This window comes from Psammomys obesus, unplaced genomic scaffold, assembly GCF_907164565.1.
Source record: "Psammomys obesus unplaced genomic scaffold, mPsaObe1.curated_primary_1811, whole genome shotgun sequence".
NCBI lineage: Eukaryota > Metazoa > Chordata > Mammalia > Rodentia > Muridae > Psammomys > Psammomys obesus.
The window spans coordinates 21,102-165,280 of record NW_026592403.1 but is presented as its reverse complement, the minus strand read 5'-3'; the positions used below and the strand labels follow the sequence as shown (position 1 = coordinate 165,280).

General features: G+C 41.2%; 3 protein-coding genes across 5 annotated transcripts in view; 2 read left to right on the top strand and 1 right to left on the bottom strand.

Annotated features, from left to right (window-relative positions):
- Positions 1 to 30,758, top strand: part of Adarb2 (adenosine deaminase RNA specific B2 (inactive)) — a 564,895-nt gene extending 534,137 nt beyond the window's left edge. Inside the window, exons 8-10 of the mRNA XM_055613205.1 lie at positions 7,873 to 8,054; positions 27,627 to 27,805; positions 30,582 to 30,758. Of these exons, the coding sequence (XP_055469180.1) occupies positions 7,873 to 8,054; positions 27,627 to 27,805; positions 30,582 to 30,758 (538 nt within the window). The remainder of the gene's footprint in view (positions 1 to 7,872; positions 8,055 to 27,626; positions 27,806 to 30,581) is intronic.
- Positions 30,759 to 71,861: 41,103 nt separating this feature from the next.
- Wdr37 (WD repeat domain 37) lies at positions 71,862 to 132,904 on the bottom strand. Of its 3 annotated transcripts, none has more exons than XM_055613195.1 (14): positions 132,675 to 132,904; positions 122,744 to 122,921; positions 118,713 to 118,809; positions 114,577 to 114,672; positions 114,316 to 114,380; positions 110,643 to 110,778; positions 108,966 to 109,037; positions 106,133 to 106,177; positions 104,120 to 104,196; positions 98,489 to 98,729; positions 97,241 to 97,382; positions 76,453 to 76,587; positions 75,850 to 75,964; positions 71,862 to 74,728 (listed from the first exon to the last, which is right to left on the bottom strand). In XM_055613195.1, the coding sequence occupies exons 2-14, from the start codon at positions 122,879 to 122,881 to the stop codon at positions 74,597 to 74,599; spliced, it is 1,491 nt and encodes a 496-aa protein (XP_055469170.1). In that variant the 5' UTR covers positions 122,882 to 122,921; positions 132,675 to 132,904; the 3' UTR covers positions 71,862 to 74,596. The 3 variants fall into 3 exon arrangements, with proteins under 3 accessions (XP_055469170.1, XP_055469169.1, XP_055469171.1); XM_055613194.1 differs by lacking the exon at positions 132,675 to 132,904 and adding an exon at positions 132,021 to 132,225; XM_055613196.1 differs by lacking the exon at positions 132,675 to 132,904 and adding an exon at positions 132,069 to 132,225.
- A 9,525-nt stretch (positions 132,905 to 142,429) lies between these two features.
- Idi1 (isopentenyl-diphosphate delta isomerase 1) overlaps positions 142,430 to 144,179 on the top strand; it is a 9,252-nt gene continuing 7,502 nt past the window's right edge. Inside the window, exon 1 of the mRNA XM_055613198.1 lies at positions 142,430 to 142,768. Coding sequence (XP_055469173.1) covers positions 142,632 to 142,768 — 137 coding nt within the window. The 5' untranslated portion in view covers positions 142,430 to 142,631. The remainder of the gene's footprint in view (positions 142,769 to 144,179) is intronic.

Here is a 144,179-nt window from a genome sequence, read left to right as displayed (position 1 = left end):
AACAACCAAACAACCAAACCACAAAAAAAAAAAAAGGGTCATCAAGGGGATTGGATGATGTTCCAATGAAGTTCTCATTCCCTGATAAGGAATTAGAACCATCAGGGATAGTCCACAGTTAGAGATACCACTGTCTACCTTGGGCACTAAGTGTCCTTGTACAGACTGAAGGAAGTTCTCCTCCTCTGCCATCTGTCCATAGCTTATCAAGTTTCATCAGGACTGCCTGGATCCTCTTCCTCTGTGGCCTAGGAAGGCCACATCACCATGGCCCAGTGGGGGTCCTGACGAGACTGATGCAGCAACTAAGGACGATGCATGGGGAGGACCTAGACCCTCTTCACAGATGAGGGGATTGGCAGCTCCATCTCATATGGGTTCCCAAGTAGGGGGAACAGGGGCTGCCTTTGTCATGAATTCAGTTGCCTGCTCTTTGATCACCTGTAATCTTTTTTTAACTTACATTTTTCCTACAGCTAAGAGTTATTAGTGTGTGGAAACTGGTTTTCAAACTGTTGCTCAAAACTACAACCATATTTTTTTTAAATAACACACAGTGTATTACCACTAGTAGTCATGCTATCAGCTGCTTCTGTCTGTGTTGGTGGGTGCCCGTAGTGTTTCTGGGTCATTGCTAAGATGAGGAGTGCTTCCCAAAAGCCTTTGTATGAACACTTTGTTCTAAATCTCAGACTTCGTATGTAGGATCTGTGGTGGAAGGTAAACCATGATTTCTCAAAAAAAAAAAAAAAGCACAAAGAACAAGACAGAATCACCTGGGATGTAGACAGCTAGATAGACACCTCTAGTGATATGTGTCATTTCAAAACCTGTGACTCCAATGTCATATGGCAGAATTGAATTGGGAAGACTAACAGAGACATGAGCCCTACCTTCGGTGGCTTCTAGATGCAATCACGTGTGTCCTCGTAAAAGAGAGGCCAAGAAAGTATGGGGCACATGGGAGCACACATGGCGGAGGGCAGAGCTTAGAATGATGCAGACACAAACCGAAGGCACCAACAATTGCCACCAGCAGGTGGAATGGTGGGGACGACTTGATTTCAGATCCCTCATCTCCAGAATCATGGATATGTTTCTGATGTTTGGGGCCACGCTGAAGCAGTTGTTTACCATGGGTGTCTTAGGAAAGCCATAGAACATCATGAGAAAAGTCGCATGTTTAGCTTAACTCTGGAAAAATCATGAGGCCAGATAAAAATCACAGTAAAGTACGCTCCTAAAATTCCCAGCCTCTTACAGCATCCTTCAAGACTGAGTGGATCTACAGAAAATTTGTTCTTTCACCTCCTCAGTAAAAACTGACCTTCAGAACCACAAAATCAAAGTTAAGTAGCACATTACCAACCAAGCAACCTGCCGTGGATAGTGGAACAGGTGATAGCAGGCGCAACCATCATGGCCACATCCCTGGATACATGGTCTGTTTTCATGCTCTGAGCAGCCACTCTCATGGGCAGAAGCCATGAGAATGAAGCCCATTGAAGAATGGGCAAACCAGAGCAGAAGTTGAACAGCATAGACAAATCTAAATCTTCTGGAACTAATCTCCCTTTAGCCATGGCTTCTAATTTTAAGTACCTGGACCTGACTATTGATCACAATGTCTCTTCAAATAAAGGAGTAACACTTTCTCCATTAAAAAAAAAAAAAAGGTTTTTGAAAAAAAAAAATGATAGCCCCTTTCTTGAGAAGCAGACTGGAGGTTGACAGTCAGACTTGGATTCTGATTATGGATGGGATACTTGCCTTCCAAGCAAAGACCTGTTTTCCACATTCTCTGGAAGCAGCTCTCTCTCTCTGCACCTAGGCCCCTAAGGGAAAGTTCTGACTTCCTTTCTTCTTAACTTATCGGCAAACTTCTCTTCTGTAGCACACTATCAGCTCCATAGATTTCAAAAGGATGGTGTGCCGGTTTCTCATCTCATGTTTTGGTTTGTTGTTGTTTCTAACAGGGAGGGGCATTACTGGAGATTCAACCTAGGGTTCCATGCATACAAAACAAGTACTCTATCAGAGTCACACTCCCAGCTCTCCCATGTTCTTTTTTTTTTTTTTTAAGGCTTTCTTTATGTAGCCTAGGATGGCCTGAAACTTCCTGCGTAGCCCAGATGGCCTTAAACTCATGAGCTTCCTGCATCAACTGTCCGAAACGTTGAAACTGACAGTCAGGCACCACCCTCCTCACCTCAGAAGCCTTTGTGCCACTCTTTCACATACAGCTAATAGCGACTTTTACAACAGCTTTTAACACAGTTTTGCACAGTCCCTCATGATGAAAGCAGAGTGAACAAGTGGATGAAATGTATCAAATCCAGAAGCAATAGCAACAAATCAGAGACAATGTGGCACCTGCCAATCCTGTCACTACTCCAGCCAGCCACTGAGGTGGTCAGAATGGCCAGATTGGTACCCCCAGTAACACAGCGGCTGCCCATCTTCCCCACTCTGCTCAGAGGTGAGGAAACAGTGGAGGGCTGAGAATCTGTTTCTACAAAATAAAAGTAGCTTTCTAGATCAGTGGGTAAGAACGCCATGGATATGAAAAGGAAACAAGAGAGTGGGCAAGCATAATCTACACAGTTCTAGTGGTCTGAACGAATGTGGGAGAAGGTACATGGAGAAAGCTGAGAGGGTAGGTGAGGTGCTCAGTAGCAGCCTTTGCCAGGGACACAGTGGTAGGCGCCACAGCAGTAAGGCAAGCACTGTAACTATCCTCTCTTTTCTTTTTGTGAATATGTTGGGATTTGTTAAATCAGTTCTATAGTAAGTGGTAGGTAGCTTCATTACTTCCAGTCTTCTTTGGTCTTCTTCAGTTTGCTTTACATTTATGGCAATTCTGTAAAGACTATCCTGGTATACATACCCATGTACTTTATTAAAGAGCAGAACGAGAGCCTAGAAGTCCTGTTAGTGATTCAAAGGGTTATCACTCTTCTCTACCTTAAAAAAAAAAAAAAAAAGCGGAAAGCACTTAATCAACTTCAAATGGATTGGCCAAGTGACTCTGGTTTCATATTTCTGTCTTCTTAAAGGTGGAAGGAAAATGGTGTGACACTGGGGAAATATGTGGAAGAAACAAGTATTAACTTCCCCCTGCCCCCAGATGGATGCAAAATTGATTTTCTGTAGTCTTTCAGTGGACTGGGAATCAGACAGTACTAGTGTGGCCATATTCCAAGGGAGACAGGTCAAACGTTAGCAGCAGTGGAATCACCTGGAAGACATGTTAAAACACAACTGCTAGACTCCACACCAAGGGTCCTGATTTAGCAGGCCTGGGCCCTGAGAGTCTGTGCTTCAATCACATGTCCAGCCCTGTATCACTTAGGTACCACACATACAGTATCATTGGAGAAGACTATTGCTCAAAGCAGCAAGAAGTAGTTCAGAATGGTTCAAATGACCACAGTCTAGACTTGTATTTCATCTGACATTTTTACTCCCAAATCTTTATTTTTTAAATTCTTTATTAATTACACTTTATTCATTTTGTATCCCCCCTGTGGTTCCCTCCCTCCTCCTGTCTCAATCCCTCCCTTCCTCCACCCTCTGCATGCATGCCCCTCCACAAGTCCACTGATAGGGGAGGTCTTCTTTTCCTTCAGTAAGATCTGGAAAGGACAGGAACTACACAAGGAAAGCAACAGAATCAAAAAAATCTGAGCACAGGGGTCTTTCCTGAGACTGATACTCCAACCAAGGACTATGCCTGGAGATAACCTAAGACCCCTGCACAGATGTAGCCCATGGCAGTTCAATATCCAAGTGGGTTCCATTGTAATAGGAACAGGGACTGTCTCTGACACAAACTGATTGGCCTGCTCTTTAATTACCTCCCCCTGAGGAGGAAGCAGCCTTACCAGGCCACAGAAGAAGATAATGCAACCACTCCTGATGAGACCTAATTGACTAGGATCAAATCTTTATTAACTACTTGGATGTTAAAGTTTTGATATGGAATGACTTTAGAATAATGTGGACAAAAATAAACAAAACAAACAAAATAAGTTTACCTAGACTCTCTCTAACCAATCAGATAAGGGTATGTTTGGGGACTGTGCTGGTTTGTTTATGACAACTTAAAGGTGGTCCTGAGTGCTGTAAGAAAAGTAAATGAGCCAACCATAAGGAGCATGCCAAAAGGCAGCTTTCCTGCACATCCTCTGCTTCAGTTCCTGTCTTCAGTTCCTGCCTGGAGTTCCTGCCTTGACTTCCCTCAGTGATACAATGTAACTTGGAGTTGCATAATGAAACAACCACTTTCGCTGTCAAGTTGCTTTTGGGTCATGGTTTTTATCCCAAGAACAGAAAGTAAACTAGGACAAGAACCAAGTCACAGCATGTCCTTAAAGCTTTTAGTTGGTCCAGTATATGGGCTAAGTTGAAGACTGTGGTTCTACCACAGCCCCTGATTATCACCTGCAGATCGTGACCACTTGGTTCATTCAGCGTGACCTTCACTGGCTTCAGACAGAACATGGGAAACTTTTGCAACTGGTGTGGTGCTTTGTTCAGAAAACAGGCTCACAGAAAAAAGAAGTGTGTGTCTATGGAACTACCTCAGGCTGCACATTTACAATTCTAAAGAGTTGTGTCTTTCCAGGACCACATAAAGATGGTATAAATAACAGGAAGAAAGAGAAAATATCCAAAATATACATCACCAATGGATGTTCTCCGTCTAAACTTCAAGGCGCACACCTGTGGGGAGGGCCCCAAGCATGAATCCATCATTTTCTCCCTAACTTGGAGGTCACAGTTCAGATTCAGCAAGGAGATGACATCCCTTGGCTAAAGAAAGGGAACTTTTTTAAAATCTCTCCTCCACTCATCTGTGGTATTTCCGTGATTGACAAACAGACAAAAATATATTTATTTAAGGATTATCTATATTGAAAACTAGGCATGGGATTTCTGTCTCTGTCAACATTACAGGCATAGCAGCTATTTGAACAAAAGGAGAGGTATTTTTCCATTCAATCCTGAATGCTGAGGGTTCTCCAGTTCATATTCAGACAGACATTTGGTTTTATTGATTGTGTTAGCTGAATTCGTTTAAACTCCTATAGTCAGGCAAAGAGGAAGCTGGTTTTTCTTTTTATTGTAAAGGTTATTAGGAGGAGCCAGATATAGAAGTTATTTGTCTTTCGACAGCCCAGTGGAATCAGAACCACTCAAATGTGTTCCACAAGTTTTGTTCAAAGCCAATGCTTTGATGGTCTCAAAAATTACTACATCCTTTATAGGGAATCCTCACTTTATTGTCTGAGGCTTAGCTTATTTGAAGAAGTTGCCTTGTTTTGAATGGAGATTTATATATTATTCTGCTTTTAATTGATAGGAAAGTCCTAAATCTTATCAACACCCTGAGGCTTGTAAACTGCCCTCATGCCATCTGTAATCCAGAGCCCTTTGCTTTACACGGTTCCCTCTTGGCAGTTTCTGAGCATCCTTTGTTACAAACCTTTGTGCGGCATACTTTTCACCATCTCCAAATCTGAAAAGAATGTGTCTAAAACACTACATAGTAGCAATTCTGTTAAATTCCTCCTCAGTATGTATGTATGTATGTATGTATGTATGTATGTATGTATGTATGTATTGGGGAGAGCTTTTTTTTTTTTTTTATTGAGCACAGTCTTGCTCAGGCTGGCCTCCAATTCACAGCTCTCCTGCCTCCGTCGCTTGAGTACTGGGACTGCAAGAACCATTCTTGGCATTCTACCAAGAATGTAAATATTATTTAAATACATTTTTAAATACTTTTTTATTTAGTTGGGGGAACATCACATGCCATACTGCCTATGTGTAGGTCAGAGAACAACTTTCCTTCTAACGTCTGGGTTCCAGGGATAAAAGTCAGGTCCTAAGGCTTGGCAATGGGCACCTTAATCCACGGTCCTTCTTGTTACACCTCCTCTTAGCTTCTCGTGTTTTATCCTGTTTTTTTTTTTTTTTTGTCTGTTTTGATTTTAGTTTTCTCGGTTGTTTTTGTGCTTTATGTTTTAGAGAGAACATGGTGTTGGATGGATATGGACAGGAGCTAGGAGAAGCTGAGAGAGGGAAAAAATGATTAAGAAAATATATTGTATTTAAAAACCATTAAAATAAATAAATAATAAAATGTTTTTTTAAAAAAAGAAATACACACACACACATGAGACTGAAGCAAATCCCTCAAGTACAACTCAAAACTACCAACACCGTACCTCCCAGGAAGAGATCAGATATCACAGGACTCCTCTCCTGAGTTTTGTAGACATTCTGAAGCTTATCAGTGAAAAGTGGGGGCGTTAGAGGAAACAGGATAGGTGTGTCTTATTTTAGTGAAAGTTCAGCATGAAGCAGGAACATCACAACCGAAAGACATCAGGAACAAGGACGTGTGCTTCTTACAGACATGCCCTTTTCTCTCATCCCATCCTGATATTTACACTCGGATAAGGTGCATGTATCCAAAGACAGCCTTCTCTTTGCTGAGAGGACTAGACTGACTTCTAGAAAATGACCACAATATTTTTAAATGAAGTTATGCAAATCTGATAGTCTAAAGTAAATGTTTCATAAAACCAATGACTGTTTAAATCGTAGGACTAAATTGTTTGTATATAAATATTACCTTTTATATTCCATTTGAGTTTTATGTAGATGAACACATTACTTTAATGACCTGCATTTGCAGAGGGAGACTTGGAGACTGGCTCCCTGAAATCCTTGCCAGCCAGATGGCTGCCTTTTCTTGCATGAGATTAAAAGATGTTTCTCATTCACCATGATGCTTCTGAGGCAGATTAATATCGCCAGCTAAATTGCTTGTGTTTTCGGAATAAAATTTAAAGAGAACTTTTTAAAGCCATTGGTGTCACTGGTTCTCAGAGCAGATTGCTCTCCAGGTAGAGACACATTCGGTAATTAATGGAAAGAATTCTATGTTAATTGACTGCTTCAGGAAGAGAGGTATAATGACTCCTTATTAATCATCAAAAGATGTACAGCATGGAGGCCCCTCAATAATTGCTCCAACAGTGGAGAAATGTTAATTAATGAAAAAGAACAATGATGTAAGAAATTAGCTACATGATGCCTGCCTCCAATAGTGGTTGCATTTTAAGCAGATTAGAGTGGAAACCGCAATTAAGTGTAAATACACAGAACTTTCTGCCCCAAAATTAGGTCGGAGGGCAAAAAAATAAAATTATTTTTCACAGTACTTCTGTCATCTCTGCTTGAAGAAGTCAGAACATTCACCCAGAGCTATATTTATTTCAAAGAAAGCGCCCTTGTCAGTCATCTCTGATCTAGACTTTAAAAAAAAAAAAAAATCCCCAGACCAAAACAAGGTCATGTATTAATGCCCTTTAATTTCAACACAGCAGGTCATTCTGACTGCTAAGGAGAAAGGGAATGGAAGACAGCCCTTTTCCCCAAGCGGAAATCAGCAAATTCATTTTCTGAATCTTTCCCAGATATAAGAAAACACTTGATATTCACTTCGGGAACGGAGCATGTTCTTTTAAAGAGTCTAATTTTAAGTCGCTGAGAGAATAGTACTTCCTGTCTCTCCAACAACTTGTTTTCCAGAAAAGGAAGTTGAGCTTAAGGAATACACAAAGACACTGTCAGAGCTCAGTTCTAGGTCCTTAGAGCCTAGCAGAATCATCGGTGGCCACCCTAAGAAGTCCCCAGGCCAACCCTGCCCAGGCTGGGAAAAGGGACACCTCTGAAGGACAGAATGGCACCGACATCACTTCCGGGTCCGGGTCCCTGAGCGGACCACCGAGCTGCCAGCACTGCATCCCCCGGCAGGTGCAGGAATCCCACTGACCTCCCCCTTGCTTTTCCTTCTAGCTGGAATGTGCTGGGACTACAAGGCGCTCTCCTCTGTCACTTCATCGAGCCTGTGTACCTGCACAGCATCATTGTGGGAAGCCTGCACCACACGGGCCACCTTGCACGGGTCATGAGCCACAGGATGGAGGGCATCGGCCAGCTGCCTGCCTCATACCGGCAAAACAGGCCTCTCCTTAGTGGTAAGAGAACATTCTCAAGAGACCCGCGTCCTGCTCCTTGCCTGCAGGCTGCTGAACACCGGCCCCGTGGTTGCAGTTCTTGTTGGATTTCATTCCTTGTGGCAGTGACAGTTTCAGACTTAATGAGTAAAATGACGACAATGAAGAAACTTAAAATGGACGTGTGTGTGTGTGTGTGTGTGTGTGTGTGTGTGTGTGTGTGTGTGTGTGAGAAGATCACAGCATATCTGATAACAGGCAACAGTTGAGCATGAATTCATGTGGGAATAGCATATAGGTATGTCGTCTTCACTGCAGTGTTTAAAGAGGCCCCCGCCACCTGTCTTGGGTGCTCCTGGTGTATAAGAGCCTGAGTCCAGACCTCCAGAACTCATGTGAAAAAAAAATGAATGTGGTAGTGAACTTTTGTAATACCAGCATTCTCTGGGGGTGATGGGAGCCAGAGACAGCAGAAATTCCCAGAAGCTCCCTAGTCAGTTAGCCTCATGTATGTATGCTGTGTGGCAAACAAGTGAGACCCTGTCTCATACAAGGTGAAAAGCAGGGACTGACACTCAAGGTTGTCCCCTGACTTCCATAGTCACACTATCACACACACATACACACACACCAAAAAAAGAAAAGAAAAAGGAAGTGTCGATCGGCCCCCAGGTCGCCTGGAGTGTGTCTGCAGGACCTAGAGGGACAGCCTCTGTTGCAGGGCCTGCCTGAAGCCCATCTGGGAGGCAAGCCCCAAGCAACCTACACTGCTGCGTCCCCCGTAATGGGTGCTATCAGGGAGCCCAGACATGTCAGCCCCCCTGGCAACAGCTGGCTGTGAGGGTTACAGGGCACCTAGCCGTGGAAACACCGGAAGGTGTAAAGTCGTGCTTATCCTAGGAAGGAGCCAGTGAGAAGTCTCCAAGGGTTTGGAGAGGTGTTTATCCACTGGGACCACAGGACTTCTGTATTAATCGTAAACTTCCGCCGGGCTTCTGGGAGTGAACCAGGGCAGAAGGAAGAAGCATGTGGGTTTTATTCATGTCCTGTTAGCCTTGTGATGAGAACCTGCTGGGAAACTCTGTATCTTTAAACGTGTTCCCCTGGTGCAACGGGAGAGTTCTCTTGGGAAACTACTTGTGGCAAAATCAGGCAGGCGCACTGGGAAACAGTGGAACCCTGTGCAAGAGCAGACCTGGGTGCTGCTCCAGGAGCTGGGGGCAAGCATTCGTGGGCTGGACTGGTTTACTCTGAGCCTGTGCTACGTGTGGTGTGGAAGCCTTCCACAGGCACATAGGTTTTAACACTTAGTCCAGAAGGCGGCACTGTTTGGAAAGGTTCTGAAACCTTTAGGAGGCGAAGCCTTGCTGGAGGAAGTAGGTCACTGGGAGAGGGCCCAGAGGCGTTACAGCCTCACTTTCTATCTGCTCCACCTCCCGACTACTTGTACAATACAGGTAACCTCCTTAGGCTCCTCCTTGGTGGACTGTATTTCCTCAAACTATGAGCCAATGTAAGCTCTTCTTAAGTAATCTGGTCACATGGTCACAACAATAAGAAAAGTCTAATACAGTCCGAGTCTCAGGAAAGAAGAAAAACAGCAAGACAAATCAGTTATTGGTGTGTGTGTGTGTGTGTGTGTGTGTGTGTGTTTCTTTGTGCATGTATATCTGTGTGTAGGTATGTAATATATATGTATACATCTGTCCGTCTGTCTGACTGACTGTGTCTGTCTGTGTGTGTGTGTATCTGTGTACATCTGTGTATTTGTGTGTTGTAATTGGGCCTAAGATTTATTCCCAGAGTTTTTAAATTATTCCACATTATAAGATCAGGTGAGAAAGGGGGGTCTCACAGGAGCAATGGTGGGAATGAAATGAAAGAATTCATGCAAAGCACAGAACTATCCTAAGCAAATTCTTAAGAAAAGATGCCTGCTGTCTCAGAAAATGTATCCATTTATTCACTTATTCTACAATACTGACCATTTAAAGGTTTTGTAAAATAAGATCACAGACCTAGAAAGCTAAAACAGAGAAGGCGGGAAAGGAGTTCCCTTCCATATGTCACCAGCTGGCCACTTGTTTCTTCCCATATTAAAACCCCAACTGTTTTAGATGCCTTCTCAGCTCCTGGGGTCTTTAGCTAAGACTTCCTTTTATCAGTGAAGAGAGTTCACAGAACTCAGACAGTGGGCCCAACCCTAGCTCATGAAGCTGAGTGCAGTGACACATGCCTGTAATTTGAGTGTTCAGGAAGCTGAGGGAGGATCATGGGTTCTAGGACAGCCTTGTTACATAGTGAATTTCAGAGCAGCCAGACACACATACTGTCATTCTGTGTTCAAAGCTACACAATCTACATTATTGCTTGCTCCAAGTGTGCAGCTAAGGAGAACTTGTATTGAAATGTTGGCAAGTTTCAGCAAGGCTCTCTGAAAGAGGGTGGCACTGTCTAATCCAGGGATGTTAAACAGCTATTTGTAGCCAGACTTTGCCTTCTTTCACTGTAGCACAGGGCTGAACTATTGTGGAAGGGGTGGTTCTGTGTCTCCACCCTCAGGGCTGAGTTAATATCAATAAGGCTGGGTTCTCCCACGGCGGTGGGGAGCCTACCCTCTCGTACTGATGCCACTTTTATGACATCACCCCTGTATCCCTACTTCCGTTCTCAGCCCATGGCTGTCTCCTTCACCCTCAACACAGAATGTGTGATGGGGTCTTAGTCTCTCAATAGACCATGATATACATAATGGGTAGAGTTTTGGTGCACCTGAAAATTCCAAGCTATGAACACTGCCTTTGGGCTCAACCTCAGCTGCCACAAATCCATTACTCTAACCATAACATCTCTTGGGAAATGAACAGCCTATACATAGTATTCTTGGGAACAGAAAGGAGGCAACAGAAGAGTATGATCTGAGCGGTACAACTATTACAAAGTTCGGAAGTGTCCTGAGAGTGGCAAATCGTTTAGAGAAATGAGATGTCACATTTTGAAAAGACACCCTCTCTTGGCTTTAATATGCAACATCTCATTCCATCTTCATACTAACCAAAACCAAATATGAGTCTCTCCATACTTTAAGTGTCAAAGGAAGGCTAGGACGCTATCTCAGTCACTAAAGTGTTTACCTTACAGCCATGAGGACCCGTCTTCAAGTTCTAGAACCCACATTAAAAGGCCTGGCAATGCGGCCGGATGGCCAGGCTGTCTGGCGCACTTAGACAGCGAGGCCACTGAGAAGCTGTGTCTTAGGATGATGCTCCTAAAGTCCAGTCCTGAATGGTGATCTGTACCCTCCACGTGCATGCGCACACGTGTGTAACCTTCACACCCACAAGCACATCTTAATTCATGTTGAAACAGACTCACTTAAGTGCAAACATTCCTCAATATGCTCCATTTGACCAAAAGGAGCAAGGATTTAAACTCAGAACTGGTTAGCTTAAATTTGGAATTCTTCTAGTATATCAGATTATATCCTGTGGCAGAGTAGTACAAGTTCTTAGATGTCTATATTTTTTTAATACATGAAAGCTAATAACGTGAAACGAGGCTAGCTAAAGAGCAGCCACATCTAACTGCTGGAGAGGTGGCACAGGGGCAGTGAGCAAGGCACTGGAGCGTATCCAAAACTCTTAGCTGCCCGCTGTGGTCACAGTCATTCACACAGCACTGACGACTCATCTGTTACCAAGCACAGACTTGAAAGATTTGCCCTGAGGTCCAGAAAATTAGATTTATTTTTTAAATGGCCAATAATTTCAGCAATTCTAAGGAAATGTTACTTAGGGACCACACTCTTCCTCTTTCTTGCTTTCCTTTCTTTCTCGTTTTTCTTTTAATCCTGTCTTTTCTTAAAGTGACCAAGGACTCGCTGTAACTAAGGAGCAAATCTAGTTCTAGACAAGATCAAGAAATGTCTGGTTTGGAAGCATAAATGAATATCTCCACACTAGATGTCCCCAAATTAAGGCATAGTTCTTTGATTTATTGTAGGTTAAATTTAAAAGACTTTTTATTTGATTATGTTGGGCTTAGGATCTCTGAGCTCCTTGAGTTGTCCCCATACTTCTATATTTATCTAAGAGTGAAAAAAAATGATTTAGAGATAAGACAGATGGGTCTTCAGTTCTGAGCACTTGCTGTTCTCGCAGAGGACGTGAGTTTGGTTCCCGGCAGCTTACAATCACCTGTAACTCCAGCTCCAAGGGCTCAAATGCCCTCTTCTGATCTCTGTGGGCACATGCACATCTCTACACACAGAAATGCAAATAGGGTTAAAAATAAGTCCCTTTAACAGGGATTAAAAATTAACAAACACCAAGAAATGAAAAATGCGATACACCCTCCTTATCAACCCACTGTCAAGTTAGTGGTCTTTGTCCTCTGGCAACCGGCACATCTCTTCTTACATCCTCTGGGAACCAGTACATCCAGTTTCCTGTCTGTGCTCTTTATAAATGACAACTGTCAATTACTGTGTCTGTAAAGATGGCTCAGCAGGTAAAGTTTTTGCTTCACAAACAAAGGGACCTAAGATCAGGTGCCCAACACCAACGCACATGCCAAGCATAGGCGCACAGCTGAAATGCCAGCACTGGAAAGGCCAGAGTCAGGTAGATCCCTGGAGCTCACTCACCAGCCAGTCTTGCCAAAATGGTCAGTATCAGCTCATCTCAAAAAAATAAATACTAAAAATAAGGTGGAGGATAAAATAATAAAATAAGATGGCTCGCACAAGCCTAAGTGACCACCTGAGTTTGGTCCCCAAAATCCAAGTTGAATGAAAATTTACATTCACAGTGCAGCAGCAGAAATAAGACAAACTCAGTGATGAAAGGAGAGAGCCAACTCCTGAAAAGTTGCCATCCTACCTCCACAGGCATGGGGTGCGTGTGCACACACCTCCAGTGATAATGACAAAGTGATAATAACAAATATGGAGAATGAAAGAGGAAGGTACCCAGAAGTCATGCACGCACGAGTGAATGCAGACAAGCATACACGCACACACAAAGACTGTCTTCCTGTCAATTTTCTGGCCGTGAACTCAGCGGCCAGAAAAAGAAAATCAGAGAAATCCAGAGCTGACTGACTGGCTTAAGATAATAGCCCCTGAGACACTTTGCCCTCCCCTGCCCCAGTCGATGTGGCATCTGCCTTTCCCTCAAGCAGTGTGGCCTGACTAAACCTGGCAGACTGTGCTTACTTAGAATACAGTTCTCATTACTATAAAGATGCAAATGAGGCTAAATCTTGATATTTCACCTGCTCAGAACCCCTAAGCGTAGCTTCATTGCTTCTGATGGACATCTGAAAATGAATCATGCAAATTTTTAAAAGAAATCATCCTAATTTTTTGAATAAGAAAAAAAAAAAAAACAAGAGAGGGGGAGGATGAGGTCTGACACAAAGATAATGGTAATAAAGAACGCACTCAAACAACCAAATGAGTGTCCCTCAAGGTCAGTTTACAGAGGTGCCCTGAAAGGTGAAGCTCATGCATTAGTAGAATGAAGCCCTGCAATTTAGATATGGCTAAATCAGTTCTGGGTTAAAAAGAATCAACCAAGCTGAAAAGGATACCCTCATTGCCACAGGCACAGGGTGCATATTAATGTCTCAAAGACAGACTTGAAATATTCTGCATATGGCAAGCTGACCTGGAGTCAGCTTCAGGATCAGATGCCTGTGAGTGTGCTGAGGCTGGCCCAAATCCTGAGTCCTTCTGGGAAAAAAAAATCATTACCTGAAATAGTAACCCTTCTCATGAATTCAATAAGATGAAAACAAAATAGTGTAATAACTAATAAAGATCTATACTTTGTTTATGTTTTTAGGAAAAACAAGACTGTCATAAAATAGAAAGTGACTTTGGCCACTTGTTCTACCAAGCTGAAGATATACACTTCTTGATGCTTTCAACATCAAGACCAAGTTTTTCCCACATCAAGTAAAAATATTACAATGAGATGAAAGGGAGAGATCTAGAGAACATAGTTGTGCTTGTTTGAATGAGAAATGTCCCCTGTAGCTTCATTATTTAGACAAATGGTCCCAGTTCATAGCACTGTTTGGGAAGGTTGTGGACCTTTAGGTTGTGGGACTTTGCTGAAGGAAGTATGCCACTGAGTGTGGTCTTTGGAGATTTACAGCCTGGCCACACTTCTGGTACTCCCTTCCCTCCACTTCTCTCCATGCTCCGGTTCTGCTTTATGAGTTAGTTTGAACAGGCATCTTCGTGCTCTTGTCTCCATGTCTCCCCCTGGTATTAACTCATCATGATGGACTCTATCCCTCTGACACTGTAAACCAAAATAAACCTTTTCTTCCCTGAGTTGCTTTTTGACAGGGTGTTTTATCACAGCAGAAGGAAAGTAGCCAATACAATGGTCAGGCTTTTATATGATAATTGTGTGTGTGTGTGTGTGTGTGTGTGTGTGTGTGCATGTGCGCACACGCGCGTGCGTGCATGCACTTGTGGAAGTCAGAGGACAACCCACAGGAGTCAGTTTTCCCCTTCCACTCTATGGGTCTCTGGGATTGAGCTCTAGTCGTCAGGCCTGGCGATGGCTGCCCTTATCCATTGAGCCATCTCCCCAGCCCTAGGTGTGGCTTTTAATCTTGACCTTTCTAAGCCCACTCTGAAAATAAATTATGTTTATAATACATGGCAAGCTTATAGCAATGATCAGGGAATCAGAGACCAGAGACAGGTCAAAGAATAGACTGCTACAACTGTGTGTGAGTTGGAGACCACTGATTTCTAACAGAACTGGAGAGCACGGGCTCTCCTCCCTGGTACTGGTTATCCTGAAACATTGATAGCAAGAATGTTTAGAAGCTGTTTTAGACATTGTGTTTCCTGACAACTTAGAAGTTTGATGCACAGTAAAAGTCTTCACCAACTATAAGCTAAGTTTTACCCTATTCTATCTGCTTTTCATACTCTGCGTATCTATCTGAAGGCATCCATGTTCCTACTTTGGTGTGAGTATACATTGTGTTTAAGAATCTTACATGGAACGCTGTTCCTCTCTAATTCAAAGGAAGTTTAGTGATAATAAACAGTTCTTTGCAAAATAACTCAAGTGTGGTGAGAGCAAATACTTCCTTTCATCTAGATATTAATTTATAGTGTCATTTTTTTATTACAACAAATTTGAGCATATGATGTGGTAACTGAGAAACTTCCATAAATATTTAGTGTAAATCATGTGTACTTTAAAAAAATGTATTAGAGATATACAAGCTCCTCACAGCCCCTACTTAGCAGTTCTCTTCCACCAGGCCTTCTCCTAGGCAGCCTCGGAAGTTGGTTTGAGTCCCTTCCAATGCCTCAAAAGAGCTCCAGGCAATGCTTTTGACTCCCTGTTAGGCATCCCCTATACAATGAACATGATACCTGTAGTGCTTAGAGCACCCTTCCTCTGGTGATGATTGGGTCCAAAGCTTCAATTGTGAAGGGATGTCTTTGTTCAAGCCTCATTTCTGATTCCCTGGGAGCACAGGGCCCAGGAATAGATTCCCTTCCCAGTTCATCTTTTTGTGCTTAGGAAGTCTGCATAGCAAGTTTGAGGCAGGCCAGGGCTACATAATTTAACTCAAAATAATCTCGAAAGAGAGGTGAGGGGCATAAAAAATCAAAGTGAAGGCACAAGGACAGAGCAAGGGAAACAGCTATCCTAAAGGCCCAAATGTCCACCCAAGGAAGAGGGTATGGAATGGGATGTGGAAACATCTTCCAGAAAGAAAGAAAATGTCCCCTGTTGGCAAGATCTTTGTCCTTTGGTTTGCTTGTTAGTTGGTTTTTCTTTTAGGTTAATCAAGTTTGTGGGAATAGGTGCCTATGTGGCTATGTCCTAGGTTTTCTTTTGACATTTCTTTTTGGATCAGAGATCCTGTTAAACCAAACAGCTTCAGTTGTTTTGTCTAGGTAGGAGAGGGAGTATTGGGGGATGGAGACATGGTCCCAAGGTTAAGAGCACCTGTTGCCTGAGGACTGGAGTTCACTCCCAGCACCCAACTCTCAACCCCAGCTCCAGGACTCCAACTCCAGGCCTCCTCTGGCACCTACACACAAGTGCACATAAATTCCCACAATATAAATAAAACTACATTTTTGAAAAATAAAGCACAGTGGCATGCATCTGTGATTCTATTATTTAGAGGCTGAAGCTGAAGGACGACAAGTATAAAGACAGCATGTGCTCACAGTGAGACTTGGTCTAAAAAATATAACTGAACAATATATTTGCCCTGTTGTCACTAGTCCAGGGAAAATATTTTCATTGCCAATATATCTAATTCATACAAATATCAAACAAGTTTATTCACATAATTCATGTGTTTATTTACTCAATATAAACTAGTTGCATATAGGGCGCAAACCTATAGTGATGGTTGCATGGCAGTATGATCTTGAGGAATGAGAGAATAAAGGAAGGAAAAGAAAAGGAGGAAGCAGAAGGGAAAGAAGAGAAAAATAAGAAAAGGATTTCCAAAAGGAGTTTCAAGGAGCAGGCTGTTCTCTGGCTACAGTCTAGGAAGCAAATGGGAGACAAACAGGGTCTTTGAGAAACACTGTTATTGGTTCGATGTTACCTTTCCAGTGTTTGAGAAACTATCTATTTAACTTGGTTTTGTTTAAAATGACTGTTTGGTCAACCAATCATCTCAGTCCAATTCTGAGAGTAGTTAACAACAGCCTTTCTTCTAAGGGTTTCAGAGGTATCTTTGGGGTAAAGAGGGGGCAGGGCAGACCAGAGGAAACCTTAAGTCATCTCAGCCAGGAGACAGCCTTGACGTGCTTGCTACACAAGCATGAGGACCTGAGCCCTATCCCAGAACCAATAGAGAAAAATCCAGGCCTCATATAGCCATGCCAAGCAACTACAAAGGTTGCCATGTTTGCATAGTAAAAGCTTTTGCCCACTCAGCCATCTTCCAGGGCATCCAGATTTATTTTTTAAATACACTGAGAAGTTGGTTTTTTTTTGTTGTTATTGTTGTTGTTGCTTCTTTTTTTTCTCCATTTATTCATTTATTTAATCACTTTACAACCTGATCCCAGCCCCCTCCCTCCTCTCCTTCTTCTGAGAGAAGGGGAGGCCCTCAAGGGGTACCAACCCATCCTGGCACCTCAAGTCACAGCAGAACTAAGCACCTCTTTTCCCACTGGGTCCTCACAAAGCAGCCAGATAGGGGGAAGGGGTCCAGTGGGAGGCAACAGTCAGAGACAGACTCTACTCCCGTTGTTAGGGGATCCATATGTTGACCACACTGCACATCTTGTTTAGGCAACACCTCACCACACAACATGCCAGTGGCCCACCCTCGGTCCCACCACGTTCCACAGGCTCCACAACACGTCAGAGACTTCCCATTGCATTTGATCTGTTAGGGCTACTGACAATTATGATCGTGTTCATGTTAATGATAATGAACAAAATGGCATTAATACGATAAATTGACCAATTCGGTTTCCACCAGAAGTGTCTGTTTGTGTGTGTGTGTGTGTGAGAGAGAGAGAGAGAGAGAGAGACAGAGAGACAGAGAGACAGAGGGTACACAGGATATCTGGAAGTATATTAAATTCAAGAGGCCCCTGCTTTCCCTGAAACTTTATGATTCCATGCATGCCTGGAAGCATGCTACTCCATTCATTTTGCTAAATTAAATGTAATGCTCCCCTGTATTATAGACTCGCCTCACTTCATATAAAAATTACATCCCTGAAAGGTCTTGTGTAAATTTAATTTGAAGAGAGTGAATTACATTTTAAATATAGTAGGCTCACCAGCTATTTAAAGACATGCAGTAATGTCTCCCTTATATAATGCCGTGTTTTTTTTAAATAAATAAGGATTTCTTTAAAGTAAGACATCTTTATATAGATGTGAGCCATCATAAAGCTAATTTTCACACGTGAGTTGTAGATAGTTTCACTCTGTTCTTGAATAACGATGAGTAATCAAATGCTGATGAGAAGAGAAACAGTAGCAGGTTAATTAACTTAGCAGAGATCACGCTACTAGAAATTCATAGAGGTGATATTTGACCTTGGCCTACTTTTGAGCTCATCTTGTTAACACAACTGTGTGAACAGAAAAGACAGGTCAGGAACCTCATTGAGTATGCCCCAAAACAACCTCCAGAATATCTGAGGCAAATGTGGGAGAGACAGGCTGATTTTCTATGCAGATCTACTTAGGAATAAGATACATCATTTCAAAAATTTCACCAAAGATGATTAACCTAATTACAGATGTCAACATGCCTCTGTGCTGAGTATCAGACTAAACAAACTTGCGTTGTCACTTATCTGTTAAAGATTACTCCGGTAGAACTGTTTAGGTTGTTGTTATGGTGTGAATGAAAATGGCTCCAATAGACTCTTAGGGAGTGACATTATTGGAGGTGTGGCCTTGTTGGAGTGGGTATGGCCTTGTTGGAGGAAGTGTGTCACTGGGGATGGGCTTTGAGGTTTCAAAAGCTCAAGCCAGGCTTTGAGCTTCTCTCTCTCTCTCTTCCTGCTGCCTGCCAATACAGATGTAGAACTCTCTGCTACCTCCCCAGCACCATGTCTGCCTCCTTGTCACACGTTTCCCTCTATCGTGACAGTGGACTAAACCCCTGAACTATAAGCCAGCCCCAATTAAACGCTTTTCTTTATAAAAGTTGCCGTGATCTTGGTGTCTTTTCGCAGCCTTAGAAATCCTAACTAAGACAGTTAGAAAGAGAAATTTTTCCGCCATGACCATTCAGAAACGATTGTTAAGGAAAAGGTCATAGTTGATTCTGGTGTTTTCATGAAATTGCGTCAACTTTCAGGCACACTTTCCCTGTCCCCCCACTCTTTCTTAGCCTTTTATTCAAGTTTTCAAATCCAAGAGCCTGTTGCATTAAGGCAGACCCTCTCAGACCCTCTCTTTTGTTTATTCCATAATCTTGAGAAATGACCAGCTACTGTTTAGGTGTCTGCCCACAGTCCCCCACCAGGATAGCCTTGCTGAAGGCAAAAGAAAGGCTGAACAAACTGCCTCAGAGAGGGAGAAGCCAATTCTCTGAACTGTAGGTCTGTCCTTTAGCCAGTAGGTGGTGATAGAGTGTGGACGATTCTAGGAAATGATGATCAGACTGTGGTGTTTTCCAGGAAGTGGCTCTGAGAAGGCCATGAACATTATTCCAGGAAGTGACACATAAAGTGGGGTTTTGGTAAAACATCATATTTGGAAAGGGAGGCCCTTGTAACTTTGATTAAAGTTCATGAAATGGGGAGGTGATGACACAAATTATTTCAGAGGGCCCCATATGCAATCACATTTATTATTATAAGAAGAAAGGGCGGGGGGGGGGGGAAGACCTATGAAGTCAGAAGCAGACATTGAAGTGATACAGCAACAAGCCAAAGGGTACTTACAGATTCCAGAAGACAGGTCAAGGAGGGCATCTCCCCCAAAGCTTCCAAAAAGCATGGAACTGCTGACACCTTGATAGTAGATTTCTGACCTCTAGAATTATCAGAAAGCAAATCTGAATCATTTCAAGTAATTAACTTTATAATAAACTAAGTACAATGCTACACTGGTAGACCTATAAGTTTCTCAATTTTAGAAATCGAATTAAATTATGCCCTATTGTTTTCTCATTACAAAATAATTCACTAAAGGCAAATGCTTCCTAGGATTTCTGTTGGGTCAATTTTCTTTTTATTTGTTTTGTTTTCTGGATGCTGAAGAGAAAGCTCATCATATCTTTCGTCAAGATAGTCTGCAGGATAAGAAAGGCAACACTGTGTGTCAGTTAGGTTTCTACTATTGTAAAACACCATGGCCAAAAGTGACTTGTAGAAGAAACAGTTTATTTCATCTAACAACCCTCAGGTCACAGACCATTACTGAGGAAAGTCAAGTCAGGAATTTAAGGCAGGAACCTGGAGGAGAGAACTGAGGCCAAAACCATGGAGGAACACTGTTGACTGCCTTGTTCCTTTGGCTTGGTCAGCCTGCTTTCTTAAACTGTCCAGGACCATCTCCTAGGGTGGCACCACTTCAGTGAGCCGTGACCTCCACATCAAACACTGATTGGAAAAATGCCCTACACATGTGCCTATAGGCCAATCTTACAGAGGCATTTTCTCCATTAAGATTCCCTCTTCCCAGATATGTCTAGGTTCCAACCAGCATAACATAGATTCCATAATTCCATGTTACTTGCTCACAGTACCAGATTTCTTCATTCTTGGACTATAATCATCACAATACTGTGTGTGTGTGTGTGTGTGTGTGTGTGTGTGTGTGTGTGTGTGTTCAAAAATGCCAAATCTATCTCCTAAATCTTAACTGGAACTAGGGTCCCATGTCAACTGGAAGATTCTGATCTGTGGTGTCTGCCACTGGAAGGGAATTTCAGAATAACTCTCACAAAGTACGGAATACTATAAACTGGGGACAATTGGCAGTATTGTACATGTTTAGCATCCTGGATAATTAGGTATGTCCTAATATATTATCGTGAGAACATCCTGGGACTGAGTCTTGCCAGGACATACTGTGACTGTCTTTTATTTTTGTCCTTATAAGTTGAGTTTTGTTTATTTCAATATTTTTTTAACATAGAGTCCCATGTAGCCCACACTGACCTCTTATTCCCCATATAGCTGAAGATGACACTAAATTTCTGTCCTCCTGCCTCCACTTCCCTAGTGCTGAGATTATATGTATTACCACCATACAAAGTTTTACGCAGATGCAGTGTGTGAGAATCAAACCCAGGACCTCATATATGCTAGGCCAGTACTCTAGGGCTACATCCCCAACTCACCATGTGACTTTATTTTAATGTTAAATCTTTTCATGCTGCCTCATGAAATACCTGTAATTCATGATATTTATATCTACACCCCTGACCATAGAGAAGAATAACTTAGGCACAAATCAGTCTTTCCTTTCCATGCCTGAGAGGATGTACCTTCATCTTACCCAACAAAATCTGAAACTCTTCTCAATGATTTAATTAAGCAATATGGCCCCTAATGGTCTTTAAACACTTTTCAAACCAATCAATCCTCAGTGTCCTGAAAAGGACATGATACCTACAGTACAGTGGATGAATGAACTAGGAAAAAGAAAAAAAAGCTCAGATCTAGAAGATGACTCCGTAGATCAGAGGGCTTGCTTGCTGTGTAAGCATGAGGACCTGAGTTCATATCTCTAGCACCAACATAAAAAAAAAAAAAAAAAAAAAACAGGCGTAGCCATGCATGCCTACAGACCCAGCATTGGACCACGGAGACAGATGGATCCTGGGAGCACAATGGCCAGCCAGCCTAGGCAAAGTAGTAAGCTTCAGGTTCAGTGAAAGATCGTGTCTCAAGGAAATAAGTCAGAGAATATAGAAAAGGACACTGGTGTCCATCCCTTGACCCGTGTGTGTACACATATACCATATACACTACACACATAAGCACAAAAGCATATACCACTCACACACATCGCATATATAAAAATAAAGGAAGGAAGGGATAGGGGCATAAAGGAGAGAAACAAAAGAAAAGAAAGAAGAAGAAGTTCTGTTTGTGTCCATATCCAGGAATACCAAAATGCTACCTGGAATGTTGGTTTAAATCTACCAAATCTGATCAAAGAGCCAGCCACTGAGTTCATGTCAGAGACAGCCCCTGTTCCCCTTACTAGGGAACCCACTTGGAGACTGAGCTGCCATCCCCCTGAGTGGGGAGCAGTCTTACCAGGCCATAGAGGAAGACAATGCAGCCAGTACTGATAAGACCTGGTAGGCTAGGGTCAGATGGAAGGGAGAAGGACTGCCCCTATCAGTGGACTTAGGGAGGTGCATGGGAGGAGAAGAAGGAGGGTAGGATTGGGAGAGGATGATGGATGGGCCTACAGCTGGGATACAAAGTCAATAAATTGTAATAAATTTAATTTTTTTAATTTTAAAAATTAAAATTAAAAAAGTTTTTAAAGTATCGAAGCAGAGGCTGAGACTTATAACCAAACTTTGGGCAGAATGCATGGAATTTTGTGAAAGAAAGTGGAGATAGAAAGACCTGGAGGGGACAGAACCTCCAAAAGGAGACCAACAGAGCCAAAAATAACTGAGCCCTGAGGACCTTGAAGAGGATGATACCCCAAACAAAGACCATGCAAGGAGAGGACCTACAACCCTGGTTCAGATGTAGCCCATAGACTCAGTGTCCAAGTGGGTTCCCTAGTAAGGGGAGCAGGGGCTTTCTCTGGCATGAACTCAGTGACAGGCTCTCTGATCATCTCCCCCTGATGGGTGCAGCCTTGCCAGGCCACAGAGGAAGACAACGCAGCCAACCCTGATGAGACCTGGTAGACCAGGATCAGAAAGAAGGGGAGGAAGACCTTCCCTATCAGTGGACTAGAGGAGAGGCATAGGGGGGAAAGAGGGAGAGAGGGCAGGATTGGGAGGAGACATGGGAGGGGGCCACAGCCAGGATGCAAATTGAATAAATTGTAATAAATGATAATAATAAAAGGAAAAATAAATAGTAAAAAAAAATTATCAAATCTGCCTAGTGAAGCGGCACACACCTGTAATCCCAACAGTCAGGGAGGCAGAGGCAGAAGGATCTCTGTGAGCCAAGGCCAGACTGGTCTACGTACAAAGCAAGTCCAAGACAGCCAAGGCTATACAGGGAAACCCTGTCTCAAAAAAACCAACAACAACAAAATACAAACAAACAAAAAATTTACAAAATCTTCATATAGTAAATGTGCTCTTTTATATATGTGAAAAAGTTTTCATAGAAACCAAATGTCTTTCTGGGGACCAAAAAAACAGAAGCGTCTAATGTCACGTCATTATCTTATTAACATATTTTCAAAATCCTGTTCACATCAGAGGGATTGTGCACGTGAATGTGATGGGGGGGGGGGGGCGGTCAATAGTCAATCAAAAGAATCACCCGAAACATAATAAAATGCAAAAGCAGCACAAATTGAAAAGCTGCCTTTTCCTGGTGACTCAAAAGAAGGCCATGCTCAGAGCTTCATCCCCATGCCACCATGGCCTTTTCCTGGAAAGAAGTAACCTAGTCCTGACCAATGGCTCAGGAACTAGACTCCCCCTAGTCCAACACAACAGCCAAGAAACCATCTCCTGACAAGTGTGCATGCTGCCTATCCTTGAAGGGTTTGCCCTGCAGAACAAGACTGTGGTGCTGTACTGGTGTGGATGTTCTGGGAAGTAATCATATGTTTCATTGCACATTACATTCAAGTGAGTCTGGCACACAGCTCCATCTCCTTTACTATAATCAGAACCAAACGTTAATTATGGCAATGTCAAAACTGTTCTGCTGGCACTAATTCTTAGTAAACATTCCAAAAGATGTTTCTTTATGGTAATTTTTTAATGTTTTTTTTACATTTTATTCATAATATATCCGGATTGAAGCCCCCTCCCTCAACTCCCCCCCAGACCCAAGCTCCCTCCCTCTTTTAAATGACATCAAAGGTTGGATTTCCATTTCCACAGGTTGTTTTGAAGAGGTTTTTTGTTCTTGCAGACAAAGAATAGAATAAAAAATAATCCTTAAACTAAAGGCTCAGAGTAGACAATAATAACTCCTGTAGAGGTATTAAAGATAAATTTGGACAAATGTATAAATGTCAAAATACATATGTTTGCTATAAAAATAATCCTGACTTCCGCTTGTTGGTTGATTACTCCATTCCCTGGAACAATCAGGTAGTTTATCACTAAACTGGAAATATTTTCTGTCCTACAACTGGGAACATTTTGGTGTATGGTTTGGAGAACACGAAGCAAAGTAGAGGTGACCTTGAAGTCATCTTTTGAATAATAATTACTTCATCATTTGATGTTTGGAAAGTGTTCTTTTCTGTTTCATATGATCTTCACTTAACCTTATGAAATGAAGTTGCCATCATCAGAGAGCAAAAGAAGGGTATGGATGATGTGTGCCAAGTCCCCAGAACAAAGATAGGCTGGAAACAAAGTCTCCCCAGTTCCTAGGTCCCAAGTCTTGTCTTAGGAATCCCACTCATTGAATCCCACAAGTTTATCAGCCTCTGCCTTTCATCCAGTGCACTGTTCCATGTGTAGACACAAGAATGCTTATGGCTGCCCTTCTGGAACTGACATCCTGGAAACTGGTGACTCCTTGCTGAGTCTAACAGCCACGGTGTTGAGAGCAGAGCCCAGCTAGGCAGCAACTGAACCTTCTCCAAAGTAGATGTCTGCTTGCTGAGAGCCAATGGCAAGACTCAATGTCTCCGGGAAAGTAGTAAAAGGAAGGGAAGAGGAGGCGGGGGTGGGACGAAGTGCAAGGTATCAGGCAGGTCATGTGTTGATATCAGACATTCAAAGGCATTCCTTTGAGTTCAGAATTTAGGATTTTTGGAGAAGCCCCAAATGCATGCTTCGGTGGTCAATCCCAACATTAAAAACAAGAAGAATGGGAGACAGGAAATAGGGAGAGAAAAGCCTGCAGAGAATGGAGGAAATTGCCAGACTGCTGAGCCTGGCTGGCTGCATTTCCAAAGCAGTGATCACATCCCTTTGTACCTAGTCGTCCCTGACCTCAGCAGCTGCCTCTTCCTGCCAAGATGGTCCCTGCCCAGTAGGACAGTCCATGGCTGCCAATGGGCCAGATTGTTTCCCCCCTGTCCAGCTCTCAGGGGTGGGCAGCCACAGCAGCAAATGACTTCTAGGGAAAAGAGCTGACATGGATGGAATTTGCCTAAATGTCCAACATTGCCCATCCATGACCAGAAGGTCACAGGGTGACTTTCAGTCTGGGAGCTGGGCTGTTTAGGTGGCAATTGGCAAAGCTAAATGGCCATGTGCTGAGAGAACATGCCTCAGTTCTATCCAAGAAGATCGGAGGTGGAGCTGGGGACACAGGACTTGCAACTCACAGTTGAGCAGGTCTTCCACTGAGATGAGAACTACTCCCTTATACAGTGTTGAATACAGGCCTCTGGCTGCCAGTCATGATTTGTACCTGGACTGCTGCCCAACACCCGGGCTTCTCAAGTGTAGCACATCACAGGGACTCCTGAGCAACCATCCCACTGGACTAAAACAAGGCTCTTGCAAAAACCCCTGGTACCTCCCTGCAGCCTCCACACATTCGTGGGATAAGTAAGCAGACCTGAGAGAGAAGCTCCCAGGGATGGCCAGCCCTTTGACATTTTGACATCATGTTTTTATCTGTAAAATTCAGGTGAGAGCATCACAAAAGTTGCAAAACAGAACACCAACAAAAGCAACCTTCTGTTTTGAGTGGCATGGTTTGAACATAAAATGTCTTCCATAGATACATATGTCTCAATGCCTGGTCCCCACTTGCTGGAGCTTTTTAGAAAAGTTGTGGAACCTTTAAGAAATAGAACCTTGATGAAGGAAGTGGGGGACAGGCCTTGAGATTGTATAGCCCAACCTTACTTCCTATTCACCTTCAGCTTTGTGACTGTAGAGGAAATATGGCCAGCCAGATTCCCACTCCTGCAGCCTGCCATGCCTTCCCCATTATGCTGGAATGTGTCTCCTCCAACTGTAATCCAGAAAAAGAAAACTCTTCCTTCAGTTACTTATTGTCAGGCATTTTGTCGCAGCAATGAAAGGAGTAACTAACAGAGAAACTTAATGATTTTGTGATGGGCCGCATTCATGGCTATCCTTAGCCACATGGAGTTGGCCATGGGTAGGTCATATCTGCTAATGAGTCCATCGGTCTAATGCCCATGTCTAAAGAAACAGAAGAGGGTATGCAGGGATGTACGGATGACAAGTTGACCTTCACAAGGTAAAACTAGGCAAGAGGAAAGAGGTCCATATGGGCTGTCTTTGGCCCAGGACTTATGGAGGTACAGTGATAGGAGCTGTGGAGGATGAGAGATGTGTTGGGCAGCAGTCCAGGACAAATCATGACTGGCAAGAGGTGTGGAGATAGAGCAAGTGACAAGGACTTCTGGAGGAAAAAAATTTCCAGAACATCATTGAGGTGCCCAGACCAGAGACTGAATTCTTTGTCTGCACACCCTGAAACTCTTAGCAAATAACTGGGCCATGCTGTAGATCCCATAGAGCTTAGGAGGGTGCCATTTGTTATGCATGGGATTGCTGTGGAAACTACCTGGCAGTATTTATCTGGGCCACATGTCTCCAAACAGCATTTCTATTTAGATGATTCCTTCCCAGAGGTCAACTATAACCCTTTAAAAAAAAAAAAAAAAAAAAAAAAAACAGAGACAAAACTGAGATATCACCAGACCTTGGCTGTGCTGTGTCCTTGGGTTGATCAGGGAGGGCAGGTATTCACTGTAGGTTACCAGAAACCTCATCCCAACATTTCCAGGAAGTTCTACCAAAATGAGGAACATTGTAAGAAAGATAGGAGGGAGGCAAGGCTAGAACAGAGAGTATAAACGAGAAAGCATGATGAGATAGACACCAGGCTTCGGGGGAGAACTTCTCCCTCCCAGAGTGGAAAGTCTTTGGCTTTCTCCCTCTGCTCCTCTGTGTGAAGGATTGCTGTAAGGGTCACACCCCACCTGGACACTACACAGTAAAACAAGGAAAGAGAGAGAAAGAGAGGTGCACTGTAAAACCTCTGGAAGCCTCCGAGGCAAGACCAGATTCTTCATGACTCAAAAAACCACCCAGGAGCATGGGAGCCTTAGTTTAGAAGAACCTGAGCTTGACTGGATGCTATGCTGTGCTCATGAGAGGCGAAGTCGCTGCACTGAGAATTGATCCCTGGGTTTTGCATGTGCTAGGCGAGTGTTCTACCCCTGGGCTGTTTATCCCTAGTCCCCTTCTTGTTTCTTTCTTATTTGAAAACTGAATCTTACTAATACACTCCAGCTGGCCTTGAACTAAATTTATAGTATAGGCAAGCCTTAAACATGTGATCCTCCTGCCTCAGCCTCCACCGTCAGGCCAGGCTTGAAATTCTTTATAACTTTACCAAAAAAGGAGGGGAGGGATGATTCACCTATTCATGTAAACATTTTGCACTGAAACTTGCCAATGTTCTTCCCAAACTGTATTGGTTGACTGATTACCCTACATATTAAATATAATATAATTTAGGGGCCCTATATTGAACTGAGGGTATTTTCCTCATAACTAAACCATCAGCCTAAGGCTCTTTCAAGAACCATCTACTAATATTGTGGTTTGGGTATTAAGTGGGTGCCCAATAGACTCAGATTCTTGGAACTTTCAAATGGCTCTGTTTGCTCATTAGTCCATTAAACAAACATTCACAGAAGAGGGAAAAAAAATCTACCCATAAGATCCTTCCAATTAAAAGGTCCCAGCAATAGATTCCAACACAAGGCTCTCATCAGAGTTGAACCTAGTTTTCAACCTCCAGCCTGACAGGTAAAACCATGATTTTACGTGACAGCATTTTAAAGACGAATATTTTAAAGGACAGTATTTATGTGAATGTCTCATCCCAGATCAAACACGAGCTTTACTTCCTATGATCTGCTCTCTCGGGAGCCCTGTTTGAGCCAAAGAGTATGAATGCTTGACTGCCTCCCATTTCTCTTTTGACAGGAGTGAGTAACGCCGAAGCCCGGCAGCCGGGAAAGTCTCCTCACTTCAGTGCCAACTGGGTCGTGGGCAGCGCCGACCTGGAGATCATTAATGCCACTACTGGGAAGAGGAGCTGTGGGGGCTCGTCCCGGCTCTGCAAGCACGGGTTTTCTGCTCGGTGGGCACGGCTGCATGGTAGGGTAGGTCGCACCGGTCCTTTCTGGGGAGAGCACTAGCTGTATCTGGGCTCTGGTTAAAACCCCGAGGAAGTTCCAGGGAAACAGGACATCATTTGGTCTGCAGTAATTGTGAAACAGGACGTGCAAACTGATCCCCTGTCTCCAACTGCCCAGGAATCTCCTCCATGCATTTACAACTTGGCTACCTGACCATGGTCCTCAGAGCTTGGGGAGGGTGTCTCTGTAAAGTGAAGCAGCAAAGAAGTTATTGGTGGACACCTGATGCCTGTTGGTTTACCAAGGGTGTCCTAAGAAAGGTACATGAAGAGGTGGAGAGAAGACTCCGTTGTTAAGAGAACTTGGGTTCAGGTTGAGAAATCACAAGGTCATACACAACTGTCTGTAGGTCCAGTTTCAAGGAATTTAACAACACCCTCTTTTGGACCCTCAGGCACTGCACATTGTGGTGCAGGAACATTCACCAAGGTCCACACCCATACACACAAAATAAAATAATATAATAACTCTCTTTTCAAACATTAAAAAGAGAAAAGAAATGTATTATTATTTCAAGTTCAGAAATTAAAAAAATACTCCAGAGAAAGTAGATAAGGGCTGGCAAAGTGGGTTAGTGGATAAAAGCACATGCCACCAAGCTTGAGGACCCAAGTTCAGTCTTCAAGATCTACGTGGTAAAAGAAGGGAACTGAGCCCTGCGAGTTGCCTTCCAATCTCTAAATGCACACACACACACACACACACACACACACACACACACACACACATGGAAGGGAGAGAGAGAAATAAGTAGATAATTTCCCACCAAGTCTCACAAATGGTGACTCTGGGGTTAGAGTATTTCCCAACCCAGAAGCTACCCATTTCTATTATAGGAATGTTTTAGAATCTGCTTCCTACTCATAAACAGATAAAAACTACATTGGCAGGGGTGGGGTTAAAACTGACATGTAGACTTTCATGTACTTTAAAGGCATAGCACAGTATAATTAAAAAATATAGATAGCAAAAATGAGCTAATGAAGAAAAGTATTTTGCTCATTTTTCTGTATTGGTACGTAACTCAGTCAGTGAAACCCTTGCTATGTAAGTACAGGTACTTGAGTTCGAGCCCAGAGGTCATGTAAAAAGGTCCAGCAAGGTGGCCTATTAGTCCCAGAACTGGGGAGGCAGACACAGGTGGATTTCTGGGGCTAGCTCTCCAGCCAGGCAGCCTAACCTAAGCAGCAAGCTCTAGGCCAAAGAAGAAAGGTGAGAGGAGAGAGGAGCGGGGAGAAAGGAAAGAGGAGAGAGAGTCAGAATAAAGATGTCAGCTTCTTAAGAGCATTATTCCTGAGGTTGGTCTCTGGTCTCCACACACACCTGCACACAGGTGCACCCATATGGCTTGCACAATAGCCAATAATTGTTTTATGGATTGGCATGGCAACCAATAGAAGAGCAGGTATGCAAACACTTAAACATCTTTGTCTACTCAGAGAATGTTAAAAGTTGCAGTTATCTAAGAGTTGGGCAGTCACCTTCGGCCTCTGCCAAAGCCATGCAGATGTAGTTCTATGGCACAGTATGTTGCAGTCCTTAGAACTCTCTGTCCTTTTCCCATGTCTCAGTTTTTCCAAAGACTTTGGAAGGTCTGGGGAAGCACAGACTCTTCTTGCTTTGCTGAACAAATAGGTGCTGTTCTTGTCCACACAATCATCATGGTATTGGCCACAGAGTGGACACATAGATCTGCAAACCCCCTGCAAAGGCCCTGCAGTGTTATCTCAAGCTCCCCTGCCACAGGCCTGCTCTCTGCCCTCCTGTCCTTCTATTGGGGGATTGAAGACATGGATATGTTCCCCCTGCCTTCCATTGCTCCAACTTTGCCTCCTGTGACTCAGGAACCTGATAACATCTTACATTTACTGCTTTCCCAGCTAACTAACAACATAACTCAAAGTCCTTCTCCTCTCCTGGTTGACACAATGCTGATGCTGTTAGTGCTCACATACAACCCCCACCCCTGGAAACCCTTCTCCAGAGAGTGTGAAAATCAATGGTTTCACTATTGGTGCCGTTTCTTTCTTTCTGGGGTTTGCTGAGTTTTCCTTTAGAGTCAGGGTCTTCCTATATATCCCAGGCTGGCCTTGAACACAGTAGTCCTCCTTACTCTGCCTCTTAAGGGCTAAGATTTTCAGCTGAGAAAGCAGTGTTCAATTCTTAATAGAAGGTAAGTCACGTGTGATGTTATATATTTGTTAATCATCTGCACTTCTGATGAAGCAAAGTATTCTTAACAATTGAGTTTTTCATGAAATTTTCAATTAGAACTCAGATAAGTGCACTTCAGTTTTGTTTTGGTGTTTTCATGTGTATATGTATGTGTGAGTTCATATATATAGGAGGGAGGACTCATGTACACATGACTTTGGAGGCCAGAAGCCAATGCTGGGGGTCTTCCTCAATTACTTCTCCTAATTTTCTGATACAGGATCTCTCACTGAACTTGAAACTCACCAAGTGGCTAGCCTCAAGCACTTGCCTATCTCCACCATCCTAGTGCTGGACTTATAGGTGTCACCAACACATCCAGCTTTTTACTTGGATGTTAGAGATCTGAACTCAGGTCCTCATGCTTGTGATCCAGGAACTTTACCAAATGAGTCATCTCCCAAGGCTCTGGAGTGTTAAAGAAAGAGAGAAAGAGAACAAGGGTTGAAATCAAGCTAGCATTTGTCTGGTGAAATTCCTCATGTTAATGTGGCTGATTAAATGCACTTTCTCCTTCTTTTTACAGCTAAGCACGCGGATCCCAGGCCATGGAGACACACCATCCATGTACTGTGAGGCCAAGCTGGGGGCCCACACCTACCAGTCTGTTAAACAACAGCTCTTCAAGGCTTTTCAGAAAACTGGTCTTGGCACCTGGGTGAGAAAACCACCAGAGCAAGATCAGTTTCTACTAAGTTTCTAAAGCACTAGACTCCTTTGCTATTGGACCAGAGTGGAACATCTGGAGAGGACGCAGCTGTAGGATGGTGTGGTGTGTCCATCAGTTCTTGACCTTTGTTCTGCTTCGGTGTTCAAGAACACACTTGTCCATGTTTGGATGAGAGACCAGATTTGAGTTTGGGTCATGCTGCTTCTCCCTGGGTTGGTAGTTCCAAGAACTCTGTCCACCATAGCTAGAGGTAGAAGCTTTACTGTATCAGCCTCATCCCTTATTGGGTGTCAAAAGGAATTCATCTGTCCAGGCAAGGGAAGCTTAGAGGCAGGGCTCTAAGTGGTACTGAAGCGTAGCCTCATGCACCTTCCTCTGGACTTCCTTCCCCTTTCATGGGCTTTTCTAGCAGTGTGATTGAATCTGACCAGCACAAGTTTGTATGACATTTCAAGATAAGCCACAGTGAAAAGAAAAGCCATGGGTCCCCAACTCCTCCAAAGACCCAGCAGGAATGCCATATCATTTTCATTATTCATTCAAATGTTTCCACCTTCTTTCAGAAAGGACTTGAGATAGACACTGTTAAAAAGAAACTAAAGTAAATGAAAACCATGCCTATGACACAAAAGGACAGTTACCTACGACACAAAAGAGTCATGATCTTTGATCTAAGAAAGCTGCTCTTAAACTGGGCAGTGATAATAATGTCGCACACAAACCCATGCCTATTCACGTGATCACACCCTCTTCATTGCTTTTCACAGACAATGACAGCCATGGAAATGAGAGCAGTAGAGTGATTAACCACTACCCAGTAATCTCTCTACTAGATAATAGTAATGAAACTGAGTCTTAGGTCAAAGTCTGAATTTTTATTAGAAAGAAAGCATATACACAACACACACACCCTCAACACAATCTTTAGGTTTGAGGAGCTGCTCACTCTCTATCATTTTAGGTTCCTTAATCATCATCTTGCATGAATAAAATAAGAATAACAATAATAGTGACAACTTACCATAGGCGCCAAAATTAAAGGAACAGAATAATACCATTTTTAGAATGGGCATCCTCATTCATAGCTAGACATAGATTTATTTAATATTTATCTTACATAATCTTCCCTAAGAGGAAAAAAGATTCAGGCAAGGGGAGGCATGTTGCTAACATATTTTTAGTCAAGTCAACCTGTGTTTCTTGAATTAATTTCTTATCACTTGGAGCTCATTTCTAACATCATCACACTAGTTAACATGTGTTTAATCCTTTTTATTTAAAAAAAATCTGATGGACTAAAGAGATTGCTCAGCAGTTAAGAGCATTTCCTGTTTCTACAGAGGACTCTACTTCAGTTCCCAGCATCCACCTGGCAGCTTATCACCACCCACAACTCCAGCCCCAGTGACTCCACACAGCCATGGGTACACTTATATACATGTGGGCAAAGTATCATAAAAATTAATAAATCCCTTTTTAATCCCCTCTAAGATGCATTATGGTTTTTTGGTTTTGTTTTGCTTTGCTTTATTTTAAAAGTATAACAGAAACCACTTCTAGAATATTGGTTCTTGGTTAGAATTCCAGCTCAGCAATCCTCAATAAAATTCAACCATTATATCATGACATGTGTATTCTAATATATATTGCAGATACAATCAGGATAGGGTAAACATGAAATACATTGCATGTAGCTATCTGATACACTAGGAAGAAGAGTGGAGATACTAATTTTTTGGCTTTAACATGAGATCATATTTATCACTAAAGTCCTTTGAGAAGAGTATGAGCATCATTGTAAGAATATTTTCAAGATAAACTTTCAAAGATATGCAAATGTTTTTGCAAATAAATGATTCACATCAATCTTTCCTAAATACTGAGGAAAGTGGAATCTTAACTCAGTGTAAAGGCTAAGATCAAAAGGCCAACTTATGGGCTGGAGAGATGGCTCAGAGGTTAAGAGCACTGGCTGTTCCTCCTAAAGTCCTGAGTTCAATTCCAGCAACCACATGGTGGCTCACAGCCATCTATAATGAGATCTGCTGGCACACATGCAGGCAGAATACTGCATTAATAAATAAGTCAATCTTTTAAAAAGAAATTGTCCAGCTTACAGTAATCTCTGATAACTTGATGTATCACTAAGAGGAAGTTAGAAACCTTGAGAGCTGAGTTATGGCTTAAACGGTATCTCTCTACCATTAGGCACAGGTACTTCTTGGCTGAAATCTAAAACCTGCCCTCAACTCATTTGTATTCTGAGCTGTTGCATGGAGAATGCACAGCACTTCATTCAGGCGACCTCCAAACAGTTCTGTTGGTTATGAAAAGACTGCCATTAACTGTCGGGTTTTAAACATGGTGGAAAGAGACAGAATGGGCCACCTTTCAAGAACTCTCACTGAATATCACCACTTGGCCCTGTGCTTACCTAACAGTAAACAAACTGCAGAGCTGGGGTTATGACTTGTGTTCTCTGAAGCACCATTTTTTCCAGAAACAACCCAAACCTTCCCAAAGATGAGTATCTCCTTCTGAAAAAGGCCACCCATCGGATTCATTCTACTCCTTAGCTCTAGCATAGAGACTTGCTTACTTATATTAATTGTGTGTACATTGGGGGAGAGTATGTGCGCATGCCTACAGGACACTGAAGAGGGTGTCAGAGCCGCTGGAATGAGATACAGCAGTTGTAAGACACCCTATAAGGATGCTAGGAACCAAACGAGTCCACTGGAAGATGCTCTTAACCACTGAGCCAACTCTCCGGCTCTGAGAATCACTAAGTCAACAGGAGATTTCCTAGAGAGGAGAGCTAGGGAATCTACATTTGTTTATAGCAGTGAAAGTTTTTTTTTATGCTACAAGTGTAATTTTAAGAAATTAGGCTTTTCCAAAGAGACGTTGTGTAAAATGCTTTTTTTTTTAATAGTTTACTGCCTTGCAAGACACTTGTCAGAGTGAGTGTTAAATAAAGAAGGAGATGGGAGGAAGGAGACAAAGGTCCCTGGATCTGTTCAATGACAAAAGAGTTACTGAGATTATCTGAAGTGAATCCTACCACATGCTTAAAAACAGAGGTTAGGAAAAGACAATCTTCACGAAACAGGAAAACACAAAGCGGTATTAGGAGGGAAGAATGAAAGGCCTGGGTATGTTTATTATCTGCATCAGACAGGTAACCACATTAGGACTGCACACCTCTGCCATATTGGGTCATATATGCGCTGCCCCTGACCTACAGACACCCAACCCACTCCAAAAGCAGCCGGTTACAGGATCTGACATGCCATCTGGTGTGCATGGAATAAACCCTGAAAGTCAGTGGCAAACGCTTAAGGATTTTTCTCACCTTGCTATTCACAAAAGCATCCCAACACTACTTTAGGCTGGTCTGCATTTTAATTACTGAGTTAGTGTCTTGGGAGTTCCTCAGAAATGTCCCATCTGAAATTTCTATATGAATGAAACACAAATAGGTGATATTTCTCTGTTAGGCCACCCTGAAAACAAATACAGTCAAAAATCAAAAAGAATATAGGTTGAAAATAAAGAGGACATGCAGGCATCTCAGCCACCTGGGCTGTCCCTTAGCCACCTGATTTCTCTCAGAACTACACCCCATATCTCTTTGATTTTTATACCTTTTGTTTTCATATTTTCTGTCTTCTGTATTCACACCCATTGAGCCTCACTCCTAAAGTCCAAATAGAAGTCAGCATCATCCTTATCTGCCTCCAAAACATGTGTTGCTTTCCTATTGGGAGATAAGCAATTCAAGGTCTCCTGCCTGGTTCTCAGTCCAAAAGCCAGTGCCTGATCATTTGTGAGCCTTTCCAAGCACTGAGCCCCATGGGAAAGGCCACGAGGACACATAAGCACTGCTCATCCACGTCCAGGAAAAGATTTCACAACAATGTGTGCTATCAAGTTATTAAATTTAGGATTTCTTTGGATTTGGGGTTTTTTGCCAAGGAAAAGATTTGCAAGTCTCTAACAATTGTTTCCTTTTGGTTTCTGTGATCCCCTCTGAACCTGTATATATCTATCATGCCAGTATTGATTTTGCAATGTCTTGTTGTCTCTCACAAATGTCAGGCTAAGCTACTTTTCCAAAAGATGCATAGCTCTTGTTTTTTTCCACATAATTTCCTTTTCATAGGACGGTTCTTATCAATAAAATTAAATGCTTTTTGTATAGTGTTTCTCATATTTGATGAGCCATAAATAGTAAATACATAGTATACCAATGCCCAGAATAGAATAGTTAAAGTATTTTGATGAAATCCTATTTTTAGATTATAAATTTCAAGATGAGTCTATAGTATCTTCTTTAAAAAATTTAAAAAGACAATTGAAATTTAAATATAGTAGACTTTTTTATTTAAGGAAACTTCTATGATCATTTTTTAAGAAGCCATTCTAATAAAATGACCTAATTGGCCCAAAAGATAATAGTTATCACTTTATAATAGCAACCAAAGGAAATTTAGAAAAAAAAAAGTCTTTCTTTTTATGTGCTACCATTTGACTGCTGTGACCATCTCTTCTGGCTGAAGTTTCAGCATTCAGTAAAACCTCTTTCTCCATCACTCTTATCTAGGACAGTTTTCAGAATCTACAGTCTTGCATAGGACTAAGAAATCCGCTACCCTGAACATTTTGAAAAACTGCCCAAGCTTTGGATGTTTGCAGAGTTCATGAAGGAGTGAATTCGAAGTGCTGCCTCAGGAAAAGCTGTAGCACCAAGAATCAGGCCTTATCTGGGGCAGGGGATTGGGCTAGGGGAGAGTCAGAGAAGGAACGCAGAACTGTCCTCGAGAGCTTGGAGAGTTGGCCCTGCTGGGCGCTGTCCGTGGTTCTGATCCATAGTTGACCATGGAAACAGCTATTTCTGGGACCTCCACAAGGTATCGGTGGCTCTTGCCAAAATTCTTCCACAAAGTCCGAAGCAAATTAAGTGATGGTGGAGAAAGAAAGAGAGGAAGCAGAAAGAAAATGACGTAAGCAGAGGCCACTAACAAGATGCCATGGAGAACAAAGCATTGTCCCACACAGTTTTACTCCACCCCGAGTTTAGGAAATCAGAAAACGAGGTTGCTCTCTAGCCAGGCAATTCTACTTCTTTAGATTCATTTCTCACTCCCCCCCCCCAGCACCTTCCTGTGCTTCCCTCCTACTAAACTTGTGCTCGCTCTGTTCTGATCCCTTGGTATATCTGAGTTTAGTGAAGTGCCAGGCAGACCCGTGCTCACGGTCAGGAAGCCTCCTATGTGTCCATGTGATAGCATGACTTACAGGGATTTACAACCATCATTCTGGACTCCCGGGGCATGTCCATGTCAGTTAACCTCCAACCAAAAGAACCACACACAGCCACATCTCAAGAGATTTAAGCCCAACAGTATCACCCGTGCAGGGAAATATACAGTAACAAAACCTGGAGAAATACCACCTTATTTCCCAACTCATTTTTTAAAAGGTCGGAAAGATGATACACCCTTTTAAAAATAAATATGAAATGCTCTGGATTCTAGTGCCTCTTTCACGTGGGCACCTGATTTCTATCACCCGGAACTCTGAATCAATTTAAAGAAGTCTTTCCCAGCAGTGCCCAGCTAATTTTCAGCACTTTTTAAGTAAAATGAACATAAAAAAATTAGTCATTCTTAGTTGAAGGTATGTACATAAAAAAGCATGATCGAATGGCAATATTGTATCGATGGATGTATATTTGTAATATTTGTAAAATAAAAAAATCCAAAAACTTACAATATGAATTTACATATGTTAATTTGCCTCTTCTAAGTTCTGTAAATTGCACTTTGGTGATAACTGATAAGTGAATGTTTCTCTTAAGTGAATAAAAATATCGAGTAAAGTTGTTCTTTTCTGGATGGTTTGGCCTTTTTAATCAAGTAATGTATTAGGGAGTCTCTGAAGTACTGAGGACAGTCCACTTTTTTTCTAGAGAAATGGAATGAATATTTGGCTCTAAAACCTTTTTCTCTAATAATAATTATATCAGGTCTTCAAATATGCCAAAATAACAATTGATAGCCCAGAAGTTGCCCTTTTAGAATTGATGTAATCAAAGTAAATTATCATTGAACTAGCAATGAAAATACTTCTCTTCAAGCTGTGAGTCAGTGACTCGTTTACCTGTGTGCAATGGCATGAGTGACATTATGCATGACTTTAAATCTTTGTTTTCTCACTGTGGAGTGCTGAACACAAGAGATATCTACAGTGTCACAGGATTTCCCAGGGGAATCAAAGAAGTCACAGCATTGCAACACTTTTTTTTTTTAATTTAAATTTCTTTTTTATAATCTATTCACTTTATATCCTGATTGTAGCCCTTTTCCTCCTCCCAGTCTTACCCCCCTCCCTCTTCCCCCTATTCCCCTCCCCTATTTCTCAGAAAGGGGGAGTCCTCCACCCCTACCATCTGACTCCAGCCTATCAAGGCTCAGGACTGCCTGCGTCTTCTTCCTCTGTGGTCTGGCAATGCACACCTGCCCCCGCCGCCGCCACCACTACCACCGGGGGGAATGATCAACACTATAAAATGTTAACACGTTGTAAAGATTCAACATGTTCTCAGTTGTCTGTCAGCCCAGAGCACTGAGTCTGCGTCTCCCCTTCAGGACATCCTTTCAGCTGTCAGGTTCCTAGGAATGAAGCCCTGCCACGAAGGCAGGTCCGCAGGGTCCCAGACTGGTAGTGAATGACCAAAGGGAGGAAGTCTTCTCCAAGGAGGTTTTCAGTGAATCAGCTCTTTAGTGACACAGTTCCCCCAGCTCTTTATTGGGGGAGTAAGGGCTATATACACCTTGGGGAAGCGGGTAGGGGTTTTCAGGTGAGTGGGCATCATTGTCTGGGGCCAAGGGGCTGGGAATGCTTCAGTTGCCTGGAGAGGAATCCCAGGTGCTAGACTCCAGTGACTACCTCCAGGATGTTTTGTGAGATGGGCCACAGGATTGTGTGTGCGAAGGTATGCAGGCACAGAACAGGGAGGAAGCAATCCTTACTCCTCAAAATGGAGATTTTCTAGTTTGGACATGTCTCGACCTCACTCTAGCTCCATGCTGGTTTCTCCAGGTTGCACAGTCCACATTCCCCCCAACCACTCAAATCTTCCACAGCAGATAAAGTATGGCAATGGCTGACAGTTGTATTGTAGAACACTGATCCTAGTATATACTGGAGCATAAGATAAGCCTGAAGCCTCTCGAGGGGATGTTTACAGCCTCAACTCTAATTCTGCATGGACTGAACATTCTGGAGTTCAGTCTAATATTACCCCAATAGCAAAGGTTGCTTCTTTCTAAAGATACAAGCTTGGACACAAATCTATTCATAAAGGAACATTTGCTAATGAAAAGAGTTTTGATTTTTCTCCCATTACCCTGGGAATGGAAAAAAAAAAAACATGCTGAACAGGGGCCTTCTATACTATCATTTGAAAGACTGAATAATATCTTTTGTTTCAAAGTATGCTTATCTTACAATGTATCTGAAATTCTACTACACATTCCCTTTAATGCAGAGTAAGAATTTCTTTCAATTTTTTTTTCAGGCCGCATTTATTTTACATTAGCAGGAGTGATGCTCCACAGAGGTTGAGGGAATGATAAACCAATGACCAGCCCAACTTTGGACCTACCCCATGGGAGAGAGCCACGTCATTATTAATGATAGCATAACTGTCTTCCGAGAGGTTTCATCCAGCATCTGATGGAAACAGGTGCAGAGACCCACAGCCAAAAAATATGGGGAGCTCAGGAAGTCTTGTGGAAGAGTGGGTGGAAAATATAGAGGGAGCTGGAAGGGGGGTCAAGGATACCACAAGAAGGCCTACAGAGTAAACTAATGGGGGCCCATGGGGGCTCACAGACACTGAATCAACAACCAAGGAGCACTCATGGGCCAGATCTAGACCCCCTACACGTATGTAACAGATGTGCAGCCTGCTCAACATGTGAGTCCCATAACAATGGCAGTAGGGTCTGTCTCTGACTCCATTGCCTGCCTTTGGATCCCTTTCCCCTAGCTCAGCTGCCTTGTCAGGTCTTAATAAGAGAGGATATGTTTAGTCCTGCTGCAACTAGAGATGCCAGGGTTGGTACCCCTTAAGAACATCCCCTCTCTGAGAAGGAGGAGGGAGTGGGGGAGGAGCATAAGGGTGGGATTAGGAGAAGAGGAGGGAGGGGAAACGGGCTGTAAAGTGATTAAAGAAATAATAATAATAAATAACAGTGATGCTCAAGTTAGGTGACAGCCTATGATACGTCAGGCAGAAGTAGAGGTAAGATCTAAAACAGACTGCGAGAAGAGTGGCTTCCTCAGTGTTCTAAAAAGCTCAGTGTATCTGTGTGTGTGTGTGTGTGTGTGTGTGTGTGTGTGTGTGTGTGTGAACATAAACATCTTCAAATGAATGTGCACAAAAGCACTCAGGTGCAGGTGCATGTGGAGGCCATAGGTTGATGGTGACTGTCTTCTTTAATCATGAGCCACCTTAATTATTGGAGCAGGGTCTCTCATTGAATCTGGAACACACCAATTTGGCTAGTGTAGGCAGCCAGCTTGCCACAGAAATCCATTGCTTTACCTCCTGAGGGCTGGAATGATAAGTGGACCACCACAACTCTTATATGGGTGCTGGGATCAAAACTCCAGTCCTCATTCTTTCCCGGCAAACACTTTGTCCATGGAGCCATCTCCCCAGCACTAAGAGTTTCATTTTTTAAGTCTGATTAATACTGTATAGACAATATTAAGAGGATAGGATTAGTAGTAGGAAATAAATAATACCATCTTAGGGCTAGAGATATAGTTCTGTGGTAGAGCTCTTGACTAGCATGTATGAGGCCTTGAAGCCAGTACCAAAAAAAAAAAATTATATGGGCTAGAGAAATGGCTTGGAGGTTTAAATCACTGGATGCATTTTCAGAGGACCAAGTTTCAATTCCCAGCACGCACGTGTCAGCTCATGAACATCTGTATTTCTTTTTCCAAGGAATCTGATGAGGACACAGAGCATGCATGTGATGCATAGCCATATGTGTGGGCAAACCCCTGTTCTCATAAAATAAAAATAGATAATAATATAAATTAAAACAATAAACACAAGATGGCTGGGCGTGATGGCTCACTTGCATAATCCAACACTAAAGAAGCTGAGGCAGGAGAATTGTCATAAATTTTAGTGTTGCCCTGTCTCAAAAAAAAAAAAAAAGAGTAAAACAAAAACAAACCAAAAAAAGGATGTCAGATAGTGTGGCTGAGAGGTGTTCAAGACAGCTCTCAAGTGCATCTGAAGTAACCCTATTGGCATGACTAAGTTTCAAAATCTCGAGCATCAGCTGGTAACAGGAATTGCTTTCCATCTGCAGGAGAGAACAGTCTCCGAGCTAATTTATATTACGTTCCAGAAGTGACTTTCAGGGATGCTACCCATTCCTTGAGATTGCTCATAGCAGAACCCTTCTTACGGTGAAAAAAAAAATCTATCATGTTTGGAAATGAATGATAAGGGTCTTGGTAACCCCTTAAACATAATAGTTCTCCATACAGTTACATACCTGTCCAAATCATTCCTCCAGCCAGTCAGGCCCCTGCTGGTCCGAGCCAGGAGCAGAGACATCTTTCTGGTAGCATTTTTCTTTCTTGCTGAGTTTTTTTTAAACATGGAACATGACGTTTATGATATATTATCTTAGTAAAAGGTTCCAGCTAAGCATCTATTCCCACAGAAGGGAACTAGAATCTACTCCAATCTACCAGTCCAAAATGTGATCAGTACACATGAAGGCTGAAGGACAAAATGACCAGAGCAGTATGTTAAGCCCTGTGATTGATCACACCCTTGTCTACTTTGAAGCTATTAAATCAAGTTCCCTTAGTCAAGTTTAACACGATGACAGAAATACACTCTTTCCAGTGAGGTTCAGAAATCCACCATCCTTAAAGGGCCAGCTTTACAGAAAAGACATACTAAAGATGAAATGGGAAGGAGTGGAGATCAGCTTGGGTGGCAGCATCCTTGCCTAGCATGAATGAAGCTCTAGGTTAGGTTCCCAATACCACATAAGCTGGTATGGTAGTGTAACCTCAGCACTTAAGAGGTAGAACCATGTGGAGGAACAGAAGTGCCGTGTAACCCTTGGCGATAGACTGAATTTGAGGCCAGCTGTGGCCAGAGACCTTGTCTCAACAATAATGAAACAGATGAAGTAAAAATAAAACCAACCGTGATAATGATAATGATGGCCAAGTACCAATATACCTCAAAGCAGTCACTCTCAGTCCCTACCCTTCCATTGGAAATTGCTTGAGTAAACCCGAAATTGAACTCAGAAAGACCCTCAGTGGTATGTCCGTGGGTGAACATGCTTTTATGTGCAGAGTGCATGTATGTGTGCATGCACATGGAAGCCAGAAATCAACCTTAGGTGTCATTTTCAGTAACTGTATGCTTTGTTTTTGAGATAGAATCTCTCTCTAATCTGGAATTCTCCGGGAATGCTAGCCTGGCTAGCTGGTGAACCAAGTGATTCACATGTCTCTGACTCCCCAGTGCTAGAATTTTAAGCTACACTACCAACGCCTGGCTTTGTTTTTATGTGCTGCTGAGGGTTGAACTCAGATTTCATTCTTATAAGGAAAGCACTGTACTGAATGAGCTACCCCAGGCCCTAACACCGGTGTTTTTAAACACAACCTCCATACTTGCTCAGATTCAGGTCAGCTACAGAATTTTGACAAATTTTGGTCCTTTTTTCTAGAAAGCAAACTTTATGAACTCTTCAAGAAGAAACAGGTTTCCTTCTGTGAGAAAGTGGGCTCAGGTGAAAGAATGGAAATGTGATGTCCTTCAGAACCAGAAAAAAGGATGTTTAGTCTGGTTGTGTCATCAGTCGGCTCTGTGATTCTGTCAAGTTGCTTTGCTATTTCAGGGAATGCATCTGCACTCACTTAGCAGGTAGCTTAGGTGAATGACTTCTCTTTATGAACAACAACACTTAAAGATGTCATAACATTAATAACAAGAGCTTATTAGACCCCAAGAGGTGGGACGTACTGGAGAACAGAACATGGAATTTAACTCACAGAATGTAATGAGTTGTCCCATAAAATAACAAGATGATGAATTTTTTTTAGAGTCCAAGAGAAAAAAAAAATAAAGGTCAGGAAAATTATTGGTCAAGATATAGCTCAGTGGCAGAACACTTACCTAGCATGCATAAGAAAAATGGCTAATTATGTAAAATTAATTCTTAAAAATAAGAGTACAAAGTCTTAGAACAATTATTGATAATCAAAACAATGTGTGTTAGTGTTAAGGCAAAGTGCCATTAGACATTTTGACATAGTGAAATAAGGTGAGAATAAAAGACCATGGAGACAGTAAATATAAGTGGTTCCTCAAGAGACTTCACTAGAATAAAGGCAAGACAGAGAGTAGTGGAATAGAGGAGGCTGGTCAAAGGATGAATGTTTGAGATACAGAGTAGGCTCAGTGTCACATGGGGCATTCTCAGAAAAAAAAAAAAAAAAAAAGGCTAAATCTTCCAGAGACAATCAGGACCATTCAGGGACAGTACAGGCAGGAAAAACCTCCAGAGCTGACCTTGAACAACTGATCTGTCTCACTGCTGGACTAGAGCCAGCTCATCTAAGGCACAAACCAGATATCATTGGAAAATCTTATAAAAAGGCCGTGGCCAGCATGGAAATACTACCAGAACCCTGATTTGAGGCTTATGGCTTTGTTCTGATTCTTTAACGATGCCTCCTTAGTGCTTCTCATGAAGCTTGTAGCTTGTATTTAATAACTATGTGCAAATAAGCAAATAAGTATGCATTTCTGTTGATGGAGAGAACAAGACGAGCAAATCTCTTCACACACTCAGTACAAGGCAGGCATTACCACCCTGCCATTTTAGCTTTTCTAGGTTGGAGAGCACACCAAGACTCAGCACTGAGCAAGCCTAAAAATGTTTCTGTCATCTTTTCTTCGGAAACCATAACCTTAAACTGGAAATGATCAGCAATGTTCACCTACTGAGCATGCTCCACAATGTGCCCGACCCTAACACACACACGCACACACACACACACACACACACACACACACACACACCAAGTGGGGAGGAAAAGACCCATGAACACACTGTCAGATGAGCTCCCTATTGAAATCCCCACGCTTTCTTTGTCCGGGAAAAGTCATTGTTCAGAAATAACTCCCATGCTTTCCTTACCTTCTGGAGGTAATAAATCTTTCTCTTCTTTTGTGCTTCCTAAATGTACTTATTTAGGTTTTTTAATTCACCACTATGTACACCTACTGCATTTGGTTCCATCATCTTCCCTATTCCCAGGGGATTCCATAACCCAAGACTGGCACAGAAAACAAAGGCTGCCCATCTTGCCTTCAGGGAATATAATTTCTGCTTACAGTCTCCCCATGGGATCAAGCTGATGCTCAGCTTATCCCTGACACTCTTCAATGCCTTTGTTCTTCAATACATGTTCTCTCAGTAAATCCCACACATCCAGCTTTATCTCAGGCTCTGCTCCCAGCCTAAGCCAGGTAGGGAATTCTCCCCCACAAAGAAATATGTTCCGATACTTGGTGTCCACGGTGAACTATGGCTCTTCATTTGAAAAGGAAAATGTTTCTTCTTGCTTTTGAAATTCTTCCTTCATCTTGATTCTCAGTACAGCAAGAATGACATGGGTTGGTCACTTTGGTTGAGATTCAGGGATATCTAAAGATATCTGGACAGTTATAGAGTTTCTGTGAATCCATTTTCTAAAGAGACCAAGGGGGCTTCTTGGCCAATATTTATGCTAAACTCTACTCAAGTCTACAGAGTGGTGTGAGCCCACTACAGACATGAAGTCAAGCATTCAATGTCTACCCTACATCTTCATCATTGTGAAGCCATAGGGTGGATAAAGAAAGCAGAAGGAAATGAGCTGTGATTGCTTTTTTTTTCCTTCATTTAAATACAGTCTGCATAACACTGGACCAAAAGGCAATGAAGCTTTATGCTCATAGGACTAAATAGAGAATGAAAGAAAGGGACTCCTTCACTTCTACATGAGTACAGGCTGCCTGCAATCCTGGAGGCCAGCTCTAGGGAACCTCCAAATGACAGAAGTGCCCCACACACACTAATACGGCTCCTAAGGAGTCCTCACACAATTTCTCAAGCAGGTAGTCTGGGATAGTTCTGCAAATATTTATCTGACATGGTAAGAAGAAACCCGCCCTACCTCGGAATATGAGCTGCACTTCCCAAATTAGCATGCAATGCAAGAGTCTAGGAACTGAGCTCATCTTTGCTGAGGCCCATTCTAACCTACACTTCAGGAAATGTGTCCTCTGCCTTTCCTAGGGCCTCATATTTCCTAACCTTCTTGTCCTCACAGGCTCTGAGCTTGGCATTCTTTCTGGCTGGAGTTTCCCTTTGAAGGATTTCAGTCCAGTTCCTTGCTGCATAAATTTAAGCCAGCTATTAAGCCTCTTTGCATAAATTCAAAGACTGCTGTCTTGGAATTTTTTTGTTCCCTAGGAAGAACTATTTGCATTTCAAAAGAACCAGTACTACCCTAAAAGATAACTTGTGAAGACAGGGCCTACTTTATGGATGGCATGGTCTATTATCAAGTCCAGATCATGTCCATCCATCCAAAAGAAAGATAAGGAAAGTCCCTAGACTGAGATCCACTTGGCAGCTTTACTCTTAAGTGAGTTTTGTACACAGTCAGGCTGCAGTGGCTCTCTTTGTTGTCTTTCTTCCCCGTGACAGTTGTTTGTGTAAGTTGTTTTCTTACAATGAGCAGAAGATAAGACTGACTGGTATCAGAAAGACCTCTGAGCTTTCAGCAAGTTTCTTTACTCTAGGAACCTTCAATTCTTCACCTTTTAATAGAATAATAATACCTACATTGAAGGACCATTATGAAGAGTGAGTGAGATTAGTTCTAAAAGACAAAGTAAGAAATAAGAAAATAATCATTATGATGCTATGACAGTCAAGGCCGGTGCTTTTTTCCGCTTTCTTCTCTCCTGAGTGATCCCCATTTTCCCATCATTACCAGAACATCTCCTGGTCATTGGTAGAAATGACTCAAGTAATCACTATAGTAACCCTTATCTCTCACAGACTCTTTAATAAGTAAATACTGAGCCTTACTGTGAACAAATCACAAGACCAAGTCCTCGGGGATAATAAAAGGCACAGGTGCTATCCTGGTTAGCTTTAACTGTCAACCTGCCCTTTAATGATCTGGGAAGAGAATATCAATTGACTAGCTAAATCATACCGTCCTGTGGGCATGTTTGTAGTGGATTGTCCTGATTGCTACCTGATGTAAGAGTGCCCAAACCATTTTTGGCAGCATCATTCCCTAGAAAGGTGGTCCTGAAGTGTATTAAAAAAAAAAAAAAAAAAAAGCAAAGTGCAGGAGCTGAAGCAATAGTCTAGCAGTTAATAGCACTAGCTGTTCTACTAGAGAACCTGTGTTCAATTTCCCAGCACCTACGTGGCCGCTCACAACCACCTATAATCAATCCCAGAGGATATTATGCCCCCTGATGGCCTCCACAGGGCAGTGCAGTGCTATCGCCCTGCAACACAGACAAGGCATACAGACATACATGAAGGCAGAACACCCATACACATAATTTTCTTTTTAATTTTTAGAAGAAAATAATCAGAGAATTTGCTAGCCTGCCTGCCTGCCTACCTGCCTGCTAGCAAGGATAGATCCTCCATGATTCCTGCCACATTTTTTTAAATTTATTTAATTTTATTTTCTGTGCATTAGTGTGAAAGTGTCGGATCCCTTGGAATTGGCATTAAAGACAATTGTGAGCTGCCATGTGGGTGCTGGGAATTGAATCCAGGTCCTTTAGAAGACAAGACAGTGCTCTTAACCACTGTGCCATCTCTCCAGTCCCAGGAATGAAGTTCTTTTTTTTTTTTCTTTTTGACTGTTTTGTTTTACATTCTTTTTTTTTATTAATTACACTTTATTCACTTTGTATCCCCCATAAGCCCCTCCCTCCCCCCCTCCCGATCCAACCCTCCTTTCCCCTTCTTCACGCATGCCCCTCCCCAAGTCCGCTGATAGGGAAGGTCCTCCTCTCCTTTCTTCTGATCTTAGTCTATCAGATCTCATCAGGAGCACCTGCCACACTTTTTAGCTGTGGAGTGAATTAATTGATCAGAAGTAATGCTGTTGGAAATAGCAAACTGGCCTGTCTTCAAGTTCCTGTCTTGACTTCCCTTACTGTTGGACCTGGAATTGTAAGTGAAATAAACCTTTCCTCTTCCATGTTCTTTTTGGCCGTGATGTTTTATCACAGCAACAAAAATGACAAAGCTAAAGCAGGTATTTCTTGATACCTGGTATCAAGAAGTTGACAGATCTGTTGATTAAACAGAATCTGAAAGCATAAAAAAAAATTTAATAGTGAACATAGCATAGAAGTCATGAAAAAAGCACAATAGCTCAACGATAATGTGGAATGTGTAACAAATGAGAATAAGAGAAAGTCATCAGAGCATTTCAAGCAGGAACAGATTGGAACAATGAATGACATGTGGTATTTGAGAAAAATAAGAAGATAAAGGTATGAAGAAAAACGTGAAGTCAGAGGCACAGAAACCGATAGCATGAGAAAATAAATGGAAAGAAGCAAAAAGCAGTGGTTTTTCTTTTTAATTAGCATACAAAGTAATAGGTTTCATTCATTATGGCTAGAAGAAAGAACTGAAAACTGCAGGACCTCAACATGACTACATAAAGCATAAACAACAGCATTCAAAACCTAAATTCTTCACGTTTGTTAGTTGTCGCTATGAATGAAAGTTCTTGGAACAAAGCTGTGCCTTCCACCAAACCTTCCATAAGATTAACTGATTAGAACTTCGGTGGTCATGGGAACATTGAAACACTGTACGTTCAGAGCTTAATTACAATTTACCTTGGCTTATCTTCAGGTCCCTTACTAGCTATTCCTTGGCTACCTCTGTGTATAACCAAACATCCCAGTAAGAAGTTAGAATATCTTAAAATATATTAACAGTTCTCACCAACAAAAAGCTAAGGTTTGTTGCCAGACAGCATCTGAGGCCAATAGCAGAGAGTACCCTGCTTTACTGTAGCCTCCCACATTTGAAAAGTGCCTTGATTCATGACTTTCTTTGTTCTGTCATTCATTAAACTTTGACTGCACTGCAACACAGAACTTGAAGAAACCTGAGACTGTACTCCCAGGCCATTGTCACATATGAGAGAATAAATTATCTCTTATCTCCTTTAAGGTGAGATATTGACAGTGGCACTGTTGTTTTGTTTTTGTCATTTAAGAGAGAAGGGAAAAATCTGTAATTGATCCATCATTGTTAGACATTAGGAGAAAACTGTGCCTGTGTCCAGGTTCATGTTATTCCTACTTTGTCTAGACTATGTGCCAGAGCAGCATCGTTTAGTCCTCAGAAGATGTTAACCTGTGGTCCAAAACTAAGACCATTGTTAGAGGACCTAAATATACCAGAAAAGTTTATTCTAGCTGAGCAGTGGCGGCAAAAGCCTTTATTCCAGTAACTCAGGAGGCAGAGGCAAGGAGAATCTCTAAGTTCAAGGCCAGCCTGGTCCACAGAGTGAGTTCTAGGACAGCCAGGTTACACAGAGAAACCCTGTCTTAAAAGCAAACAAAAAAAAAAACTAAAAATAAGTAAATAAATGACCTTTCATATGGTTGGAATCTTGTAGGTCCTACCTCAGAGGTAATTATATATGGATGGCTTCTGCTGTTATTTACAAGAGCAAAGAACTGGAGCCAGTACAGCCACCCAACAACAGGAAAACGGGCAATGAAACTGTACATATGTGAGGAAGAGGGACAGCAGTAAAACGCACATGACATGGAAGTGCAAAGGAAACTTCCAGGAGCAAAAGATGAAGATGATGGAGGAGAGGAGGGAAGGAAGGCCAACGAATGCAAGTTATGTGTGAAAATGCCGTGATGAAACATAACATTTCATGTGCTTATTTTAAAAATTAAAAATTCTCCAAAAAAAAAAAAAAGCTGAACTGTTTATATACATAATCTCAGGGAGGAGCCCCACAAGTCCTGTACATTTCTTATGAGTTTAATGAACTTCCACCTTACCTCTTGGGGGAGTGTTTTCAAAATAAAGTTACACAACATACAAAAAAAAGCTGTAATCTTACAGTCACAGATGGGACTAGTAACTAACAAGAGTTCCGTTAGTACAAAGTTAAGGACGAAGATTCCAGCACCACATAGCCTATCAGGAACATTTGCTAAGCACTGCATAAGAGTTAGGTCTGCATTTGCTAAGAAATCCAAGCCAGTCCCAGCAGCTGAAGTGTCTGCTGATTTCAGCTGGCTTGGAGAAGGGGCACTTTCCTCCACTCCAAGAGTTCAGAACTACCCTCTTCATTGTCGTCAGTGATTTTTATTGACCACTGGAGAAGAATGCAAAGGGAACAGTTATGTTCTTTTGTCAAAAAGTTCACATTAGTGGGAAAGACTGCCTGGTCAGGAGCTTCAGGAGACAGAGAATTTTTCATGATTCAAAGTAGTTAAATCTGACTAATTGATGAGAATCAACAGCTTTCCTAAGCATTTCTAGAGCCCTTAAAGATATAGTCTCTCTCTTTAAAAATTTAGACATTTTAGTATACTTGGGGAAAGAAAGGATAAAGAAAAACAAAATACATATGCACAGTGGAACTTTATTCAGACATACAGAAGAATGAAACCAAGACATCGGCAGGAAAATGCAAAGAATGGAGAGCATTATGTTAAGTAAAATAAGCCAGACTCAGGAAAGCAAATATTGCTGTTTTCTCTTATATGTAGAATCTAGATTTAAGTGTGTGTGTGTGTGTGTGTGTGTGTGTGTGTGTGCGTGCTCTCATGAATGCAGAAAGGGCCCATGCCCTCCAGGGCCGGCTCACCCTTGCTCAATCCAGAAGGGCCAACTCTATTGTGCTGTCCAGATGAGGTGCAGGACCCACTCTCTGGAGTGCTGCTGTAGGCAAGAGGCTGGGAGCAGGAAAGCTAACCATGCCCCTTACACGTTTGCTGTATTGGGTGCAGAGTTAGCGGGAGGCGGGGAGGGCAGTGGCTCACCCTGGTGGTGTGGGTGCAGGACAGCTGGCAGGCTGACCAACTCAGCTATCACGGAGGCCCAGATCCAGGGCTTTGAGTTGGCCCACACCAACATAAACCCCATCTATGAACTGACTGAACACACGAAGGGGCCAGTCTCCTGCAGATCCAAAGCAGCAGGATCTCCATGACCCAGGGCAACAACAGACTATCAGAGAGAAGTCCCTGCGAGGTTCTAATATTGATAGAGGAGCAGAAGTCAGTGGCCTCCAGCCAGACCAATGACTCACTGCAATGAACATTTGCAAATAAAGAAGTATGAGCAAAAGAGTATGCACACCTGGACCTAAGCTTTTATCTACCTGAAACTTGCTGTATACCAGGCTGGCCTTGAACCCAGTTCTGCTAGCCTCTGTCTCCTGGATTAAAGGCATGTTTGTATTCCAGCTGGATCACACAGACTTAGAAGGTCTTTGGATGTGATCTCCCACCAGATCACCCAGTTCTAAATTAAAATTCCCGTACATTCCACTCTGTGGGTCCTGGGACAGAACTCAGGTCAGCAGGTATGGCAACAAACACCTTTACCAGCTGAACGTCTTGCTGGCTAAAAACCTAGTGATCTTAGTAAAGAGACATGGTTAGAAAATCATTAACGAAGGCTTACTCTGCCATTGGTAAGTCTAAATTACTCCAACAGACATAGCATAAGAAAAAGAAAATCAAGAGCTTAGCAAATTTACCTATTGAAATAAATACAGAAATCAATTGCTTTTCTTTCATTGGGTAACATATAAAAATATTTTCAACTTTTATTTTTAAAAAATCACGTGACTGTTTGTGTCTATGTGGGGTATGGTGTGAGTAAGGTGTCTGAGGTCAGAAGAAGACATCGGAGTCTGTGGAAGTGGAGTCACAGGCAGTGGTGAGGACCATAACATGGGCTCTGGGAACCAGATCAAGTTCACCTGCCCCAGCAGCACGTGCTCTTGCCTGCTGAGGCCAACCTTCCAGCCCCCACAGTTTCAGCTTTTAGATTATTCAACTAAGTCTCAAAACACAAGGTGCATAGGGGTAAATCTAACAATATTTGAATGTCCTGTTTTTTTGAGACAGGATTATGTAGATCCCAAGCTGCTCTCAAACCCATGATGCAGTCAGAGACGACATGGAACTACTGGTCTTGGGCCTCTCCTCTTTCGGCGTGCACCACCATCCCTGGCTTCATTAACGTCTTCATGAAGGAAAGTATGGACTTAAAAAATGAAAAGAGCTAAATAAGTGGAGAATTTTCTCAAATTAATATATTGGATTACACATTATTTTAAAATGTCAATACTGTCAAAATTGATTTCTGGGCTTAGTGGAATGCCAATCAAAACTTCCAATAATCTCTCCTTCATTTTTTAATTCTAGAAAATGTCCTACTGGGTATCCAGATTCATAATAAAGCTCAGTTAATTAAGATGTTAACAGTTTCACAGTGAAACACAATAGAAAGTTTGGAGCCAAGATATATGGACACTTGATAAATGTCCCAGATGTTAGGGCAATTAAATATTTTACGTAAGAAAAACGAAAATGGACCACATCCACCTTCCCACCAGATGTGAAACCTAATTCCTATTTATGTTAGTCAAATTTCCATTATTATGATAAACACTTGAGCTAATCAACTTACAAATAAAAGTGATTTATTTTGGGCTCATAGTTTTGTAGATTCCAGCGTCTGATTTATTTGCCTCACTAGAGGTCGATGCCAAGGTCACCCATCATGATGCAAGTGTACAGCAGGTCAAAACCATCCACCTCACATCTGGAAGTGAAAGAGAGTGAAGAGAAATCCAGGGTCTCGTAGGCCCTCCTGGAACATGCCTCCAGCGACCCAAAGTCCTTACACTAGGCTCAACATCCTCAAAGTTGCACCACCTCCCAATAGTGTCACCTTGAGGACCAAGCCTTTTACACACAGGCCTTTGGGGGAGATTCAAGGTCCAAAAGTAGGGGCTCAGCAGTTAAGAGCACTGTCTGCCTTACCAGAGGTCCTGAGTTCAATTCTCAGCAACCACATGGTAGCTCACAACTATCTATACTGAGATCTGATGTCTTCTTCGGGCATGGAGGTATACATGCAGAGGAGCACTCATATACATAAAATAAATAAATCTTTTTTTTAAAGAGGATGAAAGTTTTAAATCTTTAGCATGGAAGATATAGATAGCCTACACAATTGACAAAATATCACTTAATTAAGGAGAAAAACATAACCCCTGCAAAAAGTGAAACAGTAAGATAACTTCCTAACACAGGAGATAATCAGCAAAGACAAAGAAAGGTCTTCCAAACTTCAGGGATAAGAAAATACAAATTCCAAACCACAAGTAAATCTAATTATACATCAATCGGGTAAATATGAAACTGAAACATTTGAAAATACCAAGCATTGATGAAATGTCAGATATGAGATAGTTTTCATATATGGCTGGTGGAATACAAATGGGTCAACAACTTCACATAATTCTCAAGACCAGCTGCCCACTATTGCTAGTGCAAAATGAAAAGCAAGGTCTCTCCTGATGACACAGATTTAAAGACGGCAGCAGAGGTTTACCATGCCCCTACAGTAGCCCCACATCCACATACATTTGGGCAGGCCAAACAGACTTAGGAAAGAAGGAGGAGAAGGAAGAGGAGGAGGAGGAGAAAAAGAAGAAGGAGGGGGAAGGGAGAGAGAAGTCAGCCTTTACACAACAGCATAAAGTCAAAAGGAGGAAAAGTGAGGGGTCATATGGGAGAATTGGGGGTGAGATGGGTGGACCTGATCATATTTCGTTATATGCATTATAAAATTCTCACAGAAGAAACTTTAAAAAAAATTAAGACCAGGGCCAGCAAGCTGGCTCAGTAGGTAAAGATGCTCACTACAAGCCTGATGGTCTGACCTGGATCCCCAGTACCCACGTGGTAGAATGAGGGAGCTGACTCTCAAAACTTGTCATCCAACTTCTGTGTGCACAGCACAGCACGTGCATGCATACACAAGAAAGAAAGGTAACAATGGTAAACTTTGAATAATTAAAATCAAAATGGCAATAGCAAGAACAACAAATCACGCAAAGACACACCCAAGAAGTCAGAACTGATTACGAATATAACTTAAAATGTGCATATCTGACAGTCCAGGCATTTAGTGTCTGTGCTTCTGCCCCCAAAGAATGCCTGATACATGAGCACCAGTAAACGTATGATACGTTGTCCGTAGTAGCAAACCTACGTAGCAGCAGCCTCCACAGGTGCTCCTCTTCAATGGGCTGAGCCTCCAGGTAGCCAAGTCCTTGTTGCAGAGCCCCTCCATGTGATGGGGTTGGCCTGTGTATCACTTACTTCTCTAGGTACTGTGACCAAAAACCTGAAGAAAGGCAACCCGGGGGGGGGGGGGGGGAAGTTTATTTTGTCTCGTAGGAAGTACAGTTCCTCGTAGTGGGAAAAATGTGGTGAGGAGAGCGTAGCATCCTAAATCAGGAAGCAGAGAGTGAACAGGACGTGAGCCCTGACACATCACTAGTGACTCACTTCCTCCAAAATGGCTCCACATCCTAAAAGTTCTATAACCTCCACAAAACTGCATTACTAGCTGGGGACCAAGTGTTCAAACACATGACCCTATGGCGGACATTTCACATTCAAACCACAGACTAAGAGACTATGGTAGGCTTAAATCTGTGTGTCAGTACAGGTCAGGTTACATAGTCTGATCACTTCCTTCTGAATCATCTGGCAAATTCCATCTGTCAGGGTCCACCTACTTAGGTATCACACTGTAAGACACCCACATTTATTATCAGTGTCAATCACAGAGTCCCACTGGGCTCTACAACTGCCGGCATTCTGGAACACTGGCCAGCGAAGAAAGCAGCCTTGTAAGTGGCGTTTGTGCTTTCCATCTTGTTTCTTTACAATTTAAAACTGGAAAGGAGAATGTAAAACATATTTTGTTCCAAAATGACATGAAGAATATCTAATACTTTGGGTGCCAATTAATTTTTTAATTAAAATGTATATATGTAATAATACTTGTCATTTAAGAGAGTGCCTACCATACATTAGAAGTAACTCTTGGGATGAATGTTCTGCTTAAGTCAGCAGTTCTGGATTCAGACTCCTCCACATGAACTTTGATTAGTGTCTTAGTTGGTTTTCTGTCGCTGTTATAAACACCACAACCAAAACCAATTTGGAGCTTACCGGTTTGTGTCCCTTCATGAAAGTCAGGGCAGGGACTCAAAGCAGGAAGTTGGAAGCAGGAACGAAAGCAGAAGCCATGAAGGAATGCTGCTTATTGGCTTGCTCCCCGTGGCTCACTCAGTTTGCTTTCTCTTGCACAACCCAGCACCACATGCTCTGAGGCGGCACCACCCAGAGTGGGCTAGGTTCTCTCACATAAGTTATTAATCAAGAAAATACCCACAGGCTTTCCTACAAACCAATCTGATGGGGGTATTTTCTTATTTTGGGTTTCCTCCTCCCAGGTATGTCTAGGTTTGACATAGGTTTCTCATAGGTTTGTCTAGGCTTGTCAGGTCACCAAAACACCAACCAAGACACCTGGGAAACCAATCAGCCTGTGCACTGATTCCTTCTCATTCAGATGAATCAATTAATATATGCAGAGATAGGTAAAGTTCTCCTTTCTATACTTGGCCCCAAATAAGCAGTCAGCATGCATTAATGATATCAGGTGAGACGACCAAACTTCTTTTGGTGTGCTACAGCCCTAAATTGCAACTGTGCATGCCCTTCTAGGCAACTTCATTTTGGTATGGAGGCCACTGCAGCACAGCCAGGAGGATTCTGGCAATACTTCTGAATTCTGCATGGCATGCCTTGAACAAGGAAGAAATAATGGAGACCTCATAAGTGTGTTTGTGCTAAGACCAGCTGGAGACAAAATTGCTTCCTTTGTGTCCTCAGAGCAGTAGGGCTACTTTAGTCCCTCCAACCAGAGACCATGGGTTCACTGCATGAAGGTGCCGGTCCCCTTCACCACCCACAGAATTGTTTCCGATCCCTCCAGTGTGACAAAAATAAAAAATAAAAAAATTTTAAAAAATCACCACGCACCACTCCACAGCTGACTCCACAATGAGTCATTTTTCAAAATAAAGCAAAGTGTCAGGCAGGTTTCCGAAATTCCCTCACAGGCCTGGCAAGCAATGGCCCCAGGGGCTCCTGAAGGTGTGGGGAGGAGGCCAGATCAGGAGACGTGGACAAGCAGAGCCAGGACGTTCTGAAGGTTGAAATTAATCACCAAATGGCCCCAGAAGCTCATTTTCTGCACACCACCAACAGGAGTGAAATTTCTCATGCCATCTCAGGAAGCAAAAACAAATGAGCACTTGAAGTAGCTTGAGGGTTTCACCAAACAGTATTAAGCACCTCCGATACCTGAGGTCCTGTTTTCTTGTTGCTGGGAGGTAGAGATGGATGAACAAGGCTGCCTTTGTGTAACACAACGTTCTGCTGCAGAAAACAGGCAGGTGGGTTTTACAGAACATGGAAGTCTTGAGGAAGAGTGTCTTCTTAGATGCTTAGACATTAGACAGAACTCAGGAGTCCTATGGCAGAGTTGGGGGAACCATTGAGAGAGCCAGAATGGTCAAGGACTCCACAAGCAGGTCTACACAGTCAACCAACCTGGGCCTCTGGGGGCTCACAGAAACTGAACCACCAACCAAAGAGCATGCATGGACTTTTCCCAGGCCCAATACACATGTGTAGCAGATGCACAGCTTGACCTTCATGTGGGTCCCCTAACAACTGGAGTGGCGGCTCTCTCTGACTCTGATGCGCGCCTTTAGGTCCCGTTCCCATAACTGGGCTGCCTTGTTTGGCCTCAGTGGGAGAGGATGCACTCAGTTCTGCAGTGACTTAATGTGCCAGGGTATGTTGGTACCCATGGGAGAGTTCCCCCTCTTCTGACTAGAAGGAAAGGGGAGAAAAGAGGAACAGGTGTTGGGGGGGAGGCTGGGAGACGGGGCTACAGTCAGGAGGTAAAGTGAATAAATAAATAAAGAAAAAAGAGCATCTTCTGTCTGCTGGTGCCTATGGTAGATAAACGCTTCTTCATATGTGATACAGGGAAAGGAACTGTCACAACCTATCACTAGAACACACCAAATAAATCTGCTTCCCAGAGGTACTGGACTTAGAGAATTTTTTTTTAAGTGGTGCATTACAAGACCCTGAGTTTTCTAGAATAATCTGGAACAAGAGAGCCATCATAATCACTGATGTCAGGAATGCTGGCACAAGTTTGTAATGGCAGATCTGGGGAAACAGAGACAGGAGGGTGCCCTGGCCTTGCTGACCAACCTAATCTAGCTCTGCTGATGAGCTCTGGGCCACAATGAGAGGTCCTATCTCAAAGGAGGTGGAGGTTTTACCTCTCCTTAGGTTTCTAGCAGGCTCCCCGAGAGGCCTGTTGCTCTCTTCACTGTTCCTTCCCGCCTTTGTGTTGTGGGAGCTTTCTGCTTCTTTGCAGAGTGCCTCTGTTAGAAATGTTTCTCACAGCTCCAACAAAAACAAATGAAGGAGGAAAGGGTTCATTCTGCCTTACAGTCTGAGGGTGAAACCCAACATGATAGGGCAGACATTAGGGCAGGAGCCTGATGCAGCTGTCACATTGCATCTGCCTTCAGCACCCCAGCCCATGGGATAGCGCCACCTATGCTCAGCATGCGTGTCCCCTCCTCAGCTAAATCTTTCCAGAAATACCTTCACAGACACACCCAGAGGAGTGTCCCCTAGCAGATTCTCAATTTAGTCTAGCTGATATTAACCATCGCAGAAGCCAAAACCTCTGGATCCTCTGTACACTCCTCTCTGCTCTACCAACTGTGCTTGGATTGAAATAAATACCTATGCCCATCACCTCTGTCTCGCTTCAATCCTAAACTTGCAGAGATACAGACAATGCAAGGTACAGAGCCCGTCCTGACAAGGGGCTGGAGAGTTGGCTCAGCAGTTAAGAGCACTGACTGCTCATCCAAAGGACTCGGGTTCAATTCCCGGCACCCACATGGCAGCTCACAACTGTCTGTACCTTCAAGATCTGCCAACAGACATATGTGCAGGCAAAACACAAGCATGCGCAATGAAAATAAATAAGTTAAAAAAAATAATAAAGGTTCCCTTTTCATAGTGTAGCTGTAGCTAGGCCTTAAAACAAAGCTTCTCTCTTTTGGGGGGTAAGTTTGACAGAGTCTCACTATGTATCCCAGACTTTCTCAGAACTTTCAATCCTCTCTCTCTCTTCCACCTCCCCAGGCGTTGGATTGCAGACATGGGCCACGTAGTCTAACTGAAGACATTTTTAAAACCCCGTTTCCGGTGTCCTCTGGTTACTGTGATGAAATCACAAGTGAACCAAAGGCAGAGGACTTGAACACTTGAACTCCAGGTCCTTCTTGTCTATCTTCTGCCATTAAGGTACACCCACCAGTTGTGACGATGCAGCCTCCACCCACCAAGTTCCCCGTGGTGTGTGTCCATGCTACTTACCCCCCCCAAAAAAAAGTAAGAAGAGAGAGAAATCAACAAGGTAGTAATCTCAGGGTCCCTGCATTCAGCTCAGCAGTTGCTCACTTAGATGTCTGTATTGACAGATAACAGAAGGGAGATTCTTTTTTTTTTTTTTTTCTCCAGAAGGCATCCCATATGGATAACTGAAAAAAATGGCGTTTTTTCCCCTTGCAGTAAGAGAGAGCACATGCACATAGGCATAAGCTAACACACACGCCTTGATTTTCCAAACCATCTTCGGAGAGAACATCTTTCTCCATTTACCCTGCTTAGAACAGATATTCGTTACACGCTACATCCTAAAAATAATCTTCTATTTATTAAGGAAAGTCATCGTACGCAGTATCAAGAGTGCTTGTCCAGGGCTCGGAAACAAAAACCACGCCACTGTTTTTGATGAATTTGTTCTGTGCTTCTAAACACGATGTGAAAAAAGTTAATGAGTGAGGCCCAGGTAAGCCTGAGGGGTTTCTCTAAATCAGTGTATCAAAAGTCCCAGCACATTCCCAACAGCTTTAAGAGCGCTTGTTGATGGGCATATTTCAAAGCAAACAACACCGCTGCTCTGACAAGCCAATTATATTACCTTACAGTGCCTACAGGCACATAAATTATACACTAATGTATTGTAGCCGACTCCTAAGAAAGCGGGTGGTTCTCTGGCAGACTTGACGGCGTGTCTGCCCCCTGGTGGACTCTGTCCTAACTGCACCATGTTCAGGGAGCTTGTGGAGACCCAAACGTGAACTCAGAGCCTCAGGGCAGCGGTTCGCACCCAGAGAGGTTTCAAGGGTGAACCTTACCTCAGAGTCTATGTGTGTCGTTTTAGGCACCTTTTTTAAAAACATTTTTAATTATTTTATGTCTAAAAATGTTTTGCCTGAATAAATGTATGTGGACTACAAGTGTGCCTGATGGCCTCAGAGTCAGAAAAGGGTTTTGGATCCCCTGGAACTGGAGTTATGGATAGTTGTGAGCCATTGTGTGGGTGCTAGGAACCAAAGCTAGATCCTCTGGAAGAACAATAATTTCTCTTAATTGCAGAGTCAACCCTCCATGCCCAAATAACCAGAATCTTAGGCTTTTACTCCAACTGATATTAGCCAGAATTCAGGAAGCGAGAGTGCATTCTCTTTCTTTCTCTCATAGGTCTCATTATGGATTCTGCCAGACCAGCTCCAAAAGTGGAAGACAGTTTCAGATCATATAAACTGTCCCAACCAAATCCCGGGGACTCACTGGCCAGCCGATCTAGCTTTCCGTGTCCAGCTCTAGTTGACGGCCCTGAGGATGACACACATGCACACATGAGCTATACACACACACACACACACACATATACATACAGACACATACGCACCTACATATATGCACATACTCGTGTGTACATACACTCACATACACAGACGCACATATATATACACACATACTCACACATAGACACACACACACCCACATGTTAGTGTTTCAAGATTGTGAGAACAAAGTGTGATTTGTTCCACCCTGCTGAAAGAAAGAGCTTCCTCTGTCACTGGAAAACTCCAAATATGGACCAAAGCCAAGATTACTTCCTACACCTGACAGGTATGTGTATTCACAAACCAAAGCAATTTCTCATTTCTCAAACAAGCAGGAAAAAAGAAAAAAAAGCAAATAATCCGAAATGTTTTGTGTTCTGCGAGCATTTTCAGCTGAGTCTGACCTACATTTTATAAGGTTCTGTTCTTTCCCATTTGGTCTCTTCTTTGCCAGGTAATAGAAATTGCTTTGGCCCAAGAATAAAGCCACTATTACTTTACCTATGGCAATATTATATTAATTATGCACATGATTTTGGGAAATACATCACATCCGCTTACTGAGATTCATTCTGTAATACTAACTAGTATTAGACTCACCATGACTATTAAAGATGTGAAATTTGTCCAGCATTATAGTCTACCTTCCCAAGTACCAAATGGCATCCCTTCACCATTTCCCAACAACATAAAGCTATGTGTTCCACGGTCCAAAAAGTTATATTCGGGTGCTGGGGAACTTGTGATTCATTTATTGCCAGAGCCAACAGTCTGCAGCTTCTATATACAGCTCTCCAGTAAAGAAACTGGAGGTTTTTAATCTCTGTGCATGTGCTTGAAACACAGGCACAGAGTGCCAAACATAAGACTATGGTGCGGCCTCAATAAGCTGTAACTTAGGAAGTGAGTTTGTTGGGAGAGAAAGCATGTTTCTCTTCCTCACAGGATCTGAAGTTCTTGGAAGAGAGCAGCCTTCCCCTGTGGCTCACTGTAGCATAGCATGGAGTAGGTGGGGTTTCTTGTTTTGTTTTGTTGTTTTTACTATCTAGCAGCCGAATCCCCTTTTAAAATCAGGAAAGCTCCACTTTTTGTGTGTGAACAGATTAATGTCTTGAGGCCATACCCTGGCTGGTGTGTATGCTGTACTAACAGTTACGAACATTGTGATGCTTTCCATTTTTACTTCTTAGTATCTGTTGACTCATTTACCACTTGTGGGGGCTTGTGCACGGCACAGCATACCTGCTGGTATGGAAGAGAACACATTTCAGGGATCCGCCCTCTCCATCCAATATATGGGCCCTGTTGACTGAACTTGGGTCATCAGGATTGATGACAAGTGTTTGTACTCACCAAGCCATCTCAACAGCCCAGCGTTACATCTTTAATCAGGCCCTCTGGGAGTTCTTTATGGAATGTAATTTTTGTTTACAAATGTTACTCAGAAAAAAATCATAAACCCCTCAATTGTGTTTAAAGGGGTAGCAAAAAACAATTCCAGACTACTAAAACAATTCCACTTTATTTCTATTTTAATTTTTTCTTATTTTTTAAAAACTTCTTTATCTCATACATGTACATGATACATTTCCATCATTTTTACCCCCATTTTTTCCTCTCACCCCTCCCTCTCCTAGTTAGAAAATCTCTGGATCTTAGTGGAAGGTTCATAATTCTCTCTGACGTGGATGACATTGTAAAATGTTTGAGTTTCTACATCAGACTGCAGCAGGTTGTGTTGTGAAAGCTGCTCTTCTTGGGGATGGTGATGTCCCCAAGATAGCTGGATGGATGGATAGATAGATGACAGATACATAGATACATACATAGATGAAAACATAGATACATAGATAGAGAGAGACAGACAGACAAACAGATAGATAGAAGAACTTAGAATGGCAATAAAGTTCTGTGGGGGGAGGGGGAAGCCTAGGGGAGACCTGGCCCTGGAGTCATGAAAGCAGGAGAGCTGACCCTGCTGCTCACCAGCTGCAGCCCTTGTGAGAGCAGGCCTTGCACCTTGCCTGGGCAGCACAGTAGAGCTGAGCCTGGTGGAGGGGAACAGGCAAGCCAGCCCCAAGGGCATGAGTGGAAAGCTGGCCCAGCCACTTGTCTGCCATTCGGTAGCAAGCAAGAGATGCCCTCCCCTACCCCTTGCCACCTATGGCAGGCAGGAGAGCTGGCCCCGAGGTCATCAGAGTAGGAGTGCTGGCTCTGCCCCTCCTCAGCTGCAGAACTCAGGGGAGCAGGCCCTGCACCTCTTCTGGAAGCATAACAGAGCTGCCCCTGCATGTGGAGGTTGAGGATTAGCCAGCCCCAAGAGTGTGAGTGTAGGAGAGCCGGCCATGATGGGGTCTGCATTGCAGTAGTGTCAGCAGAGGAGAAATTCCCTTCCCCCCTCTCACCTGAGGCAGGAGGGAGAGCTGGCCATGATGCGGTCCTGAAAGCAGAGGAGCCGCTCCTCACCTGCTGCAGCACTCAGCAGAGTGGGCCCTGTATATCACCTGGGCAGCAGGGGATAGCTGGCCTGTTTGAAGGGGTGCTTGCGAGCAATCCGGAGGGCACGAGAGCAGGAGAGCTAGTGGACTGACCAGCTCAGAATCCTCTCAGGCCCGGATCCAGGGTTTTAAATTGACCTACCCCATTGATGAACTTTTAGAGCACATGAAGGGGCTGGTCCTACAGATCCAAAACTAACTACAGGATCTCCCCGACACAGGGCAACAACAGGATACCTGAGAGAGGTCTCAATGAATTTCCAGTATTGATAGAGTAGCAGAAGCCAGATCAATAAGTCATTGCAATGACATTTGCAAGCAAAGAAGTGTAGACAAAAGTGTGGACAAAACCGTCACAGGGGTTGGCTTTAAGGGTGAATGGTAGGTATGGTGGAGGAGAAAGTGAGTAGAATTGGGGTACACGATGTGAAATTCACAAAGAACCAATAAAAAAAGCTAACAACAACTTGGAAGCCAAGTATGGTGGTGCATGCCTTTAATCCCAGGACTTGGAGGAAGAGGCAGGCAGATCTCTGTGAATTCAAAGCCAGCCTGGTCTACAAAGCAGGTTCCAGGCCAGCCAGGGCTGTTACACAGAGAAACCTTATCTCAAACAAAACAAAACAAAAAACAAAAACAAAAACAAACAAACAAACAAAAGAACACTACCTAAGCAAGTATTCCCCTGAGTTCAGCCACCAGTATATACAGAATCCAAACAGCTGTGTAAAATGAACATCAGAACTTGACCAAGTAATTCACATGAAGCTGCTTTTGCAGGCACACAAAATCCAAGTGTCCAGAGGTCATGGTGGCTGCACCAAGGTAGCAGAAAGCTGCTGGGCTGGCGTTGTGTGGCAGGGTTGGTGCCTTTGCAATCTGGCCTACAGAGATCATTGCATGAAGATGTGAAAGTGAAGCCTCAGCTGCATTTAAGACCCCAGAGTACTGAGAGTATTTTTAGAGAGGTTCTATGAGAAGACTTACTTTAAATGTTGGTTGGCAACATGCTAGGGCTCCAGACTAAACTTTAAAAATTTTAGAAAGAGAAGAGGAGCTGAACACAAGCATTCATCGCTCTCTTATTCCTGAGTGCAGCGGCCTCACCCTCCTGGCACCACAGTGACAGCTGCCCTCTCTGCCACACCCCAGAGGGAGGGAGAAGAATCCCTTTCTTCAAGCTGCTTTTGATTTTGACAGGAATTTTCCTATAGAAATAAGAAACACAAATAATTAAAAAGGACATTAATGTCCACATTTAGTCAATGTGGTGATATGTCACAGAAGGTATACCCTTCTCCTAATTATCAAAAATAAAACAGAAAACATCTTCTAAAAATGTAGGGTGTATCCTACTTTGGGAATCAATTTATGACTCAGGAAACTATCTATTGAACCAATTCAAACTCTCTTCTTTTAGTTTTCCTAAAGCTCCTGAATTGAACCACGAAAAATATTGTATACAGTGAATACAGCTCAATTCTTTGAAGCAGCTGGTATTCCCATGGCAGATTCTTTCTGTTCACTCCCTCTCATGGGGATGCCTTCTGACATCACATTTTTCAGCATTCCTCACCTGCTGCCTCCACAAACTAAGCCAATACCCTCCTCCCCTCCCCTCTTCTCTCTTGTGACTTCTAGCCCTAACAGGACATCCTGGGGACTCTTGGGGCCTTCCTCCCAGCTCCTATTCCAGTCACTTGTGTTTATAGGCTTAACAACAAGCTCCACAGTGCTCTGAGAGCATCTTTTCAACCCAGGATGAGCCACACACTCATCCTGGAAGGTAGCACACCTATACCAAGTTACTTCTGCTGAGAGTACTTTGCACGTCTACGCCTGGCTTAAGTTCCTAGAGGCAGACACTTAGTAGGTAGATTATCTGATTATACAACAAACAGACGATGAAAGGAGTTAGTGCAAGGCATCTGTAACTGAAAGAGCTACAAGGGTGCCGCAGCCATGATTCTGTGGTGCATTTGTATATGTATATACTTATATATGTGCTTGTATGTGACTATTCCCCTACATCCATATAGACAGTTTGTGTGCGCTCAGAGTTTATGTATGTGTGGTGGACACTCATGTATGTGCACGGTATAGTGTGAATGTATATGAATGTATCTTAAGCACTGTTCTGTTGCTGTAGAAAGACACCGTGACCACAATAACTCTTATAAAAGAAAGCATTTAACTGGGGCTGGCTTACATTTTCCGAGGTTTAGCCTATTATTGTGGCAGGGAGCATGCAGGTAGACATAGTGCTGGAGAAGTAGCTGAGAGCTCTAAATCTGGATCCGCAGGCAGCAGGGAGAGAGAGACACTGGGCCTGGCTTCGACTTTTAAAACTTCAAAGCCCACCCCCAGTGACACACTTCCTCCAACACCAGGCCTCCTAATCCTTCTCAACAGTGCCACTCCCTAATGACCAAGCACTCAGATACATGCACCTATGGGAGCCATTCCTATTCAAACCACCACATCATTGCTCTATTGTTATTTGCATGGTGTGTATGGCGGGTACATGTTTGTATTTACTTGTGTGTGTGCAGATTTGTGTAGTGAGCCCAAGTATGAATATGTGAGAAAGAGAGGGGAGAGAGAGAAAGGGAGGGGATACGGGGAGGGGGGGAGAGAGCATTCCAAAAGGAACTGAGGACCCAGGAGAGTGAAACAACAATGGAAGTGAGCCTGAGGACAAAGTAGACAGTTGCCTTTGGGCATCCTCTGCAGTACTGCTCACCAGCTCCAGGTTCAGGCCAGGGTTCCTGTGTCACACAGGCTCTTGAGGCCAGTTAAAATGTCCCTGCTGTCAGTTAGGATCAATGGGTTCAGAATGGCAGAGATTGTAGAAAGTATTTCCTGTACCCTTATTTCTCTTTCTTTCACAAAGAAAGGCTGCCAGAGCCCCTCAATCTCATAATAGATCAGGGTGGGCTTTCTTTTCCTACCAGGCACTGATTTGCAGACAGAACTAATGTGCAGATTAAAGCTGGACACTGCTGAGTAAAGCAATTTCCACCCCATGACATTTGAAAACACTGATAACTGCCATAGAAACCACTCAGTGCACATCAGTTTCTTTCAGCCACGATTACGGTGGCCAAAGGTTAAGACAGTGTTTGTGCCAATCCAGGCAGAAATGTAGCCAGGACACTTGAAAGGGATTTAATACTTTTTAAATTAGGATCATATTGACGGTATTTATTTACTTATTTGAGGATTTATTTGGGGGTCCTAGGGGTTGAACTTGGTGCTTCATGCATGCTGAGCTTGGGCTCTATCACAATATTTCCAGCCACAGGAATGTAAAATGCTAATCACAAATGCTCCATGATAGAAATGTGATAAAAAATGTCACTGCAGAAATCTTTGTGGTCTTGAAATTTCTGACAATGAAACTCTGTGGAAAAACTTTTCCCACCATACTATTTGTCACCCAGGACTCAAAAAGCCTCAGGTACAAGGTCTACCAGATGTATGCAACCTGCTCACATCAAGAAAACAAATGACAGTGTCATCAACAAGCTTTGTGCTGAAGAACTGAATAACTGAACTACATCAAAAGCATATTTACAAAAAAATTGTCAGACTGTTTTAAGTTAATAATGTTCTCAAGCTGCAGTCGTCGCTATGATGGCCACAGACAGCCCATGGATGACGGCTTGACATGTCTGACAATGTAGAAGTTGTCTCTGGAGATAACATCTCAAAAATGATTGGCACCTATTTCAGAGGATGGTCTTTCACAATCCTTCAAGGGCCAGGTGGTTAATGTCACTGAGCAAAGTAACTTAGAGTTAGTTGGCAAGGCTGCTCTAGATCACAGCTCAGTCATGCAAACAGGGCCCTCTCTTCAGCTCCAGCTAAATGAAATATGGAAGTTCTGGCTCCATTTTTTTTTCTGGTTCTAATACTTTCAAGAAAGGGCAAAAATCAAATTGTAAGCTTCCCATGGCTCATATTTTAGGCAGAACTCACATGGGTCAGTTCCCGTCTTCTAACCCTCTATGGCCCTCCAGCCTATGACACGACGCCACTCACATTCTGTATGCATCCTCTCCTCTTAACCAATCATCTCTGGAAATGCCTCCACAGACACAACCAGAGGTGCTTTATTAACTTTCCAGAAGCTTCTCAATACAGTGAATTTGATAACCAACACTGTCCCAGTAGCCACAAAAGAGTCTGAGCTATCTTCAGTGAATACTGGGAGACGGGTAAGCCAGAAGTGACCATGTTTAAAGCACACCTGATGGCGGCGTGTTACTGACAGGTTGTGTCAAGTTACTTGTCTCACTGCTGTGACAAAGTGTCTGACAAGAAGCAATTTAAGAAAGGAAGGGTCTATTCTGGCCTACCGTTCAAGGGGATAGGGAAAGACATGACACAGAGCTGCTGGCTGCACTCCAACAACAATTAGGAAGCAGAGTGCATAGGAAATGGAGCCCAGCTATAAAATCTCAAGGCTCGCCCCCAGTGATCCACTTCCTCCAACAAGGCTCCACCCTTCCACAGTGCCACCAGCTGGGAACCCAGTGTTCAAACCCATAAAACCTATCATGAGCCTTTCACATTCAAACCGCAACACAGCTACCTCTAAAGAATTCTGGGGTGAGTTACAGAAAAGCTCAATGCTTGTTGCTCTTCCAAAGGACCCAAGTTTAGTTCATGGTGCTTCCATCTCTGCTTTTCAAAGTCTCATTCAAATAACTCTTTTTATGAAAGGTGCTACTTCCTTACACACTCTTAACATATCTAGAGATAATTAAGTATGTTGCTGACAACACAGACATAGGAATGATTAAATAGCTTCATCACTGGAGATACTATGTGGCACATGATATCACCAGAGAGAGATGAGAATGGGAATATGCGTTCGATAATTTTGCAGCCAGAAAACAATGACTGTTCTGAAATCCACAGGGATCCTGTGCCATCCAGATACCACTGCTGTTCATGGGCATCATGGTAACACTCACGCCTATTGAATCAGCCCTGTCCATATTCCAAACATAGGCAGATTTCAGTTCTTTCCAGGCTCTCATGTTTAAAATTTCTTTTAAATTCAGTTTTACATTTTTAAAATAGGCATTCATTCTTCAGAAATGATTTGATGTTTCATAAAGACAAAAGATTCAAGAAATATTATTTGGTTTAAGTAAACATAACTGTAATGATTACCTTTGTCAATCTGACATAATCTAGAATCACCTGGGAAGTGTCTGTCAACAAGGGATAATCGGCACTGGGTTTGCCCATTGGTAAATCTGTAGGCGGTTGTCATGAGCAGATTATTGGTGAAGACCCAGCCCACTGTGGGCAGCACCACTTCCTAGACAGAGGTTCTGGAGCAGCATAAAAGGAGAGGAATCCAGAACATCTGACTAAGGCAAGATGGCAGGTTTGTGTTCATTTCTTGATTGTGGGTGTAATATGATTAGCAGTTTGAAGTTCCTGATATCACCTAGAAATGTAAAGCTGTTCTAAGTTGCTTTTGATCAGGATATTTTATCACAACAATAATAATGAAACTAAACTACCCACCCTTGGGTATTTTGTGTGTATGTGAGTTTATTTAACTGTTTTTGCTTTAAGAAAAAAAAAAAAAAAAAAAAAAAAAGGAACGATAACCCAAAATAAAGATTCTCATGAGCAAAACGAATTTTTGTGACTTGAGTCAAGGTTTCATTATGTAGCCCAGGCTGGCTTCAAATTCACAATCCTTCTGTCTTGGCTTTCTGATTGTTAATATTACAGGTGTCTTATCAAACCCTGCATGGTTTAATTCTTCTATTGCCCAAGTTCTAACTAACCTTGCCAGACTAGCTCAATAGCATGGAAAGTGAAGGCAAGTGGTTTTTATATACCTACTTCTTTTCTCTCTGCTGTCTATAAGTTTCTGTAGCATGGTGAACTCTCTAGACTCTAGGTAAATTGAAATATGGTCCTTCACTTATCCAACTGAGCACTGATCAGTGTGTACACATGAATAAAACAGAGACCAGAAAGGACAGAGGAAATGTTACTCAAAGATTACATGGGGTTAAGACTAATGTCCCCTCCAGACAGTGGGTACTTTCTTTCCTCTGTAGTATGAAGTACCTAACTGTGGGCAAAGCATTATTCTGATCCTACCTAACACATCTTAAAAACAAGGTCCAGGGGCCTGGAGAAATGGCTAAGTAGTTAGAGCAGTGGCTGAAGTCGGTGTGGTTATGCACGCCTATAATCCCAGCACTCAGGGAGGCAGAGGCAAGCAGATCTCTGTGAGTTCAAGGCCAGCCTGGTCTAAAAAGTGAGTCCAGGACAGTCAAGGCTACACAGAGAAACCTTGTCTCCAAAAAAAAAAAAAGCTCGTAGAGAACCCAGATTCAATTCCCAGCACCCAAATGATAGCTCACACCTATCTGTAACTTCAGTTCCAGGGATTCTGATACCCTCATACAAACAAACATGCAAGCAAAACACCAATAAATATAAAATAAAAATTATATATATATATCAAAAAACCCAAATATTTTAAAGTAATCATATGACTGGCCCAAGATCAAGAATATTTGTAGAAATCCCAGCATATTAAAAGGTAAAATTCACGACTTGGCATACAATCAAATCACACCAGATACACAGAAAGCAGGAAAATAGAATTAAAAATGCAAAAAAAAAAAATTAACTCATAAAATCTGACCTGAGTTGCCAGTTGTTTAAGACTTACCAGAGAAACACACAAAACCCTATTCTAATTGTTCTTCATATGCTCCACAAACAAAAGTTGATGAGTAGAGAGAAAAAAAGACACTAATTGGAATACCAGAGGTGACAATTCAGTGCCCAACTCAAAAGACATGGGATGGGGCTGATGGTAAATACATTACAAAACACAAAACATAAGCATCAGGTTTATTTCAGAGACTATGATCAAAGAGACAAAAGATGACAGTGTTGGTGAGGACAGGTATATTTACAAACTGTTGGGGGGGTTAATTAGCATATCCACTATAAAAAAAAGGATGAAGATCCTTCCCCAAAATTAAAAATAAAACACCCAGTGATTCAGAAATCCCACCCTGGGCACATATCTAAAGCATGGAAAGAGAGATCTGCATTCCTGTGTTTACAGCAGCACACCTCCCCACAGCCAAGAGATAGTCAATCAGACCAATGAACGCTTAAAGAGAATACAGGGTTCACACATACCCAGACATATGGACATATGGACCCAGACACAGGGACACACATGTAACACAAACAGTGACACACACACGGACAATGCACCGTCATATACGGAAACACACAAAATCTTTTCAGCCACTGAAAAGGATGAACTCTTGTTATCTGCAGCAGTGTGAATAGGATCCAATGAGTCAAGACAAGCACAGAAAGATAAATACCACACAATCTCACCCACACATGGGATGTGAAAAGACTGATCCTTTAGAAGTTGAGAGTAGTAGAATGGCAATGACTAGAAGCTGGACAGCGAAGAGGGAAGAGAGGGGTGAGGAAAGTCAGTCAATGGTACTGTTATAATCAAACAGGTTGTCAGCTCTGCTGCACAGTGCAGCGAGCACAGGTAATCAAACTCTACTGTATGATCAAGAACTAGAATTACCAGCAAGAAATGTTAGTAGAGATATTTACCCAACTTGAATATTCTACAATGAATCTATGTATCCAAACATCACATGGCACTTCACACACACACATTTTATACATACATACATACATATGTATACATATGCAATTTACATATACATACATATGCATATACACATTTGCATATACATGCATATGTATACACACACACACATATATATATAGAATATATATATAGATCTGTATCCAAACATCACTTGGTACACCATATATATATATATGACATGGTGTACCAAGCGATGTTTGGTACACCATATATATATACACACATATATATACACATATATATATATACACATATATTCAATTTAAGGCAGCTGCTGAAAAACAGGAAAAGTGAACTTGGATCCATCTAACAAGGCTTAGTTACAGGAGGAAAGTAAGTTTGCCAACCACACATTTTGCTGTTATGTAGTGCTGGGGATCAAACCCAAGCACTACACCCCGGACCCAAACCCTGAGTCCTGCTGGGGGAATATTCTAATCTTATTTATGAGAGTCAACTTTGGAGCCAGAAAACATTTGTAAGGCATATGTATGGGAGAACATCCTCACCTATCCCTAAAATGCTGTTTTCTCAAAACACAAGCTGAAAGAATAAATATGTATCCTCTGCTCAACACAATTCTTGGACCGCCTCCCAGATCTAAAATGATCTTCAGTCTCAGAATATGAGCAACATAAGAAAACTACTTTGTCGTTTTATGTTCACACCTGGTAAATGAAATCCTTATTACATTTCCTACTTGGACTCTAAGAGTTGTAAAAATGTATTTGAAAACAGCCCAGTTCTGGCACAGTATATAGCCTACTGCCTTTGTACAATTTCCTTAGTGACCATTTTTTCAAGAACACAAAATTGGTTTCATATCCTCATATGGAATATGTACAAACAATGACTGAGAATGAGACATTCACAAATGAAAGAAAAAAACTAATATCTGAGGTGAATAAAATATGGCCAGACAATAAATTTGAAAGAGGCTGTCATAAAGTATCAGCATTCACTTTCCATACATTTGAAATAGTATTCATTTTCTTTTGAATTTTGAAAATTACTCTTAATTATATGCTATTAAGAAACAGTAAAGAAATATTATGTTTGTTTTGAATTACGAAAAACTGGAACACTGAGATCTGTGTTCCTACCATCCTTACTAAGGTTGGGGGCAGCAAGATGGCTCAGCAGTAAAAGCACTTAGTGAACCTGGTGACCCGAGTACAGTCCTGAGAAATTACGAAAGTATAAAGACAGAACCAATTCCACAAAGCTGTCCTTTGGCCTTCGTATGTACACCATAGCCTGTGTATGCATGCACACACACTTTTAAAACTTGTCTTTACACAAATTAAACACGAGACTTGTAAAGCCTGAGGTTTCCCTATTTGGTCCAACCACACCAGCCCAGAAAGTATTAGACTAAATTTTGCATTTTTGTTCCTAGGTGATGACAGACTGATGCATGATTGTGACAGATGAGATGACAGACAGACAGAATAGATATAGAGATAGAATTTAGTTTTATTTGGTTTTTGTCTTACAGAAATGGTTTCGTATTGTGTCTTCAATGAGTCACATTTTCACTCACCATAAGGGTCCTAAGACTAAGAATGGCAAGGTAACCATATGTGGTCCTGTGGGCTTTACTGAAAGCAATACTTTGACTGTGCAGACCTATCACCACTTACACGCCTGCCTCCATTAATGTTTCCACCCTGCAACTGCTGGATTATGGAGATACACACTGTCAGATACGACTTTAAACCCCAGCCAACAATACGCAAAAGTTTTAGTAGTCTGTATCTTTGGCAGATACTTCAATCTTAACAATTAGTCTCAATCGTGTTTCCTGACATTCCTATTAGCTCTGACATCCCCATTCTTACCTGCTGCCCAGTTTCTTTCCAGTTCTCCAATCAACATATACAGTGATGTTTGGTTTAGCATCCTACACAATACTCTTTTGTGAATTATGTTGTGACTAGTGATGCTCACCTCACTTTGTTTTTTACAATGTCTTACAATGAATGAAACACATTATTTTACTTAATTAAAAATAAGCAAAACCCCTTTACTTTTAATGTAAATTTCTTAACCCTTTATAGAATGGTTAATGCACTTTTGTTGACTGCTTTTTCTGATAATCCAGTCATATAAGCACACACACACAGACACACTATCGTCTTTCCTTTAACACTTCCTTCAGCAGTTACTGATGGACTGAATAAGCACTTTTTATTATTTTAATGTGTTATTTTTGTGGGTGCCCAAGGAGGCCAGAAGAGGGAACTGGATCCTCTGGAGCTGGAGTTACAGGTGGTTGTGAGCTGCTCAGTGTGGGTGCTGGGAATCCAGTCTTCTGAAAGAGCAGCAAGGACTATTAACTGCTGAGACACATTGGAGGACACATTGTGGGTTTTTCTTTAAGTGATTTTACTTGAATATTTGCATTTACCAACTTAAAAATATTGCTATCACTAACTCAATGTCCCAATTACAGAAATTTAATAAACCAATAACATTAGTCATATATAAATATCTGCTGGTGCCTTTTTGCTCATTTTAAAACCATTTCCTCCCTAACTTATTTCACACTTCAAATGTAGCTTCTTCTAATATTTTCTTAGTACTTTGAAGCACTCCTTGTTATTTTTCACTGTGATTAAAAGCAGGATTTCTAGTAATTCCTGGAGCTTTGCAGTTTACTTAAACAGAGAAACTGGCTCAACCAATTCTCAGTCCAAAATTTCAAGGGAGAATTCTGATTGGCCATAGAGAAGAAAGAGACTGCTCCTACTGTGTCCCTGTGGCTGAGGGGTGGGAACAATGCCAACACTGTGTGAGTGACTGCTGAGTGCCTGTGACAAAGTATCTGTGAGTAAAGGGGACAAATAAAATGTATCAGCACTAACTTAATGTCTCACAACTGACATTCCCTAATGTATTGTTTTTACGGGTACGTTAAATATCTTGGAGACCCTAAAAATGCCTGCACAGAGCTAAAATAGGTTCCTTCACAGATACATTCTGGATTGTGGCTGAAATAATGCTTCCTTCTTGCAAGAACTACCGGTGCTAGCCCCAAAATAGATCTACAACCATCTCCATGAGGAAGCAACAGGTTCGGAATGAAATCCGAAGTCTTACCAAGGCCTCTGAATGAGATGGTACCTCACCCCAGGGCACCCATCTCGCACTGCGCACTGCCACACCCCAGCCTCACCCCAGGCCACCCACCACACTGCACACTGCCACGCTCTGCTCAGCACCTGCAGCACGCCAAGCTCTTTCTCACCACCTTTGCATGCAGCAACCTACGAACAGGAAATGTTTGACAACTTCCTATCTACTTATAAGCTTTAGGTTTTAGTTAAATGTCACCTTAGCAAGGCTCCTTGGCTAACTGACCTGACAGAGTTACTGAATACCTACCTGTCTATCAATTCCCTCAAGTCCGGAGTACCGAAATTACTGTTATCATTTGTTTTGCACAGAACACTCGGCACGCCAAAGATCCCCATAATCTACTGTCATGTGGACCAAAGCTGCTTTACAAAAGCTATTTTAATGAAGCTAAACTTAAATCCTGTAACTTTCATGACTTCATTTCCAGCTCCTTTCTAAAACATGGCCCATGCTCTTGTACATAATTGAAATGTTTTTAAAAATCCTCTTTTACAAAATGGAAGGAATGCTGTGGCAGAATCTGGTGAACTCTTACAATGCCAGTCTTTACATGCAAAAGAAATGGATAAAGAATATAACTGGGTTTTAAGTCTAAGATAAAAATATTTTCAAACTGGTATTATAAGCAACTCAATTTTCTGGACAACTGTGATGTTTCTGTAACTCAACAATGTTTACAGAGTAACACATGAGGGGAGGAGAAAAACACAAGACTCCCAATAACATAAACCTTTATAGTCATAATTATAGAACACAGATGTTTTAATGAACTTCATATTTCAATGAAGACACTGAATACTTACAAACAATTACATCAATACAGTAAAGATAACTGATTCCACAGAACACTTATAAATGCACTTTTCCCTCAAAAAAAACAAAAAAACTGTTTTTCACAGATTTAAGTAACAAATGATTTACATGGTCTTCAGATTCCCAAATATGTACAAAGCTTTTTTGACCCTACAGATATTGGTGGGGTGGGGGGAATAATTCTGTCCAACAAGGAATCTCTTGGGAAATTTTGTATCAATGCACATTTACTAACCACACATTTCCCCTCCATTATTAAATGAAATTCTGGACACTCTAGCACATAATAGTGTTCCTATTTCCAAACACTAATGAGATCACATGTGGCTGATAGCAGGACTTATCCTTAGCCACATGCACACAAGCCTGCACACACACGGAGCTCAAGCCTGTGCCGGTCATAAACTCTGGAAGGTAACACTGAGGCCACAGCAGCACTGGGATGAGGACAGACGACACAGCAGTTACTGTAAGTCACATTCCTGCTCCTGAGCACTCTGGTCGAGCACCATTAGGGTCTTCTGCCCTCGTGGAAATGAGTGAGGAACCTCGTTTTTTGTGTCAGAGGCTGGTCCCTCCAGTTAGCCAAAGGAAATAAAGCAGCTATTGGCAGTGAAGGACACTAGTCTGCACAGAATTTGATGGCCACAAATATAGATTGTTTAAAACTCCAAATTGTGTCTGGCAGAGATCTTATGTTTAGCTTTGCTGTTTGCATTTGCATACTTTTTTTTTTTTTCAGTGCTCCTAACTCTACCTAAACTTGCGGAGTAAGATGCAAGGAACATAAGAACATGGCTTGTTACTAACATTAACAACTCTGTGAAAAGAGTGGAATGAAGGGGACATGGAAACCTCGTGGCTGCAAGGTAAAGCAGGCCACCAGAAACATCATCATACAGTACTCCACCTTCAAGCAAAATACATTCAAGACAGCCAGAGCTGGGTCTTAAAATTTTAATCAACTACAGCAACCAGCCCGACTCAGCTCTCAAATACACCATGGTGAGACTTGTGATAAAAAACGGTCAGACTTTAAAAATACAACCTTTTTTGTTGTTGTTGTTGTTGAAAAAACAAAATTACTCAAAGAATCACTCTAAATGACTCAGATATAACGTTCCTAGGTTCAGCTCCTTTGGTGCGTAAGTCAAAGGTGCCAATAACCAAGTTCTTACTCCTGGAAAGTGCTACCCATGGGCACCCAAATGTTCTGTGTATGACAATATACACCTTACACCAAACTTCCTACCACTTACTAGTTCAGGTGCCCTCCTCTGCCACCCCAAAGAGAGAACAGGGAGCTGGGGGAGGGGTGGGAGGTGAGGTAACCATAACAGCGTATTACCTCTTCTCTTCTCCCAAAGTGGTCAGTCTCCAAAGGATGGTAGGTAAAGGATTTATATATGAGGGCAGTAACTGAGATGTCTCTTTATCAAAACTGTAACTCTATAAGAAACACAAACTTACAAGTATCAGATGAACAGTGATTTCTAGAAGGCAAGAATGAAAGGCTCACTCGTGCAGTAGTAGGACTGGCACTGAGAGGTAGCCAGGCTATTCAAGACTAATGCTTCTTGTTGCCTATGGACTATCTGCCATGGCTATCACTGTCCCAGGCTATCTAGAAAGCCTTTAACCTTCAAGGTACATTTGGTATGGTTGTCTTTCTTGCCTTCTACCTTGAATTCAATATTCCAGCTTTAAAATCAAGTGCTTTATCCACACAACAATGAGACTCCAAAGTTTTCCCAATATTTATGTTGAGGTAGTGCTCATTTATTTGCATTCTTGGCTCTCAAATACCACTAAAGAAGTGAACCCATTTAGAAATATGCAAACCAAAGGTGTAGAAAATAAATAAGATTTTGTCTTCAGGTAGCAGGGCCTTCGTATAAAGGTCAAGTCACATTCAATGGATAAATCATTTTAAACTTCTAAAAACTGTTTATAACCACAGCTAGAAATTAAAGTGCTTTGAATTTTGTTTAATGTCTAGAATCAGTGATTAGAGTCATCGTATTTTAAAATTTGCTTGTATGAGACCTCAAGAGATTGAAATCATTTTCTATAAAACAGCAGAAACATCTTCTTCTCAAAAGAAACTCTGCACAAACATTGTAAATCCAGGTTACTTTTACAGAACTGGAACAGAAGTCAAGAGCTGAAATGGAATTACACAACAGCACATGCTACAACTTCACACAAACCAAGTATGAGATCTTTCAGTCCCGCCTCTCGTTAGCCAACGCAAATGAGCTCTGCAGTCTTCCCAGGACAAGGTAGATACGTATAGTTACTCCAGACAATGTAACAGACTGATTATGCCTCACAACAGATACAGTTCACATTTAATTTATACAATGTAATGTAATGCCCTACTGCTCATCTGTCAAAGTCAAGAACTCAAAGCATTTTGTATGCTACATTGGAAGTGAGCTTCACTTCTACTGACCAGAGGATGCCAATATACACAAGACAGAAATAAAGAACAGAATCACACATCTCTCTGTACATTTCATGCAAGCTGGGCACAATGTGAAAAGAACATTTACAAGGCACCCTTCCCAGGGGCAAACTCTCACTATAATGGCTGATTAATATGCAGAAAAGGCTGCATGAATCTAAGGTCCATGGCAAACTTGGAGCTAAGGAACAGCAATGACTTATTTTTCTTGTAACAATGCAGGAATGTTGATGTTCCAACCAATAGCTTGCCTATCGAAGCCACATGTAAACAAATTGCAGATAGGGTGGTCTTCACTCCATGCTGAGCAGCACACCATTCGTCTGTGACCCTAGGAATAAATACACACAAAAACCTTAACACTTCCGCCATGCTAACTACATTAACTAAATGAATAAAGTAAGAGCGAAAAGTCAACATAAATGTACCTCAAGTGAGCCAGAAACTACTATGCATGGCAACAGGCTCTCAGTAGCAAGGGCGAACTGTGTGCCGTTGGAACAAGTACGTGTTGAATAAGTGAATGGGAGCTTTTTGGGGGGAGGGCCCATACAAAAAGCCATGACTAGTGTTTCTTCAAGAAAATGAGTAAGATTATATAGTCTCTGTACATTTCATGCAAGCTGGGCACAAAGTGAAAAGAACATACACAAGGCACCCTTCCCAGGGGCAAGCTCCTGTGACCATGCAGGAATGCTGATGTTCCAACCGATAGCTTGCCTCTGGAACCCACATGTAAACAATTGCAAATGGCGTGGTCTTCCCTCCATGCTGAGCAGCACACCATTCATCTCTGTTTGCTTAAGGGCACAGTGCTAGATGTTCCTTAAACACATTCTGATTCTGCTCAGCTGAGCTCGAGCCATGAATGCAGGCACTACTGAGTGATATGAATAAAACACATGGAAGTATCCACCAAACTCCTGTAGAGCGTATCCGATGGTAGCAAGGAGCAATTCCCTAATTTATAAGAAACTCTCATTTATTTATTTACTTATTTGTTTGTTTTTAATTTATAAGAAAGACAGAAGTCCCTATGGGACACCTTTCCATAGGAAGATGTTTTCTGGTTGGAGGTGGAAGCAGATATCCCATCTCCAGGAGTTCCTACCAATTTATGACTAGGGCACAATTGCATAAAATTCATGCTAAAGCTAATTTTTCTCTCTTCTAAATGTGGAAGTCTTTAGTTTTTTATTAAATGTTTTATTTTTCATATTAATTAATGTTTATTCACTTTGTATCCCAGCTGTAGCCCCCTCCTTCCCCCTCATTTCCTCCCATGCCCCTCCCCAAGTCCACTGATTCATCTGACCCTAGCTCAGGTCTCATCAGGACTGGCTGCTAATATGTAGGCTGTTTGTGTTTCTCCGAGGCAGCACTGAGATAAAAACACAAAAATGCAAATTCTCCTTTGCTGTTCATAATGAATGAACACACTCTAACGGATACCTGCCGGCTGCTCCGCGGAAGGCGTGCTAGTCGCACTCCTGACATATCAAACAATCGTACTTGCCGGTTGTCATGGGGAAGGGCTATGATTTTTTGACCAACACATACATTGATCCTACAAAGAAGATAGAGAAACAAGTTTGTGTAAATTTGTGTAAATATTGACAGTGCAGTATTTTGAATTTGCATATAATAATACAATAGTCAAGTCCACATTACATTTCAAGGCAAACTAAAATAGTGAACACAGTGGTAGCCTGCCTATGACACTGGACAAGAGATTAAGATACACCTCCCTGCCAGATCACACATGGACCCCACACACTTGCACAGTACAGACACGCATTATCCAATAGCAGACAGAGCCTCTCAGTAAGTTAACAAAGCCCTATAGCACCTGGCTACCAAAGGCCCTTTCTATTCTTGTAAGTCTTACTACAGCAATGTAATACATTGCTGTATGTAATACAGTGCTAAGTTTAAGTACTTACAGATACTGAATTCACATAAGAGGATTGATAAAATACATTTTCCCAGGCGGCTGAACCTCCTTTCCAAAGGCTGTATGATCAAACAAGGCAATAAATTACAATCAACCCTTACCTATTAATGGCTGAGTCTGTACGAATTGTCGCAATTGGAGATCTCATATTTTTTAAGTCCCAGACTTTTACTGTGCGGTCGTCACTGCCTGAAACGACGTTGTCTCCCACAGTGAACACAGCAGAGGTCACAGTGCTACAGGTAAAGATTGGACATGTCAGCAGTTAGAGTGCAGGATGTCCTAACCAGCCCTCCACAGTACATGCTACACAGTCTTGCTTCCAGAGTGGGCCACAGAGGGCAAGGAGGCTGGAGATGTGCAAGCTTATGGTGTCTTCTACTCTGCGACCTGTGCCTACTTCTTAAACTCCCCTTGTAATCATGTTTAAAAAGGACCCCTGCTTTATTTCCCAACAGGGCAGGAAAATGCAGCCTGTCTACTCTGTCCTATAATCCTCAGACAGGACAGCAAAAAAGTTACTAGAAAAGCATGGACTAAACAACCTGCCAAAACTTTCATATATTTAGGTCTGGTGGAATGAATTAAATAAAAATCCATTCCAACTGTAACTTCCAATTCACTCAAAACATAGGAGTTAAGGAAACCACTAGGTAATTCACAAGTGACAAAGCTCTATTGACATTTTTTTTCCAAGTAAGATATAACTGTGAGAGAGCTCTTTTAGTAAAATGTTTGCCACACAAGCATGTGGTCCCAAGTTCACTCCCCCAGATCTCATATAAAAAGTCAGGCATGGCAGCAGACACCTGTCATCCTAGTGTTGAGTGGGTGGAGACTGAAGGATTCCTAGAACTTGCTAGTCAGCCAGTCTTCTGAAATTTGTGAACTCCAGGTTCACTGGTGTCAAAAACTAAGGTAAAGAGCAAATGAGTGAGGAAGTTACTAGATGTTGAAGATACTAGATCCTAGGCAGCCTCAAAGTGCACACATACAGCACCACTAGTCATTAGAAAAGTTGGCCCAATTAGAAGTGGTCATGGCCTACTGGGTTAACTTGTGATGCAGCTTTTCCTTTCAAGCCAAAGTCACCAATCACTTAAGACAGGACTAAGATGATAAGATGGCACTTGAGGAAGAGCTTCAACTCCATCACATCTCTTCACTGGCAAGTTCTGTAAGAAGATGTGATAGACAGACATCAAGAAGATAATGGGCATCTTAGGCTTCATGTGGGTCCACTAGTTAGGGGAGTGGAGGATATCACTGACACAGACTATATTGCCTGTTGCTTTTTGATCACTTGCCCCTGATGGGACTTCCCTACCAGGCCACAAGGGAGGAAGATGACCTCAGACCTCATGTGAACAGACGAGCTGAGGTGTCCGGGTAGGGGGCTCCCCTACTCTAAGGAACAAGGGAGAGGGAATGTAGGAGGGAGTGGAACTGGGAGGAGAGAAAGGAGGGGCCTATGACTGAGATGTAACTTGAATTATTAATAATAATAATAATAAAGAAAATGTGATAGAAGCCTACTTCCCATGAACTAAGGACTGAGAAACCTTACTCACAGTCCATCCTTTAAAATGCAGCTTAGCATGTCATATAAGAATACCTCGTGAGAATGCTACTGTGTTGACCGTATTCAGGGAGTCTCCATTTTGCCATGCGTCTCTATAGTAGGACTCTGAAGGACTTGCTTCCTGTCTGGTGTGGTGTGGCCTGTGCATTTTGGTTAATGTATTAATATCCAATCTCCCAGGATTGGTACACAAAGCAGAATACTGCCTGATTCCAGATCAGCAGATTCAAAGACACCAGTGCATGAGCTCTCAGGACTCTACCCTAACCTCTACTGAGGTCTCCCACACTACAAAACCCATGGCTATCCATTCCATGCGAAGGCTCACCATTGATAAGCTTTTGAAGTTGCCCTACAAGGTGACAGACAGCTAAGCTTTGTTATGATGTCTTCTTATCCCCACAAATCATTAATTTGTACAAGCAAAAGCTTGATTTCTACATCCTAAATTTATACAGCAACTGCTTGGAACTCAGGAATGCCAATTTAAATGCCACTTGCTCTTGTCCCAGAATCTGTACTAAGATGTGATTCCATGCTTTATTCAGTTACTAGTTCCTAGTAACTTATTCAGTTACTACTTCCTTATAAAAGCTCTATTAATCTAAACAGACATACCTAAGTTCTAATTAAGCCTAAGTTCTACTGCATTAATCAAGGATTTTCAACTACAATATCAGTGTTGTTTACTAAAAATACTAAGAACCAAAGGGTTTTCAACAAGACCTGACAATAAACTATGGCACAATACTGAGGCCCCAGAATACAATCAGGACTAATAACAGGGGTAACACTATCTTCACATTAACACATCTTGTCTTCTGCATGCAAGACAATCTTTGCCAGGGCACAGGCATCTGCAACACAAATGTGCCAAGACTGATTACTCAGCTAGAACTGGGTGGGATTTGTCTGGTAGGGTATTCTGGGCACTGTGGAGTATACAGGCTCCCTCCCTCCACTCATCTGATGCGGGTGGGTACCTCCTCCCTACATGTGACAATCAATGTCTCCAGAAAGGCAAAAGTACCTGGGTAAGAAACCAGTGCACTGCATCTTGATGGTGTATAAATGACACATAACACACAGAAATATATGAGGGGAGAAATGGACATGTGGACAAACCTGTAAAATGTATTTTTTAATGTATTTTTAATGATTATTTTTATTCTATATGCATTGGTGTTTTGCCTGCATATATGTGTGAGGGTATCAGACCCTTGAACTAGTGTTACAGACAGCTGTGAGCTGTCATGTGGGTGCTGGGAATTGAGCCTGAGTCCTCTGAAGAGCAGAGAGTGCTCTTAATCGCTAAGCCATCTCTCCAACCCCATGTATTCTTTATTTAATAAGTAAAGGCATAGGGCCTGACTATAAATGAGGTATAGCAAAGGTTACAGGAACTTTAAAGAGTTTTTTATACTGCCAGAGATTTGAAAAGCATGAAGTAAAGATGTCCATTGACTTCTGTTTGCAGTATATTCTAGGAGGTTTCTGGTCAAGTTAAATTTCAGCTAGCATCTTGCTCAATTAATGTAAAAAGAAAAAAGCCTCCATAAAAGATCATCTGACCCTATGTTAATGAAATGCTAGAAGACATTAGGTTCTTAATAAATCACAATCCTGACAAGTATTGGAGGACATCAAAAGAAAAACCTGGCAAAGAGGCAGTAGTTTTAAAGGCACCCTTGGACCATGGGTCCCACAGGGAGGCTAGTGAGCTTCAACCACTCACTGGAAAAGCTTCAGACTCTGCCAAACTCCAGCAAAACTCATTTATCTTGTCGTGGAGAGCAGCCGAGCATGTACTTCCAGCTGACAGTATGGTACCTTCTCACCACACACCACTGCCTGATCTGGAACATTCTGCTCCCTCCGTGGGTCTCAATCAATGGAAATACTGTAATGCTAGCACTCCTCATTAGGACTAACAGCTGTCTTCCCTTTCACACAGAGACACAAAACTGTTTTGCATAACAATCTGCCGAAATTTCACAGCTAAGAAAAAAAATATATGATGTGGAAAATGCTGGACCATGAAATGCTAATGCAGTGCACTTTTCTGGCATCGTGTCAAAAATTGACTACTGGGTTGCCATCCCTTATTTTTAAAATTTAGGTTCCTACAAAAGAACAATTTTGTATTTGTAGAGCAGTGGACCCTGTGTTTATAGACAGTAAGCACTCCCTAAGTAGAAACACAAGTGTATAAACACAGGCCATCCATATTACAACATAGGCTTCTGTGTTCCAGCACATATAATCTTTCAAAAGAATGTGGTCTTTCCCCTATCCACTTTAGCATGTCTACTGTTGTCCTTGTTCAGCTCATGTTTAGGCAGTCATGTTGGTAAGATTTATGGGTATAGCTTCTGACTTTACTAGGAGACACAATCTCATAGCAAACTCGCTGTTCAGCAAACTCCCAGATCACCTTTAAATCTTTTGGGAGTTGTTTTGTGGTTTTAACATATATGCATATAACAACAATTAATTTAAAAAAAAAAAAAAAAGGTCATGAATTTGAAGAACAGGAAGGGTACATGAGAGAGTCTAAAGAGAAGAAAAGGGGAAAGGATGTGTTTTAATTATATTATAATCTTAAAAATAATTTAAAAAGAATGTATGTAGAGCTGGAGAGATAACTCAGCAGTTAAAAGAACTTGTTCTTGCAGAGGGCCCAGATTTGGCTCCTAGAACACACATAGCAGCTCCAAGGAATCCTACACCTTCTTCTGACCTTTGTGCATATCAGGCATGCCTATGGTGCACATACACATGTAGGCAAAACTCTCACACACATAAAAACAAATGTGTGTTTTTAAATTCTTTTCAAGAAAGGAGGTAAAAGTGTTACTGGGACTTTATTGCTCTGACCAGTCAACTGTTCAAGTGTATGCCAACATCAATATCAAAGTGCATATACTTCACCTAGACTGAACCACAGATCCAACTTTCAAACAAAGCAGTCTGGAACTGGCAACCAAAGTGTGTCCCAAGCGGCCAAACCAAAACCTACAGCCAGAATGCACCCACCCAGAACACTGCACACTGCACACTGCTACAGAAAGTTGGGGAAGAGAGCAACTGCATTCCCCACACCCAGCCTGGACCAGCGGCTTCTCCCTGACTGCTACCTTCCAGACTCTTTGTACAGAACCAAACTCCAAACAGGTAACACCAGTCCACATCCTAGTAGCCTAATTCTGTGGACATGCCAGGATCTTGGGAAGTAATAATTTTTTTTTTACCTTTCCTATTATCTGTGTTTTTCAGAACGTACACAACCTGTATTTGAAAAGATCAGATGCCTAATTGGCCAACAGAAAAGCCGTATCTGAATCAAATGTATTTCTAAATATTTCTTGATGGATAATTCCACCAAATTTAAACAATAAGATAAAAACAGACAAACAAAAATACCAAAGGAGAGGCTGAACTTGTACCACGTTTTGTTCTTGTTGTTACTGTTTTTCTTCCGGTAAATTCAACTGTTCCCTAGGGAGAGAAAATTACTTCTACTGTCATGTAACACAACCGTAAAATCACTTAGTCATTTTCTTTTGTAACCCTCCCTCCTCAGATGATCAGAATTCTGCTACCTACATTGCCAAAGCCCTGTTCATCTAGAAAAGACTTACTAAGCACCTTTCTGGGTGCCAAACCTTGCTCTGTGTGGTGAAGGATGACCAGAGAAGAGGGAAAAACTACTGCCTGTGAGACCTCCTTCTAGAGAAGCCAGCAATGTTTGCCTGTTTGTAACGAATGACCGTGAGTTTGAGATGCAGACCATAACTGAGAGCCAAAACTGCACTGCGCTGCCAGCAGCCAACGTGGAGCTGCAAGCCTCTGAGGGGGGTCACGGCAATGACTGGCCTACTGGCCTGCAGTAACTTCAGAGCACCCCAGGACAGTGTGTTTAGGGTGTGGGTACAGACTCAGCGCAGCCTAAGCTGACTTGGAACTCACACACAGACCAGGCTGGCCTTGACCTCAAAGGATCTACCTGCCTTGCTGGGATTAAAAGTGTGTATCACCATGCCCAGTGGGGATAAATTCTTAAGACTGTTTTACTAAGCAAAGAGAGGACCCTAACTAAAAATGCTCAATCCCCATCCTGAAAGACAAAGAGGATGGACATCAGAAGAAAAAGAAAACAGGAAACAACCTAGGAACCTGCTACAGAGGGCCTCTGAAAGCCAGAAGAAAACAGGAAACAACCTTGGAACCTGCCACAGAGGGCCTCTGAAAGCCTCTGCAGTATAGACTGTCAAAGCAGATGCTGAGCCTGATGGACAACTGATGGGTGGAGTGAATAGAATTTTATGTAAGAAGTGGGAAATAGTAAGAGCTGGAGAGGACAGGAACTCCACAAGGAGAGCAACAGAACAAGAAAATTTGAACACAGGGAACTTCCCAGAGACTCATATTCCAACCAAGGACTATTCGTGGAGATAACCTAGAACCCTGACAATGCAGCCACTTCTGATGAGAACTGATAGACTAAGATCAGAAAGGAGAGGAGAACCTCCCCTACTCCCCTATCAGTGGACTTGGGAAGAGGCATGCATGCAGAAAGGGGGGAGGGTAGGACCGGGAGGGGAGGAGGGAGGGGCTTATGGGGGGATACAAAATGAATAAAGTGTTATTAATAAAAGTTAAAAAAAGACTGTTTTAACTACACTAGTAAGAACTCTTTTCAAATTCAAAGATTAAAAATCAGCTTAAAATACACATTTATTTAAAATTATTACTAAAAAGTTAAAACACTAAGATTCAAACCATCAGCTGGGTGGTATTGGCACATATCTTTAATCTCAGCACTCGGGAAGCAGAGGCAGGAGAGGCAGCCTGGTCTACAGAGCAAGTTCCAGGAAAGCCAGGGCTACACAGAGAAATCCTTTCTCAAAAACCAAAAAAAGAAAAATTAAAAAAATAATCATACAATGTCATTCTTCCAATGACGTTGAGTCAGAGCTAATTTGCTTTCTTGAAATTGTGCTATTTTAATTATATTGATAATTGGAAAGAAATTGCAACAAATGTACTGCTTTAAACAGTGAAAAGTGACTACCATCAGGAAAAAAAAATTCATATAATGATGTCTTCCTTGCAATATCAAGGGTCAAGGCTCATTTGCTTTCTTGAAATCATGTCATTCTGACTTAAAAACATTGTACATTTTGGAAATTAGATTGATAACTGTAAAAAAATTAGCAACAAATGTACTGTTTAAACTTAGTGAAAAGTGGCCTCCCTTGAGTTTTAATTATTTAACTTTCCATTTCTTTTCTCGACACAACACTGATGGTCAATTAAAAATAATCAACATCTCCATAGAAGCCATTATGAATTCATTTATATATATAAGAATTTTCCTGTTTTTTGAAATTTTATAATTTTTTTATTTTTATTTTTTATTTATTATAATTTTTTCACTTTGTATCCTAGCTGTAGTCCCCTCCCTCGTCCCCTCCCAATCCCACCCCTTTTTCCTCTTCTCCTCCCATGTCCCTCCCCCAGTCCACTGATAGGGAAAGTCCTCCTCCCCTTCCATCTGACCCTAGACTATCAGGTCTCATCAGGACTGGCTGCATTGTCTTCCTCTGTGACCTGTTAAGGCTGGTCCCCCCTCAGGGGGAGGTGATCAAAGAGCCAGCCACTGAGTTCATGTCAAAGACAGCCCTGTTTCCCTTGACCCACTTGGAGACTGAGCTGCCGTGGGCTACATCTGTGCAGGGGTTCTAGGTTATCTCCATGAACGGTCCCTGGTTGGAGTATCAGTCTCAGAAAAGACCCCTGAACACAGATTTTTCAGGCAAATGGTGGGAACTAGAAAAGATCATCCTGAATGAGTTACCCCAGAAGCAGAAAGACACACATGGTATAGTCTCACTTATAAGTGGATATTAGACATATAAGATAATCATACTAAAATCTGTACACCTACAGAAGCTAAGCAAGAAGGAGGACCCTGGGAAAGATGCTCAATCTTCATTCAGAAAGGCAAACAGGCTAGACATCGGAAGAGGGGGAAAAAAAACAAGGAACAGGAGAGGAGCCTACCACAGAGGGCCTCTGAAAGACTCTATACAGCAGGGTATTAAAGCAGAGGCTGAGACTCAAAGCCAAACTGTGGGCAGAGTGCAGGGAATCTTATAAAAGAAGGGAGAGACAGAAAGACCTGGAGGGGACAGGAGCACCACAAAGAGAGCAACAGAACCAAAATATCTGGGCCCAGGGGTGTTTTCTGAGACTGATATAAATTACATTTTACAACAACTTTTAACATAATAGAATGCATGGGCTGATGAGCTGGTTCAGAGCATGAAGGTGCTTGCCACCAAACCTAAGAGCGTGGATCTGATTCCCAGTACTCACATAGTGGAAGAAGAAAAGACACTCACAAGGTGACCTCCAGACATGTGTCTAAGTGCCTTCTCACCTCCCGCCAGACACATACACATGTACACAATACACACAAAATGTAGTAATTATCTTAATATAGTGAAAACAATATTTATTCATTAGAAAGATTAGAGAACGTGAGGCCACTACAATGTACTTTAAGGTTTCTTACTCTTAAATATTAACAAATTAGCAAAACATCTAGTGTCAGAAAAATCACTCCTTGAATAAACAAATAAAAGATGAGTCACTAAATGGCACCACACAGAGCAGAGTGGGTCCTTGTGCCCCCGCCTGCGTCCTCAGGGACTGTTTCAAGGCCTGACAAAAGTCTTCATTCACCAAACAAGGAGGCTGACCAAAATGATTTCTAACTTGAGAACGGGGCCAACTCCACCTATCTAACGCTGGATTGTGTATGCTGAGAGCAGCTGGCTGCATCTTGAGCCCCAGGCAGAACTGAACTCCAGACCCCATGAGAACACCCCTCAGAGGTGGTGGAGCACGATGTGTGCACCCACATGTATGTACACTATGCACATGCAGTGCACTTCAACCTCGCACACACAGAAATGCATGCCACCAAGAAACTGATAAGAACACTTTTTAAAGCAAGCTCTACTTGATTTTGCCCCTCACTGAGAAGACTACGGGAATAATAAGATGGGTGTCAAAAAGGTCCCCATGGGTTCTACACTTAGGCAAGGAAGGAAGACAGCAAATAAAGTATCACTTTTAAAGTTCAGAATGAAGCCAGGTACGGCAGCACATGCCATAATTCCAGTGTTCAAAAGATGAGGCAAGAGAGCTGCCAAAAGTTTAAGGCTAACCTATGCTAAATAATTAGCTGCAGCACAGCCTAGACTACATGTGACACCCTGTTTCTAAAGGACAAACTCACAAAATGTTCAGAATGGGTTCTTATCAAAACTGCCTAACACATAGCACTTTTTTTTTTTTTTTTTAAGACAGCCAGCCAAGAAAATATGTGGAGACATTTTCTCCTAACATGTGGAGAATTCACACATTATCTACTTCTGGTCATTGAAGAACTGACATTTGAGGGGCAGACATCAAAAACAATCATGATGATGCCACAATAGGTAAACAACCCTAGTGTGACCATATATCAGACTACTGGCAGAAACTTCCAGAACTGCCCCTCTAACCTGTTGAAAAAAATGTGCCTACATCCACCACTCACCACGGAAACAGGGAAGGGACATGGCTGAAGGAAGCACTGCAGTGGAAAACTTATTCCTGACTTGTAGTCATCAAGCTGGGACCAAGATAAACCTTTAAGCTATGACTCAGCTATCACAACAAGCGACATATAAAAGCCAATCAACTCCCGAAAGATGGCAGTCCTGCCATCCTTTGCACTACACAAGCCTGCAAAGAGCCCACCAGAGCTGAACTGATAGGTAATGGTAGTCATGGTACCACTGGTTTCTTCCTAAAGTGTCAGAGTCCAGCGTACACCCTGGTAAACTCAATATCAGCTATGGATCTCTAACCAAGAGATACCCTTGCAAACTTCCTCAATACCCTCGAACTTACTTAACTTCATTCGTGTTCACCTAGGGAAACCAGAACCTGATTTAGTAACTCTGTGCATTCCACACTTGCCTCTCCAAAGAAAATGCAATGGGCCTTATGCACCCTGACCTGTACTTGCCTACACCTGCAGATGTACCATGCTACTCTGCCTCACATGCCTACTCCTTCCTTTCACCTTTTACCTCAAGAGACTTCGACAGCCAACTTCCAGGAAACACCAAAAGCTACAGAGACCATCCAACCACCAGATTCTGTAACCAGTATCAGCTGCCTCTGCCTGACAGAAGAACACAGCCATCATGATGCCTCCCTCTACTCAACCAAGTGCTCAGCTAGACGGCAGCCCCTCATACTCCTTTATCTGAAAGCAAACCTGTAAAATTCTCTCCACACCCTTCTGGAAACCCATGCCTGAACCCCCAACAGGGACAGGTAGAGTCACTGCCACCAGACAAGCTGTGTGAGACAAGGATACAGCCCTACTCCTAGCACCCAACAGCCATGGTGGCAGCTGTCCTACAGATTCACTTTGCACCTCACTGCCAGTAACTATCCATTTCACACCAAAGAAATTAACTTTGTCTCATTCTTTTAAAATGGCAATTCATACCTATACCATTCATCAAAGATAGATGTTTTTCCTAGTGAAATTTCACAGTTGTATAAGAGGAGACATGTTTCAAATCAACTCCTTCTTGGAAAAGATGTATCCTGACAGAAACATAGTATCTTACTTTTTAAAAAATCTTCTTCACAGCAAATATTACTTGAAAAGCTACAATACTGACTAAGACCCTACAAGACATGGCAGCTTCCCTTTAAAATTAGGCAAATCATGACACTTTTATTATGAACCAAATTAAGCTACTTTTTTGAAACCGCTTATACTTACTACTCTCAATGTACAGAAATGTTTTACCTCAGGGCCTTCACACTACAGACACAGTGACATCCCTTTAGAGTTATTAACTAAGCAGAAGAAAAACATTATCTTGGTAATTTTACACAAGGGAGACAGAATCACTGAGAAACAGCAACCCACAGTGCTGGACAGAAGAACAGCACTGTGCTTGGTGCTCTCTAGACTAAGCAACAGCACTCATATCTGTGCTCTCTAGACTAAGCAGCATTCAGCTAAGCTCTTGATTTATCTGTTTCATGTACTAGTCTTCTTTTCCCAGAAGACAAAGGCTGCTAAGAGAATAAACCATTCTTTACAACTACCTACATGTGCAGGGGCCTACTAAATACACATAATTTTAAAATATATGCTCTTGGTCCATTTTATAATAGTCCTTCAGAATACAGAAGGGAATTCCTAACACCAAAACATTCAAGTCCTTGCTTTATAGGATGTGCCTTAAGCTGTTTGTTACTCAGAGTTGACATATATTGATATGCTACCTTTAAAAAGTTACGAGTGGCTAGGGAGAATGTTTGCTTACCATATGAGAGTCAAGATTTGATCTTCAATATCCCTCCCATAGACATACATATACAAATACACATATATTTATTATTTCTAATATACATAAGGAACAATAAATGAGGACTGAAAAAAGTATAATTAGACATTATCCTAGTCACTGTTCCACTGCTGTGAAGAGACACACACCATGATCATGGGAACTCATATAAAGGAAAACATTTTATTGGAGCTGGCTTTCAGTTTCAGAGGTTTAGTCCATTATCAGCATGGCAGGAAATATGGCAGCATACAAGCAAACATGGTGCTAGAGAAGTAGCTGAGAATTCTACATCCAGATCCACAGGCAGCAGGGAGAGAGAGACATTAGACCTGGTTTGAGATTTTGAAACCTCCAGGCCACCTCCAATGATGTACCTTCTCCAACAAGGCCACATCTACTCCACCGAGGCCACACCTAATCCTTCTCAAGCAGTGCCACTCCCTAATGACTAGACATTCAAACATATGAGCCTATGGGGGCCATTCCTATTCAAACCACCACAACATTAACACCAAGAACCACAACTGACTTCAGAGAAGCCAAAACAGAAGACAAAGAAGACATATAAAACTGAAAATGCACCAGCCCATTTAATGTGGGAACAACATAATACATACAGGAGTCCTCAAGGTGTCCAGCGTTTCCTTGCTTTACACAAACATGAATTAGAAGGGTGAAAGTCATTTTCAAAGTTTTAGTTCTTACGAATTACTAGAGAAATCACTTATGTGGAACAGCTGGCTCCCCAAGGTGGCAGTTAAATGTTGTGTTATTCTGATCTACTACTGAGTGTCAGAACCCTGCAGCTCCAGTACGAAGCAGAAAATCCAGGCGGTAGCTGACTGAAAAAGGAAGTGGCAGCAGTTTCAAATCTGATCAGGTGACTGGCTCACCCAAACTAAGTGTGAACGGGCTGTCTATCAGTATTGGCTGTGCCAGAAGCAAACCATGCTTTTAATGCATTATAACTACCATCTCCCCCCCCCCCCCAGAAGCTGGAACATTTGGCAGTTCCTTTCCCTTGTACTCTGTGGGTTCTACACAACACAAAGTGGTTTCTATCTGCAGTTGGCAGGATGTAGAGCGTTTAATCCCAGCAGAAGCAGGCAGATCTCTGTGAGTTTGTGGTCTACAAAGCAAGTTCCAGGACAGCCAAAGCTACACAGAGAAACCCTTTCACAAAAAACACTCCACCTCTATTCTCAGTGAGTCAGAACATTTGTAGTTTGTGGTAAAACCCTGATGGCTGGTCTTTGTATTACCTCAGTGACAGCTCACAACAAAGCTATCGATGCATCCACTGAGTAGTACCCATTTCCTTTTGATACTTGTTTTTATTAGTTTCTGAACAGCCCATTTCTGTGGTTGGCTGAAGACAGGATTTCAATGTAGCCAAGCCTGGCCTTAAAACTCAACATCCTGGTACAGTTTCCCACATACTAGGATCACAGTGAAGGCTTTAAAATGAGCAGCATGCATAAATAAATCTCTTACTTTTGAGAACTGTATTCTGAATCAAGAGGCAACTTTAAAGCACATCACTTAGACTGACATAGTACCATACCACCTACTCAAGTATGACAGAGTAAGCCCAAGTGAGGAGTTCTTAGAGTTGCTGACCCAGACACGCTGACCTGCCCATTTACCCAAACACCAAGAATGGTATCCAGCATACTCCAAGACAACTGTGTATCACAGTGCCCACCACATGCTTATACAGCTACTGTGTGTCTAATATCCTGTTGTTGTTTTTCATAGCTAATTCATTACACAAAGACCTATTCCACACTTAAGCACAAACCAATGCAGATAGATGCTACTTACGCCCACTGCCCACTGTGTTTCCCTATAAACTTGTGTGTCCTAGATAAGCGAAGAAATTAAACTGAGAAAATGGACTAGTTCAATTGGAAGAGTAGCAAAGCCCTGGGTTCCATTCTCAGCAATAAATAAAACTTGGCATAGTGGCAAACACACCTATGATACCAGTATTCAGATGGTAGAGACAACAGGATCAGAAGTTCAAGGACATCATCAGTCCCTAAGGTCAGTCCCTAAGGGGAAAAAATTAAAAACAGAGGAAAACCTACCACTAGCCTGCTAGTCCTTAGCTATTTTCAACCTTGAGTTATTCATTTATTTATATTGTTTGAGAATTTCATACATACAAACATACATACATAGAATGTGTTTTAATCAAGTCTATGCCCCATTCCCTCCCCTCCAATTCCTTTCCTATCCCTTATCACTATTTCTTCCCAATTTCATGTGTTTCTTTGTTCCTTTGTTGTTGTTTTTTAACCCACTGAATCTACCCAGTGCTACGAGCATGTGCACAGGTGTAGGCCATCGATTGGCACATGGGCAGCCGCTCCAGGGCTGAACCCCTAAAGAAAACTTACGTGTGATCTTGAGGACACTGTAATGTTACAAATTGTTTTATTTCTCAGAATGGTCATTTCTACTTGTGAACACACTTCTGAAGCTGTACTCCTGTCCCTAGAAAGTATTACTCCCTGGTATCTATGATGACAGAGTACTTCCTTACACAGAAGAGCATAAAAGTGGTCACCAGTAGTAACGCAGATTTTAAAACTAAATACAATTTGGCTATAGTGGCAGTCGCCTGTAATCCCAGCACCCTCGAGAAAAGAGGCAGAGAATTAGAAATTCAGGCTTGTCTTCAAGCTGTACATACGGTTCAGCTTGAGCTAAAAATAAAAATGATTTTACCATAGATTTAAGTGTAGTTATTCAGGGAGAGGCTCCATGAAACATTGTCTCAAAAAAAAAAAATCGTTTAAACAAATAAATTAATAATTAAAATTAAAAAACAAGTACAGTCCTCCAAAATCTCTGACATCATGCACCTTGACAGCAGAAAGCCACCACTTCTCCCTAGCTTATACCCTAGTGATTCCCACATGCTGGCTCTGACAAAGAACAAAATGCAGTTCTAATTAAAAATCAACTGCCATCTACATAAATATGCCATTTTCCAAACAGTTTTTTAAAAGCATAAAGAAAACTGTTACTATAATACAAAGCCACTTCTAACTTGGTGAGTCTATCTAGAATTAAGTATTTAGTAGTAACTACTGCCTGACCTCCAGATACCTGGCAATAAAGGCATAAGAAAATGTCAAAACTTCAAAATAATCATTACAATTTTAAGATAATTTTTTTGTTTTGTTAGATGCATTTCAGTTTCCTTAGAAGAAATCACCAAAGTTCACATTGAGAGCAAAGTTATAATTGTGTATAAAAGAAGTCAAAAAGAAACAAAAAACCTTCCATTGTCAAATACTCATCCATGCTGAGCTAATTTCAGACTGTTTTCAATGCCAATGTTTATTCACATTTCTGAATAAATACTGTCAGTCGGGTACAAACTAGAGCCAATGGCCATCCATGGAGGAAGTTTAATGACCAGTGATTGCCTCAATGGTCAGCTCCTTTTCATAGTAAATGAAAAGGGGGGAAGGGGCAGAACCTGAGAAAAGGGGGATAGTAGAGAGGAAAAGAAAAGGGCCAAATACTTAGACAGGACAATGGTACCAAGAAGAAAGAATCTGAGAAGAGTGGAGCTTGGGGCCTTGGGTTATTTATAAGCAATTAGATAGTCCTTTATTTCACATGCTCCTCTCAAAGAACAGTCAGTAGATTTAACCTAACACCTTTCATAGTAGTAAGAGCCCCGCACATATTTAAACCATTCTCAATCAAGATCTGTGTGGAGTCTAGTACAAGAATAGGGTGCTGGTGGAAGAAGGAAACACTGGCTTGGGAAGTGCACGCTTGGCTACTAAATCACACTACCAGATAAAAGCCAATTCAGAAGAAAAGCACTGAATCTGAGTGCCAGCTCTTAATAATTAAAATACAAATTCATAGAAAACAATCATTTCAGCCACCAGCTGAAATTCCTATGTCAAAATTTTCAAACTATCTATTTTTCCAAGAACAAGGCCCACAGTTTTCCATTCCTGCTGCTAGTAAAACAAATACTATATAGAATATCTAAAATTATTCTTCAGACAACTGGTATACACAGAGCTACTAAAGACTGATCCAAAAAGAGATATATCATTACATTCAACAAATACTACTATGGTAGATTTTCTATTATAATGAAGAGATGTCATAATACAGGGTGAAAATCAATGCAACACATCAAAAAAGAAAAAGGCTTATTATTTCTTTCTAAAAATGTATGATAAAAGTAAAAGCCTTGAGCACAGCTCACATCAAGGAGCTCTGTCTGCACCCAGCAAACATAATGACAGCACAAATTTCAAGGGACCATTTGGCTATAGTTTTTTATCTTACAGTGAAGCATTATATCTCAAACCTTAGTTTTGCAAAAAGGCATTAAAGCCATGGAAAAGCATAGGAATAACAGAGAGAGAAAATGAAAATGGGGGGGGGGGGAAACATGATGCTTATATAACTATACCTTGCCTTAAGAAAACCCAATATACAGAAATTCAGATTAACTGAGCATTTGTCAACCATTCACGTTAAAGGCATTGGTTCTTTAACTAAACAATTTATGCTTAATTCCCATAAATAAAAACATACCTTAAAATACAATTTTCAAAAGAGAGCTGAATATGATATTAATATGAAATATGTAAGAAAAGCTTATGTAGAAATATTGCCTTTCTCTAAGCAAAGAGTCATTAACTAACCTTTTTATATTCAACTTTTTAGAGCTACACCAGTAAGAACAGTAAACATAAAAGCTGAGAATCTGACTGTTGCTTGTAAGCATTCAGGAAAAGAACTTAATGAAAAGACTCCAGAAAAGCATCTTTGAAGATAGCACTGTGGTCTCCATAAGCTTCAAAAAGCCCCTTACCATATACTCATTCAGAGGATGCTAAGTGTAAGACATACAGGCTTCCAAACCAGAACATCAAGGAATGTTACAGTCCACTGCGGAAGAGCCTACAGAGCTTGCAGAACACTGTGAACCCTCAGAGTGATAAAGCAGGAGAGCCCAGGGCTTATTTTCTTAAGTTACACTTAGAACACCAACACACATTGCAGTAAGTGGCCATTCTTCTGCTTTTAATGAGGAGTTAAATCAAATGCTTTTAATAAAAGCATGCCTTTATGGATCACAGGTGCACATCTATTATGTAGTTGCTATCTGCTATTTAGTTGTATAGGATCAAACCCCCACAACCCATGACAAAGGTAAAAGGCAACAGACACTATGAAGATTCCTCAGATAAAACCATGTGAAATGTCTCATTTCCTGTTTTTCTGTATGTGAAGTGTTTCTAAAAGCTTACTAGTGATCATTACTAGAAATACTTTGTGTTCAGTAAAGATATCTACAGCTCCATCTGCTGACCAAGTCCTAAACCTACATGCGAAAGGCCAGAGGGTACTTTTTAAACTTAGCCACTCTTTTTTTTTAATAATTCTTTTTCTTTTAATTTTAATTCGATTATATATAATATGTATGTATTTTTCCTGCATGCGTGTCTGTCCATCACTTGTGTGCCTGATAACTGAGGAGGTCAGAAGAGGGCTTTGGAGCCCCTAGAACTAAAGTTAACAGACTGTTGTGAGATCCTGTGCAGGTGTTAGAAATCAAACCTGGGTCTTTCTTAAGGCAGCCAATGCTCTTGACCACTGAGCCAACTATACAAAATTTAGAGGCAGAAGAATCCAGCCAATTCCTACCAATCTAGAAAAGCCTTTAAAAGTTAAAAATTATCCTTTTTACCCAGGGTCCTCCTCATTGCTTATCTTCACTTATCTTCTTCAGGTGTACAGATTTTAGTATGTTTATCCTATATTAAATGTCTAGTATCCACTTATAAGTGAGTATATACCATATGTGTCTTTCTGTTTCTGGGATACCTCACTAAAAATGCTCTTTCTAGTTCCTACCATTTGCCTGCAAATTTCATGATTTCCTTGTTTTTAACTGCTGACTAGTATTCCATTGTGTAAATGTATCACAATTTCTGTATCCATTCCTCAATTGAGGGACATCTGGTTTATTTCCAGATCCTAGCTATTGTGAATAAAGCTGCTACAAACATGGTTGAGCAAATGTCTTTGTTCAATCCTCATTCAGAAGGCAAACAGGATAGATAAGGGAAGAGGGAAAAAACAGGGAACAGGACAGGAGCCTACCCCAGAGGGCCTCTGAAAGACTCTATCGAAGCAGATGTTGAGATTCATACCCAAACTTTTGGCAGAGTGCAGAGAAAAGAAGGGGGGGATAGAAAGACCTGGAGGGGACAGGAGCTCCACAAGGAGAGTAAAAGAACCAAAAAATCTGGACACAGGGGTCTTTTCTGAGACTGATACTCCAAACAAGGCCCATTAATGGAGACATCCTAGAACCCCTGCATAGATGTAGCCCATGGCAGCTCAGTCTCCAAGACGGTTACTAGTAAGGGGAACGGGCTGTCTCTGACATGAACTCAGTGGCTGGTTCTTTGATTACATCCCACTGAGGAGGGTGCAGCCTTACCAGGTCACAGAGGAAGACAATGCAGCCACTCCTGATGAAACCTGATAGGGTAGGGTCAGATGAAAGGGGAGGAGAACATCCCCTATCAGTGAACTGGGGGAGAGGTACACAAGGAGAAGAGAGAGGGAGGGAAGAAAGGAGGGAGGGAGTTGGAGGAGTCCAGGGAAGGGACTACAGCTAGATACAAAGTAAATAAATTGTAATAATTTTTTTTAAAAAAATCATCATAAAAAAAGAATCAGATACAAAAAAAATATCGTTTTTGATAGAGGATGGAAATTAGCACCAAATGAAAAAACTTTTTTTCCTCTTATTAAAACTTTAATTTATCCTGTGGTTAAAGCCAATCTAACAACTGCCTTATATCACAGAAAAGCTGGGTAGGGGAGAGGGTTCATGTGAATAAGATATATTTAATGTAAGCCTACTCTTGGCCCCTATTTTAAAAAACAGGACTACTCTGCAAAAGCAGGCTGCTCACAGAGTTTGAGTTCAGTCTAGTCTAAGTGGTGAATTCCAGGACAGCTAGAACTATGTAAAGAGACCTTGTCTCAAGAGAGGGAGGGAGGGGGGCAGGGGTTGTCAACCAACTTTTGAAATATTAATTGGTCTACATTAAAAATAAGGCCTCAGGAGAGATGGGCTTCGAGAGAAAAGACCGTGCCCTTTGCCAGCTGCAGCACTGGTGAGCTATCTGGGTGCAGTACTGAAGAGCTTACCCTGGTGGTGTGGATGCAAAAGAGCTGGCGGGCTGACAAACTCTACTACCACCCAGGCCCAGATCCAGGCCTTTGATGTGACCCATGTCAGCATCTACATCAGCTCTGAACTGATGGAGCATGTGACAGGGCTGGTCCTACAGATTCAAAGGTACAGGATCTCCATAACATTAGGAAACAACAGGACATCTGAGAGAAGTCCCTGTGAGAATGAGAATCCAATACTGGTAGTGTAGACTCCAGATCTAAAACTAGACCAATGACTCATTGCAATGAGCATTTGCAAGTAAAGATGTGTAGGTAGACAAAAAGGTAAACTGAGTGACACACTGTGACACACTTCAGTTTCCATGACGAGATTTCTTTTTTCTTTTTTTTTTTTTTTTAAATTTGTTTTTATTTTCTTTTGGGGGAGAGGTTGCAAGAGCAGAGGGCAGATGCAAAAAGTTTTAAAACAAAAGGGGGTCTCCTTAGACCAGATGTGGTAGCACATGCCTTTAACCCCAGGACTTGAGAGACAGAGGCAGGTGCAGGGGGATCTCTATGAGTTCAAGGTTAACCTAGTCTACATAGTGAGTTTTAGGACAACGATAGCCACATAGTAAGACACTGTCTCAAAAAGAGAGTTGTGTGGGGGGAAATCACGAGTCATATATTCCTCAAACAACTTGTTCCAGCAAGACCTTAAAAGATGTAATATGCAGGGCTAGAAAGATGGCTCAGCGGTTAAGAGCACTGTCTGTTCTTCCAAAGACCCGGGTTCAATTCCGAGCACTCACATGTCAGCTCACAACGATTTGTAACACCAATTCCAAAGGATCTAACACCTTCATACTGATGCACATAAAATTAAATTAGTTTTTCAAAAGCTGTAACATGTACCTCTATCAGCTACAGGAAATGCAAATATATTCTCCTTAAACAAAAATAAAATGTTTCAAATAACCAGAGTGTGAATTTTAAGTCTTTAAATATCACCACAAGGCAAGCTAGATCACTCCTTTAGAGTTAAACTCTACTGAAGACAGGAAACCTCCTGGCTTCTCATGGCTTACTTTCTCTGAAAAGAAGATGATACCTGCCAAGATCTAGCAACCTCAAATGCAACATGTGACTTCTGACTACATCTGTCCAGGCACAACCAGGACTTATAAAACCCTGGCCATCTGTACCTTTATCTGGATACGATGCTCCAGCTTCAGTAGTTCCCCACAATTTCCATTCTGTCCTTGCAAGCATGGTAAGGGCAAATCCTTGCTCTACCTTATCACAAGTACAACTGTCTTGCTCTCTGAAAACAAAACTCTCTTCTTGGCCCAATTCAAATCTCTGATAGATTTTGCTTATTCTAGTACAGGTTGGCATTGAGTGAGGTGCTAATGCTATTGTCCAGCCTATGGCATCATCCTACTGTAGGTAAAGAACAGTCATGTCTAGACAACAGAAGAAAAGTGGAAGGTTCAGTGGCCTAGTGGTACCAACAGCCAAAATTAAAATGACAATAAAGGACAATGACTACCAAAATGACAAGCATATCTATAAATCTGTGTTGATTCTCAAATGGTAAGGGCTAGCTAATGAAGGTGAAAAGAATGGCAGAATTAGAAACCTCACCCTTTTGCAACATTCTTGTACTAAGTTGGCAGGGATCATCAATGATGCTATACTCATTTGATAAAAAGCTATGGGGAAATAAAATAGCCACATATCTCAAAGTGTCACTTGAGTAACTCCAAACTGGAAAATTACTTTCCAGGGAGAGACCTGGCAGACAGTACCTTAATCAGTGTCATGAGGAATTATATAGACAATCTCTGTTTATTAAAAAGACCGAAAGAGTATATTTGTTGAACTCTGTTAAGAGTAGCCTCATGCTTAACTCACTGGACAGAAATTCAAGCAGAGAAGAACACATACTAGACTGATGGTCTGTGTGTACATGTGTGTGTATACATAGGCACATAAACCTCTCAGCACATGCCCTCAAAACACATGCAGTAACAAAACCTTTAAAAGATATAACAAAGTGTGCATCTACGTCTGCCTTGGAAGTCACAAAACTAGAAAGGAGCTGGGAATAGATCACAAAGGAGGTGAGAAATGGAGAGTAGTGGAATATGTGTTAAAGGAATGCATAAGGAAGGCAAACTGGGAGAAGAAAGGGAACCAGACAGGGAAAGAGGAACGTTTGAGAACAAAGTATAATCACACATAGATATGACAATGCCATAATTAAACCCAAAACTTTGTTTGCTAGACTAAATTATCTAATTTGCTAATTAACTAATTTTAAAAAGACTTATTACAGTCATTTGAGAGTATCTGTCAATAGCTTAAATTGGGGCCCTTGAGCGATTATAGAACTATCCTCCCACCAACCATGCTCGGGGTGTTCCTTGGTTCTTCCTTTACTAAGCCACCTACTTCCAGCCCCTGCCAAATTACATCCCATTCAATTTCTTGAAAGACCATCAGAACCTTCTTTTAGTCTTCTACACCTTTTGAAACACATACCAAAATGTTTAGAGAAAGAGCTATCATTATGAAAAAGAGCTAAGTTTCAAACAGTAGAAATTAAGATTAGACTTAAGTTTCAATGGCAACCTACAAAATTTTTTTTAGAGATAAGATCTCTAAACAACTGCAACTCACTCCGTGTGTCCTTGGAAAACATTCACGGAGTGGATGGAAGGGTCCCTGAAATCCCAGAGACGAAAAGTTGTGTCACGGGAGGAGGTCACCACGAGCCGCTGGGTGGGGTGAGTGCAACAATGTGTTAACTCCTGGTCATGCCCTACAACCAAATACAACAAAAACACAAGGTCATCCGCCTGCAGACACATAATTAGAATGAAGCTTTTTAAAAACACACCAATCAAAAATATCAACCATCTTTACGGGCACCACTACCAGCTGTTGGAAAAGAAAACCTTAAGGAATTACTCAGTGGTGTGGAAGACTGTCCCTCAGATGCTTGAAGTCCCTTCAGCTACCCACATAAAAGAGTGGGAAATTAGATACATCATAACTCAGTTTTGGTCTTAACAGTTAGAAGGTCAGACAAATTAACAGGCTGACTAAATGCAACAAGAATAACTTCTAATGGTATAATTTTATGGGCTCTTGGAACAAGATCCTGTCTTGCATTTGGGCAGAGCCTATAAATATAATGTTCTATAAATGGGGTACACAATAAACAAAAGAAAATTCCACATATGTAACTAAGGTCCCTGAATCAGTCAACTTTGTGTTAATCATAAGAAAGGCTATCCTCAGTGGCCTGGTCTAAACACCTAGAACCATTCAAAAGGCCAAGGCCCTTCCAGAAGCTAGAGAATCCAGGGCAACACAGCATGCTCCTGCCAGCCTGGAAGCCTGCATCCTGCTACATGGGAAGGGGCTTTTGGTGAGACTCCTGGATGCTCAGTATAGACCCTAACTGACCACTAGTAAGAAAGTACAACCCCAGCCACATGGTTACAAGAAACTAGATGGATTTTCCTAGCAACCAGTAAGCATGGAAGAAGACTGAACATACTAGAGGCCCTGCCCAAGCTACACCTTCACTTTAACCAGGCAGCCCATCATAGATGATGAGTAGCCACCATAGACACAGAAAACCAGACAAGAAAACCATCAAGGTAATAGACTCCTGTTATTTATGTTTGTTGCAATACAGCAATCATACTTCGACTACTGAAATACTACATGGTATAGTTAATCCCCTGAAGATATATTTTCAGCTATGAAGAATTCTATTAATCAATCAGACAGGATCTTCAAAAATGACAATCAAAAAGCCAAGAGCACTAAACAGAATCCTGGCCTGGAAGTAATTTGTAAGCTCAGACATAAAAACAGCTCAACTAGGAAGAAATTCAGACGTTCACAGCAAGATACCTGTCAGAGAATGAACAAGTTCAGATGTCTCCACATCATACAGGTTGGCAGTTCTGTCCCATGAGGCTGTCACCACTTGCTTCCCACCAACCAGCCAGTCAGCAGCAATAACCACACCCTGATGGCTTTTGAGAGATGCCAGGGGGACTCGGGCAGCAGGGCAGTCACTGGGCACATCTCCATCAATGTCAGCCTCATCTTTATCAGAGCATTCCATTTCATCTTCACCAGACATTTGTTGCTAAGAGTAAAAATCATAAAAGAAAGACTTTGTAGGAATCTTTGTTTTTTCCGACAAGGCTACACCATTTATCTTTCTAGATTTAGTCACCATTAGGGTCAATGCAAGCACAGTAGCTGATATATAGCTAGCGTTCAAGGAATGCTTTCTCAATGTTAAGTCTTAGCTATAAAAGGAAGCCAAATGTTAAGTCTTAGCTATAAAAGGAAGCCAAATACCCTGAAAAATATTAAAGCCACTACAGCATCTAAACTAAAATTCATCTTCACTAATCAATTAAATAGCAAATAAAGCAATTTTCAACATTTTCATTTTTCCCACTTTTAGAAATACAATGTAAAATTTAAAAATACATTAAACGTCAATAATGTCACAATATAAAAAGCATTTTGAGTCACAGCAGCCCGTTTAAGATACTTTAAAAAAAACTTCTAAACTATATGACTTAGAATTCCATTGTTCTAACGAGAAACCATATGATTTTTCTGTATCAATTAAATCTTTTGTTAAAAGCCAAATAATGTAAAAACATAACAGCCAGTCTATACTCCAGCTCTTCAAGAAATGTTTATTCATTCAATAAATACTGATAGACTGTCATGCTGTTTAAGGAGACAGAAGACGACAGTCATACTTAAAATGATGCTTACTCTAAATGATAAGAATATTGGTTAAGCACAACTGGCAAAGTTCCTGTCCTTACAAGAGAGAGAGACTACAAACACTCACAAAACACACACATATGAGCTAGTATAACTGTCACATGTTTGTACATACTGGTCTAAGTATATGTGAACAAAATATGCAAAGAAGTATGTCACATGGCATACACCATCAGGTGGTAGTGAGGGCTTTGAAGAAAATAAGAAAGGGAGCTGAAGAGATAGACAGCTGAAGGGCTGCTGTCTTATACAAAATTACTGAAGAAAGACTCACAACAACTGAGTCCAATTATGGAGAACAAGGAGAAGGGCATTTGTATATTGTAGGAAATACTGTTCATGCAGAAGGAACAAGTATAAAGTCCTCTTTTCTCTGCTACATAACTGGGCTTGCTAGCAGGTGAAGGGACACAGAGACAACATGGATGGGAGGCAATGTAGCAGGTGGTGTGGGAAACCTGGTAGGCCATGGAAAGGACTCTGTGCTCTATTCTACATGTGGTGGAAAAACATCACTTCTGAGCAGAGACATGAAACAACTATTAAACACAAGAAAATGAAAAAAGGTTGGTATGTGCTAAACTGTTTCACCCACAAACTCATCTGTCAAAGCCCCAACCACAAGACCTCAGAATATGACCCTATTAGAAAAAGGGCCCTTCAGAGGCAATTAAAATTAGGCTGAGTGTAGAACCTAGTCTACATGACTGATGTACTACAATAAAAATTACAAAAGACACACATACAAGGGAAAGAGAATGGAAGGGCACAGTGACAAGGTGACTATATGCGAGGCAAGGACTGAGGCCTTAGAATAAACCAATCCTTCTACTACCTTGCTCTTAGACTTCTAATCTACACACTGTGATAACATAAATCGATGCTAACACCACCAGTCCCATGAAGCACCAGGAAACAACTAGATATGGGTGGTAGTATTGAAAGTGAGAAAAAAGACTGATTAATATGCCCAGGAAAGCTTGAGAATTTGCCAACATATATCCACATGGAACACACACACACACCGTTTAAAGGTATATGGTCCAAACTCCTGAGTAATAATGACAGCATACCTGAGACGATGTTATAAGTAGCAGGTTAGGGGGAAAACCAACAACAGGACACCCAGGCAACATATTAATTAGATGACAACTGAAATCTAGAGTTAAGAGGAAAGTTGGTATGCAAATTGCAACTCACAGTAACAGCTGATCCTTAAAGTCTTAGATGCTGAAAGAGACTAACAAGAACTAGTAGAGAAGAACAACAGATGAGCAGCAAACTCACACGTTCACCAGTGGGTAGAGCACCAGAGAGCCACCCAACAAGACTTAAGGAAAGAAAGAAACAGAAGGAAATGGTATCTGTTAGAATCCCCAAAATCAGCGTTGGCATTCTGAAGAATGAGCAATCATAAAGGCAGCACTGATGACTGACGAACAGCAGAATTGTGGGGACACCATGTGAGACAAGAGTGTGACTCAGGAGGGAAAAGCATGAATTTTCACATGGCATTTCTGAAGATGTTGGTGTGGGAAGGAAAGCCGGTGAATAGTAGTTCTGATAGGCTCTGGGACAAATGTGTGTGGATGGTAAGACCCATTCTAAGGAAAGAGGGAAGCACTGCAGAAATAACATCAGGAAGAGAGGAAGTAGGAAGTAGCAGAAAAAATCTGCTAAGACTGCAGGATATGTCAGAGTACACAGGGTACAGGGAAGCCACATGTGAGTGACATGGGAAGGAAGGAGAGTTTGAGGAAAACAGGTACAGCTTGGGAAAGGAAAGAATGTGATAACTATAAAGCTCTACGCACAGATGTGTTCAGTAGTGCCTAGACTGCAGAAGGAATATAAAAACTACGCCTAGAAAAGTTTAAAAAAGAAAACCAAAACAGACCCTCTTGTCCAGGAATGAACAGCTCATGCCTATAATCACTGCACTTTGGAGGCTCAGACAGAGCTACCATAAGTTCAGAGTTAAACCATGGGACCATTTCAAAAGCAATCAGGAGAAGGGCAGAGGAACCCTGCAAAGAAAGACTTTATCTCAGAGGCAAAGGGGGAGCCACTGAGTTATCGGCATGCCCATTATTCTAGAGCTATGGCGGGCAGCCATTAGACTCAACTAGCTAAAAAAGTTGAGCCTGGAAAACTTTGGAAAGGTTAAAGGTCAGCAAAACCCTTTCCCCTCTGCATGAGATGAGAACTGATTCCCAGGCTGTGCTGTTCAAGAGAAGAATGACTCCCTGTGGATAAACATACCAAGACAGGAAGGTCTACTACAATCACAGGAAATACCTGATGGGAATGCTGCAGCAATGCTGTAACTCTGAGCTCAGTGTCTGGATGCCTTCCATCTGCTGTTGTTGGAACTGTTCAGAAGGCCCTGGTTCCTTGTCTTCTAGCCCCAACACCTGCACCCAAGGTATCTTACCCTCCAGTACCTGTACCGCTGCTGCACAGCTTGCTCTGCCTAGCTCTGTGGACAAGGGTCTCTTTGGCTAGATAATGAACATGGCTCCAACATAGAGTATGAAATGCAAATCTGCCACACCATCTTGTCTGTCTTGCACTTCCTAGGTAATTATGCCCAACAGTGGTCCACAGGGAAGCTCACTGGTATCTCTCGTGTAGGCTACATAAGTTTCCCAGTGCAAAAAGATTGAACAACTGAATCCTTATGATTTCATGGAGCAGCTAGAAACAGAGTAGGGAGATAAAAAGACTGTGTCATAGAGAATTCCAAACTTTTTGACAGGTTTGCTAACTGCTGACCTACAACATTGAGCATAATAGGCTTTCACTAAAAAAAGAAAAAAAATGTGAGAAACACTTCAGATGAAGCTACCTCCTCAGACAGGCAACAGAAGAAAAGACTTGAGGGTTAGGACCATCATATATGGTTTGGGCCATGTGTAGTGTTAAGCATGTATTCCACTGGAAAGACCACACAAAAAGGCTCAAAAATGACTCTGAAACCTCAGAGTTTTAGAAGGTGAAATGACGTAAGTTAATTCTGGAAGGGAGAAGTCCATGATGAAGGTCAACTAGTCCGCTTTCTGGTGAGAGGCCTTCCTTCTCCTCCCCGGCAAACAGCTGCCTTTCACATAATGGTGAAGAGAGAAGGCAGGCCCTCTGGTGTCTTAAGGACACTAATATTATCAGATCAGGGCACCACCCTACAGTCTGATTTAACCTGATTAACTTTCTTAAGCTATTACCTCCAATTAAAGCCCCATTAGCATATAAAAACCCAACTGTGGTGGTTTCACTAGGGATTACCCCCCCCCACACACACACACACACAGATTCAAGTGTGTGAATGCTTGGCCCATAGAGAAGGCACTATTAGGAGGTGCGGCCCTTGTTGGAGAAAGTCTGTCACTGTGGGGGCCAGCTTTGAGATCTTAGAGGCTGAAGCCAGTTCACTTCCTGCTGCCTGCGGATCAAGACGTGGAACTCTCAGTTCCTTCTCTAGCACCATGTCTGCCTGCATGCAAACCATGCTTTCCACAGTGACAATATGGACTAAACCTCTGAATTGTAAGCCAGCCCCAATTATATGTTTCCCTTTATAAGCGTAGCCATGATCATGGTGTCTCTTCACAGCAATAGAAACGCTAACTAAGACACCAATCCATAACATCCTAACCCTGGGCCTCCAAATTACAGAGCTTTCTTATACTGCAAATACATTTATTCTACCCCAAAACATCAACTCATTCCAGCATTAACATGAAAGTCTAAAGAACAATCTTAACAAAATGCCATCTAAATTGGGAGGTCTGTATGAGGATCAAGGTATAATTATACCCAGGCAAAATTCCTACAGACCACAGAAAACAAACAAGTTACATTTATATAAAGTACAATGCTGCAGAAGTTAATTCTATTCCAAAAGGGGGCAAAAGAAAACAAGGGAAGGACAACAGGTTCCAAACAATCCCCAAATCTAGCAAAGAAAATTCCAGTAGATCTCAACAATAATGCTCTCAACAATAATGCTCTTAGGCTCAATTCTTTACCTTTTAGACCCATTAAAGTAGCATCCTCTACCATGACAGCTAACTGGGCAGCTCCAACTCTGCTGTGGCACTGGGCTGTGGCTTCCTGCTCCCCCTACTCTACCCCCCTGTGGCCCCAAACCAAAAAAAGGCCAGATAAAGTAGCACATGGTTGTAATCCCAGTTCTAGGGAGGCTGAGGAAGAAAGCACATTCTCGTCCAGCTTGGGTTGGGCTACATCGAAACCATGTCTTCTAAAAAGAAAACAGGAGTCAGAAAAAGAGAAAAATGAAGCAGAGAAGCAGGGAGGATAAAAACCAAAAAGTTAGCCCTTTGAAAATGAGGAAGAGGCAACCTCAGGACTATGACAGGAGTAACAGCATTAGCAATTTCCAAATCAATGTCAGATCCTTGTTCCCCTGTCCAAAGGAAGACACATGTTTATAGCCAGGCAGTTCCATTTTCTGGTGCTTAGAGAACCCAGCACTGATAAGACTTCCTCCATTTCATCCTATGTTCAGTTTCATTATCCCAAGAGTATAAATCCCATCTGTTTGTAAGATGGCTGATTAAATTCACAGTTCACATGTATACTAACCTTTTAAAAGATAGGTTAAACCACACTGAACCACACCAGATACTATGAGCTTATTCTAACATTTGCAAATATCGTCTTATATAAGTAGAGCAGCAGAGCACTCTCAGAGTAACTCAACATGCTTACACTAGTGTCGGCAACAGGCTGAGGTGTTGGAAGCTGTACCACATATCTCCAAATATGAGCAGTCTGATCTCCAGAAGCTGAAGAGACAAACGGGTGAAGATTATCCACAGGCACACCATGCATAAAATGTGTTCCTTCCTACACTGTGGCCATACATCAATTATGCTTTTCTAACTTAGTGATCATTTAGTAAAATGAATATTCTTTATTTAAATAGTAATTTCAGACTGTGCAAGGCTATTAAGAACAGAACACATGTACAAAATTAAGATTGTAATTGCTATTACTAAAGAAAATATTTCATCTTACAAAAATTTTGAAGGTTAAGAAAAACCAGATATTTTTTAAAGATTTATTTATATATTATTTATACAGCTTTCTACCTGCATTTATGCCTGCACACCAGAGAGAGCACCAGATCTCATAACAGATGGTTATGAGCCACTATGTGGTTGCTGGGAATTTATGTAGTAAATACTCTGTTGCATCACACTTGTGATATAACAGAGTCTGATATGTTTCAGGAAAGTGAATAATACTTTCATCCACTCATTATGAGCAGGACTTCACAATTGTCAGTTATTATGTTACTTTTAGCACTACTTATTTGCTTTTCTATTTTCTTTCTAGCTAAAGTTTGCAAGATAATGCTTTAACTAGGAATGAAAGATGAAGGACAGCCACACAGGGCACTGAGGCCCTTTTTCCACTCCGGAGTGGTTATTCTTACCCACACCAAAGCAGTATGCTTTCCATCTTCTCTTCACCGCTGCAAAACTTACCATAAGCTGATGGTAAATTCATTATGGCTAAAATCAACTGATTGTCCTGACTTGCCAATTTCCCTCCAATCAGCACTATTTAAGAATTGCAGTCTACTTTTCTCTTCTCCTTTATCTGTCTCAAAGTTTGTATTAGTTCCTTTTTTAGATGCCACTTGGTTTCACCTCTCCTTTCTAAGACTTCGGTTTATATCCAGCTGCTATGGGTCTAGTGTCTTTCCTCTTTACCAATCAGATAATAAATCTTCAGTGTCTTTCCTACTTTAACTCCTCAGATATATATTAAGGTAAATATTGGCTATGATCATCTAGGACTGAGAAAATAATTTAGAATAACCTTCCCATTATATCCTTCTCACATGTGAAAAGTCTGTGACCAAAAGGAGTAATCTCTGCACTCCACACATTAAAAGTACTCGTATTGAACTCCTTCCTAAATACTTCCACTTCCACAAAGGACCAACCCCTGACATCAACTTGTATACTCTATCCTGGGGTCAGCAGAATATGGTGCATGGGAAAAGTGCAAGCATTTCTCCATTTTTGTAAATGAATAGTCATGTCCCTTCACCTGCTGCAGAGACACACTTTTGTGCTACAAGAGCGGGACAGAGCAGACACAAATGTGATATGGTCTATCAAATATATATTCCTACTAACTGATCTTTTTCAGAAGCATGCTAAACTCTGGCCCATCAAAGCCAACACATACTCTCCAAGATTATCACCTGTATCCCAAAGCACAATTCCATAGCCATCTGACAATTTTATAGAAATAATCCTCAGTACAACAGGCTACCTTCCAAAAGTAGCAACAATTTTTTGTTTGTTTGTTCATTTTGTTTTTCGAGACAGGGTTTCTCTGTATTGTCCTGGCCATCCTGTAACTCACTCAGTAGACCAGGCTGGCCCCTAACTCAGGGATACACCTGTTTCTGCCTCCCGAGTACTGGGATTAAAGACGTGCACCATCACTGCTGGAGTCAGTCTAAAATGTGATCCATACAAGCTACTGCAGCCTACGTAAATAACCTAAAAAGGAATGAAAATAATTCATAAAATTTCTACTAAAGGCAGTCTAACTTTCATAGGTACCATGAATAACTCTGAAAATACAAACAAAATATAAAATTAATAGCTGTTATTATGTTAAGAATATTAATAATTAAGAGCTGTTATTATGTTAAGATTATTAATAATTTTAATCCAGAAAGAAAAAAAATCAACATACCAGTAAGAGCCAACTGCTCTGAGGGATGAAATTTTATAGAATTTACTGCAAAATAAAAATATTACAAGAACAGGTTTAAAATAAAACATGGTATTGATATTTATTAGCTTTGTATGTATTACAAAGTTAATTGTAAATTTAAAAAACTATGATAGTTCATTAAATCCTCTGATTTGATTAAACTATGAATTACTGTATATATTAGAACAGAAGCATAAAAACACACTAAAGCATGAACTTACTGCTAAATGACAGGATATACAAGAAAGAATATTAACAATCCACTCTTATAAACAGGCAAGTAATTTAGAGTTAAAATAAATCAAGATAAACAAAGTTATCTGACAAGAAGCAAAAGCAGACTGTAGCATGCAGACAGTGCCCACTGGCCTCACCCTGAGTCTTCCGGACTTTTAGAACCCTGATCTAGTCCATGACAAATGAGACCCCAGGAAAGGATTACAACTCCAGAATGAATGGAGATTAGGTTACTGTCCTCTTTTTCTTATCCACATTTAGAAAACTCAAAGGTAAGTTTTGGCAATGTTTCTGACAAAGCTTTTATTTTCTTAATAAGGAAGCTTAAGCCAATGAAGAGCCTCCCTGTGCCCTTTGGCCTTTTTTCCTTCCTTGTATCCAGATGGGCTGTCTTAATGGGCGGTCAGCAGTTAACAAGCATGAGCCCAGCTCAATGAGACTGGTCAGGTATTAAAAAGATTCTAACCCCATCTCCCTAACTTAGACTTTCCTAAAGCAAATCCCAGGTTTTAGAACAGATACCACCATTAGTCTACCCAGGGAGATGAATTCAATTCTCTTCATATCCCTAGTTCGTAACAAAAATGCTTATCCCTTAAACACAATGTGAGAATTCTGCCAAACCTCAAAAAATTATGTTATGGTAATTTTATCAGCTATGCCTTTAAAATGATGTTTTACTATGAAACTACATATTTCAGTACTGAAATAGAAATAATGTAGAAGAGTTGGTAAAACTGCTGTCATAAGTAATAAATATAAGCCACAAAGCTAAAAATAAGCAAATTTTATTTAAAATAAACTGGTGTTGGGGGCTGGAGAGATGGTTAAGAGCTCCTGCTATTCTTACAGAAAATCTAGGTTCAGCTCCCAGCATCTACATGGCTGCTTACAACATGCTGTAAGTTGAGTTCCAAGAGATCCAACACCCTCTTCTGATCTCCCTGGCACCAAGCACACATATGGTGCATACATTTTTTTTTCAGGAAAAAATAATATACAAAAAATAAAAATAAATATATTTTTAAAAGACATTTAGAGTGTAATACATGTTCTACAAAATTTTAACACATATTTGAATTCCTAGTAACATATTTGAGGCACTGTACTTATAAACTAAGAAAGGAAAGACAAGTAAGAAAAGGACAAAAGGAACAAGTAGCAACAAGAACTGCTAAAGGAGCCAGGCACAGTGTCACCTGTAATCCCAGCACTCAGGGAGGCAGAGGCAGATGGATCTCTATGAATTCGAGGGCAGCCTGGTTTACAAAACGAGCCCAGGACAGCCATGACTACATAGAGAGAAACCCTTTCTCGAGAAAAAAAAAAAAAAAAAAAAAAAAACAGCTAAAGGAGAGAAGGTACTAAAAAAGAGAAGAATTAGGATCTGTGATTTAGAACCCACCTTAAAGACAATCAATATGGTCAGGAAGGTGCTGGATTAAAGGATGATTCACCCATGGTTGTGGCTTTGTACAAGCTAAAGGTGATGATGAGTCTATAAAAGTGAACCCAGGCTCAACTCCAAATGGCAGTGGAGATATTCAAGAAAGACACTTTTGTCCCTCTCTTTAGTTACCAAACTGTAATCTTTTCTCCACTGGGAAAACTATAGTGTTTTAACAGACATGCTGGAGTCCAGTTGAAGCTGACCTCCCCCCAACACACACACACACAAAAGAGGCTTCTACTCTATACATAAAAATTCATCTAGAAATTAAAAACTCGGGACTAGCGTAGGGGTCTTATAGACCACAACTAGACTCTTTCAAAAGTGGAGATGTTTAAACCCCCTTTTCTTCAGCAAAGATTTAGCAAAAAGTTTCTGTAAGAGAATGGAGGCAACCTGGAGCCCAAATCCCTTCCCTAGAAAACTGTCTCATACTAAATTCACTACTTGTTCTAGCCTTTGTCTTGCTGATTTCTATGGATTGTAGAGATAGCCACAGGCAGAATGGAGGAAAAAGTCACACACACAGAGAGAGAGAGAGAGATCTACAAGGCCGATAACAAGTCTGTCTGTCAATGCTACGGGACAGCGGAAGCTGGCAGAGGAAGGGAGTGACTAGGTAGGCAGCCTTGTACAGAGACTGGATGAAGGCCTTCTACATGGAAGAAATTTACAAACATTTGAGAGAAAAGTGCAAAAATAAAATTTGGTCATAACATTGTTAACACCCATGTATAACTGAAGGGGCAGAAGAGACCTATTATAAAATATTACAAACTACAGACCCAAACACACAATCAGTAGGAGCATCCCTTATTTTTGCTTGACCAAAGTATAATACATCAATCTCTAAAACATGGCTTATAATAAACAATTAAATAAAGTTATACAATGTAGACTGATGTGTAGCACTACTTAAGCATTAAGCTTTTTCCCTTTATTGCTTATACAAGGTAAAGAACCGTTTATTCTAATCTGTCTACATTACACTGCACCCCCAACTACCAAAATACTAATATTTTATATCTAACTTTCTACCAACACAGTTAATCTTATAAAAAAAATTTAAAGGAATCAGATGAAGTACAGCTTCTGATTATTGTGTTCATGTAGGTAAATGCTTACCTGAGCCCACATGGCCAGCATATTTGACAAGACATTTGCCAGTCTCTATGCTCCACAACAAAGCTGTGTGATCTACAAAATGAAGAAGTCATTACTTAGCCATCACTAACTTTACAGTCCCTTTAAAAATACAATATTCTACAAAGGGCAAGTCATATCACCCCTAATAGTTATTTTTATTTTATGTGGATGGGCATTGTGTGTGCATTTAAGTCTTGTATGCAGTAGAACCCTTGAAAGACAAAAGAGGGCACTGGATCCATTGGGACTGGAGTTAAAAGACACTTGTGAGCTACTGAGTGGGGAGCTCAGAATTGAAAATTGAACCTGAGTCTCTGAAAGAACAGCCAGTGCTCTTAACCACTGAGTCATCTCTCCAGTCCCCCAAACAGTTCTTACAACTTTGATTCTACTATTTTGTAAAATTCGACTGACCTAAGAAAAGTTTTCTGGATCAGAGTGGCTGTGGCTTGTCTAAAGCCACAAAACTGGAAATGGACAACTGGACTTGGTTTCCTGGTAGACCATTATACCAAGACCATCAGTGCAACTGGTATGCAGAAGTCACAGAATTAAACTCTCAAATTCAACTAGTCTACATGAAATAATGGCTACTCCTTTGGACCTTATCCTCTCACAGGCATTAAGAGAAGGAGGGAAAAGGAGAATTGAAGAAAATTCTCAAAAGAACTATTTGTCAATTATCCAAACAAAATTTCAGAAATATTAGAAATGTCATCCCCTCTTTTTTAACTAATACTTTCAAGCCATGCAAGATGTTTAAGTATGAGAACAAGTGCACACAGGAAAAGAAACCCTCAACACTCTACAGTTTTCGTGTTCTTTTACTTTTAAAAATAAAAATCTAGTAAGAAAGTAACATCTTACAAGCTAAGAAAGCTAGTTTCAGTATCCAACCATCACTCTTAATTTCAGCAATTTCTATATGAAGAGGTAGGATGTTAGACTGACCTGAGCTTTCACCAACTATCATGCTGGTGGTGAGCACTAACCCGTGACCGCCAAGAGGAGACATCTCTAACAACTAAACATGCTAGAGGATACGCATTTTTCCGTTACTAATAACACTTTCCCTTCATTGCTGGAAGAAAAATTACAAACCTGTCCCAGATCAGAAGCACATCTTGCTTGAACAATAAAACAACACCAATTAAAAAAATTCTTGTTTAAAAAATATCCCACCATGTTGTTTCTACCATTCAAATACTGACACACGCCCATAACTGAGCTGGAGCAAGTAACCCCCTTCCTCAAAAATGGATCCAGGCCTCGCTAGGATATCCACCCCCAGGATGATTACAAAGGAAAAGTACAGCCTCAGAAGTGGGTGCTCCCGCATCAAGGCAAAAGCTTTTCTTTTTTTTTTTTCCCCCCCCTTCTTTCCTCTTCATTTCCTTTTCATTTGAGAGACAGTGTGACAGGATTTCATATCACAGCCCATGCTGGCCTGGACCTTGAGGTCCTCCTGCCTCCACCTCGGGTGCTGGGACTTTGGCAAATACCAGCACAACTGGATCTAAAAGCTTTAGTTTTAATAACTTCCACCACACTTTTCTTTCTAGGAACTGCTCTGACACTGCCAACTGAAAGTCACTTCCATCAATTATCAATCAAAGCCACATCTTAATAAGCCAGCTGCAACAGTGTCTGGCTCACCGGCAGATGCTGTCCCAAGAACCACAGGCTGTGTCCTTGCAACACTGACATCCCAGATGCCATCCCTGTGGCCAATATACTCCTTCACAAGCTGGCAGATGGCCCTTGAGGTGGTAGTCTTAAAGCTGGAGACAATCTAAATTAAGAAGAAAAGAAGCATTTTTAAACTCTTACTGAATTAAATTTCTCTAAATTAAAAAAGGCAAAACAGAAAAAAAAGACATCTTGAAAAATGTATAAGTCACTTAGCAGGATACTGTAAACACCACCGGAATGTAATCCAAGCATGTACAGGACTGAGATGCCTCACAGAGAAAAGCTGCTCTCACTCAGCTTGTTATCAGAGGCTTCAGAAAATTTCCCCCAACTACCTACAAGGTACGTAGCACCTCACTGCAGAATAGTACAGTGTACCTTGCAAGACACTCTTCCCCAAATCTCAATCACCAAACAAAATTCCCCATCTTTAAAAAACACACATACGCACAAAGAAAGAGAGACAGAGAGACAGTCAGACAACAGAGAAGCAGGAAAAAGTTGAGAAAAAAAATGCCCCCAACTACTAAAGAGTGTGCTCATAGAACTTTCATATTTTTCCTGAATTTCATCATTTTACACCAACCACATATCAAAACAAAAAAGTCCATGCATAAGAGGAACCAAAAGACCACACTTGTAACAGATGAGGAGGTTTGTTAAAGATTGTTTATTGAGCACTTGCTTGAAGCCATGTGCCACACTAGATGGAGACAGAGCTGAGATACAAGGGCCTTTAAGAAGCTCATATTCTAATAGAAACAGACAAAAGATGATACAGACAATGAGGAACACACAGTAAGGTACTGTCCCATATAATGATACATATAACAAACAATTATCATTTCCCTCATGATGAAGAATATAAAGTGAGGAAGAAACTAAATGTAAAAATTTCTTTAAACTTTTGTCGTGAAGCTGTTCTCAGATAAATGAAAACTTTCCAACTTTTAAATAAATCAGAAAAATATAAAGAATAATGAATCTATAAAATCAAGCAAAAAAACAAAAACAAAAATTAAGGGATTCATACAGCTTGCTTTTAACAATGATTCCATACAGCCTGGGACATGTATACAAATATACTTTTACATAAATATATGAAGACACAATCTGTTACATCAATTAGGTATGTGCTTTCAGGTTATCCCCAACAAAGTAAAGAAAAAACAATGTTCAATAAAGAGACTGACATTTTATAAGTAATATAAAACAATTCTATTTAACTTGGTTTAAACTTTACAGAAAACAGAAAAGGACTTGCTCAAATCTCAAACCCATCCCTAATATCTTGTCTTTCTGAAAGCTAGTCTCCCTCCTAAAATCAATGAAAGTATCCCTCTACAATGTATATAAGCCTCTGCTTAAAAAAAAAAAACACCACTGAGATGCCAAACAGTATTACATTTTACGGGAAGAGAAGTCAGACTACATAAAACTTGCCACTATCTTAAGTTGTGGTAAATTACTTTTTCCAACTCTCTCAACATTTCTAACATAAAGAATGCTATTATAGGAAACTACTGAACCACACATTTCTTACCTATCCCATTCATAGGGTAGAATGGAAGAGGCACTACCATGGGAATATAACTTCGTACTTTAGATGCAGGATATGCTGTTCACAAATACTGTGGCATACCATCTCACATGCCACATCCATAATGCTCCTTATGCTTAAAAAACAAAACAAAACAAAACAAAACAAAAAACACTGATTTAAGCCAGGGCATGGTGGTTCATGCCTTTCATCCCAAAACTCAGGAGACAGAGGCAGGAGTTCTGTGTTCTAGGCCAGCCTTGTCCACATAGCGAGTTCCAGAACAGTGAGGACAACATAGAGACTCTGTCTCAAAAAGAAAAACAAAAAAACAAAAAAAACCACTGACTTGGTCAAGATTACAAAGAGACCCAACAAAACAACTGAATTACTTAGAAAGAGCATCACAACAGCAGAATAGAGCAATGGCATGATGTTTTCCCATCATCCCATCATTTTACCTACAATACAACCTTCATCACTTTAAAAGCAAATCAGAAAGGCTCTTTTCCACTACAAAAAATGCTTTCTAAAGAATATTTGCAAACATCTCCACAGGTTTCTTTAAAGTAGTTTTCAGGGTAGATTGTCTTCCCCCTTCCCACCCCATATGCATAACAATCAGTCATGAGTTTCCCAGGGAAGGAAAAACCTCTATGGGTTAACTTCATTTACTTCTACGTTCCCACTGTCTCACCAAACATGCTACTTGCCTTTCATGGCTCTGAATCACAAGGAGGGCAAGTAATGAATCTAGACTGTAGCATGTTCTTGTAGCATTCGTGCTTAGCTTTAATACCAAGAATTCATGCTGTGGTACAAATCAGAATATATCGTTACCAAATTATTTCTTCAATTTCGGATTCCTTGCGCTTTATTATTTTTTAAGATGAGTACATACAGTGTACAAACTGCTGTAAAGTCATTAGGAATATGTTTCTGACATATTCTATTCCTAAAATGATTGCCATTAAATATATTAGAACTCTAATATATTTTTTCAAACAAAATACTATTGTGCATGCCCTTACCTTTGTCCAAACCTTGTTTTTTATTGCTCATGGGAAAAAACTGCTTGCTATATATAAGCATATCTTCCTCTACTTCAGAAATAACCAGAAAGGTTTTAATCCTAAGACCACACGTTGTGTACCCAGCCTTGTGAGCATCAGAATAATCTATTTAATTCAGAATAATGTAACAAGAAATGAAGAACATAATTTTACACTTCATTTTGAAGAAAAACTGAAGTTAATTGTAAAGAGCAATTTACATTCCAGATGTTATCAAAGCACACAGTAGCAAAATGTCAACAATACTCATGTCCCCTTCCAAATAGTAATTACCAAGAATTTTTAAATAAGGAGAACAGGCAGAAAGGCTAGACTTGTCCTCTTAACTACAATTAACCTCATTGTTCCTGCCAAATAAATGACTGTCAGTCCAAGACAATGAATTATAAAAATAAGAAGATGGTAATATAATCATAGTACAAATTTCAATTTTCCCTCCAAAGGAGTATACATTCACCAACCAAAGACAATTAATTTATCTTTTACATATTCAAATACCCCAAATTAAAAATGTATAATATTACCTCAAAATACTATTATACAATAACTTTCCAAACAATTAAATCCTTGCCACTTCTAGTTAGTACTAGGCACTTTAAAAGAAAAACTCCTTGACCATCCCTACATGCCTCAGAAGCACACCCTCACTTCCTTCTCAGACTTAGAAAATTGAAAAATAATAATAAAAACTAACTTTCCCCCAGATGGAACTTTCACTCCATATATTTATCTATTATCTGTCTCTCTGAATCCATATACTTTTTATCAAGCCAATTAGCAATACAAAATAGATTGCTCCTCTAAAGAAAAAAAGTCACTAAAGCACAATACATTGATCTCACTGAGGTAAGCATCTAAGTTAGGATCTAAGCATCTACATAGTACATCCATTTAGCAATCGTTGTTTCTAGAAGCCAGACATTTTCCTATTACACATTTCTAACTGGAAAATATGCAAGTTAAAGTACACATCTGCACACCGTAAGCACCACATGACTGGCTCCAGAGCCAGTGCCTTGCATACCTTGCTGGTAGAAGCCTTGTAGGTGGTCTTCAGCTTCTGAGAAAGCTGACTGGTACTGTGACTGGCTGTGGAGACAGAATCAACAAACAAATATCCTCAAACTCAAGAGCCACAGCATTGCAAAAGACAGCTATGTCTTAGAAAGAAAGGGAAACTCAGAAGATCTGTGCAACCACCAAGTCATGAGAACAACAGCAGCACTTGACCAGACTCAGTTTCCTTGACAAGTAATCTACACGCAATACTTTACAAATATCTTACCTTTTGTTTTGAGCTGGCCCTTACTCAATTCTGCCCCATCGATTGTTTGCCCTTCACCAGCTAAGCGTTCATTAAGAGTATCAATTTCTCTGCGCACTGGAAGTAAAAACATTTTTATGAAAATGCAAAATTTGGTCTTATGTTCAAATGTACTCATCACTTCTAAAACTTAAATACATAAGAATGTTGTGAGTTGGGACTGTCAAAATAAGGACATGAAAAGCATTCTAAATAGCAAGGTGATAATTTCTTGTTTGCAAACATTCAAACCATCACTCCACGTACAAAAAGTCACGGCTGGGAATGCAGCTCAGTTGGTGAGTATTCACCCAGCGTGCATGCGGACCTGGGTTTCCTCCTTACACCATATACAATGGGTGTGGATGCCTACACTCTCAGCACTTAGAAGGTCAAGAAGATCAGATGTCCAGGATCATCCTCAACTACATTTCAAGTTCAAGGCCAGTCTGGGCTGTAAGAGATCCAATCTTTAAAAATAAATAAATTAAAGCTCACTCTCGTGACCCTTTCAAGATGTTACTATCAGGGTCTGAAGCAGGGTACTTGCAAGTAAAAATCCTTATTCAGCATAGCTTTCCTTTTTGCTGGTTTCATGAATTTAAAAAAATTCTGATACTGTCTGAGATTCAGCAAAATATTTACAGTTTCCTTGTAGTTATTGCAGCTAAGGAAAAAAACGTAGTAACATAACCACAGGCATATGACACCAAAAAATCTACACATGAGGAGATAAGAAAGATTTAAGAATTCCAGAATGAAAAATTAATAGGAAATACAGGATTGGGAGTCTCAGGAGAGAGAAAGATAAAAATGGACCAGTATAAGGAATATAATCATTGAAATACAGAAAACTATGATCCTCCTTGCTTTCAGGGACCTGGGGAGCGGCTCAGGCACTGAGAAGAGACTTGCACAGGGTAGTAACTGGTCTAAAAGCACCAAGTACTAACCTGACACAGCTGGGACCTGACTTACACACATGTCCACCAGCCTTAGAACCCACATGCTTTCCAGGATACCATAAAACTGTTGGGATCAGTAAGCAGGCACTTCTACAGCCAGCTCCAAGAAACCTGACAGACCGGTTATCAGGCATTTGTGAAGACACCCAGACCACCTGCTGACCACCTGAACTACCTGCGCATGCTCTAAATCACCCTATAAAGAGAACAGGAGCCCCCCCCCCCGCCTCGTCTCTCTGCGCCCCCTCTCCCCCTCTCCCCCCTTCCCTTAATAAACCTCCCACGTGGAACCGATCTCGTGGCGTGATTTGTGAACCCGCGTGTAACCCTCACATTCACACGTTTCCTAACAAAAACCTCCTGGGACTATATGATACTTGTCTGACTAAAGTCTAAAACAAAATCAAGGCCAGGAATAGCCTAAGAACAAAAGGCTCTATACAGCACCTGGGCTAAGTGACTGGAACTTTATCTTTTTTTGGTAATAATTTTTATATTTTTATATTAATCACAGGTTATTTACTTTGTATTCCAGCCGTAGCCCCCTTCCTCATTCTTTCCCAATCCCACTGTCTCTCCCTCATCTCCTCCCTGTCCCTTTCCAAGTCCACTGATAGGAGAGGTCCTCCTCCCCTTCCATCTGACCCTAGCCTATCAGGTTTCTTCAGGACTGGCTGCAATGTCCTTCTCTGTAGCCTGGCAAGGCTACTCCTCCCTCTGGGGGTCAGGGGGAGGTCAAAGAGCCAGCCATTGAGTTCATGTCAGAAATAGTCCCTGTTCCCTTATTTGCTCAACCATGTTTGTAGCAACTTTATTCATAACAGCCAGAACCTGGAAACAATCCAGATGACCATCAATGGAAGAATGGATACAGAAATTGTGGTACTTTTACACAATAGAATACTACTCAGCAATTAAAAACAAGGAAATGAAATTTGTAGGCAAATGGTGGGATCTAGAAAAGATCATCCTCAGTGAGGTATCCCAGGAGCAGAAAGACACACATGGTATATACTCACTTATAAGTGGGTACTAGACCTATAAGATGGGATAAACATACTAAAATCTGTACACCTAAAGAAGATAAACAGGAAAGAGGACCCGGGATAAGATGATCAATCCTCACTTAGAAAGACAACTGGAAGTTTATCTTACAGGCCCTAAGAAGCCACAAAGATCTGGACAACATAAAGTCAAAGCACCTTCCAACATTAGTAAATTTAAAGATTTATTTTTATTATGTTTAACTGGTGGATGGGGTGCTTTGTGACATGAATGTCTTAAATCACAATAAAAACAATAAAAATATTTCAGTTGTTAAAACTTGGATACTTAAAAAAAAAAAATCCTTGAAATTAGATGCTATACCTGGTACTTATAACAAAGCTGGAATCAGTATTCCCTCTCTGTTCTCAAGATAAAAGGGATGTGGAGAACCCAATCTTAAAACATAAAATTTTCCAAGAGCAAAGTGTGAATGACATAAAATTGTATTTTCTTCATGACTAATCCAACAACAGAAATCAAAAGGTGCACCAGGCATGGTGGTACACGCCTTTGATCCCAGCACTCAGGGAAGGAGAGGCAGGCAGATTTCTGTGAGTTCCAGGCCAGCCTGGTCTACAAAGCAAGTCCAGGACAGCCAAAGCTACACAAAGAATTCCTGTTTTTGCAGAACCAAAAATAAAAAGAAATTAAAAGGTACAAAACAGCCTGTAATTTAATTGCTGCTTATTAGTATCCATTCAACTCTTTGAGAAAGTTTCATTATAGTTCATGTAAATGGTATCCATGTTATAAACACAAGCCCCACCCCATAAAAATTACCCAATAACAAAACACCAAAAGGGATAAAAAAATATTAATTTCCCAATGGTGAAGCTTTAACACATCTGACTTCATCTAAAACTAGAAGACCAATTATGCTCAAAACAACAACCACCAGAAGAACTCAAAGGAAAAAAAAATAAAGTAAAAGAGGAAAATGTTTTCTTTTAAAAAGTGTAATGGGGCCCGAGGGTTATATAAATTTATTTTTGTGTTTCTTTTTAATCACATGTTGGAATTTGTTTGTAAAAACAAAACAAAAAACTAAAATAAAGCTAATTCAAAATTCTTTTGATTTACCTCTAATAAGTCAACATGTTTTTGAAAAATACTTTTCCAAAACAAGGTTTCTCTGTGTAGTCTTGGCTGTCCTGGACTCACTTTGTAGACCAGACCAGCCTCTAACTCGCAAAGATCCACCTGCCTGTCTCCCTGAGTGCTGGGATTACAGGTGTGTGCCACCATGCCCAGCTGCTTTTTGAAAATTTTAAGAGAGGATATAATAAAGTTTATATAATTTATTGTATACTTAGTATATAAAAATGAAATGTATTCCTTTTATTTAAAACTGCAATTTTGATTGCTTGATCTGGTAGCCCCCTCAAAGATTCCCAGGGCCCAGCCCCATAATCTGTTAACATGTTACCCTAGAAGTTCAGGGGTTTTGCAGGAAAGGAGATCACCCTGGAATATCTAGGGGCTCAATCAAGTCACATATTAGGACTGGAACAGACAGAAGGTAAGTCAGGGAGGACACAAGAGAAACCATCAAATCACCAAAGAGATGGGCATATGAGCCAAAAACAGTAACAAAGGGACTGTCCTAAAAGCACAATTAAGTGTATTCTATCACCATACAAATAAGCAAGAAATGTTTGTCCCTAAAGGCTAAAGAAAGGAACACAAATCTGCCAGGATTTGACATCATCCTGTCAACTCATGCTAGGCCCACAGAACTGCAAGACAATTTATTTTAATATTATTTATGTGTATGTGTGTTTTGCCTACATGTATGGCTATATAGCACATGAATGCTTGGTGCCCTCAGAGGTCAGAGGAGCGCAATGGATCTCCTAAAGCTGAAATTACAAACAGCTGTGATCAGTCATAAGGGTGCTGAGAACTGAACCCAGAACTTTTGGAAGAGCAGCCAGTACTCTTAATAGCTACACCATCACTCCAGATCCAATAATATGTTTAAGTCAACATGTTTAATAACAACAAAAATTAATACAGTGATGAATCTCAATCACAAAATATTGTTCTCAAAATTTTCTATGGGTATGTAATAATTTTTTAAAATACATTAAGATATGGTATACTCACATTCTAAGTTTTCGATGTAAAGATTTTCAAATTCTCTTTCTATCTGTCCAAACAGTTCCAGCAGTGTACTGCGAACTGAGGAAGGCAGTTTAGAATCCTGTACAAGAGAAATATTTTTGTATGAAATGAATGAATGAGTCACTTTAATACTTAGGCAAAAATATATTTTTCAAATTGAATTATTATTTATCTTAAACTCTATATAACATCATATATTTTACTTTTTATACATCTAAAGGTTTAAAGAATTTAAAATTTAGTTAGGTGGGGAGAAGAGGGAGGGGGAGTGGGTCTGGAGGGATTTGAGGGAGGGGGCTTCAATAGGGAATAATAAATAAATTGTGAAAAAAAATTAAAATTAAAAATTAAAAAAAAAATTAGTTAGGGATGTAGCTCAGTGAGAGCATGTACCTAGCATGTACTGTGGGTTCAAGCCCCAAAACTCAAAATAAAAATTTTAAGATTCAAGTTTCTACAAAGCAAACAATAATCAAAATGTATTCCTAGAAGATTTAGGAGCAAACATGTTTCAAATAACCTAACTTTTCCTCTTAACACATGTGAACACAGTTCTCTGAAGAAGCTGTATACATGCTGAATATCTTAAAGACTGATTGACAAACCAGAACATAATAATTGTGGAGATGGAATGTTTCAGTCTAAGAACCCAAATGATCTGGAACTACCTTCAGTTCTTTTTAACAGCTATTTTTACCATCAACCTCTGTGTCTGACCTAACACCCTGACTGCTAGGTAAACCTTTTAGAATGCACTGATAAACAGGGAACAAGCCTCTACCAACCCTAAAGCTAAGAATGCCAGAATATCTGAAGCCTACAGCAAAACCTTTCATGCCTGCCTACCAGATGTCCCTAACAATAGATGTGGCCAGTGTACTAAAGGATGACATTCTTCTGTTTTGTGACTACAAAAGACCTTGTACTCTCTTCCATAACAGTGTGTTATTCAGGTGAACATAATCTGTGTTCTTCAGCCTTGGTCATACATATTAGACTCAGAGTAAACTTTTTTCCCCATTGGAGGAAAAGCTCTGTTTTCCATTGACACAGAGGGAACATGAGTTTACTTTATTCAAAAATTTCCAAACTTGAAGAGAAGCAAGGTCATTCCCAAAAGTGAAGCCATGTTACAAATAGCCTTTAGACTCTACCACAAGCTATTTTAAAAAGAAAAGAAAAAAAGAAAGAAAGAAAAAACAAATGCCATTTCAATGGACTAATAGAGAGATGTAGCTCATCACCTAATTAGATCCACTGTGCTTCAACCAAAACTAGAGACTTCCTATACCTCTATAACTAAGACTATTATGTAGAGAGGGAAAAAGAGAATTTTGCCTACAGGAGCAAACTGTCTAGTAGCTTAGTCAACATCTAAAGTAGGTACCCCTTTTGGGCCACATTCTTCATTCCTTTGCACACCTCCCCAAGTAAGTTCACCAAGGTACCCAGGAAGTTCACAAAATAATTTACTCCCCTCACCCCCGAACACTACATAAATAGAAGCTATTTGATATGCCTACCCCATTCTTACCTCGACAGGGACACGATCTACATAATAATCAGTATGTGTTTATTCTACCCTTCCCAGAATAAAAAAGTATTTTTCAGAAATAAAAATCTCAAAAATACTTTTATATTAATATTCCAATATTTAAGTAACATCAGTATAATTTTCAAGTTGATTTCTCAAGTTTATACATAGCACTAACTGTTGAGACCTGATAAGGTAAAAATTTTAAAAATATTCATACACATAATATTTATTTAAAATTCCACCTCGGGTTCACTTCTTAGAACTATGAATTTCAGGAAATGGTAAACAGTTTCACAATTTGAGCTTTTCAATAATCATGTGTTCTTACATAAAATTTGTAAACTACTTAAAATATATACATACTAGCTTAAGCAATGAATCTGGTAGAAATGGTAATCTTAACATCCCTCTAAAAAACTTCACACTTACACCTTAAGATAATAGAACACTAGCCTGATATAGTAGCGTGGAGGTTAATCTTCACCTTCTTTGGATATTGTTTCTTAATGACAGCAAGAACACTGCTACACTATTTCCAAAGCGATTACTCCTGTAAATCAAGACTACTGACATTCGGCACATTTCTATATTCCCACAGCAGTCCACTTCTACCTACCATGCTAGCTGCAGCATCAAACTCTTATCACTCTCCTCCCTACTGTGATGGGAAGATTCACACCGGCCACTCACAGATCATGCTGGTTGGTTCCAATCCAAGTAACTATACTCAGTAAACAACAGGCACCGTCTAGCTAATATGGGAAACTCAGCCATTAGAGCAGTGTACAGGTGTAGGTTGCTCAGGTGAAAGAATTGTCAATTCCCTTGTAATGGCTACTGTGAGATACAATGATCACCTTATACTACATCACAATGGAAGAGAACACTAAGAACATATTTACCTCATGTAGGAAGCAAGTCTGGACTATGCCAGGAAATAAAGTAGAATTTTCACTGCTAGAAATGTAAGTAAATCAAAAAACTTTTAAGAACTATTTTAGACTACTTACCTACACTGTCCAATTAATAGCTACCAGCCACATATGACTGTTAAAATTTCAATGTAATTCCTTTTTGTTTAATCTATATTTTAAATCCTAAGTCACACCAACCAAATTTAACTGCCTACATGTTACATCTACCTTGTGTCACCTTTGTCAAAGGTGATAACACTTCTGCCACCAAAGAAATCCTACCACACAGCTGTAGTTTTACTCTCTCAAATGAACTGTGTCCCAAACCTGAGTGCCCCTGAATGTGACTCTCTTTACTAAAGTGACTGGTAAAACGCAGTAATAATGGTGACCCTAATTAATTACGATTGGTGGCCTTACAAGAGTTAAGGAAAACACAGGAAGAGTAAAGAAAATAAGGATGCAAAAAGGTGGCAGTTACAAGGTACAAATGAGACCTTGCTCGTGTGGCAATTATTTTTCCAGCATCTACACTCTAGCTACTGATTAGCTGCAATGTGGCAGGCCATAATCCTTTTGGTTTTTAGGTAAGCACTACTGCCCCTATAGAATTTATATACTAGAAGTCCCATGCAGAAAGTTGCTTACACAGTTCTAATAAGATCCAACATTCATAAAGACCAATTTCTCAGATGCAAGCCTTTTTATCATACAGCATTGTGGCTGATGCAGTCTACTGTGAAAAAATGGTTATAACAGCATAAGTGCATACTTATATAGGTATTATATAATAATTACATATATTAAATATATAATATGTATATAATTATTTTAATAAAACATAATAATTTAACTAGACTTCACAATAATACTCTTCAATAATCCTACCACCATAACATCTATAAGGACATTAGAAAAGTATGAAAACAACACTATCAGCCATGTATTACTACACTCATGGAAGGACAGTATATTCACCATAGCTGAGACAAGGACAAAGCCAAGTAAAGTCACTTCAGAGAGCAGAAAGAACATCAAAATTTTTATTCTCCCCTTTACTTGAAAACGTTAGAAACAGAAAATCTGTCTTAGAAGTCTAGGCTAAACCTCTTCTAGACAACGAAACTGTACAAAGAATGAGTCCATATTGTCACACCTGTATATTTTTGTGATTATTATGAATTATAACCTTAGCCGGGCATGGTGGCACACACCTTTCTTTAATCCCAGCAATTGGGAGGCAGAGGCAGGTGGATCTCTGTAAGTTTGAGGGAAGACTAGTCTACATGGCAAGTTCTAGGGCAACCAGAACTACATAGAGAGACCTTGTCTCAAAAAAAATAAATAAATAATAATAATGATGGTAATAATAATAATGATGATAAGCAACCAAAAAATCTAATTCTATCTCTGTGTACACTGCTGAATTTACTGTGTTCTTTTAAAGGTTTGGCCGTGTAAGCCTTTCTTCTGCTTTGGAAACCTACATGCATTAGCTATTTCATTTACACTATAAGCATGACAACCATCTTTACAATGGGCACTGGCCAATGCTGACTTACTTGTCCTTCTAACATTTCTCTTGGTAGTCCAGTCCTCTCTTGTTCTGAGCTGTTAGTTCTTCGTATAGAAAGGCTATGAGATTTTCGCTTTTGTTTTGCTTGGCGAGCAGTTGAACAACTTCCGCTTTCTGTGGGCATTACTTCTAGAAGGTAGTGTCCTGGTCACTCCTGCAATAAGCTAAATAACAGCAGGGAAAACAAGTACTTCATTTCTGATACAGCAAATTGAAATAATCAGCAGTCAAGGTAAGGATTTCTTACCAAGGTTAGTGCTCACTGAACAGTACAAAACTCAAGTGTTGAAGTCAGTTACAATGATTCTTGTTTAAATCTTTCTCAAAACTGTTTTAGCTATTCCAGTTCCTTAATATAACCTAGTTTTCAAAAGATTTCTTTATCTCAAAAATTCTTGCTTTGTAGGACTAGAGAGATCACTTAGTGGTTAAGAGCACGTGCTGTTCTTTCAGAGAACCTGAGTTCAATTCCCCACACCCATGAGGTGGCTCACAACCTTCTATAACATTCACTTCCAGGGAATCTGATGCTTCTTCTGGCCTCCACTGGCACCAGGCACGCACAGAATACACGAAAGCAAACCACCAATACAAGCCAAAAAAAATTTTTTTAATTCTTACTGTAACTTTAAAAAGAATTTGCTAAATCTATTTATCAATTTAGAACTTGAAACCTACAAAAACATTTATCTTTGCATCAGTTTCCAGTTAACTACTAAATGAACAACCCAAGTCACTAAAATATCTTTTATACTTTTTAGCATTTTAAACACTATTTTAATTTTTTTTCACGTTAACTACTAATATACAAAAAATTGCTGTGTATTGAGCTTGTATCTCACATTCTTGCTGAATTTCTTCATACATTTTAGAAAAAATATTTCATAGATTGTTTATTTTGATATCTTGTTTTTTAATGTAAATTACTGTTCCACTTAAAAAATAAAAGACATCTCTGCCTTTTTGGTTTGCAAGTCTTATTTCCTTATACTTTTGGCTAGAAATTTTAGTATATCCTTCCTTTTTTTTTTTTCAATTTCAATGTAAAAATAACCACGCCTTCAACTACTGAGATTAAAGCTAGCTACAGGTTTTCTATAGTTATTTACCAAGTTGACATTTCTTTCTCATGCATTTCCTATTCACTTATTTCACAAATAAGTCCTGAAATGTCTTTTTCTTTCTGTATCAATTAATATGGGGGCAAGGATGTTCTTTGTTGACCTAACAGGGTTTAATTACATTGATTATTTTCAAATACAGATCAAAACTGACAGCCATGGAAAATTTATTTTTCCTCTATCCTATTTTCTGTACTTTCTTGTAGATTACCTAAATGTGCTTAGAATTTTACACTGGGGCAGGGAAATGGCTTGGCAGGTAAACTCATTAACCATGTAAGCCTGACAATTCAAACTCCATCTCCTGAATCCACATTAAAAAACAAAGCAAACAAACAACAGCAAAAAAAAAAAAAAAAAAAAACATGCTGCTGTGGCCCTGTGGGCCAAATCTATAATATATACCCAAGAGTTATATAGCTGGAACATACAATACTTATGTTTTTTGTGTTTTGAGGAACCTCCCACTGATTTAGATGGTGAATGAACTGATTCACATTCCCACCAACAGAATTCTCCTTTTTTCTAAATCCTCAACTATTGGTTTGCTTTTTCTTGAACATAAGTTCAACATGACACAACATGACACAACATGATACAACATGACACAAATCTAGACAGATATGGAAAGGAGGAGTCTTAATTGAGAAAATGCCTCCATAGACTGTATGCCAGTCTATGGGGGTACTGTCTTGATTAATGATTGGTGTAGGAAGGCCCAGCCCACTGCAGGAAATACCATCCCTGGGTTGTATAAGAAAGCAAGCTAAGCAATCCATGGGGCACAAGCCAGTAAACCGCACTCCTCCATGCTCTCTGCTTTAGCTCCCGTTTCCAAGTTCTGACCTAGAGTTCCTGCTTTGGAACAGACTATAAGCTATAAAATCAAATATACCCTTTTCTCCCAGACTTGTTTTAGTTATAATTTTAATTAAAACAATAAACAGAAAGCCAACTATGAACCAGGCAAGCAGTGGTGGTACATGCCTTCAATCCCAGCACTTGTGAGGCAAGGGCAGGGAAATCTCTGAGTTCAAGGTCAGCCTAGTCTATAGAATGAGTTCCAGGACAGCCAGGGCTACACAGAGAAACCCTATTTAAAAAAAAAAAAAAAAAAAGGAAAGAGAGAGAGAGAGAGAGAGAGAGAAAGAAAGAAAGAAAGAAAGAAAGAAAGAAAGAAAGAAAGAAAGAAAGAAAGAAAGAAGGATCCACTAAGACAATAGGCATTCTGAACACATGTGACAAAAATCTCAATCTAGTAGTTTGGATTTGCAGTTAACTGATAAAGATGTGAACATCAGCCATTTGTATTTCTTTATTTGAAAAGTGTTTGGGGCTGGAGAGATGACTCAGCAGTTGGGAGCACTGGTTACTCTTCCAGAGGACCCACATTCAATTCTCAGCAACCATATGGCAGCTCACAACATCTGTACCTCCAGTTTGAGGAGATCTGACACTATCACACAGGCATACATGTAAGCAAAACCAATGCACATAAAATTTAAAAATTATTCTTAAAAAAAGTTTTTTCAATTTGCTTCCTATTTATTGACTATACTGACTGAATTATTTGCTTTTCTGGTATTTAATTTTTAAAAGATCTCTATAATCTGAATATTAATCTCTTGTTAGATGAATACATATCCAGAAATAATCCTCCCATTCTAAAGGGTGTCTCTTCTCTCTGTTGTTTCTTTAGCTGTAAAGCAGGATTTAATGACTGCAACCCCATCTGTCATTCCTTGCTAATATTCCCTAAGTTACTGGAGTCCTGATCAGAAAGCTCTTGATGATGACTGTATCCTGAAATGTTTTTTCTAGCAGTTTCATTTCCCGTCTTCCATGAAAATCTCTACTTCATTTTTGTTCAGGGTAAAAGGTTCTAATTTCAATCTTCTAAAGTGATTACACAGTTTTCCCAACACAAATGTATGTTTTCAACACCTGTCAAAAATCAGATGCCTGTAGTTTTATGATTTTATTTCTGGATCTTAAAAGTTCTACGATGGTGAATTTAAAATCCTTGTCAAATAATTCTAATCAGTGCCATATCTGTTCTAGTCCTGATTGTTTATAATTTCTGTGTAAGAGTCCTGGCTCAGAACTCTCTTTGTAGATCAAGCCAGCCTCAATTCACAAAGATTCACCTGCCTCTGCCTCCCAAAACAGTACTGCGTTTAAAGGCATGTGCCACCACACCCAGCTGCCAACTGATTTTTAATTGAAACCTTGACCTTTTCGGGGTTTTTTGTTTTGTTTTGTTCTGTTTTGATTTTGGGTTGGTTTGTTGTTGTTGTTTTCCGAGACAGGGTTTCTCTGTGTAGCTTTGACTGTCCTGGACAGGCTTTTTAAACCAGGCTGACCTCCAACTCACAGAGATCTGCCTGCCTCTGCCTCCCTGAGTGCTGGGATTCAGGGGTGCTCCACCTAGGCCCAGTTGAAACCTTGACATTTTGGACATGATGCTATTAAGTGATGGGCTCTGTTACAGTAGCCTTTCCTAAAACTGCTTTGGTAAACAGGAGTATTGCTTAGCTGCTGCCAGATGCATAAGAAAAGGCAGAGATTGAATTAAGGCTCTCTATTCATGTGCCATCACATGAGGAAGATTCCTAGAGTAGTCCTCTTTGGCCCTCACTCAGATCACCATGGCTGATGAATAAGGATGGTCATTACTATTCTCCACAGTTTCCTTGCCCCTACAGAGGGGCAGCATCTTCTGAAATTATGCTTATTGTCTTTTGATTTTATGCTCATTGGTGTTTTGCCTGCCTGTATGTTTGTGTGCAGCATGCATGCCTGGCCACAGGGGCCAGAAGAAGGCACCAGATACCCTGGAACTGGAGTTATAGATGGTTGTGAGCCACTCTTTGGCTGCTAAAAATCAAATCCTGGTCCTCTGGAAGAGCAACATGTGCTGCTGAGCCATCTTTCCAACCTACCTCTTCTTGAATCTCTGCTAGGTTTTCTCTGATACCATCTAAGTAGGGAAAAAAAAAAAGTATTCATACAAGCAAATCCCAACTCCTCACCCAGGCATTCTCTGATACCAAGCCTACAGATTTTATCACCATTTGTCATGGACAGCGGTCTAGTTTGTTTCTTTTTTTTTTTTTTTTTTTCTGCTTTGTTCTGATTTTTGCCTGAGCTCTTTGCTGTTCCTAGGTTGCAGACTTATACAGGATCAAACTAGAAATATATAGTGGAAACAGAAAACTAAATTCTATGCCCCTTTTCAGATCCCAAAGGTCCTATTTACTTCCTCCATCTTTCAGCTTTATATTCATTTTATGTATAATGTCCACTGTTCCTAACTGGACTTCATTTTTTCCCCTATGCTAAATTATTTTTGTCTCTACCACCCCCCTTTTTTTCCAAAAGCAGTGTTTTTATTTCTAGAGTTCCAACCTCATCAGTGGTGGGAAAGCAGGAAAGATTGTTTTATCATTCCAGGGGCCTCTATAATGTTGGTATGTTATTACCAAACACACAAGCATCTGACATCCTGGATTTGGTAAATGGAATGATAGTATTGGTCTCTCTCTCTCTCTACGAGGGCAATAAGGTATCAACCAACCTTTGCTTTTGTAAGAATCCTGGATTTAGAATCTTCATCTACAATTCCTATTTGTAAAGGTTTGGAAATAACTGACAAAACAGTAGACAGGAATGAAAAAGCAGTTTCCACCACTTAGTCAAATATCCAATTACAGCACTTCACTTATTTTTCAAAACTGGCTGACTCCGTTTCTTTAACTGCTGCTACAATAGTTTAAATCCAGTCAGAATTTGCAAGATCACATTTGTATATCTGACAGCCTTATTCTTCATCCATTCCAATTAAAGGATACACAAAGTAGTATCGTTTTAGCATTCTATATGCAGTTTTTACACAGTACGTACACAGTTTATTTCCAATTACCACCTCATATTTTCTGTAACTAGGATATGTTGTCAACTGTCATTCCAGGCATCACAGGCAATGGTTCTAGTTGTCTTGATCAATTGAGTCACTATGGGAATCCAGTAACTTATCAGATACTTTTTTTCCATATGACATTTACTAGTGTCTTTTCCTCTAACAGGCACTGATGATAGGTTAATAGCCTCAATGTAGACTACACTTAGTAAAGCTAGCCCTGAGGTTTAAACAAAACGGCAATGTGAAGGCCAAAACCAGCACTGGACCCACCCACAACTTCAAATTCAGTCTCTGTATCTGTAGCTCCTATTCTGGAAGACCATCCCCTCTCAGAAGCTGTAATCTGTTGTCAGCCTTTCTATGTGACACTTTCCTCATCTTTACATTTGCCTTTATATTTATGCCCTCTATTTCCCCAGCAACCTGTACTGACCCTATGCCTGATGACTTATCTGAATTAAGAAACAGAGAAGACAGTAATGAGACACACATTTGAGTGTATCCGTGAGAGCTTACAGCACCTCATGGGCTGGGTAAAAACTGAAGGAAAGGAAAGGAGAAAGCTGGGACAGCACCAGCTCTCAATGCTTCCTGCCTGGTGCCATGCCTGGCACACTCCTGACAACATGACTCAATGGGCTACATTCCTCTCAAACCTGAACCTATTCCCTGCTTAAGTTGCTTTGTGTTAGAGATTTGGCCTCAGTGCTAAGAACTGTAACTAATGCCGGTCCTATTATTATTTCCTCCCATTCGCACGACATCAAAAAAGTGCATGAAGGCTACAAGCACTACCTCCTGGTATTTAAAAAAAAGTAAAGAGAAGTAGATGCAGGGGACCAACCAGCCTTACTTTAATAGTGAGTTCAAGGCCATCATGGGCTACCTGAAACCCTCTTAGAAATATAAAAGGATGGCTAAGAGGTTAAGGTCCCATGGTGCCCTTCCAAAGGACCCAAGTTCACTGCAGGATATCAGGCAACTTATCACCTGCAACTCCAGCTCCAGAGCAGTGGTTCTCAATCTTCCTAATACAGTTCCTCATGTTATGGTGAACCCCAACCACAAAATTACTTTCATTGCTACTTCGTAACTGTAATTTTGCTACTGTTTGAATCATAATGTAAATATCAGTATTTTCCAATGGTCTTAGACAACTCCCGTGAAGGTCATGACCCACAAGGTTGAGTACCACTGTTCTAGACGATCTAATTTTCTTTTCTGTCTTCTGTGGCCACAGCACTCATGCAGACACAATGAATTAAATGTTTGATTTACTAAAGGACAAGGTTTGGGGTTTGCTATTCTAGCAATAAGGATGCGGTTGCAAGCACTTGTAAAAGAAATATTGAAATGGTATACATGGAACCCAAGCTAGACAAGTGAAAACAGAAAGAATGGAGAGTAAGTGGAAGTCAGTGGGAAGATCTGAAAAGCTACTAAAGTGTTGCTTATGAGACTTAAATGGATCAATAAATACAGAAGCACACAAAATCACTGTGAGGCAGAATCTTCAAATTCAATTAGTAGCCTCACAGTATTTCACAAACTAAACAGTATTAATCAGGCAATTGAAAAGGGAAAGAAAACTGTTTCACTCTGAATATAAGACAGGTCTACCAGGCCATAGCGGTGCATGACTTTAATCCCTGCACTGAGGGGGAAAGTGGTGGGAGGGCGGAAGAGGGTGGGCAGAAGCAGATGGATCTCTTGAGTTTAAGGCAGTCTGGTCTACACAGAGAGTCTACATAGGACAGCCATGGCTATAGAGAGAAACCCTGTCTCAAAAGAAAAAAGAAAATGGGTCTGGGGCAGCCTGTGGTTCAATGGGAAGGGGACTGGTTAGTACGCATGATGAGACTGTGGGACTCATCACCAGCACCACACACAAAAAAAATATTTTAAAAAGTTACTTTTATTATGCACTAGTTCACCTATCTGCATTTTTTGAGGTTTATACTGAGGTGGCATCATTTAATCTATAGCATTTTAGAGGTCACTTAAAAATTCTAATGCACTCTTATAAAAATATCCAGACAAACATACTGCCAAAGTACCAATACTAGAGAATTCGTACATTTTTATAAAGAAAGAAATCTGAAGCTTCAAAAGATAATTGTTTTCTTTCAAAACATTCACATCTACCTATTTTAATGGAATAGATCAGCACATTAAATGGAAACCTACAATATAGTTTCTGTCAAACCTTATAAAATGCTGTCACATTTGTGACACATCTTTTCTGCTATCTAAAAGCAAGGCAAAACAATATATGGCCAGCTTTCGTACAGCATATTTAACAAATGAATAAAATCTCTATACATACTGCCAAGGTAATGAATTTACCACCTTGATAAATGGTGTAACATTAAACAGCATCAGTGAACACAGCTTTCTCTCTTTTCATAAGGTTCTTTTCAGTATGTATGTTCAATATTAAGTTGTTACTACCTACATTATCAGTTTTGTTAAGAACATACAACCATAAAAGGAAGCCTGCTAAAGTATTTTTTAAACATATACAACAAATTCTTAATTTATGCCTTTAGTTGAAATAATATAAAACATTACTCTCCATACCTTGCAAGAAAGATTTTATTTTTCTTTCAAAAAGAAAAAAAAATTATACCTGATTTATTTCAAAATAAATATCTGGTTTGATTTTAAAATTAAAATTAATTTTAAAAGAATGGTTATATAATTTGCAGGTGGTAATGTAGACTATAAAATGTCACTGAATATCCAGAAGTTCAATAAAGTTGTTGATACTATTAATACTTTAAATATTTTACTGTAATAGCACTTTGAAATTACTTACTAGAGGACTGGAACACCAATGCAGTGTCTAACCAGTATCAAGGGAGAGAATGGTCTCTACAAGCAACCTTGGAAATCTGTCACCAACATTTAGTTACTGAAAACATTCTGTCACATTAAGCCACAGAATTAATGCTTATCAATTCTAAGTGTGACATTAAGCTGACAGGCATCGCTAATTAATAAGCTACCACCAAGATATTCTATCTTAAACAAAAAAAAAAAAAAAAAGAAATTCAAATCTAGAATAAAATTTAATCGAAATAAATTTCGATTTATTTCAGGACAGGACAAGACAACTAACAAAACTCTTAGTACCACTGCTAAGCGAAATATACAACCCCAAGAATCTTAGCTCAAGTCAAGGGCAAAGTAAGTTAACAGACCAACATGCCATTACAAAAAAAAAAAAAAAAAAATGTATCAACACAGGGTAAAAGAACCGGAACAAAACATACTTATTAAGGTCTGGTGTCCAGAAATTTTTGCAAGAAGGCTTGATACACACAACTTTCCAACAATGTGGCTGACATAATCACCAAGGTCACACTGTTATTACACTCGGCCACTGGCCACTGCCCTGTCTCCTAGGGACAACACTAACAGAAAGCCTCTACTCACTTTGATCAGATTATATATACTATCCTCAAGTATGGGAACTAGATGTCAAAGGGAATTTACAAGCATTCAGATTTGATCAGCAAAGTAAACAAAACAGCAAGGAAGGTTGCATAATTGACTATTTCTTTAAAAAAAAAAAAAAAGTATCCTGGAGGCATATTATCTTAAGCTGTAGTGCTTAGAGGTAAACAGTTTGCATCATTTGTTTGGCATACTTCGTAAGCCAAAACAATTAATATAAAGAAAACACACCTGAACTTCAAAGAAACTGCCCAGCAATCTGCATTCGTTCAAGATAGTGGTTTAGAGCTAACGGACCTAGTCTTCAAGCACAAGGCACATCGAAGAGTTCAACTTAGATGATAAAACCTCTGAGAACCTGGTAATCGGTTACGTCTGCTCTTAAACTGGGATGACATATTTATGCAACTTTTTGGTAAAACTGACCTGTTAAGCTGCCTTAAAACTAATGCCTGTCGTCGGAGGCGGACGTGTACAGGGGAGAACGAAAAGGAGAAGTCTTCAGAAAGAGAAACAAGGCGTGGCGGGGTGGGGGTACCACCTCAGCATCTGCTCTCCCCTCACTCTTCGCCCCCGACCCTTCCTCCTCCAGAACCCGACTTTGTGGGATCGTAGACCACCATCTTCAAACACCCTGCAGCCAGGCAGACGCCACTTGGGGACACAGGGAAGCCGGAGGGAACGCGCAAGGTTAGGACCGTATCCTTCGTCCACCTCGAAACCTTGACCAGCTCGTCCCCACCACCACCCGGACACCTCACCTCCCCCGGGAAGGACGCCAAGCCGGACAGCTGGGAAGATGGCGTCACCTGTCACAGCAGCACTCGCCTCCACCTGGTGCCAGCCCAGGTCGCACTCAACTCGTGGGTCCCCCGACGCAGAGCCCAGGGCAGACCCGGAGCAGCGTGGAAAACCGGCCAATTCCCGCACTGACACGACCCGGCGACGAGAACTGGCGCGCCCGCACTTCCGGTAACCGCGGAAGTCCCGCCCCCCAGATAGGCTCTTAAAACCCACGGACCGGAAGCCCCGCCCCACGCCCAACGGCCGCGGAAGTTCTTTTCTGGTTTCCTTCGCACGGTCCCAGGGGCTCGTGACGCGCGGGCAGTCTCCCGTTTTAGCTTGTGGCCCTGGGGCGGGTTCCTCGCGACCTCGTCTGTGGCCTGGCTGTTCGCTGAGCCAACACTCAGCGAGTGACTGCAGGAGAACGAGTATGGCGCCCTCTGGTGGCGCAAGCAGGCCCAGCTCCTCTCCTGTCAGGAGCTTCCCCAAGATGCCAGCCAGGGTAGAAGCACCCAAAATCCTACACTCCACACGCACAGTACACGCGATCCTCAGGAATGGCTCCCAGAGGCCCCGGGGCGTCCGTAAGGTGGGAAAAGCTACGCGCAGCCTCCAAGGCCGTAGATACTCACCGCTGCAGGGGTTCCGGTGAGGGGTCCACGGTCAGGCAGGTTTTAAGTCCATCTGTCCTAAAAACTCGCGCAAGCCAAGAACTGGAAAGGAAAATAACCTATTAAAATGCAAAGTCAAGCGTACTGTTTAACGTAATCGCTTTCAGAATCCCTCAAATCCAAGCCGCTTTACAGGCTGACTTGCTAGGAATCGCTTCTCCCGCAAGACTCTGTGGGAGTCTTGCTATCTAGCTGCAGGAGAGCCTGGCGGAGATAGAACTATTAATATTTCAGCTTATCTGCAGAAGATGACTCACCCAGTTTCCTTCTGAAATATCTGATCACCATTGGCTAAGAAGGGAAAACAGAATCAGCTGTTCACTGCAAAAGGTGGGACTTGAGCTGCTTTTTTTTTTTTTTCTCCCCTTTAATCTAGGTTGGGAAGACCTACATAACAGGCTGGAGCCATTACATAAACAGCCTTGTCTTTACTAGCAACTTCAAGATATTAAAAACTCACCTAAAGTAAAGGTATGAAAACATTTTCCTCCTATGTAGGTCAACATTCTTCCACGTCCTATAAAATAAAAGTTCAGATTCAAGAGCAGTAGTCCAATATTTTTGCTGGAGAAGAAACAAATGTATCTTATTTGGAGACTCAAATAACTAAAGAATTCTGTACAAGAAAATTTGGAGTTGCTTGTGTAATAAGAATAATCAAAGCTTGCCACCAGAAACAATTCTATAAATGAACTAAGGAAAAGATTCGACTACTCAGAGAAATTATCTTCAAGCTTAGAGGCTGTGATATTTAGGTAAATTTTTATTTAGTAACAACGAATGCATAAGACATCCTGCTGTTAATGGTAGCCAGCAAAAAGCACTATAAACCACAATTCCATATCCAAGTCAGATTGCACTAGGTTTTCAACAAAGCAGCCACATTTAGATGGCACTTAAGACACTGTTAATGGAAGTATATTTTATCTTTGATACATGTTTCTTTGAATAGAAAATAAGTTAGTTTGGATAAAATGGCCCCCGTAGGCCCATAGGGAGTGGCACTACCTATGGAGGTGTGGCCTTGCTGGAGGTAGGTGTGGTTTTGATGGAGGAAGTGTGTGCCTACAGGCAGGCTTGTTGAGGTCTCAGAAGCTCAAGCCTGGCAGGTGCCTCTCAGTCTCCTGCTGCGGCCAGCAGATCAAGATGAAGAGCTCTCAGCTACTTCTCTAGCATGCCTTGATGCTGCCAGGCTGCTCACCATAACAGTAACAGACTAAACCTCTGAAACTGTAAGCCAGCCCAATTCAATGTTTTCCTTTTTAATAATTCCTGTGGCTTCTCTTCACAACAATAAAGACCCTGGTTAAGACTTAGGGGCTGTAGAGGTGGCTATCTGTTAAGAGCACTGGGTGCTCATGTAGAGGACCCAGGTTCAATTCCCAGCATTCACATGATGGCTCACAGCTGTCTGCAATTCCAGTTCCAGGGGATACAATACCTACTTCTGACCTCCTCAGGTACCAGTCACACATATGGTGTACATACATACATGTAGGCAAAACACTCATACACATAAAATAAGACAAAAAAAAAAAAAAAAAAAAAAAAAAACAGCCCAAAGTTACAGAGTAAGAGACAAAAGTGAAATCCTTTGCATGTTAGCCATTTAGAAACAGTTGTATGAATCTGAGTTACATAAAGCAGGCTTATGGATGTATGGAGCACTTGTACTGTGCATTCCAAGTCCTACATTTGATCATCTCAAGATTGTATACAAAGACACTATTATGGAGAGATCACACACACCCCCGTCTCATGGCAACACCTAAGTAACAGAATCTTCACAAAGTATAGTGTTGAAATGCAAATATTAGGATATTGTGTTAGTTTTCTGTTGCTGTGATCAAGATGCCTGAATAAAAAGAAAGAAATTATTTCTTCTGGTACATGGTCTCAACGGAATTAGTCCATAGTTACTTGTGCAGGATATCATGGTGATAGGAACATTTGGCAGGAAAAAAATTCTTCACCTAATGTCAGACAAGAAGCAGAGAACAAGGCAAGAAGAGGCCAGGAATAATATACTCTTTCTACTCCTTTTTTGTTTTGGTTTGGTTTTGCTTTTTCAAGACAGGGTTTCTCTGTGTAGCCTTGGCTGTCCTGGGCTTGCTTTGTAGACCAGGCTAGCCTGGAACTCACAGAGATCCGCCTGCCTCTGCTTCCCTGAGTGCTGAGATTGCACGCATGAGCCACCATGCCTAGCTAGGAATAATATAGTCTTAAAGGCTTATCTCCAGTCTTGTGCCCCACCTATAGCGCTTCCTGACTCTTCCAAAGTAGCACCCCCATCTAGGGAACATGCACCCACAATGTGAACCTGTAGAGAACATTCTGTATTCAAACCATAACATTCTGCCCTTGGCCTCCACAGACTCATGGTCACCTTGTAATGCTAAGTGTGTTTAGTCTACTCCCAGGAGTCCCCAGACTCTGTGACAATTCCAAGGTATGCTCCGAAAACTAAATTCAAGATTTATTATTTTTTAATTATGTCCGTGTGTTTGATAGAGGGGGGAGGGAGAGAGAGAACATGAACACATGAATATAGGTGTCTGAGGAGTCCAGAAGATGGTATGGATCCCTTGGAGTTATAGGCTATTATAAGCATCTGGATATGGGTTCTAAGAATCAAATTTGGGTCCACTACAAGAGCAGTTCCTGCTGTTAACAGTTGAGCTAGCTACAGGACCTTAAATACTTAAATTCAAGTTTCTTCTGAAACCCAAAACCAACTCAGCTATGAGCCCTTATTAAAACAAGTTACATCTTCAAACATTCAAAGGCACAAAACAAATATTGCTGTTACTCAGGATGAACAGGGAAAGGATTCTAAGGTATAATTCCCAAGTTTCATCTCTGTACACTTCCCATATAGAGGTAGATGTATGATTCTGAAATGCATAAAGAAGCCTATGCATACAGAGAAGTCTTCTATTGTACATTCAGAATCATGCATTTGGATTGGACCACAGCAAGACCAAAATTCAGCATGGAAAACATTAAAATGTGTAGCTCTGTATCTATCTGGGATACACAGTGGGATTTGGACAGCCTACACGCTTCTTCTCTTTGGGGCTTGTCCCAGTCACTGTGGCTTCGTTTGGCACATATTCCATATTTCTAGCAACTCCAGCATTCCAGGGTCTCCATTGCAGCTTAAGACTCACATTCACAGCTTCCTGAATTATCTCTTAGAGGCTGCCTACAGGGGATCCTGACCTGATAAACACCACCTGTCCTCTGAGTCCTTCCTTTGAAATCTTGGTGGAATCCTCCATGACTACAAGGTCTATTTGTCTTTCTGAGCTTGGCTTATTTTACTTAACGTGAAGATCTATGGTTCAGTCAGTTTCCCTGACAACTGTATGACTTCTTTTTAAAGATACAAATCTCCCTAATGACAGTACCCTACTATTCCACAGCCATGAACTTGCCGGTCTTCTACCCAGACTGCCTGCTTCTCAAATATTTCTCCTCTGCTCTTGACTTCTAGGTCTTACTGTAAATATTTCTAAAAAGCTTCCGGTCATGTCGATCCCTTACTGTGAACACTAAGCCGTCTTGAGTTTTCCCTGCTGAATTAATAGTTAATTAACTTTAAACTTAGCACCTCTGAAACTCTCAGGATGTGGGCAAAAAGTAGACAAATTCTTAGAATGTAATATAAGTGGCCTCTAGTGTGTTACCAATAGAGTATTTGAAATTTCTGTAACCACTAGAGGCCTCCAAAGCAGTGCCTTTTGGGATGCAGCATTTCTACTGCATTCTGGTCTCCAGAGTTCATACAGAATAATATAATGTTGTAGGCCATTTCTAGACTACTGCTCCAAAGTCTTACAGACTTCTCCTCAACACAATACCAAAGACATAAGAACCACACTGGTACTGGGTGTAGTGGCTCAAAGTATAAGGCTCAGACCTTGGCAGCTGAAACAAGATAATCACCAGGAGATTAGACAAGCCTAACTCCAGGCCAATCTGAAGTACAAAGTGAGAACTAAAATCTTTCAACACTAAAAAATCTTTCAACACTGTCAGATAGTAACAGCAATGATTCTGCTTCCTATGCTTACTAGTTTTTAAGTCTCTCACCAAATACCTAACAGATATAACTTTAATGTGGAAGGATTCATTTTGTCTCATGGTTTTTGAGGCTTCTGGGCTTGTGGCAAGAGCACGTGGCAATGAGGAAAGGATGGGGTGAGATCCAGCCCAGGTGTGTCTTCAGGGGCCTGCCTCTTCCAGTAGGCCACCTTCTCACCTGTCACCACTTCTAACACCCCAGGAATACCATTGTTACAAGTCTTTTACTCATTAGGCCAACCTCAGATGGCATTCCTTACCTTTCACTAGAGAGAAGGTCTCTCATTGGCCAGAGAGGATGGGGTGAGATCCAGCCCAGGTGTGCCTTCAGGGGCCTGCCTCTTCCAGTAGGCTACCTTCTCACCTGTCACCACTTCTAACACCCCAGGAATACCATTGTTACAAGTCTTTCACTCATTAGGCCCCAGGCCAACCTCAGATGGCATTCCTTACCTTTCACTAGAGAGAAGGTCTCTCATTGGCCAGAGATCATCAGGCAAGCTAGGCTGGTTGGCCAGAAAGTACCAAGGATTTATCTATCTCTGCCTCCCCAACTCTGGGTTTACCAGCATACCCTAGCATGCTCAAATTTTTTTGTTTCTTTGTCTGTTGATTGTTTTTGAGGCTGGTTTTCACCTTGGCTTCACTCATAGCTCAAGAAGTCCATTTGTCTCTGCTTCCTGACTGCTAGGATTAAGGTGTGCACCACCAGACCTGGCTCATGCCCATCTTTTATTATGTGGCTTCTGGGAATCAAACTCAAGTCTTTATGTTTGTACCTCAACATTTAAGCCATCTCCCCACCCTTCAACTGCTGTGTTTTAAGAATATTGTCACTCAACCTAATCTCTCTCTCACATACACACACACACACACACACACACACACACACACATTACATTGTCACCCCCACCAAAGGATTCCAAATACTCATAAGGACATAAGGTAATAGAATAATCAAGCAGGCTTGTGGCTCAGCTCTATAGCCACACTACTTAGGAACTTGAGATGGAAGGATCACAAGTTCAGTGACTGTCTGGGATATAGATCGAGTTGAAGGCAAACCTGGGTAACTTAGTGAGAAGCTATTTCAAAGTTCTGAAAGTGAAAAGAGAGGGCTGGGTATGTAGTCCAGTGGTACAATGCTAACCTAATGTCCATGAGGCCCCAGGATTGATCTTCAACAATGGGTATACTAAAGCCTCTGCAGTGCCTAGGCCTTTACTGTAACACTACTGAATTGTCTTGAAACTGAGTGTGTTAATTAGCTTCCCATTGCTGTGATTGAAAACAAAGGAGGAAATATTAATTTTGGTTCATCATTAAAGAAGTTTCAGTCCATGGTCACTAGGCGGTATTGACTTTGAACCTATGGGAATAAGAAGGTGGTCATCATGACAGAGAGGATATAACAGAGCAAAACTGATCACTCTACTGAAGACAAAGGCATGAGCGAAAACAAAATATAATCTTCAAGAATGTATTTCCAGTAACCAAGTTCCTCCAACTAGGTTCTAACCTAAAACTTTCCATTATCTCCTAACAGTTCCTTCAGTTGCCAGTGCTATAAGGGATAATCCATTGATAAGATCATGATGCTCATACTATCATAACTCAGGCTCAACCTCTGACTCTTGCTATTCTGCTGCATTGGGGACCAAATCTTCCACACATGACCTCTGTGGGTCATTTCCTATCCAAACCATGAACAGTAAAGAAAAAGATTTTCCATAAATTTGTATTTCTTTTTAAGATTTTAAAAATAAAATCTATTGGTTGGGTTATTCTGCCACTTTGTTTCTTGCCTCATTGTCCATAAATACATAAAACTGCTTACAAAACTACTTATAATGTAATAATGCAATAGTTGAAGAAAACCTCTGAAATAATGCCAATGGTTCAATATGTACAATGCAATAATATTTAATTAGAAAAGAAAGCAATGATTTATTTCTAAAGTCCTATATGTCTCCATTTCTGCTTATCCTTTGAACCTTGTACTCACATTCTTAGTATTGTTGATTGGACCAGAACGGGATTCTGACACAAAGATAGATTTTTAAATCTAAAGCAAGCAACCCATAACAAAGGCCAATTCAAAAAGAGTGCAGGGCTCTCCAAATAAATCCTCTAGAAAGTTCCATTAAAATAAAGGGCATCTAGCAATTGGGACTAATGTTAAGAGACCTGAAAAGCTGAAAAGTCCCCAGGAGGGAGACAATAATCATGAAGTACTGGAAAACTCAAAGGTCAGTAATCCAGTTTGAAGTTATGAAATGTTGCTGAGATTCCCTGAAATATTGGAGCCCAGACCTGTGAGGTCCAAAATTCCAAAACAACCCAAGCAGGCACAAGAGGCCAGCAAAGCAAGATCTTCATTTGAATCGGGTAGCAACCTTGACCAGTCAGGGACAACAGGACGGACTTGGGAGCTGACTGTGTCCTTGAATATCCATCTTAGTATTTAAGCAGATGACAAAAATTTACTGTACTCAGATCAATTAGGGCCACAGAACAGACTCAGGAGCTAAGCTGTGACCCAGGGCCAGAAAGCTACAGAGTTTTTAATCCTGAAATCCACAAACATCTGTACCAAGTTATTCCACCAATCAGGATTCAGGATAGAGGACTTCCTTAGGAACAAGTTTTTATGGTACACGTATCCTGTTCCCATTGATTGGATTATTGAACTGTGTGGGTGGTCAGTAGTGGGTTGACTTACCTAGCCTTTGTGTCTCAATTTGCCAACGAGGATTACCCACATACATGTCTCTTTATGTCTAGCATGATGTCAGTTACCCAGGAAGGTCTTGGGAACTTAAACTTTATTTGACCCCTATTCAAAATGGAAGTTTTATGCAAAATGGCTTCAATTTGGTTCCTTCTTACAGAACTATCTTCCTTTCAACCTTTAAACACACACACACACAGCTAAAGTACCTTTTCTGGACTACTAAGTTTTACTTACCTTGTCTTTATAACCCCTCTTTTTTTTTCCTAGCATTCTTTTGGCCAAATACAAACATAGATTAAAATATTTCATGCCAAGAATGGTGGTGCATGCCTGAAATCAGCACTTAGGAAGCCCAGGCAGGAAGCTTTTGAGTTTAATACCAGCCTAAGGCTACATCACAGCTCAAATACTTTTCTCTGCAATGGATAAATACTTAGTTTAAAGCCAGCCTGAAGCTACATGATATTTCAAACACTGTCCTTGCCAAAGAGAAAAACCATTAGTTCAAGGCTAATCTGGATTACTTATATATCTTCAGCTTAGTCTGTGGTGCAAAGCACAATACCTTGTCTTCAAAAACTCCAGTCACAGGCCTTTTGTGGGGTCATTTGAGAAAATGCTCCCACTTTTAAGATTTTAAAATTTTTATGTGAATGGGCATTTGCCTGCATATATGTATGTGCACCACATGTGTGCTCAGTGTTAGTGGAGGCCAGAACTAGTGTCAGACCCTCAGAACTGGAGTTATAAATGATGGTAATCTGTCATGTGGGTGCTGGGAACCCCATCCAGTGCCTCTGCAAGAGCAGCCATTTCTTGGCTAAGCCATTTATCTAATGTGACCTTCTCCCCATCTTGATCAGAAAATCTGAGGCTTCTGATGGAGAAGAAAAAAAAGTCTGCTGCAAATTATTTCAAACAGTTGTATCTGGCATAAAACCTACAGGATTAATACTGCAGCCGTGTGCACCTGTGTAGCTTCCTCATGATGCCCGTGGAGTATTCAGATTTGGCTGGTGCTAGCATAAAGGTAGCCCAGTTGGTTGTTTGGCTGTTTGGTTGGCAGACCTTTGCTCAAAAAATTTTGAGTGCCAGAGACAGGGGTTATCTATTAATTAAGCAATCAACTCCTGCTTTGCATTTCAGCTCATATAAATGAAAAATAACATAAAGAGAAATAGTTATAATTATTATAACCATTATCAATGATTTAATAGCATTTACCAGTGTTTTAACAATACTTCATTCCTGTCTTAGATCCCAGGAAAAGGTGCCTAATGTGTGATAATATTGGTGATATTAATGTGATTGCTTGATAGTGAATAATGAAATGTATCAACATTTGGAAGACTTGCTTAATTCAGTAACTCAATCAAATGGCTAATTCATGTTACAAAATCATACATAGGAAATATACTTTTAAATGTTCCAAATATGTACTTGAGTCCCACAGATACTGGGCTGGGAAGAGAGTTTGGGTAAAGTGTGAAAACAAAGACCTGAGCTCAGATCCCCAGCAACCATGGAAAAAGCCAGGCATCTCAGTGTGCATGTATAACCCGAAACTGGGGAGAAGCATGAGGATTTGCTGGCCATTCATTCATTCATTCATTCGGTTTTTCAAGACAGGGTTTCTCTGTGTAGCTTTGGCTGTCATGGAATTCCCGCTGTAGACCAAGCTAGCCTCAAACTCTGAGATCTGCCTGCCTCTGCCTCCCAAGTGCTGCGGTTTAAGACAAGCCACTATAACCCCTGCTCAGACATAGCCCATGGTAGCTCAGTATCCATGTAAGGGGGTCAGATGGAAGGAGAGGAGGACTTCCCCTCTCAGTGGACTTGGAAGGGGGCAGGGAGGAGATGAGGGGGGGGGGAGGATTGGAAGGGAAAGAGGGAGAGGGCTACAGCTGGGATACAAGTGAATGTATAAAATTATTTAAAAATAAAAAAATGTTAAAAAAAATAAAAAAGTTTTATGAAGTAAAGTGTTTGAAGGGCACTTGACCACAAAACAGGACAAAATATAAAATATAGATGGATGTTTTAATGTTTTATTTTTAGTAAGTATACATTATGTATCTTTCTGCATGAAATGGAAATGCAAAATTAATATATGTTGCATTAGTTTTTAAATTTTGTTTTAATTGTAAATGGGATGTTAAGTGTTACCCTTGCAATAAAGTTATTTTTCCATAAAAAAAAAAAAGACGTGCCACATTTACAAAAAATTCACACATAATTTGTAGTGAAAAATTCCTACCATATGATAATCTTGTGTCACTGAATTTATTGAGAATGGATCGTCACATGATGGTTTAATGACTAATTAATCCAGTCCAGACGCGGGTTCCCCAACTGCACTCTACTTCATTTAACTTTGCTCAACAATTCCGCACTCCAAAGCACCCCGGGAATTATCGCTGCTGCAAATGTACATAATTTTCTACCCGGAAACAGACTGGGATATCATGCTGGGGAGGCAGGGGTAAATGTTACAAACACGTTAACTGCTTTTTCTTTATTTTTCCCTCAACACCCTCCCCACCCCCACTTTCAGGCAGGGTTTCTCTGTGTAGTCTTGGCTGTCCTGCACTCGCTTTATAGACCAAGGTGGCCTCCAACTCCAGAGATCCTCTTGCCTCTGCCTCCCTGAGCGCTGGGATTACAGGAGTGCGTCCGACTGCTTTTTCTAACTTCCATCAATGTCCAGTGAGAAAACTGCTCGGCGGGAGGCGTCTGACATCATCACGCACAAACACCCTCCGGCGTCAGGGGTCATGCCCTGGTTTTTGCCTCCAGCTATTGGCGTGCCCGGGCATGGTCGAAGGTGCCATTGGCTGGCGACCGACTAAGCCACACCCTCCTCAAGACACCGCCCCAGTAGGGAAACTTCCCCACCGGGAAGCAGCAGGGCGTGCGGGCCGTCTCAGCGGCCCACCGGGCGCCCTCGACAACCCCCGTCGCGGCCCAGGGCCGCCGCCCCTTCTCGCGACCTCCAGCGCCTCTTCCAGAGCCACGCGCCGGGGAGGTGGTGCCACCGCGCGCCAGCCTCGCGCGGCCGTGACGTCAGGCGGGCGCTAGCGTGGCAATTGGCTGAGGGCATGTGGCGCGGACGGGCGCTGGCGCGGGTGATTGGACAGGCCTTTAGGGGGCGGGCTCCGGAGGCGGGGCTTGCAGCGGAGGGAGTTAAAATCCGGCGGCCCGCCGGGCTCCGCGGCGTCTCTCGCTGGAATATCTGGTAAGGGTGCCTGTGTTAGGCGAAGGACGGCTCGCGCCGGGAGGGCGGGGTGGCGTTGTGAGGCCGAGCTGGCAGGGCTTTCCAACGCGGTGCCACGGTGGGCCTTTGACGTGTGGGTTGCCCGGGACTGCCGCCTCCGTCTGGGCATCACTGCCCTTGGGCTGGGTGCGTGGTCCTGGAAAGCGTTGGCTGGTCGACTGCGTCCCAGGGGCTGTCGGGGGTGAGGCCCGAGGAGCGATCCGACGGTCTGAAAAAAACTGCTGCGGTTCCTAGACCTTGGGGAACTGACTCCAGAAAACCTGGTCTTCGCTCCTGTGTGGAGCACTTCACTTGTCTTTTTCCAAAAACGAGTAAATAGGTCGACTCCTAAGCTGCTTTCCTGTAGCTAAAGGAAAGGCTTGCAGGTGTTGTGGTTGATAAATGTCTGGGTGGATTTTACAGAGAGATGGAAACGCTTCTCTATGTTCCTAGATCTTTTTCTTGAGTTCGGTGATGTGCATTTGTATTTTCTACAACTCATCTTTTTTTAAAAATTATTATTAATTACAGGTTATCCACTTTGTGTCCCACCTGTAGCCCCTCCCTCGTCCCCTCAATCCCACCCTCCCTCTTCTCCACCCACGCCCCCTCCCCCAGTTCACGGATAGGGGAGGTCCTCCTCCCCTTCCATCTGATTCCACGACTGTTCTTTAAGTGGATGAGAAAATGTCACTCGATCCTGTCATCATGAAGTTCTTTCTTTATATCCTGGCGTTATGAGTTAAAGACTAATTATTTCAGAAAGTTTAGTAATTCCACAAGAATACAATCTGCCTTAATGAGTATTTTAAATTAGTCTATGAACGTTGTAAATATATCCTGTGAGTTTAAGTCCACTTTTCACATCTTCTGTAATCATTAAGCTCATTTCTGGGTTTTTTTGGTATTCAATATTTTTAGCCTCATTGCCATCAGTGACTTCTGACATTCCCCTTTCTCTCACTTAGTTGAATCTCTACTCTATTTACTTTTAGAAATGTTAGGTAGCCATTTCTGTACTTCTTTATTTAAACTCCGTATATGTTCAGTGATATGTTTCAACTCCATTAATCTATATATTTAAAAGTAGAGCACATGGAATCTTCAAAATAAATAGTGTGGAAAAACTTAAAAAAAAACTGGGAAGACATGTAAGGTATTCTATTCTGAAGAACACAAAGATTAGAGAGGTCTCCTTGAATATAATGAATAAAGTTTTCTCTTCATCAAGAAATATTATCTATAGACTGGCTGCTTTGGGGAGAATTGACAAAATAGTTGCATAAATCTTTTCTAACTAGGAGCCCAGGTTGAAATTTGGACTACATCTTACTGGGACATTGATTAAATGATTGGGAACTGGACTTTGTAAACTGGATTTCAATTAACATTG

What these genes read in the sequence shown, in the direction of transcription:
- Wdr37 (XM_055613195.1), bottom strand. Translation starts at nt 122,881, where the DNA reads ATGCCCACAGAAAGCGGAAGTTGTTCAACTGCTCGCCAAGCAAAACAA. An exon ending in TCTTGGGACAGCATCTGCCG is followed by an intron (nt 109,038 to 110,642) that starts GTGAGCCAGACA and finishes TTCATTTTGTAG; the next exon opens with ATCACACAGCTTTGTTGTGG. An exon ending in TTCCGCGGAGCAGCCGGCAG is followed by an intron (nt 74,729 to 75,849) that starts GTATCCGTTAGA and finishes ATTTATTCCTAG; the next exon opens with GGTCACAGACGAATGGTGTG.